Here is a 143,732-nt window from a genome sequence, read left to right as displayed (position 1 = left end):
TGCCACCCAGATGAGGATGGGTTCCTCTTGAGTCTGCTTCATCTCAAGGTTTCAAGGTCTGGTTCATCTCAGTGATACATTTCCTCAGTTTAAACATTTAATATGTTTTGTGTTGTGAATGAAATGGGTTTTAATAAATAAAATGAATAAAATAAAATATAAAGATGAAGTTTGATCATGTTAATCTTATTAAACAAATGTTTAGAGAGGTTAAATAGAACATTGATGCTATTCCTGACTTTTTAAGAACATCAAACAGATATAATGTTATTTTTAAATATATCTGAATGAGGATTTGGAATAGTCATAAAACAATTCAGATGGGTTTAAAAAAAAAATTGGATAAAAAATATGAGCTAACCAGTATGAAAGCCCCCCAACAATCCTGTGCTGTTATTAACCCTGTCATTAACACCGCATTGGTGTTGACTATCCATAGTCCAGCTCAAAATACAGCACAATGGCATGCCAAATATAGGGATTTAGGATTGAGAACTTTTCTTGCTTCAGAGAATCACTTGCTCTCGCTGGTTTCCTTCACTTTCACCTGGCTTTTCAGTTGACGCATCCAGTTCAGAGCCGCGTTCAGGGTCCCGTCTCCGCGCTGGCGAGAGAAGCAGAGGAACGTAGCCCAGACAAAAGCACAGCAGCCGGTGAAGGTAGTTCGCAGGTACAAGGGCACCAGGGCAAAATTCAAGCACTGGGAATAAGAGTGTACATTATATTACATGTTCTTTATTCCAAGACAATTACTGATCATTCAGCAAGGCATTTTGTGTATACACACCATCATGCAATCACAATATTGCGAACAAACCTTTCAGTCTAAACGTCTTTACCTGAGAAAACTTGAAAGGAGTGCAAATTTGCAAATACTTTACATAAGATACACAGTGGATGTGCACTAAACATGCTGGGAATCAATCAACACCTTCTAACTTCAGATTTAATTTAATTTAATTTAGTAGCGCTATTGTACAATCTTCCACAAAATAAAGTTTAATTTGAAATTGAATTATGTTAATACATGTGAACTGAGCTGTTACATTATAGGGAAAGCAATGGGATTGTTTGATATGGATTTTTATGGTATATTCTATTTTATTTATTAAAATGTAAGTGTTTGTATTTTATAATAAATCGACCACTGGTATAATCTATTTCTCATGTGGACATGCTTGAAAATAAATGTAAATTACTTTTTATTGCAAGACCCCATTGGCAAGTTCATTTCAAGACTTCCTGTGAATTCCAAAGGTCATCTAAGAAAGGTAATTTTAGCTAATAAATTACAGCAGCAAGTCATAAATTTGTGAATCACTAAAGGGAACTAGGCAATATTATAAAACAAATTAGGTAACCACTAACAAACATTATTTCAAAACTCATTTCTAAACACTAAGGTGGATAAAGAAGGGAAAATCTGACAATTATTTTATAAAAAAAAGAAAACAAAAATTCTATTTGCTTGTGTAACAAAGCAAATATTTATTTACAAATGTATACAATTATTATTACAAAAAATTATTTCATATAAAATTATTCGTCAAACTTTACCTGCGCAAAAGGCCAGAACATGAGTCCTGTCTGCAAAAAAATCATGAAATAAGGTTTACAAATTGTGAATTCTCTGTTTAAATCTTCTTCTAATAGCAAGATATGAAAAGACTTACTGTGTATGTGTTCAGAAACTTGTTTCTCCAGTCTCCCAGTAGATCATCTTTACCTTCCAAAAGGCTCAAACCTGAAATGATCAAAAATTCCTATATTTCAACAACAGAAAGTGTCATTATGAGATGTTGCAATCCGTGGTTTTCACACACACTACTTACTGTTTAGAGCTGACCTTCAACTCAGATTGCCTTCTGCTAATATTAGTAGTACTGGTAATATTAATACTAATACTACAACTAGCAGTATTAATAGTAATAGTAGTTTTAGTAGTAGTATTACTACTAGCAGAAGTTCAGTGTACAGAGTATAGTAGTAGCAGTAGTAGTAGTAAAATAAAGACTTTTCATTGCATATCCCAGCAATGTTATGTGATGGGGTCAGAGCACAGGGTCAGCCATGATACAGTGCCAATGAAGCACTGAGGGTTAAGGGCCTTGCTTGGGGGCCCTAAAAGTGGCATCTAGTACTAGTAGAAGTAGTGCTAATAGTATTACAACAAGCAGAAGTTGTAGACGTAGGAGTAATAGTAGTGGCAGTAGAAGTAGTAGTTAGTAGTACTAGTAGTATTACTACTAGCAGAAGTAGTATATGTAGTCATAATAATAGTTAGTAGTAGTAGTGTTAGTAGTATTACAAATAGCAGAAGTAGTGGTAGTAGTAAAATTACTACTAGCAGAAGTTGTAGACGTAGTAGTAGTAGCAGTAGAAGTAGTGGTAGCAGTACTAGTAGTATTACTACTAGCAGAAGTACTAATTGTTGCCATATTAGCAAAGGTGGGAAGTAACGGAGTACAAATACTTCGTTACTGTATTTAAGTAGATTTTTCTGGTATCAGTACTTTACTCCACTATTTATTTTTCAGACAACTTTTTACTTTTACTCATTACATTTTTACACAAATATCTGTACTTTTTACTTCCTACATTTTCAAAACCGGCTCGTTACTTTACTTTTAATCCACTGATTTGGTGAAATATTTCTTTTATTTTCACTGTGCGCCGATTTCAGCCGCACAACCAATTTCCTGTCATTGCCTGTCTTTTTCAATCCACTGGTGTATAAAGTCCTGACTCTCACTCACCACAGATGTAGACTAGTTTACGGAGCTAAGAATCAGCAGGCAGAAGGCAGTAAGAAGTTTGGGGTTAATGTGGATGAGACAGAGGGAGTCAGTGATGTAAACATGACTGAGAACAGACACATTCCTGATCATCATCATCTTTTCTCTGCTTGTGTTCTATATGTGGATCTTCAGCCTGAATACATTCATTAGGTAACAACATTTTAATTAGTTTTGTATTAATATATATGTATGTATGTATGTATGTATGTATGTATGTATGTATGTATGTATGTATGTATATATGTATATTTGGCTGTCAAAATTTAAATTATTGTAAACGGCACTAAATTTTATTAACGCTATCAATTCAGCGCGCATTTCCGTTTCACCATTTTTATAGAAAATGTAAATACATAAATAAATAACTAAATAAAAAAGAGGCGCAATTAAAACCTTTGGCAAAAAATAAGTTTATCCACGACGTCCTTTCTTAGATATAAAATAAATAAATAAACTCCAGATAAAAATATTTTTAATTAGTAAACTTTTGTTTTATTTCTGCGCCAAGTCTCAAATCAAACACCAAAATCCGCCATGTTTTACACAATTAACCCTCTAGGTGGCGTTTTGTGGGGTTTTCCCTCATAATGGGGACACAAACTTAAATTACTGTCTTTATTGAACGTACAGATAAAAAAATTACATCATTCAAATCTATAAAATGTCTATAATTTTCTATATATAAGCTTCCTGACTTGACTTGAAGAGGTGCAGTTTCTCCGGTATCACCTCATTAACTGTCCGTGTGGAAACATAGCAAAGGCTCTTAATGATGTCCACACGTCTCTGCACTGATATAGCCTTTATATTTAATCACTGTACATATGCTTACATATACAGTATATCACATGCTGTAAATATGATACATGTTTAACACCTCCAAGCTGCCAGTTTTGGGCACCTGAGCAAGCCCTTAACTCACTACTGCTCATTTAGTAAATGAGATCATTAAGAGTCGCTCGGGATAAACACTTCCAACAGGAAGTGGCTATATCTCGCTATCTTTGTCTCTCTATTTTCTCTTTCTAATTGTCTCTGTGTCTCTTTTAGTAAATGTCTCTGTCTCACTGTATATGTCTCTCTCTTGCTGTCTCTCTATTTGTTTCTCCTCTTTCTGAAGCTGTGTCTGTGTCTCTTTGTCTTTGTCTCTGTCTTTCCTGCTTATTTACATGTCTAACAAAGTTTTGAATTTTGAAAGTTATGCCATTAGCGATCTATGATGAAAGACTTTCCTGGTTCGATTCTTACCTCTAGTTTCATATTGAACATTATAAGAAGTTTTTAAAAACAGAACAATGAAAGGTCATTAAAATTGGTTGCTGGTAAATCATGGTATATCAGTGGTGCAGGTGTTGGAGATGTGGTTCTTGTACCTGAGTCACTTCTCATAGACTTCGAGTAACTGAGAGAATGAACAGGAAGGAGAAGTTTTGACCCTCTACCATCATGATCTAAGAGAAAACAGTGGTCTCTTAACTATAGAAAAACCAAGAGTCCAATAAGCAGAGCCTTGTTTGTCACCCCTCTGGTAGTGTAGTGGTTAGTAATGTGGCCTCTGCTATCTGACTCACCCGGTTCAATTCCTACCCCTTAGCTGTCCTTTAAACTGTTTAAAAAGTTTTATAAAAGAACCAAAAAAAGGTCCTAAAAAAAGGTCCTAAAAATCAGGTTCTTGCAGGAGATCCTGTGGCTCAATTGGAAGAGCTTTGCCTCTGGATTGAGAGGTTGCCGGTTCAAACCCCGGCCAGGGCTCAAAGTTAAGAGTGTAGAAGGTGTCAGAAATGGCTGCATGGAAGGTTGGATGTGGAAGGTTTCAGAGGGCGTATCCTGAACGAGGGGGGCAATATCCAGGCGTGTGCCCCCCTGGCAGCTGAGAAGCTGAAAACAGGGGGTTATGAAGCAAAAACATCCAAAAAAGTATGAACTTAGGCTCCTGGCAAAAAATTCTTTTCCCTTTCTCTCCTAAATGCAAAACTACCAACCTCACTTTTTTATTTATATATATATATTTTTTTTCCCAAGGCTATAACCCAGCAGTTCTTCACAGCCTTTGCTCACAGTCACCCACTCTATTGGTTACCACACAACTTACCAGTGTGGGGACAAGCCAGATTTGAACCAGCAACCTCTGAGCTCAGAGGCAAGGCTTTTACCACAAAGCCATCAAGTCCCACAACTCACCTTCTTTTTTTGGGGGGTTTATCCTTCGTTTCATGCTTCAAAGCAAGAAATTCAGACCAGAAAGAAACACAGAAAGCAGGATTCGAACTCTGAACCCCACCAACAGCAAAACACCAGTCTTAACCCCCTGAACCATCAGGAAGGACAGGCTGTGCCACTTGTTAGAGCAGCTCTATCTTTTCTTTCAAACCATCAACACAAAAATATAATGCTAAAGACAGACTTGGGAAGCAAACCCATGTCATGACTAGCAGAGACAAAGCAGGATTTTAACTCTGATTCACACCATTAGCGAGATACCAGCATTAACCCACTGAACCATCAGAAAGGACAAGCTGGGAAGCTTGTTTAGAGCAGGTATATCTTTCTTTTCAACCCATTAAAAACAAAAATATATCGCTAAAGAAAAATGTAGGAAGTGAATCCTGATCGGCAGGCAGAAACCAGGATTCGAACCCTGAACCCCACCAAAAGCACGGAGCGACCGCTGCTGAAAAGCATGTGTGCTTTTTGGAGGAGTCATACTTTGTTTCATGCCAGCGCAGTAAGAAAGATGTAGGACTAGCTTTGAAACCTTATCACCAGGGTGGACTATATTAAGGACCATGTTCAGGCACAAGCCTTAACCCACTGAGATACTACAGAAGTGCCTGTTTTTTTTTTGGTGGAGTTATCTTTCATTAAAGACCAGGAAATCAAGAAATTAATCCAACAAAGAAAGGACAGAATTGAAATGTTTTCAGAGTGGACAAGGTCCAGAAGTTTTATTTACCAACACAGCAACCAGCACGACCAGGAATCAAACTCTCAACTCATCTATCTATCTATCTATCTATCTATCTATCTATCTATCTATCTATCTATCTATCTATCTATCTATCTATCTATCTATCTATCTATCTATCTTATATGATGTGAGGTCCAGATAACAGCTAAAACAGGTAGAAGTAATAACTACTTTTTACTTAAGTACATGTCAGAGCCAAAACTTCTTTACTTTCACTTGAGTAAAAAAGTATAATCAGTACTTCAACTTTTACCCGAGTATTTTAAAACACGAGGATCTGTACTTCTACTTAAGTAAAGGATGTGTGTACTTTTGCCACCTCTGCATATTAGTAGTTAGAAGTAGTAGTGGTAGTAGAATTAAAACTAGCAGAAATAATAGAAGCAGTAGTAGTAGCAGAACAGTAATATTGGTATTACTAGCAGAAATAATAGAAGTAGAAATGGTACTAGTACTAGTACTTGTAGTATTAATTCTAGATCAGAACCAGCAGTTGTAGTAGATGTGATGTAGCATCATCATCATCATCAGTAGTAGTAACAGTAGTATTAGTAGATGTTGTAGTAGAAGTAGCAGTAGGTGTAGTGGGGTTTATCTAACCTGTATAGAAGGCACTTATGGCCAGAGGTAAGGAGATGGTCTGGTCCATGGCCAGTTTCCGTAACACCGTGCTCACAGAACTTCCGGGAAGTTTTCGCTCTAAGAAGCGCATCCAAAAAAAGTTGAAGTTGCCGTTGAAGCAAAAAGCGACGATCGCGACGTTTCTGGTGCGCCTCCAATCGATCTTTCCATCTTTCCTGTTCGATAAACACTGCTGTACCAAGTCTCCTCCGGCGTACAGACCCGAGTACAGAGTCACATTAGTCAGCCAGGGATACCTCCTGATGTGGTTCCGCATTCTCACACACACTCACAAAACCCTGCTTCCACTGATATAACACACCTGATCCCAATGATCGAGTTCTGACAGTAAAAGTAACACAAACAACAAGACCAATCCTGCGATCAAGTTCTCGAAATGAAGACGAAGTTCTAATGTGAAGTATCTGAAAGCCGGTTTCACTACCTGCTCTGATTGACAGCGCGCATGCGCATTAGTCTCAGCCTGAGATTTTCATGAGTGAATGAGAAAAGAAAAAGTACAGGAAAATTATAACACAGAAGTGAAACTACACATCATGTGTCAAGATCTTACACAACGATCAGAGGAAACAGTACACGTGAAACGTTTTTTTGCTTCAGCATACTGAAAACCTTTTACTGATATGGCCAGGATGAACATCCTGAAGTTCAACACTGCACACTTGTCCATTCTCAAATACACAATTAGGCAGTGCAGCATGAAAAGATCACTGAAGATGATCAACCTGCATGGTTTTGATTGATGACCGAATGCTAAATAGAAATGAGTGGACTGTAAATTAGGCCTGTTTGATTGGAATTTTGCAAAACATGTTTAATCACTGTATTATCAACTGTAGAACAAGTACTGGTTGTGTTTATTGTGAGATATTATACTGGGAGGAGAAGTTAAATCAATGCAAGCTTGACTAGCTTTAAAAATAAAATCCTATATCGCTGACCCTAATACTGATTTAAAGACCACTGCCTACAAAGTTTGTAAAAAAAAAAAAAGGCATTTAATGAAAAATGTTCATGCAAAATTATACAATATACACAGCATTTATGTTACTATATGCAATGCAACTATGCACAATTTGTCCACAATCTCCACAATCTTTAATGTGAGCCATATAACATGTTAAATAAAGTGTAATTATGTTGTTATTAATAATAAAACACAGTGTAATGTACTGTGATTTACAATGTATTACTTAAATAAATAAAAAAATAAGGACGCAAGGAATTTTAACAGCAGTCTGAACAGGCAATTACTTGCTGAAATCTTCACAGAATTTATAAAGCCATGAAACTTTAAAGAGCTCCATCATAACCAGAAGCAAAACAGTCCCAACAAACCCATCATCAATATTCCTTTACTATACAGTTGCTGTGGCTCTTTTTTGAAACTTCTCTTTCTGACAAACGTTTCCATGGTGGGGTAAAATGACACGTTTTTGTTCCAATGATACATTGATACCGGCTTTCTAATAGGGTTGGGGTTTAAAGACGTATCAAATAGATTTTTGTTTGATTTACAGTCGAATTTACAGCAATTCTGTGATTTCTGTTTGTGACCTTTAGGTTTTTTGTTACATTCGTCACAACTTTCATCAATCTTCAAACCTTCTTAAAGCATTTCCAGGCCATGTTTATTATAGCCATGATTGTGCTAGGTGACACTTCTGGGATATTACTTAATGTCCTTGTGTCTTGGTTATGTTATTACGCTGATCAGCCACAAACTGAGGAGCATTATTACAACAAATCCAATGACAATCCCCACAGCTGCCCCCAGTGTTCCATATTGGGCTCCAGCCACTGAACCTATAAGAGCACCCATAAAAGCCATTGAGATCACTAGTACTGGTTTGATGACTGTCCATTGCAACTGGTCCTGATTCTTGTCTGTTGTGGCTGCAGTTCCTTTTTTCTTACACTCTGGAACCGCTGCTTGTTCAGTCACTGTGGAAAAATAAAGAGAAATGGTTTACTTTACATTATTAATTAAGGTATTTTTTTTATTATCCTTTACTGAAGTCATTAATGCCCTTATCAAAGTAACTTGATTAATGAATGAATACTTACTACTTGGACGTGATCCACTGATGCTTCCACGTCTCTGCCTAAGCACATGTTTCTCCCCTGATTGTTCTTCTTCCACCATGCTCTCGATCTCTTTAAGCAGGGCACCGACCTGGCTTTCATATTCACTGAGACGCATAACACAGTGTCTCCCGCTACATTTTTCCAGTAGTTTCTCAGCTTTCTGAATGTGTTCTGTGATTGTGGCGTCCTCTACATCTCTATCACACAGGAAAATCACCATAGTGTGATTCCAGACTCTCTCAGACAGCAGCTCCACATGTCGACTTGTTGATTTAAGCTCATTTAGAGAAGGTACATCACCAATGTTTACAGGCAGCACCAGAATCAGTGCATGTGGGCCTGGAGGACAAAGTGTTATGCTTCGGGAGATTTCATTTTTAATCTTTTTAGTAGTGCACTCTATAGAAACTCTGTCCCATCCTGGTGTGTCCACTATACATATACTCTTTCCTGCCTGTTCACCTTCATATAAAACACACTCTTCACTCTCTTCATGCAGCTCGATGTCTCCAAGGATGGCTTTGACTACTCTGTTTTTTCCCGCTCCAGCTTTTCCAAGCAGTACAATCCTGAGGTCTGAAGGAAGAGTAAACGGGCCTCCTTCAGTAAGAGAAAAACACAAAAGTTAAAATGGATAATATTTTTCATGATCGAAAATTTACTATGCACAGGAGAAACAAAACATTTTGAAAGATATCTAACCTGGGGCCGCTGGTGAGATCACACCTGCCATGGCTGTATTTAGGTTGTAGAATTTTATTCAACCGCCATCAAACTCTGCAAATACGGGAAGATCAGGTTCTGGGGGTAAAGTTTGGAGGTTGGAAATGTCTTTTTAAAAACTACATTTTGCTTATAAAGAAAATGACAGATTACTAATAAATTAATTATTATACAATGGAAATAGTACGATACAAACACAGCTAGAAAAAACTGTTTTTGGTTTCCACAATCCACAATATTGACACAAAATCGAATAACTTTTCGATATTTCAAAGAATATTTTGCAAGCTATTTTATGTCAGTACCATCTACAATTGTTTGTCGAGTCACACCTGAACATCCTAAACCCATTTTATCCAGTTTCATTTGTTCAAATTGGAACAGTGCCGAAATGTTAAATAATCCAAATACAAAAATCCGGATAGACACTGTGTCATATGTGCCTACATGTAACACAAAACCTTGTTTATAAAACATGTTCAATGGTTTTTCAGAAAATGTTTAAGTTTGAAAAATTTGTTGTCGCTTCAAGCATTACCGAACAACTAGATACTATTGCATCATACACGTAAATGGAGCCTAGAAATTAAACTTTAAAACTTTTTCAATCTATTTATGCAGGGTTTTTTTAAATCAATAAAGAAATCTAATGTTTCAGATAAATAAACAGAGAAGAAATGACTTACATGTTTTTTTTTTGTCCTGTTGTCAAGCTTCTTCCGGGTTTTACATTTGCTTAGTTGTTTGCTACATTTCAGGTAATACAGGTGTTGAGGAACCAGGAAGAACAGCAACAATCCCTTAAGGTCCTAGTGAGTGCATAAAATCATGACGTTTAATCATACGATGTAACACCTTGTACAGACATTTTGGCTGATAACAAAATGGCCCTCAACCCACTCAATGACAGTTCAATTGTATTATTAAGCATAATTTTTTTTAAATGCTGAAGTATTATATAATTGGTAATATGTTGGTAAAACTGTACTATAGTACATCAACATTTTATTGTTGTTGCCAGTAAAGTACTATAGTGTAGAATACAGAGATTGTATATTTAAATACATAAAGGTGAATTATGTTGACTAACACACACACACACACACACACACACACACACACACACACACACACACACACACACATATATATATATTAATATTAAATATACAGTATTTAAAATAAATTTCACAGTCTAAATGAATTATAACAAAAGTTATAACATGTAGACTTTATTTGGTTCCTCATCACTTTTGTACAGGAATTATTTACTGCATATAAAAGCATAAAGTATATATTTTTTAAAACAAATAAATAATTACTAAAATGTTATGCTCAGATATGGATCTGTTATGGTCTCTTGAATCACACCAAAAATGTGAAAAAATAAATCTTGAAAAAAACAAAATAAAACCAACAATGTGTGAATTACAGTAAATGTTTCTCTAAATGGTTTATAGAACATAGTAAAGAGTCATGTTCTGTGTAACAGGTATACTGATTATACATTACATACCAGTATGAACACAAGTGGCTTTTTGAACATCCTATTCCACATTGTCTCCATTTGCTGTTATTACAGCCTCCACTCTTTTGGGAAGATGTTCCACTAGATTTTGTAGTGTGTTTGTCGAGATTTCTACTCAAGGGCGTAAATAAAATCATATACTGATGCCAGTGTTCCAATTTATCACAAGGGTGTTTATTAGGGTTACGTTCAGAGATCTGTAGCAGGCCACTCAAGATCTTCCACTCTAACCCATGTAAAGCATATCTTCATTAAATTTGCTTTGTGCACAGGGGCATTGTCAGGGGCAACATTTCTCCAAATGACTGACCTTCATTTCCTAAAGTAATGATGGACTGTCTTTTATCTTCACTTAACTGAGTGTTTCTAGCCACAAATAAACTCTTGACAAGGCACACCTGTGAACTGAAAACACACCAAAAATTCAAAATCTTGTGTGTCCAAATCTTTGACTGTTATTGTATATATAAACACAAATCTGCATTAGATTCATCAAAATATTGATTTCAATCAACTTAGAAATCTACAGCAGCATTGACTTAATTGCCTATAAAAATATAAAATATACAGAGACTTTACATAGAAAGAAAATATGCTGCCCTGTCATAAATTATTTTTTGTGGTAATGAATTGATAAAACAAAAGTTCAGCAGGTTTTTTTAAAACCCAGGAAAGAGAGTAATAAGGATGCTGTCAACGTTTTTTTTCGCCTATAAAATGTGTTAAATACTATAAACATTTAATACAATAACAAAATGGTGTAATACAAATACAAAATGGTTGAATCTTGTTCATGTTCATAAGAAACTATCTTACACCCCTCAATAAGAGATTCTGATTAACTACATTAAAGAGAAACTCTTTCTGTAGGATATTCCTGAGAACTTCTTGGTTTTATCCGAATTATGAAGTCATGGTCTGCATAACCTACAACACTTACAGTATATAGCATCTTATTGTCAAAAGACAGAAAAGGGAAACAAAAGAACTTCCAAAATATTACATGTACAATGAAACACCACCCAAAACCATCATCAAGAAGTGAATTAAACGGAGTATCACGTGACATTACAAAGAAAAGGATGTCTTTCAAAAACTAGACATCCGAATAAAGAGAACATTCAGAAAGGTTAACAATAGAAACACAGCAACAATAAAGAAGCTGCAAAAATATCTGCAGTTTTGGTCGCTCTGTGACAGCGTTCCTCTCTCCTCACGTCAACTGTAAAAAAAACAACTGTGCTTTGCATCAGCATTAACACCACATATTTTTCTGTGTCCATCTTGACGTGGCTTATTCCTTTCTTTTAGCACTTCCAATCTAGAATATGTATATCTTATTATAAGTTACTGACAGTAATCAGTGTGTTCTGGTTTTTCCACTTCCACAAGTGTTGAACTCTGTCGTGCCAGGCTAGCAGCGTTAATCAGCAATAACGCCAGGGGAACTGTTACTACGATTCCAATGCCGATCCCGGTACCAGATCCCACCACTCCAAAATTAGATCCGACCACTGATCCAATAAGAGCACCAATCATAGCCAACACAAGCAGACATATCGGTTTCAAGTAATATCTTGCAAGTGCCAGAAGTTCATCCCGGTATCTGCTCTTGATGGCATGAATATCCATTGCCTGGTTTTCATCTTCATTGACTGCAAACAGTTATACAAAACAAAACAAAAACTCAGACCAGGGAATATATACTGACAGTGTATAGATATAATCTGAAATAATACAATGGAATGAGAGAATACTTACAAGATGGACGAGATCTTGTGATACTTCCACGTCTTTGTTTAAGCACAGGTTCTTCCTCAGACTGTTTTTTATACTGACTCAGTCTTTTCTGATATCCTTGTTTTAGCATTTCCTCTCTGTCCTCATACGCTTTCTTCAACTCGCTGATATCCTTTGGTATTTTGCCCTGTATTACTTCATAGTAAACCTGAGGCAGGAAGGAATCACCCAGATTTTCTTCCACCATGCTCTCGATCTCTTTAAGCAGCCCATGGACCTGCGTTTCAGATTCACTGAGACGCATAACACAGTGTCTCCCACTGCACTTTTCCAGTAGTTTCTCAGCTTTCTGAATGTGTTCTGTGATTGTGGTGTCCTCTACATCTCTATCACACAGGAAAAGCACCATAGTGTGATTCCAGACTCTCTCAGACAGCAGCTCCACATGTCGACTTGTTGATTTAAGCTCATTTAGAGAAGGTACATCACCAATGTTTACAGGCAGCACCAGAATCAGTGCATGTGGGCCTGGAGGACAAAGTGTTACGCTTCGGGAGATTTCATTTTTTATCTTCTTAGTAGTGCACTCTATAGAAACTCTGTCCCATCCTGGTGTGTCCACTATACATATACTCTTTCCTGCCTGTTCACCTTCATATAAAACACACTCTTCACTCTCTTCATGCAGCTCGATGTCTCCAAGGATGGCTTTGGCTACTCTGTTCTTTCCAGCTCCAGCTTTTCCAAGCAGTACAATCCTGAGGTCTGAAACATAAGGTGGGCATCCATTATATAAGACAAAAACTCAACAGACATTATGAATAATCATACATAGCAAAACATCGTTATGCACAAAGAAACGAAACGTTTTGAAAGATATCTAACCTGAAGCCATCATTGAGAATCCACTTGCAATGGCTGAATAAATGCTGTGGTTTTTTTTATTCAGATGCCATGAAACTTCCACTTTGAATTTCTGTCAAAAAAAATTTAATATTTGAGAATTGTAGAAAGTAAGATCAAGTTCTACTAATAGCAAAACACAGAAAGTCAACCCAAATCTAACTAAAAAGTATATAAATTATTTGCCAGTTCTTATTTATTTATTCCAGCTGATATTTTCCACTTATTGGAATGTGGTGCTGAAAATAGATAAAAGATGGAATTTTTGGAAACTCTGGAAGCCTGTAATAGTGAATTGTGTGAGTGGGGGGGTTTTGGGGGAGAAATCAGAGTTTGGTAGCCTGTCTTTTTAAATACTGAGGTTTGCTAATAAAATGATAGATTACTATTAAATGTATTATCATAAAATAGAAATAATAATGATAATCACAATTAGAGGAGGCCAGAACGACTATATTAGTTTCCATGACAATGCACCATTTTTCAAAAACTATACTGTATTTTGCCAATTATTTTACAAACGATAATATATTATGTTAGTACTATGGGCTAATTTTTGTAGAATCATGCACCCCCTTAATCTATTGTATCCAGTCTGTGCTTGTTAAAATTGGAACAGTGCCATATACAGATAAATAAAATATTAAGCAGAACTGAATATTTCCAGCTGTCAGTTGTTCTACTTAACAACATTTTACTTTAAATAGAAAATCCAAATAGACACTGTGTTGTACGTGACAAAAGGTAACATAAAACCTTGCATATAACATGCACCATCATGCTTTATTTCTTAATTCTTGTATCTCAATTTTTGTATTGTGTTTTTTGATGTTTATAAGTTTTTACAAAATTAGTTTAAGCTTTTTTGTAAAGGTTTTAAGTTTGAAATATTTGTTGTATTTGTTGCGTAAACTAACAATTCAACTGCGTTACAAATGAACTGCAATTAGAAACTTGAAACTGTAAACCTTGTTATATCACATAATGTTTGTTTTTTAAATCAAGAAATAAAAATAGAAGAAATTACTTACATAGTTTTTATGCTCTGTTGTTAAGTTGTTAAGTTATTTACAGATTTGTACATGTTCAGTTGCTGGCTTCAGTACAGGTAAGTCAGGTGCTCTATCAGACCATTGAGGGCGTCCAGGAAGAACATGTCTCACTTTGTAAGGTCCTAGTGAGTGCATAAAATGATGACTTTTAAACATACGATGTAACTAGTGCAAAGTTTACCTTAGTTCACACAAAGATTTCTTTGTCTAAACCTGTGCACTTGATAGGAAAGGGTTATGAAACATGTTCTCCTAATCCATATGCAATATTGTGTACAATAAAATGTCCAATAAAATACACATTTTAATTATAATCACTTAAGCTTTTTTATAAAAAAAATTATAATTTTTTTTTTTTTTACAAGTAGGTTGCAAATAACAAAATGGCCACAATTCACCAGCCAGTACAGTACAATTTTATTATTAAAAATAAAGAATGTTTGCAAATTTGGACTATTTTATATTAGGTGAAATATTACTCTACTATATTACAGCAAATGGTTTAGTTGTTGCCAGTAAATTACTATAATATTCGAAACCAAATTGTTATAGTGTAGAATACAGAAATTGGCTGGATGAGAGATGAAGAGACCTCTAAGATTTATAAAAAGCTCTTTGAGAGTCTAAATAACAGTATAACAAGAATTATGTACATATATATCATTTAAAATATATTATATATTTAATATAATTTAATGTATATTATATATTATTTAATATATCAGCAAAAGATTTTGTTGACTAATTAGAAAGTCAGTCATCACAGTTATATCAGTTATCACAGACCAAAACACATTAATCGTGTATGTCAGCCTTTACAACTTTATACTATGGAATGTACAGTAATGTCATTTGAAAAACAGTAAATTTACTATTAATGTATCAGGTGTTACTTTACATTTACACAAAAGTAAAAAAAATCAAGCAGCAGGAAGCAAGCTGATGTCCCTGTAAATCTCATATGCAATTGAAAAAAATCTATCCACTGATGTCTGAATAAACCAAATTTTGTGCGTAACTTAATTCACACCATGGAAACTAATGTAACTTGTGTGTGTAAACTTATGAAAGTGATTATATAAGGTGTGGAGGACTATTGATAGAAATAAACCTAAACTTGAACTGCATACATGTCCGCTATGTAAAGTATATCTTTATTTAATCCCTAAATCCCTAAACTTTTTCTTCATTTGCTCAACACAGAAGAATCTACAAGGGCAAACCGGGTTTGTGCTGAATTGAGCAACCGAGCAAGAATGTAATTGGCATCATCATATAATGAAGTTCAGCTGAAAGTTCTATGCTTTTTTACTTTAAACCTGTTCATTATTTGACTGTGGTATGAGGATGTGAGGACTTTTCATGGTCTCTGGATGGTACGTCTGTATTACAACTCCAACAGGACAAGATATTTTTTCAAAAGACATTTTATTAACATAAAAATATAATATACTTTACTAGCAAATTATGTAATAATGATCTGAATGTGAAACATTACAACGGCCAAAAGGGTTTTATATTTAAAAAACATTACTCTTTAGGACAGTAATAGAACATAGCATTCTATATAAAGTCTCTGATAAAAAATTGTCATTTTAATGTGCATGTATTTATTTATTTATTACACAAATTTCCTTATAAAACTACACAAATTGTGCCTTCGATGACTGAAAATACCTGATGACACTAAAAATTATACCTTGGATTATTAATGCTTGACATTTCCACTACTGATTTCAGTATTGGATTTTTTATTAAAAAATTTTTCCATCCATCCATTTTCTCCCGCTTATCCGTAATTCGGGTCGCAGGGGCAGCAGCCTAAGCAGGCATACCCCGCCTTCGACTGCAGCCCAATCCTCACTGCACCGTCCCTTACGGTCCCTCCTGCAGGTGGTGAGCCCACGGGAAGGCGGCCCCACGTCACTCCGACATCACGGACCTTGATATTTCCCTCGTAAGGGACCCCTGGAGCATAGAGGGTTAAGGGCCTTGCTCAAGGGCCCAAGAGTGGCAGCCTGGCGATACCGGGGCTCGAACCCCAGACCTTCCGATCGGCAACCCAGCGCCTTAACCGCTGGAGCCACCACCCCAATTTTTTGATTTAATTATTTTTCGAGACACTTTGTACACTCTACATAGAAACCTAGAACTTGTTCGCAAAAGTAGGTTTTGGACATAACTCAAAATCGTAGAGCGAATATGTCAATGGGAATGTATTTGTTTTGGTCAAAAATGTGTGAAATTATGTTTATTATTATTATTATATACATAATAATAATAATTATAATAATAATAATAAAAATCCCTACAATTTCAATAGGTTTTCTGCAGTACGTGCTTGAACCCCTGCAAATAATGCTTTTTCCCCACTCATTCCACTTAAATGTCCGGTTTTGTCCAAGCTTCTGCATCCTTCCGGTCACCAGCATTCCTGTTTTCTCTTCTCACTGGAAACAAATAACTGAATTTACTGCAAATTATATAAAACTGATCAACAAAAAAAGTACATTTGTATTGCGATATGACACATACTGTTAGGTCGGTTCTCAGGGAGACTTTTAACTCTGTGCCTAAACATGTCTTTATCTTCTTTCACCACCTCCAATAAGTTTTTCCCTCTTTTGTGAAGTACAGGTTTCTGCCGCTGCTCATCCTCCTTGTGCATTGTTTTAGTTATGGCTGGATTTAGCACAGTATTATAATCTTGTGTAAAAGAAAAGGCAAAATGAAAGTGCAATAAGCACGACAGAACATTGTGAACCTTAAAACATGTTAGAATTATTATGGAAAAACTTAACAGTCAAGTGTACAATCTGTTCAAATCTGATTTTAGTTTATTTCAAGATACATCTTTAATTTCATATACTTACAGGCATGTTAATGTTTTAAAGTTTCGATAATGTTAATGTTTTTTTTAAAAAAAAAAAGTAAATAACTTTTTGTCATTAAAAATGCTGAGTCATGATGGTTTTTTTTGAAAAAAAAAAAAAAAAAAAAAACTTTGCTACTCAAAACAGTGACTGAAACCAATGCAAACTGTAAAATTGTACCTCAAATGATATCCAGGTTTGGAATTTAAATCCATGTGGATTTAGGAAAGAAAAAGAAAGAATACCTTACAATACTGTGAAAACTTCAGTCTCAGGCAGGTTCATGGTGCTCATGTGATTTTGTAAGATGGAGTCATGGGTTGTCTCAATCTTTCTGGTTTCTGTTTCAGGATACAAAGAGTCATTTAACTTCCTGTATCAATATAAAAGACCGTGAAAATACACGTTTAAAGTTTATTCACAGGCATGAAAAGGGTGTAGATTAACAATGACAAATTACAATGTTTATTTGGAAAAAGGGATTTTGTAGGTTGACTATTACACTCGGTTTGATAACCAAGCACTCAGACCCATATCAACCAAACCAGGAAGGGTTGTTTTAACTCAGAAAAGCTGGGTTATGATGTAGACCAAAAATGTTTACTCCTAGATAATGTTACAGGTTAAAATACAGGGCATTTTGAAGTAGCTACAGGGTGACAATAGCTCCTGTATATAGCAGCCTAACTTTAGGTAACTTAATGTTAATGAATATATACTCATGTAGGAAATCTATAATCTAATATTTTCTTACCCAGTTTATCATTCTTGTAGCAACAAGCCAACTTTGCCTATACTGTCTAATAAATCTATATCTACATCTTCGGAGGGAAAGTTGAAAATTCCAGAAAATGAATTGTTATGCAACAATGGGCATGTTTCCTTTCAGGTCCTCATTTCCAAACCAAGTTAGGATCCTTGTTTATCCACCCAATTTTGGTCACTTCAAGACAAATATAATTATATATTCATTTGGATGATTTATTTCCATTGCTTTTTTTTTTTTTTTTTTTTATAGTTCCACAGCAAATTTAAAAAATAATAAAAAAAGAACTAACAATAATTCATTCAGCCTCGACTTACACAAATGTGAGATTTCTCCATTCATTAATTTGCCTCAAGTTTTAAAAAACCTTTTCAATCTTCTCCATGCCTTGTCCAGAACAAATTGTAAATCAGGTTTGTAAGAGGAAACACCAGACTCCCTTAAAAATAAATATGAATGGTTTAGGAACCACTGTGTTATCAAGATAAATGTTTATTATATTTTGAATTTGTAAAAAAAAAATCTTGCAGAATTTCAGTAGGATATACAGCACTTTTTTCTTCATAACCCAAAAGAAATATACACACACACAACACTTAGGTCAAACTTCATGCCATATTTATGATACATATCAAAATAAAATAAAATCCAAAAAGATTTTCAGTACTGTACAACATTGTACACTGTATAAAAACAAATCCAGCTTTAGGAGTTCATAAAGGGGCATTTTATTTTCTCTAAAACCTCAGCTGATGCATAATAAAAGATAATCCAATCTTTCCATCCCAAGTACAAGTTTCCCTTCTATGCTAATCCAAATCTTAAGAGAAATAGATTAGCATGAAGGAACAACATCAGCCAGTAATTGCTTTTTGAAGGCCTTTGGTAAATTCACAGTGTTACTGATTGTTAAGGGCAAAGATCAGGGTTAAGAGCAGACTCTCTCCCACTCTCCATGCTCCGAACGTTGGAAGAGCTGCGGTTGGCCTCCGGGAAACAGAGTGTCGGTGTTTGGGTGTTCCAGCAGGAAGCGGATTGTGGACTTGATGTGTTGGACGAAATGGGGTGGCTCAGCATAAGGAGATGTGGACAGGTACTGTCGTAAATGTAGAGATCATCAAGCAAAATGTAAGTCAGATTTTAAAAAAGGGTGAGAAAAAAATTCATAAATCTGTGTAATTACTTGTAAGATTGTTTCATCATCTTCATCCAGCCAGAAGGCGATGTCATTACTGGGAGACCATCTGCATGGGCCGATCTTCAGCTGCTCCTTACTACAGTCATAGACCTCAGCTAACTAGTAATATCAAATTTAAATTTTTTAAAAGATGTCTCTAGAAATTACAGAAAAATCACACTGGCGTCTGAAAGATGTTTGTATTTTTGAAGAGCACAATATCATTCTATTGGTTTTAATGGGCCTCAATCAGTCATCAGTCATTGAATTACACTTTATTGCCAAAAGTATTGGGTCACATGACCTTTCCTGCTACATGTGGTTCTTTTCCAAACTGTTACCACAAAGCTGAAGGCACTCAATTGTACAGGACGTCTTTAGATGTGGTGTAATAAAATATTGCGTTCACTTGAACTTGGTGTTCCAGCATGGCAACGCCCCTGTGCACAAAGTAAACTCCTTGAAGATCTGGTTTACATGCTTTGGAGAGAATGATCTTGAGTGGCCTGCTATAGTGAGCTCTGATCTCATCCCTACTGAAAACATTTGGGATGAATTGAAATGCTGACTGCACCCCAGGGCTCCTCAAATTGGGACTAAATATGGAATGCAATGCTCAAAAATCACATAACACACTTATGACCAGGTGACCCAATACTTCTGGCAATATAGTGTATGTTTAAATTACAAGTACCGTAAATATATTTTTTGCTGAACAAAAAACCTCCATATTTAGATTACTCTCTGTAATACTTTTTTGTGTACATGCATATAGTAATAAATTCAAACCAACTGTTAAATAACTCTTACATTCATCGTACAGCTGATTTATACTTACAGCCTCCCACAAAAGTCTATAAAAAGCAAAACTGAATCTGAACCTCCTGAATGCGAGGTTAGCATGTGATGCCAAAGTGGCATGACTAACTCTTTCTTTAATGCCATTACTTTTGTCCCAATTAAACCGCATGTCCACTAGTCAATAATTAGAGCAAGTCATTAATTACAATTCAATCATGAACACATACAACATTAGACTAGTGTCAAAACATACAGCATATCTGGCCTTCATCACTTTTTTTTGGTTATAAGAAAAAAGTGTATATCATTGTATAAAGTAGTATATCATTAGTATAAATAAATAAAAAAAAAACAGAAGCTGATCCAGAATTAAACGTGTTGATACCTGTCCACCTGTGAAGCTCCGTGCAGACCTCAAGTCCTCAGCAGGTCCTCTGTGTGGAAACATGGATGGGAAAACCTCACCAGTTTTAACGTTCACACCTGGCATGCACACACACACACACATTTATATCAGTGTTACGAATATCGTTTGTTGCGTCTAATCCAGGGCGTTGCCAGATTATCAGGTTTACACAAACCCATTAAAGGTCTGAAACTGATACCAGATACTTGACCACACTGGTGTGCCACAATATGTGCTGCGCTTTGTAAAATGTAAAAAAAATGGGCACTTCGGTGTCTATAAACAGGGTCAGAGAATATTATATATTACCTATTCCATAGATAATTGGTCTGTGAATCCCATCTGTCAAAACATCATTTATATCTATAAAACACAGAGGAACAATTGGTCAGTAGACAATCTATTAATGTGATGTGCATACTGGTAACTTTACAAAAAATTTTTTACCAGTAATGCAGCAAGTTTCTAGGTGAATCGCCTCCTTTTGTTTCTGAAACGCCGCTGCAAAATAAATCCGTATTTATTTGAATAACTCGCCAACATGCTGTAAATAAACTTTGACTTCATGCAAATTTCCCTACCAAAGATTTCACGGCTGAGTTTATGTGACGTCTTGTTGTTGTCATCGAATCCCCCGACGAGATGAAGCTCTAACCTGAATAACACATGTATCTATAATAAATACTCCGCTAAACCACGAGCGACATCTCTTAATACAATAAAGTAATATGCTAAACTTTTCTCAGTAAGAAGCCCAATTACTTCTCACCTGCCTGCTTTAGCTGGGTTACATAACGCCGTGACGGCATTAACTATAAGAGGAACTTCAGTCCGTGTGTTTGAGCCGTCCAGGTGAGCCAGACATGTCGCTCCGCTTCCTTTAAAGAATGACAGGACAAAATTAAACTGACACAATGTTACAGGGAGAAAAAAAACCCACAAGACTTATTTAAAAGAGTGTAAATGTGCTCTATGTTACCTGTATGGCGCAGGACTACTAAGTGACAAGTTGTTGCATCCCCAGAGCCTATAACTGAAACGGAGTCTGAAGAAAGAGGCAGATTTATTTATTATACAGTTAAATATCAGTACTGTCTGAGAATAAATAATCCATCCAGATTCATGACCCATTAAAACATTAGTGTTTTAATAGAATAAGCCCTATCTTTTTTAATACAAGAGAAAAATCTATCTATCTATCTATCTATCTATCTATCTATCTATCTATCTATCTATCTATCTATCTATCTATCTATCTATCTATCTAATTAATTAATTAACAGATTCGTATCCAATTTATTTAAATTTAATTCTTATTCAGAGATGCACTATTTTTGCAGCTGAGCATAGAGCCCCATGAACAGCCTAAGGATTTATGAAGTTACTGAGCAACTCAAAAACTATGAGGATGGATTTGGACTGTAATTAATATAAACAGTCTTCTACAAATGCTCAGGACTGCAATTTGCATGAACGGCTCTTCATTTACACACTGATCACCGAAAAGCACATCTCATATGATGGAACTACAACCCTAATTCCAAAAAAAAATGGGACGCTGTGTAAAAACGCAAATAAAAACTAAACTGTGCTGCCTACGGTTTAGAACTTTCACCATTTGGACACATCATGAAATGAAAAATACAACAAAGGACACCCAGAACTGTTGAGCAGCTTGAATCTTGTATCAGACACATAAGGGACAACATTCCTCTAGCAAAACTTCAGCAACGGATCTCCTTAGTTCTCAAATATATACGGACAGAAGACGTGATGCTACACAGTGGTAAACGTCCCAATTTTGTTGAGAACTGCTGCAGCTATCAAATTGACCTTATTGACCTTATATTCCCTTCAAATGATGTGTATTCACAGTTTAAACATTGAATATGTTTTTAATAGAATATGATTTGCAAATCATTGCATTCTGGTTTTGTTTACATTTTACACAGTCCCACAAACTTTTTTGGAATTGGAGTTGTATAATGAATTGACATTTTGTGCCACTCAAGGTTTCATTCTTATACCATCTCTGGGACTTTTCCCCTATAAACCTATAGCCACTTTATCACTGTAAAGCTGTTTTTGGTTGATTTATCATTACTGTTATATTGTTATTCTACCCAAATTAATATTGCAGAAGGATATTGAGACTCACTGTCTGCTGGTGTTGTGGCTGCAAATTCCCTCTGTTGTACATAAAGCAGGCACTTTGGATCCACTGTCACAATGGGTTTGGAGCGAAATAGTGTGGCATTTTCCTTTAACACAAAAACGTCTCATATGTAATAATGCAAATATCATAAATCAGCTGTGTACATAAACACATGCCTGTCCATTACACCCACCTTTATATGGGAATGTTTCGAGAACAGTTCCGATGTTGAGGTTATGTGGTCGATTCGTTTGTTTTGAGTCAGGAGCGGCATTTCCGTCCCTTCACCTGCAAACACCAAGAAATGTACTTAATATAAAGTATTTTTAATTATCAAATAATATACCTAACGTCATGTATTTATTCTGTAATTTTCATACATAATATTCGACTCTTCTACTGTACACTCGCACTTCCGGTTTCCCCCTCACCCTTCCGCCTCCCTTCACCGTACAGAGACCGCGTTCCAATCATCACACGTGAGTGCTAATTAGTGCACTTGGGCCTCTGGAAGTGTGCCCGCGTACCGAGTGAGGAAGTAAGGCGATTGGAACACAGCCCCTGCTTTGAAGATGAAGTATGTCAAAATGGTCGCTTCAAACGTATGCAAATATGAATGATGCATATTTAATTAGACTGCAGGCTTTCTGATCCTGCAGTGAAACATTAATAATAAATCTTATATTAAATAAATATAAATCTTATATAAATACATTTTTAAAAACACTCCACAGGTGTTTTGTAAGTCACTAGATTTTACTGAGTTTGGATGAGATTGTGTGAGAGTGAATTCTGTGGGATGACAAGATATCAGTTCTTTATGTTTGCTTTTATGAAGTATTAGAATATTGTGGCTTGGTGCTTTATATCTTTTTAGCAAAACTATTTTAAGGCTAGGACTTACCCTTTGATTGATAGCTAGATAGATAGCTAGATAGATAGCTAGATAGATAGATAGATAGATAGATAGATAGATAGATAGATAGATAGATAGATAGATAGATAGATAGATAGATGTTAAAGTGTGAATCCTGTCTGGTCTTTTGCAATTAACATAAAATCAAATATGCAATCAAATAAATACATTTAAGTTGTTGAGTTTTTCAAAGATGCCAAACAGAAGAAATTCAATCTTGTGCATTTTCGCTCTGCGTGAATAAACATTTTGATGATCCTGTTTGTGAACAATGACAGAAGGACTCCTCATTCTGACGGCAATGAGATGTTTATTGGCACGAATACTGACTTTTTCGAGATGAACTGAGAACGTACTTTTTGCCTGTGTTTTACCTGTACTTTTTGTGAAAAGTGCAGGCTTTTGCAAGAAATGTGTTGTGCTGTTTGTACAAATAGTTTTGAGAATGCAATTACTGGTTTGCAAATAATATAGTGATTCGAGAAATGCTCCAAAGCAAATGAGAAAAACTGTAAAAACATTTTATTGATTTAAGAAAAAAATAACAAACAATTGATAATGTATTAAACAGCAGTACAATTATACACAATCAGTTAAGTGAATCGATCAAATCATTCACAATTTGTTCAAAGCAACGAAAAATGTTCTTATGATGTGTACAACTGACTACATGAGTTTTGTGAATTTAGTTTCTGATCTGAGAAACGCTTCAATTAACTGAGAAAAAAAAACTGCAATTTAAGGTAAGGCCGAAATAAACACGTTTATAATACACCTGGCAACCCTGATCTCAGCGTCTTCCGTTGAACTACGTAACAGAAGACGTTCGAGGGCCTGCATGGAAAGCGCCTGTTTTACGTTATTTATCCGCAAAACACAACAGTTGTTCCCTACGCGTTAAACTTGGATTGACTTTTGTTCTTTTTTATCACGTTTGTACGCGTGTAGCATCAGAATTCCTGCGTTTTATTCGAGTTTTACTTTCGGAGGTTTGAGAACAAGCCGCGTTTAGCAAAGCTTGCAAAACAAACAAACAAACAAACAAACAAAACAAACAAACAACCACGACGCGACAACTTTGAATTCAATTTACAGTAAAAACATTTTAACATAATTAGTTTGCACGAGATACGATTGAAAATTACAATTTGATAAAAGAAAAAGTCAATAACAAGAGAAATGAGAGGCAGCTCTTCCTACGGGGACAGAGACCGTGGACGGGACAGAGGGTGAGGACTTACAATTTATTTCACTTTTTACCTTATTTCAGCTTCTGCATTTGTTCATGGGAAAGTGATAAATGAATATGGATTGTTTCTCTGTGGAGTATCAGGATCAGAGAAACCCAGACAAGAGCCAGAGTTGGTCCCTGGTGACCTTCAGTTTTCAGCCCAACATGCCACATAGAAGAAGAGCCACTGACTTTTCATTCCTAATATAATTATTTTTCATTTCTATGCTGCAATCAATAAATAGAATGTAGAGAATATAGGTGAATTTTGAAACTTTATTTTATTTTTTATATAATTTGTACGTTCTTCAGTTTTCTCAATGTCAGTCAATGAGAACATTTATTTTCCTGCAACATTAAATCTTCTAGATTGATTTTTTTTTTACCTACATAAGGAAAAAAAGAGGAACCCCCGATCTAGATCCATCCTTGTGTCAAGAAACGCACCAAAAATAGTTTTTCCGAGTTACTATTAGTCATGTGACCATAAGGTGTTCACATCGTAAAATATATGAGCCAATCAAGCACCAGTATGCAAATCTAGTCCTTGTATTGGCCTATACTTGGTTACACTTTGATTATTAGGGAGGAAAGACTTGTGTGTTTGCTTAACCGAGCTTTAGAATGTGGTTAATTGAAGTTCTTCTCAATGTTTGCAATTTTTACATTTTATTTTAATTAATTGCCAGTAAAAAGACAAACTTTAATTAATCTAAGCTGTTTTATTTTTGCTGTAGTAGTAGATTTTATTTTTAATTGATCCGCTTCAACGCCTTTTTTTTTGGTTTATAAACTATAAACTATTATTGAACTAGTCGGACTCACTAGAGCGGTCCCGCTAGAGCTGTTGCTTTCGATTATTTTAGTAATTCTACCGTTTATTCCAACGATTAATCGAGTGATCGAATAAGAAGTACTTTTGTCTTTTGTTAAAGAGCAATACTAAATATACAGGAGAAAATAAGACGTGTCTCTTGAAAATAACAAGTAATTTGTTTCCTTTTTTAGAAAACAATAATTTTTTATTGCTGAAATTGTATACAAGCATATCTGTGAAAACTAAACCCATTTTTCATATTGCAACAAAATGTAAATACAAATATATAGAATTAAAAAAATCTTAAATAAAAATACATTTTAGATTGCTCTTTAAAAAAAAAAAAAAAAAAAAAAAAAGGTAAATAAATGAACGGTAACGCACTGTACGGGGTTTTCTTTGTTTTAGTTTGAAATGATCCCAAACTTTAGAAACTTTCTGCCTCTTTCTTTGGGCCGAATCCTATGTAAGCCTGGAAAAAAAAAAAAAGTTTGCCTAATTCCGACTCTTTTTCTCTCGCAATTCTGACTGTATTTTTTTTAAACATCCAACATTTCTGGTGCATCCACTGGTAACCGTGTTGTCGGCCTGAAGTTTGAAGCTGTGAGGCTCCTCTGCTTCATCAGTCTTGTTCCGTCTCCTCCAGAGCTGATTGTTAGACCGAGTTCTCTCCAGGGATCGGAGGCTCAGTTTAATACGATGCGATTCTATTGATTGTAGCCAATTTTTAATGTGTAAATCTTTCTGGCACTACAGAGGGGAAAGTATTCCGAATTGCGAGAAAAAGGAAAAACTCGGAATTAGGCACACGTTTTATTTAATGTAGCAGAAACCGGGTTCCATATGAATCTTCTCCTCTGCCCTCACTGTTTTCTCCCCATTCCTCCATTTTTCTGAAGCGTCTTCTGCGTTACCTGTCCAGAGCGCTCCTGAGTTTAGCAGGTGGTGCATCAGTAATAATGGTCCGTGGGGAAACACAGGGCTCCGTGTGTAGTTAAATTAACTAAAATATTTGGTGAATTTTTGTAATTATATTACTCGAGTTACTCAAGGAATCGTTACAGCCCTAATTTCCACCCCTTTTTTTTTTATATAATCAGTCACGTAAACCCGACTGATTTTTTTTTTTTTATGCATTTATTAACAGGTAATTTCAGAGTTACCATGCATAATCGAGGGATTCTTATATAGAAATAAATACTTTATTCTTGTGTTCTCCAGGGCCCGCTTTGGGTCCAGTCGTGGAGGTCCTCCTCCCCCCAAGAAGTTTGGGAACCCAGGAGACCGACTGAGGAAGAAGAAATGGGACCTTAGCGAGCTGCAAAAATTTGAGAAAAACTTCTACAGTGAGCACCCAGAGATCCAGCGTATGAGTCAGGTGGGAAATGGAGTCTTATACCAACCTGCTTTATAAAGTATGTTGCAATTAATCACTTCCATAATTCCACTTCTATATAATATGTAGTCAGTAAATACACTGTTCCATCTCAAATAGTTTCTCAAAATCTGTGGTATAGAAATAATTTTTAATTACTTTCCGGCTGTAACATCGTAACCCTTATTGGATTTTTACACAGCATTAAGTTCTGTTCTGTTGCCAATGTATCCAAACGTTCTTTACTCCGGTTTCACAGTATGACATGGAGGAGTTTTGCAGAAAGAACGAGATCACTGTCAGGGGCTCTGGGTGCCCGAAGCCGGTGCCAAACTTCCACCATGCACAGTTTCCTCGTGAGTAGATTCACCATTACAGACACGTGCAGATATTATTTGGAACAAGTTTTTAGTCTACGATCATCACACAAGTGTCGAGATAATTGAGATAATGATATAGATTGTGGATGGTTTTAAAATATGTTGAATTCATAAAATATAAATATAAAATAAAAGTCCTAAAAAAAAAAAATCTTATGCATCTTACTATTGTTTTCTTTATTATTTTCATCTGTTTTATGGTTAAATTTTTTCTGTAGAAATTTTTTTTTTTTTAAAGGCCTTTCTTAAGTATATGTCTCGAAATTCTGTGGCGTTTTTTGGTAAATATTTTAGAGGACCTGCAGTTGTTTCACCTGGTGAAAATGTGGTTTGTAATATTTAATTTAGAATGATAAAATGTGCAAAATGTCTCTGTGCATTGTAGAGTATGTGATGGATGTATTGCTGCAGCAGAATTTCAAGGAGCCCACAGCCATTCAAGCACAGGGGTTTCCACTGGCTCTCAGTGGCAGGGACATGGTGGGCATTGCACAGACTGGATCTGGCAAAACACTCGCTGTAAGTACCTGTGCGCTCGCTGCATGCTGAAGAAAGATGGCAGACAGAAAAAGCCGGTGGAAAAATTCTCAGCGACCGAGTGCATCAAAAGGTTTTGAGCCCAGAATGTTTATTTAATGCCAGTTATTCTTGACCTCTCGCTCTTCCACAGTATCTGCTTCCTGCCATTGTGCATATCAACCACCAGCCATACCTGGAGAGAGGAGATGGACCCATTGTGAGCGTTCTTGTTTATTTTATTTAACCGGTCTTGCCTTTATCTATCATTAGATGTCTCTTCAAAAGTAATTTATCTGGTTTTGGCACGTCATCGATCGTTTGATTGATCCTGTTATTAATTTGAATTCAGATTTTTTAAGAAATTTGGGGTGTGGCTTTCTGATAATAACTAGACACTCTTCCTCTTAGTGTCTGGTTCTGGCTCCAACACGTGAATTGGCACAACAGGTGCAGCAGGTGGCGTATGACTACGGCAAGTCTTCTCGAATCAAGAGCACTTGTGTGTATGGCGGAGCTCCAAAGGGTCCACAGATCAGAGACTTGGAGCGAGGTGAGTGCAGATGCCTGCAGCGATACATGGCGTTCTGTTAACAGTTAAAGTAAAGTCCATCCTCTATTTTTATTATAATTTTTTTTATTGAAACCTCGCAACAATTTCCTGCAGGTGTTGAAATTTGCATCGCCACACCCGGTCGTCTAATCGACTTTTTGGAGGCTGGGAAGACGAACCTGCGCCGATGCACCTACCTGGTCCTAGACGAGGCGGACCGCATGCTGGACATGGGCTTCGAACCACAGATCCGCAAAATCTTAGATCAGATCCGGGTAAGCCATGCACTTTAAAAGGGTTAAGGGCCTTGCTCAGGGGCCCAAGATTGGCAGCTTGTTCTGTCTATCTGTCTATCTGTCTGTTTGTACTGAATTAGGTTTTTAGTTGAAGATGGATGTGCTTTTGCTTCCGGGTTCCTGAATTTTATTTATTTATTCTTTCTCTGACTGCTTTTTACAGCCAGACAGGCAGACACTGATGTGGAGCGCAACTTGGCCTAAGGAGGTGCGTCAGCTAGCAGAGGACTTCCTCCATGACTACATCCAAATCAACATCGGAGCCCTGGAGCTCAGCGCCAACCACAATATCCTGCAGATTGTGGACGTCTGCATGGAGAGCGAAAAAGACAACAAGTGAGACATTATATCGAATTCGATTAGAGGCTCGTTTTCAAACCAAACACGAATTAATTTACATGGGATAAGTGAGCGTCTTTTCGATCTGGTTTTCATTAGGATTTACATCCCCAAGAAAAGTCAGTGGGGTCTTGCAGTGCCTTTTGCTTTGCTTCATATACACACCACTGTATTGTCTACTGTATTGCCGACTCAATGTCCCGTTTTTTTGCCGTGGACGCCAAAGTTCTGACACCGTGTAATTTTAGGAAAGTGCTTGAGACTGAGGAGGACACAGACTGAATGTTTAAACCCCCCCCCCCCCCCCCCCCGCCAACATACACCCACCCACCCCAACCCCGTGTGCTGCGAGAACTGTCTAATCTAATTTCATCATTTTTCACAGGCTGATTCAGCTGATGGAGGAAATCATGGCAGAGAAGGAGAACAAGACCATCATTTTTGTCGAGACAAAGAAACGCTGTGATGAGCTGACTCGCAGGATGAGGAGAGATGGGTGAGTATTATAGCAGGAAAATAGGGCAAAAGTGGTACATGAGCAGTTATTGCACCAATCATGATGTTACTATTTTTTTAATTCTTCTATCAAAGCGAAACAGTTGCTAGTTATATATAATATACATTTTTTTAATTCTGTAAAATCTATGGATGATATAATCCATATTGATGTTCCCTGGACCAAAAAGTTGTCTCTTTTTGCCTCAAAAACTTTGAGAATGGGAGCTTTTTTTTTGTTAAAAACCACAGACACAAAAACCAATGCCAACTGTTCATTGTGTGTCCTGTTTGTGTAGATGGCCGGCAATGTGCATTCACGGAGACAAAAGTCAGCCAGAGAGAGATTGGGTTCTTACAGGTAATAAGTGAAGGAATTTTTTAAACCTCTATTTTTTATAAAAAAAATGGCCGTATTTATCAAAACAAGACAACAGTACAAACATTTAAATAGGTTGAGAGGAAAAATTTTATTTTGTTTGGTTTATTAATTATAATGTACATCCAATAGAAATGAGTCTGTGAAAAGGTTCTTGTAGTACCTTTACTAAAAAGGAACACAAGGAACCAGTTAAAATGTAAGGCTGAGTAGGCACGTAATGTAAAACATACCAGCATGAGCTTATTGTCTCTCCTCTGGTTTCAGAGTTCCGCAGTGGTAAAGCTCCAATCCTTATCGCTACTGACGTCGCCTCACGTGGGCTGGGTATGTGCACTGATTAGATGCGGATATTTACACACACACACACACACTCATAAATACCTATATTATTTATATAATAGAGATTTATTTGTAAGATGTTTTGCTGGAGTTTTATTTTCAGATGCAAGAACCTTACCCCTTTACCTTCCTTTTGTCTGGTAATTTCCCCTCAGGAACATTTCTGAAAGCCCCTTTGTGCCTCTAATATGGTTATTTATTTTATCTGTGCTCTTTTTGTCAGTAAGAACAATTCTCTGTTTTCCTCCCACGCTCTTTGTCTTTCTCTATTCTCCAGTCGTTGTTACTTAAAATCTAAATTTTTTCCTTCTTTCTTTCGTTATTTTTTTAAAGTGGCACTCAGTAAATTTCAGATGTCCGACATTGTGGAAGATGGTGATTACTGGATCCCTCAGTAGTTTTAGACACATTAAGCCGTATTGTCTGTTTCTTGTTACTGTTTAAAAAAGAAAAAAAAAAAAAAAAAAAAGGAAACGAATATCGTCGTTCAAATAAACGGGGCTCGCTGGCTCACTGTTATCCCTAACACGGACCTGGGGGAGATGTTGGGCTCCCTTTGTCTTCCCTGGGTCTTAATACCAGTCTCCTTCTTGACCACTCTGTGTCCAAATATCCTGTGAAATGGAAGTCCAAACAATTACTTTTTTTTTTTTTTTTTTTAAAGCCTTCTCGACACTTTCCTATTGAGAAGCGTGAGCTTTGAAGTAGGTGTGTTATTTGTGTCTTCTTTTGTGACGAAACCTGGTTTGAAGACGAGGAAGTGGGTTTTGTTGAGTTGCCAGATCCACAGTACATCTCACTCTTTCATTGTTCTCTCTCCTCCCCTCAGGCTTTTTGAACTCCCTAAATGGCAACTCAGGCAGGCTGTGCTAAATTGGTACAGCAGCTGCCGTCTACCATGTCAGCAGAGCTCTGTGAGGCGCTAGCACAGAGCCTGACCTGGATAAACCCACTCCTCAACTACTTCCGTACATCAGCCTTCCGCTTCAAGACTGCAGAATCTTAGATCTGGACTGCAGCATTAAAACCGGGGGTCTTCAGGACTGTGGCATCTCTCCTAGGCTTTTTAACCCATCCCTGATCGGAGCACAAATTTTCAGCATTTACTGTAATATAAAAGTAATTGGCTACATTTTAAAAAAACCGAGACCCAAAAAACAACCAGTTGATTAAATTAAGTGATGCCATGGCCCTTTATTTGGACATGTTAGGATAAGGCACCTGTTAAGTCTAACCTGGGCTAGGTCCAGGAGAGGCGAGAGGGACAAGGAATGGTGCAGAGAGAAAAAAGGGGGAGAGAGAAATTTGAGTGCTGGATCCAGTCCGGTCCGGTTTGTGGAGGCCCTGCAACGCGGCGAGAGAGAAAGAACTGGAGAGGAGCCGGTTCTGCTCCCGCCAGGCGTTGCTGGTGTCGTGCCGAGGGTGAAGGGGGGGCAGCCGAACGCGTGAGCCCACATATACCTCTTCCTCTCGGGCCTCTCCACTGGACCTGGGACTGATCTCAGTCAAGACTAACCTAACATAGGGTAAGTATCTGTGAATGCCCCCAATACTGACAGCTTTGGTACGAGAGTCATAACCGGTCACTTCTGTGTCTCTTATCTATTTTTGTTTTGTTTTTACACAGTAATGCACTTATTTTCTAAATGGACAAAGTTTAATCCTGTTTACACTTGCTCACTTCACACATCATTAACATTCATAACATTCAAATACCAAGTCTTTTGTGTGGTTTCTTATGATCATCTTCCATCAATCAATTTGGAACATGATCATGCAGTATTCAGTTTTGAACACATCTGTTAGGATTCGTTTTGACGTCTAGCCAAAATATTCATCAGCCTCCAGAAACAGTTTCTCCCCGTCCAGATACAATCTTGATATTTACAGTGTGAGAACAAGCAGGTGTGAGGGGGGCAGGTCTGAACATGAGTTTATAAGATTATTTGGCAATTTTTAAGACATTACCCATGTGCGAAGCGGTCAACAACTACCCTCAGCCAAAAGGAGATGGTACTCTACAGGGTTACTAACAGTGTTGTCTGAGCCACCTCTACCTTTGTAATGAGAAACAGACTTTCCAATCCGATCTTTTGAAGAGTTATCGACCTTTACATTTGTTTTAAAATGAGCTTTAAAGTCGGTTATTAATTTGCACATAGAAATGGAAAAAGCTTCCATTTATTATCATAACATATACTTGTATGATAATGATTCTCATTAACTTTAAAGTGTAGGATAAACAAAGCATTTTTAAATATGAGTAAATTATATTTTGTCCGTACAATGTAGAGCTTTTTTTTATTTTTATTATGCCGTAGTTCCTGCAAACAAGACGGTTGTTAAGTATCTGTCTATAGTATCTAATAAATCTATTGCCACCCTTTTCCAGGTAACAGGTAAGTCCCTGTAGCTTGTACTTTTTATGATATTCCATTGTTAATCTCTAATACTGCACCATGTGGTTATAACTGTAGCTTGAATATTCGTACTTATGTCGTTTTTAACTTTTTATTATTCTTCCCCTGATAATTTTCCTTTCACACGATCCTTTGCCTATTACACACTTAAAGATGTGGAAGATGTGAAGTTCGTCATTAACTACGACTACCCGAACTCCTCCGAGGATTACGTTCACCGTATTGGGCGCACCGCCCGTAGCACCAACAAAGGCACAGCCTACACATTCTTTACACCCGGAAACCTGCGGCAGGCTCGTGACCTGGTCCGGGTTCTGGAGGAAGCCCGGCAGGCCATCAATCCCAAACTTTTGCAGCTGGTCGACTCTGGGCGTGGGTCAGGAGGTGAGAACAATCAGACATACCATTATGACTTGTCAAGTGAATAACACTGACTACCGCTTCATCATGGTACCTGTTAGTGGGTGGGATTTATTAGGCAGCAAGTGAACAATTTGTCCTTAAAGTTGATGTTAGAAGCAGGAAAAATGGGCAAACGTAAGGTTTTGAGCGAGTTTGACAAATTGTGATGTCTAGACAACTGGATCAGAGCATCTCCGACACTGCAGCTCTTGTGGGCTGTTCCTGGTCTGCAGTGGTCAGAGAAAGGAACAGTGGTGAACCGGCAACAGGGTCGTGGGCAGCAGAGGCTTCTTAATGCACATGGGGAGTGAAGGCTGGTCCGTGTGGTCCTATACAACAGACAAGCTCCTGTAGTTCAAATTGCTGAAGTAGTTAATGCTGTTAATGTTTGATGGGTCAGAACTCTTTTGGCATCAAAAGGTGACCAACGCAATATCAGGCAGGTGGTCATAATGTTATGAACGATGAATGCATCTTGGTGCTTTTACAAGTAATAGAATGCAATAGAGCCTTTAAAAAAAGCTATTATCTTTGATCTGATTCAGAGTACAAAATGAATGGACTTAGTATGGAGATAACCAAGTCCAAATACAGCCATGCTAAATACGAACTATGGTCAAACCAAGTTAATTCAAAGTTCTGACATCTCTTAGGGGGAAGAATGCGTTACCGTGGCGCCAGCGCCAACAACCCCAACCTGATGTACCAGGATGAGTGCGATAGACGCCTGCGCTCAGCCGGGGGAAGTGGAAGCAGCAGTAGCAAGGATAGCCGGAGCAGCAGCAGCTACAGCCGAGACGGGCGCTCGAGCCGGGACGACAAAACATCCTCCTCGTCTTCATACAGAGATCGCAGCCGGGATGGGCGGAATAGCTACAGCACGGGCGATCAGTATCAGCGCTACAACAGCAGCGGAGGGGGAGGATACAGCTCAAGGCCAGGTGGAGTGTTGCAGTCAAGTAATAGCGTTTCAGGAGGAGGGCAACAAAACCAATCAGGACCACCACAGAGCCCGTTTAATCCGGGTCCTCCCCCACCACCACCACAGTCAGGAACCGGACAGGGTCCACAGCCCCTGATGGCCCAGCAGTTTGCACCTCCTCCACCACCCCAGGCCATGATTGGGTTTATGGGTCCAGGGCCGTACTCGTTTGGACCTCCACCTCCTCAGCAGCAGAGAAAGTAAAACTTCTTTAAAAGAGAAGCCAGATTGTGTCTCGTGCATTTAGTAGTGGAAGTTAATCACTACCAGAGTAAATGAAACTCCACAGCTCAGTGTTTGTCTTTACTGTCTGTGTTTCGGCTTCACGTTCTGAGTAGGTCAGTCATTCAGCTTACGCAGAAGGTAAAGGCCATGCAGATTGTATTATCAACCAGAGTGTCCGCTTCACCTTATTGTACTCTGTGTGTGGAACATGTATAATTGAGATTTTTTTTTTTTCTTAGTTAAGAACCAACTTATAATTTCTGTTCAAGAAACTAAACATTTACCAGAATTAGGCTACTGGTTATTAGTACTTCTGCAGGTTGCTTTCCTATTGATGATATTTAGCTTTTCTAGCTTCAGCCTTTGGAAACTTTTTTTTTTTAATTGCTTTCTACTATTTAACATTAATGTATATGCATTTCTCCCATCAGCTTGCTTTTAGCATTTTATTTGTGTTTGTCTAATGAGTACATTCATCATTCTTATGGCAGCCATTTTTGTGAACATGCCAGTGAAATACCATAGGCTGATTTAAGATAGGGAAACATTTGTATGCTGTTTTGATTATTTCTACTTTGTTTTTTAATAAAGGTGGTTGCCCTGGGTGAAAAAAAACCAAAACATTGTCAGGTACATGATGTGTTACTGAGTCCATGCTATGAGTTTCAACATTAATAATAGTAGAAAGCCCTACATTTTTATGTCTACACCATGTTTTAGTACAAGCATTGATTTATGAATGCAGGATGTGAGGCAGCACTATTCTAAGATTTCTTTTAAGTAGATGAAAAGGTTTTAAGCTCATAATTATAAAAGATATCAGTGTTTGACTCAATAATATTTCTATTAATAGTTTGTTGTGCTGAGAGTAACAGTCTTTTCACATTAGCTGAGTTGATTAAGCAAAGAGTTTTATGACAAATGATAAAAGGAACATTAAACTATAATAAATCATAGTTTGGATACTTAAGTACCTTTGGGGGCAAATACTTCTGGAGTAATATTTTTTCTAGTGTTTAACTGAAGTACATGGTTTGTGCACACAAGTGTGAACAGCATGAACACTTTAAATGTCCTCCACAATTGGGGATTGTGTTTTAAGCAGTAAACTTAATGCGCGGAAAAAAATCCATTTTTAAACCCCCAAGAAAAAGAATAACTTTATTTCCCTTAAATACATATTTGCACTACATTCTCTGCTCTCTTCCATATTTATTATTCGTTCTCTGTAGTTTTTCCATTTTTTTGGCAAATGTACATAATTGCAATACGTATACTATTTACAGTCAGACTCGGGAACAGAACCAGGAGGGCGAGTATGACTTCGGGCTGAAGGCGTAACCTTGGAGCGTGACGGGGTGGGCTGCAACATGACATTACACTTGCAGCGGTTCGACTTGTCCTTTACGCAACCGGACAAATCCACATTTGCGAACAGAAAACGTCTTCAGCTTTTTATGATTCTCTTTCATTTCAACTGGTCAGAGGCACGAGGATTTCTCCTTCGCTATATGTGCTGTATTTAGGGGGGGGGGCACTGTTTTTCGGTTGGAATATTAAACTCAACGCAAAATAAATAGAAAGGTTGTTTCATTGTTGCCATGTAAAACGAAACCAACGCCGGCATTTCGAATCAAATCCAAAAAAAACAAACAAAACAAAAAAAACCTACATCAAACAGTGTTAACAGCAACTGCCAAACTCCTGAACCAAAACAGACAAACAGAAATGCAAATATGTTTGTACAGAACAGCATTTAAGAAAAGAGAAATACAGGATGAATGTAAAACATTAGATTAGGCACATACGGTCAATTTAAACAAGACGCCAGCATCAATGTCAACATGAATTCAATCCGAAAAGGGCAAAACATTTTTCATTAATTGTACAAGATTTTCTCCTTTTCAGACCAACCTTATCTCAATCCGACTGCACCTGTAGTGTGCGAGTACCCCAACCGTTTATACGTTTTCCCCGTATTGATAAAAGTCAACCACACCCTAATTTGCTCAAAACTCGTTAATGGAAAGCAGAAGGCGGTTTTTAAAATGAAGCACAAATCCTGAATCCACAAACAGATTCTGACTGGACAAAATAAAAAGGCTTTAATTTACGCTCTTCCAAATTCGAGATTATCTGCTGTTCCAAAAACTGCCACGTCCGCAAGTTTTGAGCAAACGGCAAACGGAAAAAATGTCCTCTTCCTATCGGATTCGGTCGGTCACCAGACGATGCACGCAATCTGACGAATAAATCAACGCTAATTAATGATGTGCAACTTTGGTTCTAAAAATCGACACGGATGTGCAGAGAGAAATCAAATACCGCTCTCATCCTCTCTTGAGGTGACAAGGATACGGAGCTCATCGGACCGAAGGCAAAGAAGGAGAGATCGGATTTCTGTCATTGAGGATGTCAGAGGCGTCACCGCTTAGAAACAAAACCCACTTCCGTTATTCAAACTCTCGCACAGATCCGCCCCCTGTGAATCATAAAATACGCTCACACACACACACACACACACACACACACACACACACACACACACACACACACACACACACACACACACACACACACACACACACACACACACACACACACTTCTCTCTACTACAGACAGCACGATGAAGTAGTTATGAGTGACAAGCACATATACATGCCCCCCCCCTTTGTCAGGAAAGCAAATATTGCATCAACATTTTCACGAAACGGGACAAAGCCAGAGAGGCAGCAGAGGAAGATAAGGGTTAAGATGAAGATGGAGGTTAAAACCGTTTTAAATCGAAGACAGTGAGACAAAAGGAACGCAGGACGAAAAGGACAGCACAGGGTTCCAGATCCTTTTAAATTTGAATCTGACTCCAGTTTGGGGGGGAAGAAAATAATAAAATGAGACAATCCGCCACTTCGCCTAACCTCTACCGCTCGCCGTTCACGTTTGGACATGCTTCGTATCAGATTTCTACCGGTGTTTAGCTTCGGATTTGGAACGTCAACGTAACTTCTTCGGAATATTCGCGGAAGTTGAGGAGAGGCTCAATTTTCTTTGGATCGAAACCGAACTGTGGGTTTTGCGAGAGCTGTTCCTACTGGGCAAGCGGAGGGATAAAGCAGCAGGAAGTCATTGTGTCCACCTAAAGATTCCCCCAGGACTCTGGAGGTGGGAACTGTTCCATGTCTCCGCTCTCATCGTGGGACTCGTCGGCTAAATCGAATGTCAGCTTGTATCGCAACCGGACCTTTTCCTGCAGGCGTGAAAGACACACATGATGTGGGGGTCACAAATATGTCATCTGAAGAAATAACGTATAAAAAAACACTGGAGTATTACTCTATTTAGTGCACTACAGTAAATCTTGAACACCAGGGCTAAAAATTTGTAAAACCTTTTGAGGGTTGGCCAGCAGGAGGACTTGTGTAATCGCAGCAGGTGGGAGTATGGGGTTGAAGGCGGGCAGGTCCGATTCAGAAGGCGGCTGCAATTTCACCCTCATCGTCTAGACAGACACGTATATGACACAATGACAGGAGCGTGAGCGAACCTGAAAACGTATACAAGCAGGTTTCAAGTAAATCAGTGCTACACGGAGACGATGTACCTTGGGGACGGCGGCTTGGAAGCGGATGTTTGTGACGGGCATGGGAGCGGACGACAGCATGGAGATGATGACTACCAAAACGTCGGGCCGAGACGGAGGACACTCGCGTGCAAAATGCATCAGGACCCGCAAGCTGTGTTTGTCGAAGATTGTCACCGGCAACATGCTACCTAAGAGAAAAAAAAAGGCGGAGACTACGTAAGCAAGAGAGACAATCATAACCCACGGCAGGATGCTGAAACGGTAGACGTGCACGTTTCTTACTAGGTTTGATGGATTCCAGGGACACGGTGACATTCGCCAGAGAGACCTCGTCCTGAGGAGTGGAAGCAGGGACAATGCTCAGTGCAGGAGCCTCGTTGTTGTGCTGCGAGTTTAGGAGATTAGCAGGCTCAGGGGAAAATGCTAGGATGGGACTTGCCACGGGGTTCGCGTTCGTCTTGCTCTGGAGATCGCGCAGGGTGGGCCTAGACTGCGGCTGAAGTTTGTCCCTGTAGAGCGTGCATGAAGATCAATTCCTGTCATCTCACATTCTGTATATCAACTCCCATAACTACAGTGCTGTAAAAAATGTATTTTTGGATTTTGGAGAAAACAGATGTCCAATCCTGCCTGGCCCTATATTAAATATTATTTCATATATTATTTAGCCAAGCAGGCATTTTATTTTAAATTGTTTTTAAAATGTAAACTGTTAATGTTAACAAATTGTATTAATAATAATAATAAAAACTGTGTTCATACAAAACGACAAGCAAGTTTATGTTTTGTATTTCTTCTATGGAAAGGGGGCAAGTGCTTCTTCACAGCAATGTACATATAAAACTTTTATTCCATATACTGCTACGTTCAATATTAAAAGACAATTTTCAGCTTAAAATCTTTACTTTGATAATGAATATAATGAGAAAAATTAACGGTGAGGATTATAAACATGATCCCACATCATCTTATTACTGGTTACATTTCACTACAGTTTTTTTTTTTTAGTAATGTACCATTTGACTTGCAGGTTCTCAGGGGGCAGCGACTGCTGTAGCAGGGTCTTCCCCAGCACATCCAGCTCATCCAGGGACTTAATGGCAGGGGCGGGGGTGCTGACAGGGGCCGGAGAGCTGGAAACTGATGGCAGCAGCACGGTGGATGTTACTGAAGGAATGGGTGTGTCTACAGTTTCTGAAACCTAAAATACATAGGCAAGATTATAGTTCATTAAGGAAAGAAAGAAAAGCCAACTCTATCTCTCCATAAAGTAATTTCTTAATTTCTTTCTCTCACCTGGAATGAGTTCCATGTGGAGGCATCCCCGGACTGGGAGGAAGCCAGAGTAGAACTAGGAGTGTTATCACTAAGACCTATAGCATATTAAACATGTTAAAGCTCAACATAAACAATATGCTACGTTATATATTTTACATTAATGGGACGATTATTAGGGAGGCGCATCTGACACACCGAACCTAGCGGGTACATTCTGTGCTTGCTTGAGAGACCATAACTCTCTTATTCCAGCAGGTGGCAGTAGTCTGTAAATATCTAAAGCAGCATTGTTCACACCTGCTGCGATCAACATTTGTGTAGCTTTTATTCAATCATGTCTACTAATTGTCAAAGACAAGAGCAACAATTAAAACAAGCCCGTTCCTTTTTTTTTCTCTTGTGCTGAAGCTAAACGGCCAAAATAGCATTCGTTCTTAATATCGGTTATATATTTCATTAGTTAAATATGATGCTGCATTTGGAGAGAGAATGAGAATAAATGTATGGAACTGTATTGTTAGTGAGCCTTCAGCCAGCTGTAGTTTAGGCCACAGGTAGACTGTTCAAAAAAAAAAAAAAAAAAAAAAAAAATCACCCAAAAAGCAAATAAAAAAACATATATTGTCCAGATTTCTAAATATCAGCATCATCCAGAGAAAAACCCGTATCGGTCGACCTGAACATGATCACACGCTATAGAAACAGACTGGTTTCCTTTTTTTTTTTTATAGAACTACTCTGTTAGCAGCATCTTCAATCCTCGCATCAATACGTTTAGGTATATAACATGTGGAAAGTGACTCAGCCCTTACCCAAAGACATGAGTTCATCATCCAGCAGGCTGATACCCAGCTCATGTGATGGTGTGGGCTGAAAAGGGAATTCTGAGAAAGTGGGAGCTGAGGGTGCCGTGTCCAAACCAGTGAGGTCCAACAGGGCCGTGCTGTTCCCTGCCGATCGAAATACAATATCGGTAAAACAGAGCTGAAAAAAACTGTGTGTGTGTATTTTTATATGACACTTTATTATTTTAATACATCCTTAAATCATAGACATTCAAATTAGAATTTTTGGAATATTTATGCATTTATCATAGTAGTACTAAAATATATAGACGAGTAAAGAGTATTATGTAATATATTTACTTTAATGTGTGTCTGGATCAGTGCGGTTACTTACCCTTAAGTGTAGGCATAGTGCTGCTGTCTCCATTCACTTCCTCTCCTTTCACAAGCTGCCTGTAGAGGTTAATCACTTGCGTAAGACTGTCATTGGCCTGCAGGATCTCCGCTTTAGATAGATAGATAGATAGATAGATAGATAGATAGATAGATAGAGAGAGAGAGAGAGAGAGAGAGAGAGAGAGAGAGAGAGAGAGAGAGAGAGAGAGAGAGAGAGAGAGAGAGAGAGAGAGAGAGAGAGAGAGAGAGAGCCTTCAAACATCATTGCTTGGATTGAATCCGGCCTCTCAGCAGTATCTGCACAATAAAAGCGAATTTGATTTCTATACTTTTTCAGTATAGAGTTATACACGTTACATCTCTTAGAAAAGTAATAAATTATTAGCTGTGGTCTTCAGCCACAAGAGCTCTTCCTACATAATCAACTATTAGAGTTTACGAAGCAACCTAGGTGACTACACTTTCCACGACCGCCAACAGAGAGAGTATTTTTTTAAAGAACAGTGTTCCTCCTTTAAAGAACGCGTGAACAGAGTAGAGAGGGAGAGATATGATGCATGTGTTTAATCGAGGCAGCCTGATATTGAAGAGTCACAAGACGGTCAATAAATGGTAGGTTTGTAATTTTACTTGATCTAGTAAAGATACCTGACTACCTGTTAAGAGCATTAGCTAGTCTGGGCATTAGCTGAGCAGCTTCTTCAGAGTGATGAAGCATATCGATCTAACCAGATAGAGGACTAGTTGACGTGACTTCAACTCAACTCAACCTCACCTTAATGTCTGAGAATGATGTCTGAGCACAGTTTTCCGTTCTGAAGACTCTAAATTTGCCATGGTTGCTGGGTGTGAGGAATGGCATATTCTGCCTCACCCCTGTCAACCTGATAGACACTAGCCAACTGTGGCCATTGGTGAAATGCATGTTTCCTTCACATGTCTGTGAGCTGCTGTATAGTGTAGAGATGCCTGATATTTGGTAAATTAGCCAAGTCCAAATTACAGGGGAAATACATTCGACTCACTAATAAAATATTTTCCTGGATTTACAGCTGGTTCTTACCTAAAGCTTCATCATTGTCTTCTGTGTCACTGGCTAGTCGGAACAGCGTGGGCCTCATTTTCTCACAGCGGTGGTACAAATCCTACACAAGAAGCAGTCAAAAGCTTTCAATCGAAGCAGCACTATGAAACTAAATCAGATGAATTACTAAATCAGGAATGAAAGGCCAAGTGAGTTTTTTATTGCACCCTTGTGAACACCAGTACTTTGTGTGTGTGTGTGTGTGTGTGTGTGCGCGTGTGCGCGTGTGTGTGCGTGTGTGCGCGTGTGTGTGCATGCATTTTTGCACCTTAATGAGCTCCTCGTTGTCGTGTGAACTGGTGTCTTTGCTGTAATCGGCTAGTAACTGTGTCAGCAGCTTAACACTCTCGTTCACTTCCTGAATGGCGTTCACTCTCTTCGACACCTTCTCCATGCGCTTCTGATCCTGCAAGTTGAGATCAAATAGCTTTACGCAAACAGATCAGATATGAAAAGGCGTTCAATAGTGGACAGCGATTTCTTTTTGACTATGACTATCAATTTTACATTTAAAAATTGACATACTAAAATCTGAGTATTTAACATTATTAAACAACATGCACAATTATTCATGCAATACAAGATCTGTTTTTTTTTTATCTAGTGTCTGCAGTGAAGCAGTAGGTGCTGGTGAACAGACAAGCATGCATGTTGGCGATTGTCCTCCAATTAAAAAAAAAATATTTATTTAGGCATCAGATTGTACAACATCAGAGGTCCCAAGAAAGCACAAAGCCTAAACCAACCGAGTAACTGAGCCATAACTACAGCACACACACCTCCTGAACCATTTCCTTAATAAGTTTATTTGCCGCTCTCAGGTCCTCCGGGTGAGTGCTGTTGAGCAAGCGTGACAGCATCTACAAAAAAGAGAAAGAGAGAGCAGGAATAATCTGAGACGGGCGTTTTCAGAAGTGAATGCTAGTTCAGCGAGGTGGTGTCGATTTGAAAAACCGGCACGGGGCAGTCCTTGCTGGCTCGTGTCAAAGTTTTAGACTGTTGGGTAATGATTGTTTATGATGCCCTTCCTAAACCTCCTCCCAGCCTTACAGCGTCCCGCCCTTTATACTTCAGCAGCCCTTAAGGGGAAAACAATAACAAATCAATTGTAAGCATGTGAATGTGGGAACGAAGATTCCTCAGACCGTGTGTTATAAACAGCTGTAAATTGAAATAAAATCAAGTGCATTGATACCGTTAGTAAAAGCAAAAAAAAAAAAAAAAAAAAAAAAAGGATATTTAGGATAATAGCAGTTTTATATGTGGGTTTGTGTGGGTGTGAGATGGTAAATTAGACTGCGCTTTATCATATAATTTGTAAATTAGAGCCTGGCACGCGGACCGGCATGCACGTGACTGAAGCTGATTTACTGACTGCATATGACGTGAATTAGACAAACTCGAAATTCCCATTGTTGGGCCGATTGAAGCCATTATAATCTGTCAGGGAAAGAGAGCTCGCTTTGTATCAGCTCTATTCTGTTTTAAATTATGACAATTGCTTGACGCTTTGCCTAGCCAAGCTGAAGATGTGCCCCCACCAGTGAAGCTCAGTTCCAGCTTTAATCTGCCACTCAGCTTATCTGAATGTGCATGAGGACATTAGTTACATTGGTGCAGGAAAGCCTCTGTTTGGTCCATTTTCAAAGCCGTACGTTCTTTACTATTTACCTTTGACTTCTCTTCATCCTCAAAGATGGCATTCTTGGGTCTGGGTGGAGGAGGAGGGAGGGGCTTATCGTCCGGTAGCGCCGGGTCCTGTTTCACAATACCTGGAAGAGAAACAAGGAACTCGTGTCACTCGGCAACGGACAAAACATTAGATGGGACTTCCTGGTGGTGTTCGCGTCAAAGTGGGGGTGAAAATTACAAATGCACAGCAGCCATCTGTTTAGAATCAAATCATAAAAAATTTATTTAATAAATTAATTAAATGTCTAAAATTTAGAATCTAAAACAGAAAAATAGGATCACACAGTACATCTACATGTACCCAATGCCAAATTACTTTGTTTTTTATTTGTCTTTAAAATCCAGACTTGAGAGAATGCAAAACCATCACCGCATTGCTCTTATTTGCTATATATTATAATGTCCACTGATCTTTTTTTTTTTAATATATAAATTTTGTCAGAAGTGAAAGCAAATGCTGAACATGTAGAAATATCTCAGAGAAGCCTGGTTATTCCAAGTTCAATGTACAAGGAATGAGGAAATAACTTTTTTGTTTCTTTTTTTAAAATCACACAAAAACTTAAATATGATTTGGGGCTGTGGTTAGACAGTAACTAACAAATTACAGTGGTACTTTTTCAATTTTCAATGTCTTTAAATCCTCAAAATGTATAATTAATTACATGTGCAATAACCTTTATAACTACTATTGTAGTCGGACTTTTTCCCATCTGTTTTCACTGCGGCTGCGAATTTCTTTTTATGCTGCTAAACATTTCATCCACTTAATATATAACATTGTGTATATTTATTTACATTTTTTTTATTTTCTATTTCACTTTAATCTTTAACTGTGAGCAATCAATTTCCCTAGGAGTTCGAAAAGAAAAAGCTAGAGATCATTTTTTTATGTTGTTTAAATAACCACTTGAATAGTCTGATCTTAAAAAAAAAAAACATCAGATAATTCTATAAATGTGTTGACTTTCTTGGGTTACCTTGTTTCTTCAGCATCTGATAGGCATCGGATATTTTGGCCTCTTCGGGAAACCCAACAGTCCAACTGAACATCATTTCTAGTACTTTCTTCTTCACCGGTTCTGGAGCTCGAGAGCCCAAATACTGTAACAGAGCACACACCATTAGAAACTACAGGCGTCACCTAACCCAGTCACCAAATACACTACATTGCTTAAATCCCAAAATCCCTGAACAACCAGAAACCAACTGGGAGTCGCACAAAACCAAAAAAACGATGAGACGCACCTTTGGAGAAACCACTTTGATGAGCTCGTTAAGAAAGCGGAACTTTCCCACTTCGTTATGGAACCTTTTCCCACAGTTCTTCATACACGTCTCCAGAACCTTCACACATCACCGCACAAACATTAGACTTAGTCTTCTTCGAATGTCAATTTTAATTAGCACCACAGTGTTAGGAGGATTATCGCAGAAACTAATCCCTGAGAGCTTGCTGAGAGGTAAAGGAGTAAAGGAAGAAGAGATTTTGGATGCAATATGAAGCTTTAAAGCCTGAATGTTCCTTCTCAGATTTATAATAGAGGCTGGGGAAAATATTGCTTTGCTGTATCTTGAAACCCGTATCTTTGTACTACACGAGGAAACATTCTGGATATGCTATTTCCAGGCCGTGCGGCTGCTTGTTGAAATGGTCATTATGTAACATGCATTACATTTATTCCGATCATAATATAGACGCCTGTATCGCTCACTACAGGCAACAGTTGCGAAAACACAATACTCCAGCGCTGAACTTCAGAGGTAACTGCCCCAGATCTTACCGTGAGGGCCTGCATGGCTTCCCATTCCTGCGGTGACTGGATCTTGTGGGCCAAAAGCCTTGTGGCCAGCTGTGGACTGTACAAAATAGGAATCCAGATTAGAAAACTGGATCGAAGTGAGAAGTGATTAAGAATTGAGAGCATGATCAACTCTTGAAACATTGGGAAAATTATGAACCGCACCCCTGACAATAGGTTTTTACAAACGGATTTTTGTTTCTCGTTAACGGTTTCGCAGGAACTTGTGCGATGGATTGTCCATGTACTCATACATGCGAATGATATTTAACAGATTTAAATATTAATAAAGAATAAAGACTCTAATTTTTTCTGCAAGGAGACATTTTCTTTTGAGTATAGAAGGATTCTCCCAATTCTGAATTTCTGCTTGAAAAGTCGCATGAAAAGGTCCTACCTTATTATATATTAAAAAAATAAATAAAAGCTGTAAATTGAAAATATTTCACAGTGTAATGTCTCTACAGTGAGCATTTAAAATGCTACAAAGCTCTTGAACCAAATTAAAGTAGAACTCACCCTTCAGGTTCATTGCTGAGTTGCTCACAAAATGCTTTAATGCTGTCCCAGTCGGTCCCTCTGTTTAGAGGGTTGGTCGCTTTGTCTGCAAGTCAAAAGCGTACAGAAAACTCACTCTGCTATCCTGCAGGCATCGTTTAAAATGCAAGAAAAACAAACCACTTGTTTAGAGGGCCCATGGAGGCCGTACAAAAGTCTGACTGTATTTGTTTAAACCTTGTGAATAATTCGTGTTTGCTGCGGTTTTGCCACATTCCGCATATTGCAACATATTTCCACTGCGCCTCATCACCTGCTGGAGTGAAGTGAAAGGCACGAAGGTTTATATACCTCGTTCCAAATAATTTAGTTTTAAATGTGTGTAACTCGAGTCAACAAAATCTACCTCTGTAAGAACTTCGCATCTAGTGAATTTTCATTGTGTTGGTTTTGCAGGTCCTGCTAATACTGTGTAAAAATGGTGTGTGTGTGTGTGTGTGTGTGTATTTGTGTGTGTATGGCTGAGACATCTCGATCTCGTGCATATTGATAAAATCTGGATTTCTTGATGAGCGTAAAGCACCGACACCGACATGTGCTTTGTCGTGTTGTCTATAATCCCACATCAACAAAAGCATTAATCTCCCAAGCTTTGTATGTCTTGAACTTTTTCCCAGTTAAATCAGATCGCAAGCTCAAATGTTTCATAGGAACGTAAACGCACAAACGTCTCTGCCTTTACTGAAACAAAAATGTTGCACTTGATAGCACAGGGTCTCTTTATAGGCATAAAAGCGTTCATTTACACATCCTTTGTGACGGCATGATAATGCAGTCTCTTCCAAACAGCAAGCATGGTAAACCCCCCCCCAAAAGCATACAACAACGTGTGGCCCATTTGTGTACACAGATTAGACAATGTTTGAATAGCACTTTAGTAGGTGCATGAGAAGGTTGTCCATTTCATTTACATTTACTACACCCGCTCTTGTATTTCAGGTGCGCATTGTTAATTACTTTGTCAATTGTTGTCAGTGAAACAGGCTGAAAGGTTGTTGACACAAATCACATCGACAGGCTACAAGAGTAAACGATCAGGGCCAGAAAGAAATCAGGTCCAGACTCCATTCATTGGCTTTACTCCAAAAAGTCTTGTGATGAATACAGTGATGATTTTTTTGTCATTTTATTCGGACTGTCCTGCACTCAATATGGCTCTTCAGCTCACATTCGGTTCGGTCCAAATGATCAATCACTCGTCGGCATTGTTCCAAAAGAACAATCGCTACTAGTGATGGGAAGATCGGATCATTTTAGTGTGTTGGTTCTTTGAAACTCAGTCATCAAAATAAATGTCTTTTTAGAGTTGTTTCGTTCCTTTGTTTAGAAATAAAATGTTACATTATTAATAAGAGGATCCCCAACATGTCTACATACTCGACCTTTGACTATAATTCCAATAATGACAATCCAGCTAAGGATTGAGTCACTTATCTCTCATCTATCTGGTCTTTATTGTCAGTTCTTTTGTCACGACTCCCATAAATATTGTAACAATAACGTAAAAAAATATATAAAAATGTATATATTGCATTGTGTAGAATGGGAGTCACGTGATAAAAGAACGAACGACTCGGACCAGAGAACTCATGAGATGAACTACTCAATTCTGTTTTCTGTACTCGGCCTACAAAGATTTTGCGATGCTTTACTCATGCGCGTCCGGCAATCATTCTTCTGAGTCAAATTCGTTCAATATGAACAAATCATGTATGAACCAACCATCACTAATCGCTGCTCTAACGGGTTTCCATCAACCAACCCCTTCACCATAACTGCATGTCACAAAATCGGATTGAATTTTATTAAGCAGAAAAAGGTGTATTTATACTACAATTCTTCCTAACGCATCGGATATGCAAACTAGTGCGTGACGTCATCCGGCGACTTCTGCCTACTTTCTGAGCAAGCATCAGCTACTTTCCCCTGAATAGATAGAAGCCAAAAGAAGTATTTAAGGTGTGCTAAAATGTGTGCTTTTGTTTATTTGTTTTACTGACGTACATGTATATACACACACTTACAAGGAAACGCCGATTAATGTCGACTGGTAAACAAATAGCGTACTTTCTCCTGAAGTTGCTTCGAAAGGGGTTTTTAATACCTAAGAAGGGTTACTGAAACACGGGTTTGTATTCATTCAGTTGAGGTTTGGGTTGTTTTTATTTTGAAACTCGTTAAAGGATTAAGTTAGATCACTGGTTAAGTCGTGCATATGTCATGTGAAATGATCCCTCCCTATTAACTTACGCTGGAAGTGTCAGCGCTTGTGGCTAGCGTAGCTAAACCAAAACGTCTTTCATTACAATGTCATCTTAGAAACAAGTTAACAATATAGTTTAAGGTCTAATTAAGTGTTTTAACGTCCACCAAAACGCATGTAAGAAATAAACAGTCGTATTCATGTGAGTAGACTTGCTAGTTCGCTAGCATGTCCATCTTAGCTTGCAAACAAACTGCCAAGCTAGTTGGCTACAGAGCTAGCTTCAAGTCTTGGCATTGGTAAAGCCTTGTGCAATGAGAAACCAAACGATTCCTAACAAAAAACCCTGCATTCAATGAGCACAAGCGTGCCTTATAACGTGTCATTCGTGCGTTATAAAGCTGTTGGGTTCAAAAAGTGTTTGACTTACTGATGCGAGACTCCAAACTCCCCTCATCAGGCGGAGCCGCCATCTTTCGGTGATTCCTTTCCAAGTGCAACCAAAATCTCGCGAGATTTCCCAACGCAGCGTGTATAACGCGTTGGAAGGGTTTGGACCCAACACTGGTGGGAGGTGTGTTTAGATTTCCTTCCTGTGCTTAGATCCTTCCACATAAGAGTTAAAGATGACTCACTATGTCTGTGTGAGTCACTGTGTCACAGGTTATGACTGGCTCATAGTCTCATGCACCAAAGAAGTATCATATCTGTTCATCGTCTGTTGCAAAAAAAAATGACCTGAATTTATCCTTATAGGGTCCCTGCCTAAAGGTGAACTTGATCAAATTGTGATTAAGCACTGTTTGTAAACACAGATTAACCCCTTAAAACAAAGATGTCAAACTAAAGGCCACTTCCAGCCCGTTGATCCATTATATCCGTGCCACCAGGTAATACACGAACATACATGCACATACAGTTCAGCATCAGTTCAACAGCAAGTATAACATTCTGAGAGGTAAAAATGATAGAAGAAACTCCTGACTCGAACATGCCACAACACCCGTGGCCTTATTTGCACGAATATTTTTCAAGTAGTCGAAAATAAGGTTTTGGGCTCCTGATAAGTTTAATAGATTCGTATTTGACTCATTAATATTATTCTGTTAATAGATTCATGTGCTCAGAGTAACATTGGGGTCTTTTCACATAAACTGTGTTGATTAAGCAAAGAGTCTTGTGAGAAATATGATAATAGGGCATTATAGCCATAATAAATCATAGTACTTTGAACACATCAGTACAGTTGAAGGCAAACACTATTGTACTCAAGTGAAAGTCCAAAGGGAACACTTTTACTCGAGTAATATTTTACCTACTTTATCTCAACTTTAACTCAAGTACATGATTTGTGTACTTCGTCCACCACTGCTGATGCACACCTACACTCTATCCTGAGAGCTGCCACAGCACAAAATCGAACCGAGAACATGAATGAGCTGCCAGACAAGAAATGATGCCCAGGCAAATGTGCACAAGACTCTTTAAGTACTGCTTTGACTTCCTGTTTTATTTTCACACTTTATTCTGTATCCTGTTTGTTTTGTTGTTCATCAAAAGTTGACCCAGTATAAAACATGACAAATGTTGGTGCTGATGTTGTAGTTATTATCAGTAGCAGCAAATCCAATAATAAATAAAACATTTTGAATCCAGGGTTTGTGGTGTCAAAGAAAAAAATCATAAAGCCAGGCAGATCCGTGAAAAACAGTCAACACACAGTCTTGGTATACCCTCTTCAGCCATGTGTATAACACCCACATTCCTCATTATTTCCTAAAGGTGGCTTGTAATTCATGTACGGCTGCTTCATGACTCTTCATGAATCTGTTTTTTTTGACACATTTATTACTCGTTACAAATCAATATGAAGGTCGGTGCTTCCTGTGACTGTGCGTGCAGCCTTGTGCTGCCATCTATTGGCGTGTTACAAAACAAGTCTCGAAACCTTTTGATACCACTTAGTATTTTCTCTCCCAAATGGAGTTTTAGACTGATGGGGTATTCTTAGTCAGTGTCCTATGAATGATAATTAGAAATGTATTTATAGACGAAGACGTTAAATCACTCAGGATAATTCAGGATAACATGATCCAATTCAGTGTGGCTATAACACAACGGGGCAAACTCAAGCATAAGTTACACAGTTCAAAGTTTCACTTTTAGCTCCGAAAACAGAAGAGCAACAGCTTATTTTAAATGTTATACATCACTCATTTTCCAGTGACGTTTAATGTTATGTTAGTAGTACAAATGCAGCTTAGAAGATACCATACATTAAACCCAACATTCCAGAGATTTTAATTCCAATGAAAGGCAGAGACTTGCCTGACTGGTTATTAATCTTACACGATAACAAACACAGCGAGATCAGCATAATATGTGGGCAGCTGTAAAGCAAGAACCAAAACCTACTGCACCATTATAAATAGACAGTCAACAGAATTGTGGTTAATGTAGAAAACCATAACCGAAGTGAAAATACCGCTGATGAAACAAAAAAAATAATAAGTTGCTACTGAAAAACATGTTAAAATTTTAATAACAACATGCAAGTTGTACAGGATGTAATTTTCCTTTAAAGACTTAAAATAACGTGTCATTATCAGTGGTAGAAGAAGTACACAAACCATGTACTGGAGTAAAAGAAGAGATAAAGTAGGTAAAATATTACTGCAGTAAAAGTGCTCCCTTCAAACATTCACTTGAGTAAAAGTACAAAAGTATTTGCCTTTAAATATACTTAAGTATCCGAAGTACTATTATTTATTATGGCTATAATATTCCTGTTGTAATTTTTGTCACAAGACTTAATTAATCAACACAGTTTGTGTGAAAAGGCACAAATTTCACTTTCAGCACATGAATCTATTAACAGAATGATATTAATTTGTCAAACAGAAGGCCAAAACCTTCTTTACAACTACCGTAATCCGGACTATAAAGCGCACCCATATATAAGCCGCACCCACTGAATTTTACAAGTATTTTTATTTTGAACATAAATAAGCCGCACCTGTCTATAAGCCTAAGGTACTTTACACAGGCTTTAATGAAAGACATGTTACACGGTGTAACAGGTGAAATATGTTGCGCTTCCTTTAGGAGCATAGCGGTATTTTGGGAATAGCATGCCACTGCATTTTTCTGGTATTACTGCGTGTGTGCAAGGCCGAGGAATATGTCCTTATTATTTTTTGATGCTCATTTTTAAGTTTCTTTGACTAACCCGTAACGCTGTTGCCAAGAAAAATAAAAAAGCACGAGTTTAGGAAACCTGTCTGTGCTTATATGATTTCTGTTGCAACTGTATCTCTCTCTCTCTCTCTCTCTCTCTCTCTCTCTCTCTCTCTATTCAGGGTTTGTGGCTGAACAGTTGTTCCTGAGTAGGTCATATGCCCATTACATGCATGAAGGCCATATTTGTCTATACTTGTAAGTATTTGTTTTCACTATGGTTTCTGTGGTAGATGATTAAAAGATAGAGAGAATGAAAGTGAGAGAAAGAAAGAGAGAGCTTGTACTACACGTGTTTTTATAATTAAAGAAATGAACAGAACCTCTGAATATGTCCCAGCAGTTCATATTCGATTATATATTTTCTACTGATAATATATTTTATAAATGCTAGAATTCCATATTGAGTTTTTGTTCAAGTTCTTCCTACGTCTGCACTGATTTCCTCTGGGTTGAACAAATAAGGAGACGTATATATCTTAGCACTAGGAGTACTATAGTGTTTTAGTGCTATGTAAAAATTTTTTTTTCTAAAATTACGTGAATAAAGTCGAAGTTAGAAGAATGAAGTTGTAGCACTACGAGAATAAATTCAATACGAGAGTAAAGATTTTCCATTTTTTTAATGTGCCACTAAAACGCTGTCGCATTAGTTAAGAAGCTTTTATTGTCATTTCAACTATATATAGCTGACGCATTACACGGGGAAATGAAACAACGTTCCTTCTGAACCTTCTACATACAACAACAATCACAGAAAACAGAAAACACAGGGCGAAGGACTAGTAAATGTTCTCGCCACATAAAGTGCATGTGTGCAACCTGATGCAAACAATGCAAAGTTAACACAAGACAGTGCAAGACAACACAGGACAGTGCAAGACAAATACACAAAATACTAAATACTAAATAAAAAATAGCTTCACCAGTAAACCTGTTGTTAAGGGACGTAAAGTGAACAGTAACAAAAAATTTAAACAAAATGTTGTGCAAAGAGCAAATAGCAGCAATTAAGAAAAGATGTGCATGTAAACAGTTTATGGTAATAAAGTGATGTAATGTGAGTGGTACTGAAGACATTAGGTGCCACATTATTAGTATTCTATTAGCTTGACACTAACCCCACCCAATTGCACTGAAACTGGCTTTAATGAAACCACTGTTCTCATTAGAATGAATCCGGTTCAAATACAACCGAATTCTTTTGACATTTTTTCGACTGTCCACAAGAGTGCGCTAAAACCCACAAACTCCCAAACAGCCGCGTGTCAAACAACTGATTCTTGGAAAGGTTGTCTACTATGTAGAGCTAAACATTGTATGTACACCAGACCCTACATAGTGCACCTAGGTAGTGATTAACGTGTGGAATCGGACTTGTCATCCCTGAACGCTCCGATTACAGTCTTCATGCGTGTGTTCACTCGTCTCACTTCTGCAGCGAATTGAGAAGGGATCAGTCTCCGTGATTTGCACTCCATCTACTGGATTTCATGCACAGAACCCTCAATTAAAGGCGTTTCTAAAAGGAGGTCCAGATACAACCTGGGGAAAAAAATACAACTGTCAATACCCAAAAGGAGTCGGATATTTATATCTAAATAAAAGAGATGTGTTGAATTTATTGATCAGGATGGAGCCCTGGAGTGCTTTCACATTGAAGTTTCCTGATGGAGAAATGAAGCATAAAACATCTCCGTGAATCATCTCTTGAAGCTTTGGAGAAACTTCTTGCATGGAGCTGGCTAGATAACAGTTAGCCGGCTAGCTGACTAGCCTCCAGCGCTAACTGGTGGACTTTCTAGATAGCATGGATATTCATTTTAGTCGAGATAACCCGAAAGAAGATAGGTTTTTTTTTTAAAGGACATTTTTAAACAGTTTATTGACCTTTTTTTTTGGCGTTTTATTACCGAGGATAAAACGTGTTCACGTTTGCTAGTTGAGTCGCTGGTAGGTGTAACGCTGTAACTGTTCATGTCGCGCGCCTGGAGACTCTACAGAGGTCCTTTATTTCTTTATATTTCATTCGACATTTTTATCAAATAACATCTCCAGAGTTTAGATAACTTCTCTGGACTGTTTCTGTATAAACAATGGGCTCGTTAAAAGCCCTCCAGGAGTGGTGTCGAGTGCAGTGTGAGGGCTATAACGATGTGGACATTAGGAACATGGCAGCGTCCTTCAGGGATGGACTCGCTTTCTGTGCTCTAATACACAAACACAGGCCTGATTTAATGTAAGTAAATATTTTCTTTTTTTTAAATTTATTTGGTCATTTAAAAATTTCCATAGCTGAATCACCTGCAGTGTCATGGAAAAAGATGATTCAGTGTCAGTGATTCAGACTCGGGACTTCATGTCCAACCAAATGTGACTGACGTCATCATAAAAAAACAAACAAACAATAATAAATAAATCATTTAAACACTCATTCTTTTGTTCCCCTAAGGTTAAGTGTGAGGTCACATCTTTTGCAAATGATGATGGTAATGTTGTGACATCACAACACGGAATCCCTCTATAATGTTTACGTTTATGACTGATAGCATCGGAATAAATCTTAAATAAATCCCCAAAACATCACTGACTTCCTTTTTCGATTGTCTATTCAAATAGCAAGTGGTTCGACGTTTAGAACGAGGTCACGACTTTACGTGTGCGATTGCGGTGTCGTGACATCACAACATATATCTGTGACATCACAAGGCGTACTGGTGACCTCACAACACGTAGTCATGCAGCACCGGGTTTCAAATCGAGTGGGATTTTTTATCCATGATGGTGGTGTTGATATCACATGTATGGCAGATGTCAAGTCAAGTCAAGAGGCTTTTATTGTCATTTCGACTATACACAGTGGTACACAGTACACGGTAAAAACGAGACAGCGTTCCTCCGGAACCCTGGTGCTACACTAAACAACAACATAGAGCTACAACACAATACAAGCTACTAACATTATAATAAATCTTAAATAAATCCCAACCACCACCAACAATTCCTTTTTGATCACCTGTTCATAGATAGGAAGCAGTCTGATGTATAGAAATAAACTTGAATTAACTCAAATCAGGTTTATAATGACAGGTCAAGTAGGTTTATTTAATTTTTTTTGATCATTCCAACTGTAGTACACAGTGAAATGAAACAGGACCAAGGTATTACATAAGATGACATAAATGAACAAAATATAAAGACTACACAAAACTAACTGGGACACTAGTAATAGGACACTACTAAGTACAACATTTAGTACAAAACAAAGGAAAACTTGTACAGAAACAATAAACACAGCAACATGTCTGACATCATTATATTTTCACTCTAGTGAACAGACGGAATGATGCAATTCAGGATTCAGTTTTTTTTTTTCCTCCTCACGATTAACAATCACTTCATCAACGTAGTTTATTCAGGGCAGTATTGATTACATGATATTGACGAGTACTTTAAAAAAAAAAAGAAAAGAAAAACACGCTGTCAGTGGTTTCTAATGCGTTCCCAGGCACGTAGCATACAAGGTCACAATTTCTGCTAATTAACAAAGGACAATCCACCGTTTATCCTTTTATAGTTTAGTTTTGTCTTCGAAAACAAGTTTTTTTTTTACTCTATTTGAGTCTGTTGTCCGCCTTTGTAATTTCTTTGAGTTTATTAGACAGTAAGAAACATGCTGCCTCCATTCCGAAGACTTCTTGTTTTTTTTTTTTTGTAAATATCGATCCATTTTCTGCTCTGCGATTACGTGAAGTGCGGCCACTAGAGTTTGGAGTGTGCTTGTGGAGATTTGTCCTTCGAGGGTGTTGGTAAAGTCAGGAACTGTTGTAAGCTGAGGAGGCCTGGGGTGCAGTCAGTGTTCCAAGATGTTCATGGGATTTGAGGTCAGAGGTGTAAAGCATATCTTCATGGAGCTGGCTTTGTGCACATGGGCATTATCATACTAGAACAGGACACTTCCAAGTGAAAGGAAAATTCGATGCCACCACATCCTGTACAAATTTGTGATAACAGTCTGGGCAGGAGTCACATATTGGCTGGAACATTTGGGTGTCCCAATACTTTTGTTTTTGTTTCAAACATTTCTGACTAAACATTCCCAATTTATTTTTGCAACAGCAACAACAGCGTATCAGATGATTTTATTTGAAGGTTGTTATGTGGTGTTGCTGAGCTTGTGCTTATACAGGTTGTAGATCTGTGTATTATTTTACATCCTCATACTCCAATACAGGAACTGAAAGTCCGAGTTATACATGGTCCATCCGGCCGCTCTTATTTTTGAAACTTGACGCATGCCAACGTGTGGCTATTTAAAACTTAGGCCTGCCCACTTTAAAGATTTAAACCCAGTCATAATGTGTCAAATGTAAAATACAATTTTAAGACAGACGTTTTCCGACACCAGACCACAAGATTCGTATTCGCTTTTCGAACATCCGATTCCACATTTAGTCCTGTTACAGCAACCTCCACACTTCTGTAAAGAATATCTTAATGCAGTTTGCTTTGTGCACAGGGGCTTTGTCATGCTGGAACAGGTTTAGGTCTCCTAGATCAAGTGAGGAGAAAAATTCGAGTGGATCCAAAGACATGGTATATAATTGTAGGCCTCCTACTTGGAAAAAATCACACGTCCCAATAATTTCGTTCATATAGTGTATGGCTTGAGGTTGAGTTTGACTAAAGTCAAAAAGCATGCCTAAAAAAAAAAAAAAAAAACCCTGCATGTGTCTCACACAGAATTTACGCCTTCCGTTCATAACGCACCTCTCTGACGGTCACAATTAGAGGCATGCTGGACATGAGGTGGATCGACAGAATGGAATCTGACTGTAACAACAGCCCACTTGTTTTCTGTAGAGTGTTCTCTCTCTCTCTCATCTTTGGCATTTATCTCACATTAGCGAATGGCTGAATAAAATAGAAATATTAGATCACCAAATTAAAAGCAAAATTTTACATTTGTTGTGAAAGGTCAAGAGTTTTTTTTTTAAGAGTATTTTTTCTTTAGCAACTTCGTTTGTTCAGTGTGGATTTAACAAAGCTGTCAGTATATATGATGAGAAAGGTAGGTGTATTCAGAGTCCGATTAAGCACATGCATCATTGTTCTGCATTCACTTTGCATTTAAATGACCTGAATGCACCCGAATGCAGCCAGTTTTTTTAATTGAAAGCATTTAAGATGCCTTTTTTTTTTTTAAATACAGGCCCTCCTAATTTAAGCCTGGTGAGATATGAGAGAAAAAATCCAGCCTTTTTTTTTTTTTTTTGCATTGAAAAATCATATCACAATTGAAAAATAAAGAATTGCACAAAGATTAATGAGAAGTAAATAGTCAGCAGAACTGTAACAATAATAACACGAATCATTATAGACTGCAGTCATAACGCCGTCTCGGCAGACATGGCCTCATCGTTAATCGTAGTCCAGGACACCTAGAGTGTGTGTTTCACAGGGCTGCTGTGTCATCGAATGCACTTTGAGAAGGTGTTGCATGGTTAGTTTCGTCTGCGGTGTTTACTTGAACTTCCTGAGCTTAAAGTAAGTGTGGGAGAGGTATAAAAAAAACTCCATGCATGCTTGAACAAGACGAGCGTTTCCTGTAACACTGTTTGTTTTCTATGCGAAATTCTGAACACACATCAGTAAGAAATCATGCTTTGTTTAATATTATAGAGTTCAAGGGTTTAAACTGTCCGAGACTAAATAGCGTTCAAAGTCTCGTCATACATCACAGACAGCAAGAAATCGATATTGATTTGATTTACGTCTAGATCTTCTCTCGGCTTCCCCCTGAAGTAATTTCATTTTCTTTGCGCAAATAAAATGATGCTTGGTTGTGATTATACCTGGTGCTTCACGCAAGGTTCGTCTATGTGTCCTACAGAGCAGTGTACCATGTAAATCTGCGTGTAAAGGAGAATTTTGGGTTCTAATGCTAAATTAACATGACAGACTAATGCTTCGGCTTGGCTTGTCTGCCAAATGCCCTAATACAGTCCTACCGCACTCAAAAACAAATCTAAAAAAAATACAGACTTTTAGATTTAGATTTTAAATTAGACTGGTAGACTAGAGTTTTTTGTTTTTGTTTTTGCACTTTTATGTGTGAAAATGTTCCTGCAGTTAAACCAACTAGTTTGAGATTTACATCCCCTTGTCCTTTCACACTAAAATCCATTTAAAACCCATATATTTTAAATGAGCTTCTTTTTGAGTTGAGTTTTGAGTTGAGTAGAATATTTGATTACTCTTTCCACCTCTGCCAGGAACACTAAATCTTCAGAACACATCTATGTTCCCTCATGAATATACAGTATATCTATAGAGGGTAGATACATGTTTAAAGGAGATGCATTACAATGAAGAGACACTGATCACAACTAGAGGAATAAGTTATTTTCACTTCCTGCTCATTCGCTGAGATTAGCTTGCGTTAGGAACTCTCAGGTGCTTGAAAAAGGTTTAAAAATTGAGAACTGATCATTCTTCAACTATCTCAATTTCTCTATATTCTGAGAAGTATACAACTCTTGTGTTCGCAGTTTCTGATTTGTATTGTAGAAAGATTCAGGCTGGACAAGAGTACAGTAAATCCCGTTTCCTTTTAAGGACAGGCCAGGGTGAGTCTCGAATGGCGTCAGGGAAGTATCATAGCAGCTTCAGAGGAAATTGCAGCCTGCTGCTGCCTGGCGTTACGTATTGCACTTGTGCGGCTCTTCTGCATTCGCGGTCTCGCACCAAAACCTTCTATCACACACACAGACCATTGTTTAGCTTATGACACGAGGCACTCGGATACCAAGCACATGACCTTGTTTCTCCTGCAGAGAGACAATAGACACCCTTCATGGAATTGCTCTGTGTGCATTCATTCGTCCAGGGCTTTGTAAATTATTATTAAATTTGTCTGTCATGCCTTCAGGGTGGAACTGGTTATATCTAGCAACTGTGAATCACAAAATGGTAGCTAGTCGTCTTTCGGGGGTTGCAAAAGGTAGATTTCCAGACATTCTACGAAGAATTTGGGGAAATATTCCAAGTTGGAAACTTACCTGGAATTTATGTGAATTTTTGGGAATAAAGGGGAAATTTATCATTAACTGTATCATATACAAACATTTTGTTTGGTCATAAGCTGACATGCATGCAAAGTAATACAGATATAAAAAAATAAAAATAAAAGACATTTTTGACTTATTTATATAAGTATTGTATAATAATGTTGAACGAGGCAGTTTTAAACACAAATGTGTCATATTTATGTAATTTACGTAAATACTCGCCAATATGGACGTTTTTCGTGCAGGATTCAAGAAATTGTTTATTTTCTGAAAAAAATAAAATAAATGCACAGTGCATGTAGGGGGTGTGGCCTCAGTGGGGGTGTGGCCTCTAACCTGCAATTTTAATAAATTCTCAGTTTATTCTTAAAAGGTGCCAACATTCTCAGTTTATTCTTGTTAATTCCTATGTATTCCCATACATTTTTCTGGAGGTTTCCAGTCTTGAAACTTCCTAACTCTTTGCAACTGTAGTAATTTTAGACTATAAGTATTGTCTCCTCAAGATTTCCATTATTTATTGGAGATGCTCCAAAATATAGTGTAACCATAGCATTTAGAAAATGTCATATTCGACACCGGTGCAGGAAACGCGCCTTTCACCTTTCACAGCATAAAAACAAATCAAATTCTGCCAGCAGCACTTCATTCACAAGACGTGGGAAACGCACATTTCCGGGTTACGTTTGCTCCGCTCAAACTTCGTCTAGGTGATGTTCAATCTGTGAATTTGTGACCTTCATCTTACGAGCCAAATACAATAGAAAGAGTGAGGATGTAGCTTTTTTTTTATATACACTATATAGACAACATTTTCTCCCGACTACAAGTTTGTTGTTGGTATGTGCTTTTTGAACGTTTATTCCACAATAAGTTCCCCTTTGCTGTTATAATGACCTTCACTCTTCTGTGAAAATGTTCTGAGTGTGCTTGTGAAGATTGGTGCTCATTCAGTCTCGAGGGTGGTAGAAAAGTCAGGGGCTGGTGTAGGAGGAGGACCGGAGTGCACTGTTCAAAGGTGTTCAATTGGTTTGAGGTCAGAGCTCTAAAACAGGCCACTTGAGATCTTTCACTCCAAACTGTGTAAAGCACATATTCATGGATCCTGCTTTGTGCACAAGGGGCAGGTGGGGGTCTCCTAGTTCAAGTCAAGGGAAATTTTAATGCTCTAACAGCCAGAGACATCTTTTTAGATCGGGTACAATTTTCTTGTTTGTAATGTTGGCACCTTTTATAGTCCACTGTATTAGCAAAAGTAAAGAAGTAAATGGGAAACCCCAAACCAGAATTGGCTGGAAATATTCTCCATACTGTTCCTTTAGTGCAGCAGCGTTCCAGATCGCAAAATTCAGGTTTTGTGACGAGTGTGGGCTTTCTGAGTGGAAACAAGTTCTCTCCCACAGCAGATACCAATGATTCCATTGTTGCTCGACTCGTGTTGAATTTCCGCTTTGCTTGAAATCTCATAAATTCTCCACCCTTGTTTGCTGAGCACTTCGCCAAAGTTACCCACAGCATGATGTATTCTATCCAGGCATAGCCGACTGATTTATCCCTACTGTTTTTCAACTCCTGTGAAAGATCACGTCTCATGTTTCTAACCCTGATCTTTTCTTCCCCGTTTTGTTGTGCTCTAGAGACTTCGACTCCCTCTCCAAAGAAAATGTCTACGAAAACAACCAGCTGGTGAGTATCGCCCTCAGCTAGTCATTTTTGTAGCCTCAGTTTTAAATGATCTGAAAATTAGAGGGTGCCACACACTGACATTTTAGCTGAGCTTCAGGATTTGGGTAGTTGCTGTTAATGGCTCACACTTTCTGGCGTTCCACTGCTCATGGTTTGGCTGGAGCGCTAAAACGGTCAGCAGAATTTTAGCCAAATAATGCAAGTTTAATCTTATTTGGAAATTTTCGTTGAAGGAACATAAAAAGGAATTGATGGCGGTGTACATACCGGTTGATCTAATGGAATCAACCAAACTGGACCTATAAACTTAGGCTTATATCACAAGTTGTCCTTGTGGGAGTCAAACTGGGCAATGTGGAAATTTAATACGTATCATTAAAATCTATTTTTTTATATTCATCAATTGAGGTTTCTACAAACAATACCACATAATGACAACGTGAAGGAAGTTTGTAAAATTTTGAAATTCATACATTGAAACTCATGATACCCATATCCATGTTTTGGTTGCCTGGAAATGCCATTGAAAAGAAATCTAATTGACGAAACTAACAATTGATGGCCAAATTTCATTATGCTAAATATTATAATAATTTTTTTACTTGCTTTAACTGTAAACCGATAACTTGTCTTTGTTTTGTTTTGTTTTCCTTAGTCTTGCTTGGGATTCTGATTTTAATTAATCCAATTAGTAAACGTTTTACCAGCATTTACTATAGTTACAGGTTCGAGCTGCCCATGTTTTGTTTAAATGAGCATACCAAATGACATAATGTATTTCCTGAAAGTCAGTAGTGACTGTTAACCTACTACTGAGCCTAAAGTCTAATAGACTGAACACATCATCTTCATGTTCCAGACACCTGGATTTGTACACACGTATTATAATGGTAACTTCAATTACAGAATGATGTTTGGTCGTATCAGACACCTCTGTGGAGTATTTAACTCCAGTTATAACACCAGGTATTGACCAACTGACAGGCTCAGGTTTGTTTGTTGGTGTTGGTGCTGCTGTGTAAGTGAAACATTTAGACTTCAGTTACCACTAAACCTGCTGACCAGCTGACGCAGCGTTTGGAGCCTGTAATTATCAGAGCTATAGAGCTCGCCTGTCTTATCAGCAATGCAAAAAAAATTTTTTTTCACCTTTGCAGATAAGCGTCCTTTTGTCCTAGTGTGAAAAGTGCAGAGCGATACTAAAGTCCAGATGAAGTCCACCAGTGCTGAGATCAAAACGAAAGCCCTGAACTAGCAGAGATTTGGGATTTGTTGATGTGGTATAACAGGGTGTAATTGCATATATTATGTGCATTATTATTAAATGTCATTTTATAAATCTATTCACCAAACTGTATCTGTAAACATTCAAATATTTAATAAACTCATGAATAATCGCAACTTAATCGCACACGGGCGTGGACAAATACGGATGCTTTATGCAAATGTACTTTTATTATTAGTGAAACCAGACTCAACAGAGAGCATGAAGACAAAATATTCTTGTAAATGTTTTAAAATAATTATGGTGTTTAAAATGACAAATCATCAGAACTTTTGCTGTGTTTCCACACGGACGGTTTTATTTGCCGGAGGCGCTTGGCAGGTTTTGGCACTCGATTTAAGACAGTAAAACAATTGTTTAGTGATTAAAAATTTTTTTTCGCCAGTTTGAACATTTATATATATCTTTCATATTTATTTATTAATATCTTTCAATAAAATGGTCAAACATTAATGCGCACCGCATTAATCGTGCGTTATTTAAATAAGTGCCGCTAAAATTACTTTGTGTTTTCCCGTTATTAACACGTTAATTTTGTCTAGATAGATAGATAGATAGATAGATAGATAGATAGATAGATAGATAGATATAGGTTACACACGCGCACACACACATTTCCTGTAAATACATACTAATAATTCAAATCTTCTTTTCTGTTTCTTTTTTTTTCTTTAACTTGGTCACTCTATCCCAGGCATTTGAGTTGGCAGAGACAGAGCTTGGTATTCCAGCCCTGTTAGACGCAGAAGACATGGTATCTATGAAAGTGCCTGATCGTCTTAGTATCATCACCTACGTCTCACAGTACTACAACTTCTTTACAAACAAATCTCAAGGTAAGTGGACACCTTTGTATGGAACACACTCACACACTAAATATTAGTAAAAGATAACACAAGTGAACACAACATGCAGTGTTTAAATGAAGGTTTTTTATTATTGAGAGAAAACAAAATCCTAAACTACATGGCCCTCATGTTATCTTTTACTAATATTTAAATTAGTTGGATGATCTGAAACATTAAAGTGTGTCAAACATGCAAAAAAAAAGAAGAAATCAGGACAACACTTTTTCACGCCACTGTATACAAGTGCTGAAATATTATTGCTGTTCTTTTATTCATAAAAAAGGTATTTTTTCTGTTTTAAGTTGCTTTCAGCTTTCTATGTAAGCAATATGTCTATTATTGAAATTTGACTGTAGCAGGACTTTTCTTTTTTTTTTTCCGTCTTGATGACAAATAAGTTGGTGAGAGGACACGTATAGCTGCTTTAACATTTACACGTTTTTAGCTTGTTGAGATAACACACAATTTAGATATGATTAGACACAGCATTCAGATATGATTAGACTTTCTTTATCTTTCCTCATGAGATATTTCATATTTGAACTCAGAACAGAAACACTAACCGGATTTAAAAAAAAACTCACAGCATCATTATATAATACATACAAAATTTTTAAAGAAGAATAAAACTTTTTGTGGGATCATACAGGGAAAAGATCTCATTTACAACCTTGTTAATTGAGCAATTATGAGGTCGGTAAAAGCCAGTGCATTCATATAAAAGAGTATAGAAAAAAACTGTTTATGAAATAAATGCTACTGTCTATGAAGTAAATGTTTTTACACGTAGACGTTGTAATTAATTTTCTGGCTCATGCAGTGTGAAGGGTTTTTTTTTATTTTAAATTTTTTTTTTTAATATATATATATATATATATATATATATATATATATATATATATATATATATATATATATATATTTTTTAAATTTTATTTATTTATTTATTTATTTATTTATTTATTTATTTATTTATTTATTTATTTATTTACAGCTAATCCCCCCTGTATGAAGAGACCGAGCAGTTCAGGTCATATAGAACCAGCAATAAAGAAACCACCAACACCTCTAGAAGACAAAACCACAACATCTAAGGTAGGAAACTGCAATATGAAATATTACAATCATATGCGACTCTCTCTGTTGCTACAATTCTAATCTCATTGGCTTTTAAACGTCAAAAAATAGTCAAAAGTCAGGAACGTCCAAAAAATGATTTCTAAATGTAACAAAATGGCTGAAAGTCCTGAGTTGTTATTATGCTTTAAAAGCTTAAGCTTTTTTGAAACATGTTGCCAGGAAAGATACAGAGAGACAGAATCTGGCTCAAGTCCATGTCCTCAATCAGGACTAATGCATTCTGAAAGCCTACGCAGAAACCTTGTGTGCTAATGAATCCAGATTCTCAGGGTGCCAGAGACAGCAGAAGAGTAGATGTTTCCTTTCTTTCTCCAGTTTTAAACATTTAGTTCTAGGAAAAAGTGTTTGGCATTCTGCACGGACATGTGAGAGCATTTTGATTTTGATTTAAAGATTTCTAAACGTGCTTCAAATGTACTGAGCTCGGCAGCATTGTGTTCGATGATGAGTTTCGTTAGTCTTTCAATGGTTTCCAGACATGTTAAGCCTCATTTTCTATTGCAGTGACTGTAGACTCCTTGTTTGGAGTCTTTTTTTTTTTTTTGCTTAGTCTAGAAATCTGTACAGCAGAGTCAGTCTGTGCTTTTGCTTTACTCTAGCACCTGTGGAGGTCCTGCAGATCAAACCATATGATACAATTTTACAATAAAAAAAAAATAAATTCCATATATTCATATTCAATGCAAAAGGTTTCCAGCATTGATCAGTTTACGAGTTTATGAGAGGTTGATCACTTGATGAAGTTTTCCTGTGTGAGGAGAATTTCTTGTTTTGAGATGCAGTAAGACAATCAGATCCTAATTGAGGATGTGATTAAACATGTAACAAGTGTTTTGACACTTTGGTTACACCCCGGCGAACCCATGTTTTCTTGCCTCCAGTCTGACAGGCTCTTGTCTAGACTGTACGTTCAGTACTAACTTAAATTCAGCTCTGAGCCAACTGCATTGACCAGTTTCACACTGTGACCAGTATGTGCACTTGAACGAATAAACATGTTATATAAAGATTAGTTTCCTGATCGTTAGTTTGCTGTGCAGTATTGTTTAGAAGGCGACATCCTTTCTCTGCCCGCTTCCTCGTTCCCGCTGCTATTTTGAGCTTCGTTCTCCTTATCCTCCTTTTCCTGATTGTCTTTTGCCTTACTGCCCCCATGTGACCTTTTCCTTTTCAATGTAAACCAATTGTATATTTTGAAACTCATTACCCCTTACTCGTCTTTCCTTGCCCTTACTTGTTTCATACACAGTCGAACGCAGACAGCCAATCAAAACGCAGCAATCTGAGCAGTACATGTGCAGCCTGCGAGAAACACGTTCATCTGGTGCAAAGGTTCCTCGTCGATGGCAAACTTTACCACCGTAACTGTTTCAGGTATGACATCGGATGCCTGTCTAAAGAAACAAAGAAACGCCAATTCTCATCCAAATCACAAATGAGCTAGTTTTATATGAGTGTATGAGTAGTTATGATTGAGACAGTCTTTAGATGCTGGAATGATTTGGGAAATTTCTGAAAAACCACCAGTGTGAAGCTCCTTGAGAAGATGCCAAAGCTTTAATTAAGCTTGATGAGGAATTGAGAACAATAAAATAGTTTTGAATCGTTTAGCACATAATGTTATTATTTAATAATTTGTGCTATTTGATATGATTATTATTATAACAGTAGAAAATTGTAAATGTAATATTGCCCTTTCTGTCCCCTCTGCTGTCTTTAGGGGACAGAAAGCTTTTGTAATTCACAAAGAGAAAGCACCACTATTTGATCTATAAACTGACGCTGCGTATTCATTTCAGGTGTATGGAATGCAGCAGCACTTTATTGCCTGGCTCTTACAAACTCGTAGGAGATGCCGGATCGCTGGTCTGCACGCACCACTTTGCCAGGATACCTGGCACCCAGAACGGTCGTTCTGATCTGAGCAAGCAGATTAGCCCGGTATCACCAGGCGCCAGCCCTGAATCTCCTCCAAGCGGGGGAAGTTTGGAAAAAACCCTGCCAGATTATTCCGATGCCAACGAACACACTGCTGCGGATGATAAATCATGCGAAACACCCTCTCCAGAGAGAGAGAGCTGGCAAAAGGAAAAGGGAGGGGAGGAGATAAAAGAGGAACTGCAGGTTAGCGCTAGAGAACAGCTAGAACGCCGCACTCCCAGTCCACCAAATCCTTTTGATGAATCTGATGAAGAGGAACTAAAGGAGGAAGAGCAGCCAAAGCCAGCTACAGAAGTCATTAATGGCGATCGTCCCCCAACCCCAGTAAGGAGCACCACAGGAGGGAATCGACCAGTCCCTGCCCCAAGAAAAGTGTCTGACCCTTGCCCTAGTCCTCGTCCTGTACCAAGGCCACGCCCACCAAGGCCTCTGCAGACTCCAGCAGTCAGTGGTGGGTGTTGTGTTTTGTTTTTTTTTCCATGCAAAAGTGAAATAAATGTAATTTCTTTTTGTTTAGGTTTAAATGTATTAGACTAGGAATAAACGTGGTAGGGGGGGTAAGATTTATTGTAGTTGGAACGGATTATGGTGAAGCCATAACTATGGTAACATTTAACATCCACAGGGAGCATGTGATTGGTGTTAAATAAGTAATTGAATAAGTGGGCTCTGTCTCTAAACATCTGGACACCTTCTGTCTTCTTCCTTATACATAAAATCAGACATCCACATTCTTTCCTTTTTTCTTCCTGAGCTAGAAAATGCAGGTGATCGGAGACCAGTTCCACGTGAAAGATCCCAGTCACCTGCAAGGTAAGACTTGTACACACTCATTCATCCAGAGATCCATTTTCTGTTCGTCTGTTTTTTTTTTCCATGTTATGAATGTCTTCATATGTGACTGTCTCATCTCTCTGACTGCCAATGCTTCTAATCAGCTCCATTAAATCCAGTGACTCTTCCAAACCCAAAGACCCTCCCTGGCTGGCTCTTGTCAAACAAGAGTCCAAGAAAAAGTTGGCTCCTCCTCCTCCCAGACCTGTAGTTGCTCCTCAGTTCTCTACATCGACTCCTGCCAAAATCGAGGAGCAAACTCGGCCAGCCGCGCCCCCTAATCCTTTTGATGATGAAAACGGCGAGGAGGCGGAAACCGAATACTCAGAAGCACCGGTCCCGTCCTCTGTGGTTGCAGTCCATCCTTGGTATGGGATTTCTACGACTGCTGAAGTCGAGAGCCCCGCCCACTCAGAGAATCCAAGAAGTGGGCGGAGTAAAAAAAGGCCAGCTCCCCGAGTCCCAAAATCTGTCCCTACAGGTCAGTGATTGTTACTGACCAGAAGCCTGGATATTTTTTTTCATCACATTTGTGAAAGGTTTTATTAGTCCAGGTGTTAGAATATCAGAACGTTAATTAAATATTAGTGTAAAGAATAATGCCTAACAACAAATTAAATAGTTTTATGAATTCTGCTTTGATGTTTGTGTCCATAAGATCTGTGATGTTCTCCTTGTTCTTCATTTCTGTACATTTATGTTCTATTCATTTCCACTTGTGCTCCGTTTCCTGCCTGCTCTTCTTCAGCACTTCCTTCTTCTCAGTCTTCCTCTGCCTGTCCCTCTCCAGCTCTGAGCACCGAGAGCCTCTCATCCTCTTCATCAGAACACGGCTTCCCCCGAACCGCTGCCCCTGCAGTTTCCCAACGGCCGTCCTTTACTGAACAAGAGCATGTGTTCACCAAAAGCGTGTCAGAACCATCAATCAGCAGTCCTGGCTCCTCCCCTTCAGCTCTTTCATCTGAACCTAAGTCGCATATCTCACCTAGTCCATCTCCCTCACAACCCCACAGTAATACTTGCTCGGCGCCGGCGACACCAGAGACAAACAGAAGTGCAGGAAGCAAGGTGATGAGACCACCTCCTCCCCGCCCACCAGCTGCTCCAAGTCCTCTGATTGGCTCTCCTCCTCCACAGCAAAATACGCCCAATAAGGTGAGCGTTTTGTAGTCTCCGAAGTCCAGTAACGTGTTTATTGGGCTGCTGTCAACACAAATTCTGAAAAACAGTTGGAATTCATATATGCAAAATGAACAAATATACATTCAAATGGTTTAAAATTACATCATGAAGCCTAAATCATAGTTGCTTCATATAGAAAAAAGGCTTTGCATCAATCTGTGTTATTCGTGGCATCGTTTGTGTTTTTCTTTTTAAATATTCCTAATAATAAACATTCATTTCTATCCGCATTGTATGCCGCTTTTGACAATAGACAATGATCATGAAGCAGCTACACAGAAATCCGGAGGTGGATTTATATTTAGATTTCTAATGAGCAAGGCAGATGTGACAGGATAAACCTCATCGGGTAGCATGAGGAAGAAACCTGGTGTGAAACTGTATTCAGAAAGAAGCACATCCTCTTCTAAGTCATACTGTTCTTGTGGTTGACTGTTTTGTTTTTGGATTTGGCCCAACTGGGGAAAGACTTGAGTAGGGGTAAAAATGTGGGTCTCTTTAAATAAAAAAATGCTCTCCTCAATGGTGACAAAACAGCGACCTTTGAGCCGGATCTTAATCTTTGGGAAAAGGTTGAAGTCCGCAGGAGCAAAATCTGGCGAGTAGAGTGGGTGTGGGTTGTTCTCCTACGATCATCCTGCGCAAGTTGCGAGCTAGTTCAAGGTCTTCCTGATCTCTGGTGGACATTTAGTGATGTTCTTCTGCTCTTGCCACTCAAAACACCTCGAACGACTCATTGCAGAATCTGTGGCAGATTTGGCCAGTTGCATGAGGAATTTCCTGTGTGCTCTTAGTTCTAACTTGATGGTCATGATGAAATCGCAGACGTGGTAATGCACCTGGATTTACACCAGTTAACATTATTAGTCCCGAAACCTTTTCATACCACTTCATCTATCTATCTATCTGTTTGTCTGTGTTTGGTGTAGTTGCTGAGGTTGTGGCTGGCAAATAAGGCATTCGTTTTGAAGGTTGCCATGGCATCATTCCAGCAAACATTCTCAACCTAAGTAGATTGTGATGAATAATGTATTTATGCCTTTTGGCTAACTGCTATTATCGCTGTCCTCATTTCCTCTTATAAATCCTTCTTTCTCCTCCGTCTCTTTTACTTTTCTCTTTTCCCACCACTGTCCTCCTCCTTTCCAGCGGGTAAATCCTTTCAATCGAAAAGCCTCCTCAACAGTCACCTCCCCACAGTCCAGACCCCCCAAAGGCTCTCGACCTGCACGCCCTCCTGCTCCGGGACACGGCTTCCCTCTTATCAAGCGCAAGGTACCCTTCATCTCTGCAGTGTAAAATATTAACACATGACTAGTTCTCAATTTTATTTTCACACTCCTGTCAATTACGCGGGCCAAGTAATTCTAGTGCCTTGTCGCCAATGGTGCAGGTGCAGTCAGATCAGTACATCCCTGTTGAGGACATCAATGTCGAGATGGTGACACTTGAAAAGCAGCTGGATGAGCTGGAGCAGAGAGGAGTGGAGCTGGAGCAGAAACTCAGAGGCTGCTCTAACGGTGAGAAATCGATTGAACTGAGCCATCTGGATTTGCCTTGACTGATTGATTCCTTTGTGATATTTTGTGCTATTGCATGTCAATTGAGAATAAAGCAGGAAATTAGGAGTCGACAGGACATCCTCCTGCTGGTTATGTTTGGTACTACACTGAGCACAGCTCAGAAAACCATGAGATGTTGAGCTACTTTTTAAACAGTGGATACTTTCCTTACTCACGTCAGTAACTTCGTTTCAGAGGAAGAAGAGGAGCGGCTGCTGGTGGACTGGTTCACTCTGATTCACGAGAAACATTTACTGGTACGCCGAGAAGCAGAGCTGGTGTACACGTAAGTTACCAAACGAAAAAGAATCAGCACAAGTGTTTTATAAGCATCGAGGCAGATTGGGAAAAGCTCATGAGTGTGGTGTATTCTCTTGTCAGGGTGAAGCAGCAGAATCTGGAAGAAAGGCAGGCCGACGTAGAATATGAGCTCAGGTGTCTTCTCAACAAACCAGGTGTGCACTGTTGTCTTATATCCAAAAAAATAACAAAAAATAAAACAAAACTACAGGACAATTATTTAGATCCAGCCAATCTGACATTGCTGTAAAAATAGCCACATGATTTAAGATCGCGGGTATTCGCTCGAGATAATGTTCCACTGTCTGGTGAATAATTTTGATTTTAATACAGCTAGTTGTTTACTTATGTCTTTTGCGTTCATTCTGTTTAACAAACCTGCTTCAACTAAAGGCAACTGCAAACGAATTAATCAGTAAAGAAGGTGTTTTGGAATTCTGGGTGCATTTTAATACCGACCACCTATCCCCACTTTCTTTTATTCTTTCATCATGTCTTTTAGAGAAAGAGTGGAACGACGAGGATCGTGATCGAGAGAAGCAGCTGATGGACGAGTTGGTGACCATCATTGAGCAGAGGAACCAAATCATCAACAGCATGGATCAGGACAGACAGAGGTATACTTTTCACTAATACGATTTGCACTCTTAAATTTGATTAGGATACGTATAAATATTCTTTTATATTATTATCTCGGTGTAATAAAGATCTCTCGCTTTCTTTAGGGAAGAGGAGGAGGACAAGCTAGTGGCTGCCATGTTAAAGAAAAAAGGTACAGAGCCTTGATTCTCATAGTATTTCTCTAAATCACAGCTTTATGAATCTAGTGAATGAAGAAATATAGATTGGAAATAAATAAGGATGCTATACCAGGGAAATTATATTTAGTCTGGATGATCATTTATATGAACCTCCAGCTTTCATGCCCATTCCATGTTTCATGTCCATGCCCTATTTATAATGACATTTGGCAAAAGAGAGATATATTTCATTCTTTCCTATCGAATCTTTTTTTTCAGAGTTTCATGGTGAGAGCGAGCACAAGAAGAAGGCCGCCAAGTTTAAACCTATGAAGGTGTTGAAAAGGCTGAGCACTAAAGGCGACGTTGCAAAGAGCCCGAGTCCACGTAAAGAGAAAAGCTGAGCACGATAACTGAATGGACCATATGAGTTCCAAGAGCTCTGTGATGAGCTCTCATTAGAACTCCCCTTTTCTACATCAGTGTAATGGTATTAGTTCAGGACAAAGACAAGCTTTTATTGAGAAAATGCAAGAACGGAAAAAAACAGCAAGAACAGTTAGAATCAGGTATGAACGGTTTTATTTGCTCATTCATGGATTTCAGGTACTAATCTCTGAGTGTTAGGGGTGCTGTGTAAATCTGCTCTACTCTAGTTTGGGGGAATAAAAAAAGAGGTTTGGAGAATAGGAGGACACAGAATCTGCAGACTTTTTAAAGTGCAATGTGCTTACCAAGTGGTTTTCCTAGTAACATGGGGTCGTATTGACTGTGATCAGATTAATGCGTCTCTATAATGTGCATCACGAACCTGAAAAATCGGCATGCAGTAAGCAAGGAACAGGAAGACTTCATTATTCATGTTAATAATGCTTTTATAGCACTTTTTAAAGCGTTTGCAGATCTTGCTGTGTCCACTGTAGACCTAAACAAGCTATTTCTTTACCATGAAAAGATTTGTTTTAAATGTAGAAATTTTTATCACCATGAATTATTAACCTCAATTGCTCACATTTTTTTTTTCAAAAGGAAGAAAAAAAAAGCTAAGTTTTTAATCCATACTCTTTAAAATGCCTTCAAGCGCAACGAGAGCGGCCCGAGCATCCGTCTAAAATTGTACTGTTGTGTAATGTATTTATAAAGAAAATCTAAATGTAGAACGTGTGCGCGTCTTGATACAGACGCAGAGTTTTCCGCTCGTCCTTTGTCTACTTTTGTGTTCGTATTCTCGTTCTTATATAATGCGCTTTTATTTCTTTTGTCGCATAAGTGTGGAAACATGCAAACATTATTTTGGGAGGTAAAACGCATGAAAAGGATCTGATTTTTATGTCTCAGTAAAATGGTTTCTCATTCAAACAAACAAAACAATGACCTGAAATCATGTATAGTCCATGATTAATAAATAGGCAGTACTGATAACTGATAAATACTGTTCGTTACTTCACGGCTGCTCTTCAGCTTTCTGCACTTTTCCCTCGATCCTCTTTAGTTCCTCGCTGCGCACCCTGTCAATCACCTCCAGCTCTCGGATTTTCTGCGAAAGACCGACACGTCCCAAAATAAAATGTTAGTGTGACTGGAGTGTTTTTTAGTTTAAAGACCTCCGAACAATAATATATGAACATGATTATTGAATATAATTGTGTACAATACTTATCTGGCTATTTAATAGTCCCATAGAGTTTTCTGTTTCTAATCTGTACACCAGTGAAATACATTAAGTCCAAATTGACCCTATTTTTAATCCTACTTGTAAAGTAAAGTTTGAATGAAACAATTATAGTGATCAGTCAAACCGGCAAATAACTTCAAAAACCTATTACCTTAAGAATACTGATCAGGCATAACATTATGACCACCTGCCTAATATTGTGTTGGTCCCCCTTATGCTGCCAAAAAAGTCCAGGGCCTTTTGAGCATTAACAGCAGTTTGAGCTACAGGAGCTCGTCTGTTGGATCGGACCACACGGACCAGCCTTCACTCCGCACCTGCATCAGTGACCCTGTCGACGGTTTACCTCTGTTCCTTCCTTGGCGCTCTTTTGATAGATACTGACCACTGCAGACCAGGAACAGTCCACAAGAGCTGCAGTTTTAGAGATGCTCTGATCCAGACGTCTAGACGTCCCAATTTTCTCTTTTAAAACACTCTCAAATCCCTACGCTTGCCCATTTTTCCTGCTTCTAACACATCAACTTTGAGGAGAAAATGTTTACTAGCTGCCTAATATATCCCACTCATTATCAAGTGCCATGATTAAGAGATAATCAGTGTTATTCACTTCACCGCTTATAATGTTATAATGTCATAATATTGTGCCTGATTTGGTGTATAATCGCTTGGACAATGGTGGTTTGTGACTTCCACTAGTGTGATACACAAATATATGGATCTTCTGGCTGAACAACACACATCTTTGTGAACCTTATTTTCAGAGCTACGGTCAGGAAATCGAATGCCAACAAAAGGCCAGTAGAGATGATTTCTCTACTAGCATCCGTTCATTGTTAGCACAAAATAGATCATGGTTATATATACACACTTAATGAACAAAAGTATTGGGACACCTGATTTTTCCAACATCAGTACAAATCAAGTTTCATAGAGACATGGTGTAGATGGGTTAGAACTTCAACCCTATTAAACGAATAAGGACTAAATGCGGACGGGGAGACTCGAAAAGCGCACACAAATCTAATGGTCTATGCTGTATTACCTGAGATATCTCACTGTTAATAATGTGATGGTACTGGTTTCCTTTTCCAAGAGCATTCATATCGTCCAAAAACTGCCTTCTCTCTTCGATCTCATTCAGAACTGTGCAGGACAGATAAAACAGGGGCTGTGTCTCAAATCACATTCTACAACCAAATCATTAATACATGTTTGGAGCCAATTGGAAATTACTTAGAGCATACCTTCCTGGAACCTGTCTGTCTCAGTGTCCTCCGTTCTGTTAGCAGGCCTCGTGCGGGACGGCAAGGGCTCCTCTTGGCCTGTAGCCAAGATGTTCTGCAGTCTGCGCTTCTCTTTTTCCAAGTCTCCTACGGCCAGAAACGACAGGGAGTGAAGTGTATTTTATTTATCTTAAAGCATTTGCTTCAACAACTAGTCAAACTATAGGCTCAGTGTAGATAATGAGGAACAGCAATTGCACTCCTGAGTCCTTAAAAATCTGAGTAATTAATGATGCTCTTGTTTGTTTTTTTTTAATTCTCCCCAAAGAGGATCGACACTCTTTGAAATCTCAGATTGTGAGCAGATAATAACCTAAAGACCCCAAATACAATAATCAAGAATTAAGGTTCCACCCACATATCCCAATCCAGTGGTGGATGAAGTGCACAAACCATGTATTTTAGGTTAAAGTAGTGATACAGTAGGTACAATTATCACTCCAGTAAATGTACACGTGCTCAATTTAAACATTTGAGTAAAAGTACAAAAGTATTTGCCTTCAAAAGTGCTTAAGTATCCAAAGTGCTATTACGGCTATAATGTTCCTATTATCATTTTTGTCACAAGACTCTTTGCTTAATTAACTCAGTTTATGTGAAAAGACTCTAATGCTACTCTTAATACAACAATCTATTAATAAAATTATATTAATGAGTTATCATGAGCCCAAAACCACTTTTTCAACTACTTCATAAAAATCGTGCAAATAAGGCGACGGGTTTAAGGGCGAGTTCCAGTCAAGAGTTTCTTCCATCATTTATTCCTCTCAAAATGTTCTGCTTGATTTTTAACAGTATGTCGGTGCTACCACCAATAGACGCCAACAATCAACAATCAAAACGGGCCGCGTGCTCAACCCTGATTGGCAGGTTACTGCGTGTTTGATAGGTTAAGTTTTTATCCACTCATAAATAAAAAGGAACAGTTGATTTCAGAAAATGTATTTGAATAAAATATTTGACTTTGATATGTAGTGAACGAAGTAAAAGTCTCCCCATATGAATGGGGAGTACATACATCAGTAAAGTAGGGATATGCGAAAAAGCTACTCGATTACATTTACTTCGTTACTTCCCACCACTGTCCCATGAAATTACAACATGGAAGCATCCTGTGAGCTCATCACCCATATGAAAGGTAGGACTTGGGTGCAATGCATGCTGGGATCTCATGGGCAGGCTTTGGAAATCTTAAAATGGTTATACATTTAAATGCAACGGAGGAAAGGAACCTGATCTTGGTATTGTAAGAATGATTGATGCATACGTGTGGCGCTGGGTCGAAATCTTTCACGTGTGTAGTTGTCACCGGCGCTGCATTGCTCTGCTCTGCGTTTCTGTGATCTGAAGGACAGAACTGGGCCTTTGCTGATTCTCAGCTCTGGTTGCACAGGTGTCGTTGATGATGTTGGATGACAGGTTACTGGTAAAGTTCCACCTGCTGCCTCACCAACACAAAGGGAACTGGTTTAGAACAATGCATGCTAATCTGAATTCCAGGATTTTGTCAATATTACAACAGCTGCTACAACATGAGGAATAAAACTCCAAATGAATGGCACTTTGGTGCTTTCTATTTGTTTATAATGACAATGTTGTGTAAATCAAGTTCTGGTTATTGATTATATTATAAGAACTATAAACAGAACTATATTCTCTTACCAGCTTAAATGTTACATAAACATCCTTGCAGAAACTTGTCATATTGACTGGCATATGTTTTGTTCGTTAAAGAAAGGTTAATATATTTGAACAAACAAATTAAAACGTACCCATGACTTCATTTATAGCCGGGGCTACTGTCTATATTTACAGAAAAAACAACAATACAGAATTGTACAGCACTGTGCTATAAAACAGTCCAACTGATCAAGGCTTTCGAATTGTACACTAATGTATGTGTGTGTGTATTTCTCACAAGATTGGTAATAAAGTTAAACCAGTCAAAGTTAAACTTGAAGACTTTTGAAGAACATCTCACTTTTCAACTGGTTGTTGATGTGCCGCTGCTGAAAGGTGGTGAGCCGTGATTCTTGCATCATCACTGTGGAAAGACAATGAGTGAGTGAGTCAACCAACAAACCAACCAACCAGCCAATAGATCAATCAATAACAATGAAACAAATATATCAATCAGCCAATAAATCAAATATTAATATCTATCTATCTATCTATCTATCTATCTATCTATCTATCTATCTATCTATCTATCTATCTATCTATCTATCTATCTATCTATCAACCAGTTACCTACTCAAACAATAAATAAATGAATAAATCACGTAATAAACATTGACAAACTCACACAAACTCACCTTGTAATAATTCCTGAGTCTCCTTGCTGTATTTAAATCGTGGACAGTCCCACAGTCCCTTGTTGCACTTTGTCTCCTGTGCTGTCCCATTCTTCATCCTCTCCATCTTGGACCACACAGAGAGTAAAAACAAAATAGACAAAACAAAACTGTTGACTATTGATGAATAGCAAATCGATTTATTTTAATTTTTACTTCAAACTCTACAGAAGCATAAAGGCTGCTCGACAATGACATTGACATTAAACCTCAGCAGATGTAGTTAAAAGTAAACCTGACAGAAAGTCCTGAACAATCATACGGTACCTTTCCGTTTGCCGTCCAAGCAAAGTAGCGCGTTGTGACGTTGTTATAGAGACGCCACAACGTTGCTATGGATACAACGCAACAAACAATTAATCGTCAACAGAGGGCGACAAAGGACCAGAATTAGCCATTTACCCTACATGACTGTATTTACTCTGCTTTTACTTTTTAACTTTTCTTTTCCATTTCTCATGCATTTGCTCTTTGTATCTGTGGTCAGGGGCTGTAGATGACAGCTGGGTTAGTAATAAAGCGCTGCCTTGTGGCATGGGCGTAAATTTCATTTAACAGTAGGGGGGGACAATAAATATAAAATTTCTCATTAACAATTTTTGAAGGGGACACAAATAATACAGTCAAATTGTACTTACAGTATAAAGATATGTCTCCACAGTGAAAAACTTTGTTTCTATCGTTATTATTGTTGCATGGAGACTGCGTCAATTACAATGGTAATTCAAACTGCTTTACATAAATTAAGTAAAACCATCATAAAAAAATTATCACAACAATAAAAACAAGGAATTGAAATAAAGGTTTAACATTTTATTTACAAATTAATTAAGACACTTAAGAACAGAATAGAAATTGATTATAATAATACAGTGGGGTCAGTTCGGACGTAACACAGTGCTCATTTAGTAAATGCACAGATAAACAATTTGCTAATTGTGTTTTAATGTTAAATTAAATTATACCAGGTCACAGAGGTGGCAAAAGTACACACATCCTTTACTTAAGTAGAAGTACAGATCCTCATGTTTTCAAATACTCGGGTAAAAGTTGGACTTTCTCTGTTGGATTAATTTCTTGATTTCCTGGTCTTTAATGAAAGATAACTCCACCAAAAAAAAAAAAAAAAACAACACTTCTGTGTTAGCTCAGTGGGTTAAGGCTTGTGCCTGAACATGGTCCTTAATATAGTCCACGCTGGTGATAAGGTTTCAAAGCCAGTCCTACATGCCTTCTTTCTTACTGTGCTGGCATGAAACAAAGTATGAACCCTCCAAAAAGCACACATGCTTTTCAGCAGCGGTCGCTCAGTGGTTTAAGGCTTTGCCTCATCTAAACATGCTTCCCAGTCTGATCTCTTCCATGGTTCATCGGATTAAGGCTGGTGCCTCGCTGATGGTAAGGATCAGGGTTTGAATCCTTCTAGTTGCAATGTCGGTTATGTTCCTGCTTTCTTTAGCTTTAGATTCTTGTGTTGATGGTTTAAAGGTAAATAGACCTGCTCTAAACAAACTTCCTGGGCTGTCTTCTCTGATGGTCCAGTGGGTTAAATCAGGTGTCTTGCTTTTGGTGGGGTTCAGGGTTCGAATCCTGGTTTCTGCCTGCCAGTCACGATCAGGATTCACTTCCTACATCTTTCTTTAGCGATATATTTTTGTTTTTAATGGGTTGAAAAGAAAGATAGACCTGCTCTAAACAAGCTTCCTAGCCTGTCCTCACCGATGGTTCAATGGGTTAACGTTGGTATCTCGCTGGTGGTGGGGATCATGGTTCGAATCCTGCTTTTTTCCTGCTAGTTACAATGTAGGTTCAACTTGTACTACTTACATCTGTATTCGCTTCCTACATCTTTCTTTAGCATTAAATTCTTGTGTTGATGGTTTAAAAAGAAAGATAGACCTGCTCTAATCAAGCTTTCCATCCTGTTTTTTCCTGATGGCTTAGCGGGTTAAGGCTGGTACTTCGCTAATGTTGGTGGACAGTTAATGAGGTGATACCGGAGAAACTGCACCTCTTCAAGTCAAGTCAGGAAGCTTATATATAGAAAATTATAGACATTTTACAGATTTAAATGATGTAATGTTTTTATCTGTACGATCAATAAAGACAGTAATTTAAGTTTGTGTCGCCATTATGAGGGAAAACCCCACAAAACGCCCCCTAGAGGGTTAATGGTGTAAAACATGGAGGATTTTGGTGTTTGATTTGAGACTTGGCGCAGAAATAAAACAAAAGTTTACTAATTAAAAATATTTTTATCTGGAGTTTATTTATTTATTTTACAGTACAGATTTTTGAAAGGTGTGTTATTTAAAGACAAAAAAAACCCCCCACACAATACGTCTAAATAATTACTATGAATGTCTTGCCAGGGTTTGAAGCCCATTTTTTCTTCTTAATTTTTTATATCGTGGTATAGTAAAGAATCCATCATTCTGCTGCATATTATTCTTCTGTCAGCATACACAACAGAATGATTGTTAAAAGCTTGTCTGTGGGAGAGTGACTTTTGGGGAGGGAAGTGTTTAAATGTTTTTCCTTTGAAAGGGGGATCACTAAGTTCCGGCACAGTGAAGCTGCCAGGGGATGCAAAATTATATGCAACAACTGGCTGGAGAACCATTGCTTTAGAAGGGACTGCATGCTTCGTCACTCATATATGACGGTAAGCTGGATGTTACTTCAAGCAACTTCATTATTATTTAAATATTTTTGTTTAGTCACTGGGGTGATACAGTCCAGGGTACATCTTTAATATGTTTTTACATATTACAACTTAGATTTAGATTTTTAATAAGCAAACCAGAGGTGGCAGTGACATGGAGAAGCTCCTTGGGATTCAGTCAGAGAGAAAGTCATACTGGGGTAAAACAGAATATTGGGATTATAAATCATTACTTTTTTATCCTTCATCTGGGGGAAAAAAAGGACATGCACACAATGTCTTTATAACATGTTAAAAATACATAAATATGTTGTACTGTGATCAGATATAATCTACAATCTTTTTAAAAATGTTTTAATTTGATCGTTCTTACACCACACTTTCTTGTGTCACACAAAAGGGCTACAGAAAAATGAAATCCAACAGGCACAACCAAGTAAAGAATCATCGAAACCTATCCTACAAAAGTAAAACTCCAAGTACAGATCATCTAAATCCTGCTGTTCTTTAGTTATTTGTGACGCAATGAATTTTCAAAATGTTGCATATGTTGTATTACACAGTAAAGCTAAATAGACAGGAAGAAAAGAATGTCACCCTTAAGACTGAGAAATCAGAGCATACTGTTCTCCAAAACTATCATGATGGAATAGCCAAAATCACAGAAGCCATGGGATAGCTTAAGCTGGAGGACGGAGACGAGGTCGACTTGTATGTAAGTTATCAAAAAATATCAGCCAAATATCTCTTCCCCTTAGCTAATATCTCATATGCAATGCTTGTCAAACTGTAAAACATGAATTGAACGACAAAGCAGTTCAACTTACCCGGAAAATGGAACCCTGGGCTGTTTTTCTGTGGGAATGTATACATTTGATGGCGTATATGTGAGAGCCCTGGCCCACTTGTAAATGGTGGGCTGCGACAATCCCTGGTGATCTTTATTACAAATCATCTTTAAGAATCTGTCCTGGGTACAAATTCAAGTATTTAAGTGCAGTGCATCTATAGTTATCTGCAATACAATATTTTATCAACTTACTTGTGTCCTACTTTCCAGAGTTTCCTGCTTGTAAGAAGAAAGGTGTAAATCATCTGATGACATCTAATGCGACATGAATCAGAATAAGACCATTAAACTAAACCAGTTCTAAAAAAGTAACACTATTTTAACTGACCTTAATGAAATCAAAAATATGAAAACAAAAATGTGTGTGTGTGTGTGTGTGTGAAAGACTCAGTGCTTGCACAGTGCTTGAACCATGAAGCCAAATTGTTTCTCTTTATTATCCATGTTTTCGGATATATTTTAGATGAAAATGATATAGAATTGTCTCAGAGCCAGAGCCTTTTTATATTTGGCAGTGTTTGTCATTAAAAAAAAACTAAATGATTATAATTTGTGGATTCTTTGTCAAACACTGAGGACATTAAGAATTTTAGTAAAACCATCAACATTCATGCCATGGGTAAAATCACAGAGTTCATCCTTTCCTTTGCTTTAGTCTGATGTTTGATGTTTGAGTACCTGAAGCTGATCTGTATCTGCATTATTTGTTTTGTTTGCATTGTGCTGCTGGTATATGATTGGCTGATTAGATAACAGGATGAGTATTCAGGTGCACAAGTGTTCCTAATAAAGTGGACAATGAGTGTACACTTTATGGTCAAACAACTGTGTACACCTGAGCATCATGCACATATGTACTTGTTGAACATCCCATTTAAGATTAAGTTCCCTCTTTTCTAACGTAATATCCACTCTGGCTGTGGGGATTTCAATTCAATTCAGTTTGATTACTATAGCGCTTTTAACAGACATTGTCTCAAAGCAACTTCACTGAGATGACGAGGTTATAAAATATATATTTATGCGTTCAGTGCCTAAAAGTTTTTTCCAAACATTATCCTGCTAAAACATGTTTGTGCCTCTCAGTTCAAGTAAAGAGGAAACTGTAACTCTGCAGAATACTAAGACATTCTATACAATCATGTATAGATGGACACAGGGAGGAATGAAACATTATATAGATTGCAAAATTATATGCACTGGATGGATACCTGGCTGAAGAACAAAGAAAAGCAACTCCATTACTTTAAAATTACTTGTTGACCATCATTTATTACCCTCATGTCACACATGGGTCTAAGAGCCCAATGAGATTCATGCCCAATCTCTAAACAATCCAAAAAAGAGGTACAAAAATCTCTCATTCATGCTTTTCTACCTCAAATCCATCCACAAGCATATGCTCTTTGGAGAGCCTCTGGAAATGTATCTGGTTAATCTCTGTAGTTGGGAGGTGGTAGCTCAGTGGTTAAGACATTGGGCTTTGGATCAGAAGATCACAGGTTCAAATCCCACCACCACCAAGCTGCCACTGCTGGGCCCTTCTGCAAAGCCCTAAAACCCTCCCCTGCTCAGTTGTAAGTCACTCTGGATAAGGGCGTCTGCTAAATGCTGTAAATGTCTGTAGTTAGTGGATGAATTTGACATGGAGTTTAATAGTGACAAGAGCTCAATATTGGAATTTTCCCTGCTAATAGGCAACTGAGGACGCAATTAAATGTTTCAAAATTTGAGTCGAAATTTCTAGCTAGAGAAGAATAAACAAGTCTGGAAAAATTCTCAACAAAAATACATACTCTTCCACACACACACACACACACTTCTAATCAATTTTTTAGTGTATTCTAAAATATTTTGTTAAATACATACAATACAGCAGTCATTGATGTATTGACTTTTATTGACTAAAAGAAGCTGCTGGTAAGAAATTTTGAAAAGGAATCTCTGATCGCAATAGTGGACAGTAACAAAGTAAATGTAATTTGTTACTGTACTTAAGTAGCTTTGTCATGTATCTGTACTTTCAGTCTTTCTATTTTGGGGGACTTTTACTTTTGAACTTCACTACATTTCAAAGTGACAAGACGCCAATCAGGACCGAGCACGCGCTCTGTTTTGAACTTGTTTGAATTGGCGTTTGGTGTATCTACTTATCACCAACATGCAGTTCGAACTCGCCACAACAACCGTAGTCTTATTTGAGTGATCTTTTTATTAAGTAGTTAAGAAGGGTTTTGGGCTCATGATAATTGTAATAGATATCAATCAGTGTTTGACTTTTATTTAAGTGAGTTTAAAGGAAGTAAATTATTTGTGAATTATTGCTTTGGCACTGAAAGTGTTCAAAAGTTTAAAAGTAAAAATTTGTTTCTATTCGAATTGAGTCTCAAAAGTCGTCTTCTGATAAATGGGACCAGTCTACCTCTAGAGAGGGAATTATTAAAAAAAAAACAACAAAAAAACTAAACAAAAAAAATATACTAATGCCATATGCTTGTAATATCAATTGACCTGTAATAAGAAACATGAAGCTGCTCTTTTTCCAAAATTAATTCAAAATCGATATAAATATATATAATTGAGCAAAATCAATTATATGCTTTCTTTTCTTTAATATTCATTTCAATTAACATTTTCTGCATCTTAAAAATAAAGTTATATTTAATATTTAATTATAAATGAAGATATGTATTAGTGGATTTTTTGTCTTCTCAGATATGGCATGATGGGCCAAATCAAAAGTCACGACAGACCAGCTTTGCCACAACGCTCCTTAGTTTGGGCATCTCTGGTTTAAAATGAATTTAAATGAATGTAAATGATAAACTGGCAGAACAAAAATCACAAAAGAACCTTTGAACCATATGCATTTTTATACTTTCATCATTTTTTAAACCCATACCATCCACCCCCCCGACTTGGAGGACTTATACTTTGTTTCAATTTTAATACAAATTGATGAAAGAAAAAAAACAACCAAACAAAAAACATATATACACACTATAACATATATATAAAACATATATACACACTATCTTATGGAGCACATTCAGCAAAAGCGACCAGATTTGTGGTGCAGGAAAAACTGGTTGCTCCGAACAAGGAATGAAGTCCAACATGTATAGAGAAAAGTCCAACATATGCCATAGACACATATACAGTGTTCGAAATGAAGATTTGCTGTTTCAGTCAAATTTTTCCAAATGCTCATTTATCAGATCCTGGCTTTGATCATCAGTCTGATTATCACTTCGATCATCTGTCTGATCTGTCAGGGTGAAAAAATAAATGACTTCAATGTGTGTTCAAAGTAAAAGTTTTCTATTTCAGTAAAATGTCACTTAAATTATATCCATTAGAAATATAATGACTGGCTGATTTGGTTAATTGATTTTTGACAAATGATTGAAAGGTTTTCTTATGCCCAAACTAGAAATTCAATCTTGGAGAGGTTTAGGAGAGATTTCCTCTCCGTGGTCTTCTATCTGATATCGGGGAAAAAACACAATACATAGTACAGCACACAGCATGGGGTTCAGGGTTGGGCAAAGATACATCAAAATGTTTCTTTTAAGTCTGTATTAGTTTGCATGCATGTCAGCATAAACTTTTGTTCGGCTTCTATCATTAGGGGTCGCAACAGCGGACCATCCGCATGTTTGATTTGGCACGCCCTTCCTAATGCAACCCTCCCCATTTATCCGGGCTTGGGACCGGCACTAAGGCATGTGCAACCCTAATGGCTGGGGTCGGTTCCCTGACCGGGGATCGAACCCGGGCCGCAGCGGTGAGAGCGCCGCATCCTAACCACTAGACCACCAGGGATGCATGTCAGCATATGACCTACAAATTTATTATTGTAAATGATACAGTTTATATAAATTTCCCCAAATTTCTAATGAAGTCCCATTAAATCCTGGTAAGTTTAAAGTTGAAATATTTCCAATTTCCCCAGAAGTTTCCAGAGACCCTTTGCAAGCCTATTTTGCCATATACCTTTACATACATTCAGGATCCAGGGTCTATATTTCTTACTATATAAGGAAAAAGGACCAATACTATTGAACAGTTCAAACAGGAAGTCATGTATATACTGCATAAGTCACATAATCACACAGTATACACCTTATAGACATTACACAGATGTTTTTCTTAACACATAGTGTGAGACACTCTAAATATTAACAGAACAATAACCTAAATCAATCCTTATCAGGGAGGAAAATTAGTGTCCTTCCTGTTATGTAAAGATGTTTTGCCTTTGGCTCCTCCTACTCAATATATATGGCAGGAAGATACTTGCCACAGCTACACCAGTTTATCAGTCAAGAGTGAGGCAGCATAAAAGTAGAGAAGAAACTGCCAGAGAGAAAGAAACTCCCCATCAAAAACTTTCTCCAGAACATTGTCCTGGGTCTGCCTCGATGGTTCTATGTATAGTCCAGTGTCTGGTCAGATTTCGATTAAATCGTTCAGTATTGTAGTGGATTCAGTGGTATTGCAAGATGTCGTACCCTGAGTTTGACAGTATTAGTAACTAAACCCTTATGATCATCAAATAAATAAATAATCATGGGATCTTGTGCTATTATATGATAATGTGTGAACAAAATGAAAGGTGCATTTCAATCATTTGTGAGATAATAATGAGACCAAAAAAACATACATTGTACATGTGAACAATCAGGATATGACAAATATAAAAAACTAACAAATATATAAAAAATATAAAAAGTTCGGATGATAGATGAGCTTTTTTTTTGTTTTTTTGTTTAAACAATTACCTCATCCATAACATCCACGTCCACGTCCATCTTTTCCACCTTCTCCTCCAGCTCAATCCTGTCTACCATCATCTTCTCCACCTCCACCTCCACCTCCATCTCTTCTTCCCCCAGATTTAGCTTCTGGAAGACTTCACTGATCTCACTAATGTCATCATGTGGCACCTGAGTAAATAAGCATGTGTGGGTCTTTCTGGCAATCAACATATGAAAACATTACTGAATCTAAAATTTATTTTAGATAAAAAAATAAATAAAAATCTAAATTATAACTCATTTTATTTTAAAAAAAAGTTTAAATATAAAAAAAAAAATAATAATAAATGAGTAAAGAAAGATAAAGAGTCCACTTAGTCGTTGTTGAGAGTTTTTCAATCTTTCATTGAAGGTTCCTTCAGACTTTGAGCCTTGTCATCGTTCTGTGAATTTCTCCTTATCGGAGGAATATACGAGAGTAAAATTGAGGTATGAATGGGAGGGAGGAAGGGAGGGGTTTCAAAAAGGAAGCCCACTTCAGTCAACCATGATTGCAAGAATGAATTCATTGTCATTTGATTCAGATATTTGTGACTTGAGATCAAACTCAGTACAGATCAATGGATGTTTCGTGGGGGGTGGGGGGGGAGGAGGGGGAGGAGGGGGTGGGGAGGAGGGGGAAGGAGGGGGGAAAGGGAGGAGATAGAAGAGAAAAGGAAGGAAGCTCAGAATAAAAGTGAAAGAGGGAGACAGAGAAAGAGAGATGGTTAAAACAGACAAATACTTCATTTCTTTTAACAAAAAATGTACATTGAAACATACCAAGTAATATAACATTAATAATACTAATAGTGATAATAAAAGTTCTAGCTAATAAAATAACATTGTTACGGTATATTATATATTTACACACACACACACACACACACACACACACACACACACACACACACACACACACACAATTTCAATCAAAACTAAAATCTGACGCAAACAATTTTTTACTAATAATTAATTTTATAATGCATCTTAACAGCAGACTAACAATGACTGATCTGAGATTGGCGTCTTATTGACACTGACAGGCTTCTCATTGCCTGTTTTATGAGCAGATTAACACTCAGATCAACATTTATTCATACTTACGTCCACATCCATTCTTTCCACATCTAGATTTAAGTGATGCAAATGTTGGATGAGCTAAAAAATAATGATAATTTACAGAAAAGAAATAAATGCATAAATACACAAATACAAGAGCATATTTATATACATACACACACACAAAACGATCAGGCATAACATTATGACCTCCTGCCAAATATTGAGTTGGTCCTCCCTACAGCTCTGACCCAAAACAGTTCTGGCCCATCGAACATTAACTGCATTAACTTCTTCAGCAGATAAGATACAGGAGCTCGTCTGTTGAATCGGACCACACGGGCCGGTCTTCGTTCCCCACGTGCATTAATGAGCCTCAGCCGCCCACGACGCTGCCACCGGTTCACCACCGTTCCTTCCTTTGACCACTTTTGATAGATACTGACCACTGCAGACTGGGACAGCCCACAAGAGCTGCAAGAGTCCAACTCGCTCAAATCCTTACGCTTGCCCATTTTTCCTGCTTTGAACACACCAACTTTGAGGACAAAATGTTCACTTGCTATCTAATAAATATATCCCACACACGAACATGTGCCATGATAAAGAGATAATCAGTGTTATTCACTCACTTATCATAATGCGTATATCAGGTTAAAACTAAACTAGTTTTAATTATTACATAAATGAATACAGGCATTAATCCTTATCACTTCACTGCCATGTAAGCAGTCATACGGTACACGAGCAGCTATTTAATATACAGCGTTAAAGCACTGCTATTCTGGTACTGAAAGTCAAAGTGCTTTTATGATAAATGATTTTATAATTGATATACAGAAATCTAGAATGAAAAAAGAAAAAAATCCCAGAATGCAATGTTTTGTTCAGAATGATGTAATGCAGTTTTACACACAAAGGTTACATTTTCTTTTAGTATTTGACAGACACTTTTAACCGGCACGACCTACACTTCTCATTCATACAACTGAGCAGTTGAGGGTTAAGGGGTGGCAGATAAATGGTGAAATTTGACCTCACAACCTTCCGAAGAGAAGACCACCAGATTAACCAGTGATCTACTCTTCTAGCCCTCAACTCAACTGTTGGCTTACACTGATGCTGGCACGATTGCTATTTCACCATATATTTATCACATACATTTAGTAGTTCCACTAATTCAAAACCTCTTGATAATTACCTCAAAGAGTTGCTCTCGTCTGCACGCCATTTCTGCTTTTTATGTTTGGAGTATGTCTGAATAGAACATAAGAATAAAGAATGCTGATAAATAATCTGAGCAATCAACAGTTTTTAATTAACTTTTAGACAAAGTCTGCAATTTACTCCATCATTTGTTTACTTCATCAATTGTTTTATCATTTGTATTGTTCTGATTATTATTACGACTTACCTTAGACCAGATTCCACTTGTCAGCTGAGTCAAACCGGAGCTTGCATGCAGTTTTCTTTTTTGACTTTCACCCCACCCTGTGTGTTGTGATGTCACACTCGAGAAACAGGAACTATCAAGAAACACTGAAAGACTTTGGTCTTTTTTGGTTTTTCTATAAATAATAAAAAGTTGTATTATTTATTATTGTTATTTTTAGCTGTTGTTTGTGTTGATGGTGATGATGGTTGTTCATTGAGTCATTGTGTTATTATTGTAGCATGGTTGTTGGATGTTTTGTTAGCAGCAGTTTAAATTTTTTACGGTGCTAATTTTTAGTGACTATTATCATGATTTTCATATTTTGCAAAACAAAAACCTAACCACAAAACAAAAACATAACCAATAAAACAGAAACCTAACCATAAAACAGAAACCTAACCATAAAACAGAAACCTAAAAAGAAAACAGAAACATAACCATAAAACAGAAACCTAGACAGAAACCTAACACCTAAAGGGATGTTTCCATGTTCTTTTGTACCTAGCTCTGGACAAGGGCCTCTGCTTATTGCCGCAAAAGTAAATGTTTGTGTGCTCATTTGAATCTGAGCCTTAGTACTTAAAAAAACAAGTTTCCCAATGTGTAAAAGAAGCTCTATGGCTTTAAATATACCAATATGCTGTATATATATAGATAATCTATACCTATATATACAGTGAGGAAAATAAGTATTTGAACACCCTGCTATTTTGCAAGTTCTCCCACTTAGAAATCATGGAGGGGTCTGAAATCGTAGGTGCATGTCCACTGTGAGGAAAAGAATCTAAAAAAAAAAAAAAAATCCAGAAATCACAATGTATGATTTTTAAACTATTTATTTGTATGATACAGCTGCAAATAAGTATTTGAACACCTGAGAAAGTCAATGTTAATATTTGGTACAGTAGCCTTTGTTTGCAATTACAGAGGTCAAACGTTTCCTGTAGTTTTTCACCAGGTTTGCACACACTGCAGGAGGGATTTTGGCCCACCCCTCCACACAGATCTTCTCTAGATCAGTCAGGTTTCTGGCCTGTCGCTGGGGAACACGGAGTTTGAGCTCCCTCCAAAGATTCTCTATTGGGTTTAGGTCTGGAGACTGGCTAGGCCATGCCAGAACCTTGATATGCTTCTTACAGAGCCACTCCTTGGTTATCCTGGCTGTGTGCTTCGGGTCATTGTCATGTTGGAAGACCCAGCCTCGACCCATCTTCAATGCTCTAACTGATGGAAGGAGGTTGTTCCCCAAAATCTCGCAATACATGGCCCCGGTCATCCTCTACTTAATACAGTGCAGTCGCCCTGTCCCATGTGCAGAAAAACACACCCAAAGCATGATGCTACCCATAATGCTTCACAGTAGGGATGGTGTTCTTGGGATGGTACTCATCATTCTTCTTCCTCCAAACACGTTTAGTGGAATTATGACCTAAAAGTTCTATTTTGGTCTCATCTGACCACATGACTTTCTCCCATGACTCCTCTGGATCATCCAAATGGTCATTGACAAACTTAAGACGTGCCTGGACATGTGCTGGTTTAAGCAGGGGAAGCTTCCGTGCCATGCATGATTTCAAACCATGACTTCTTAGTGTATTACCAACAGTAACCTTGGAAACGGTGGTCCCAGCTCTTTTTAGGTCATTGACCAGCTTCTCCTGTGTAGTTCTGGGCTGATTTCTCACCTTCCTTAGGATCATTGAGACCCCACGAGGTGAGATCTTGCATGGAGCCCCAGTCCGAGGAAGATTAACAGTCATGTTTAGCTTCTTCCATTTTCTAATGATTGCTTCAACAGTGGACCTTTTTTCACCAAGCTGCTTGACAATTACCCTGTAGCCCTTTCCAGCCTTGTGGAGGTGTACAATTTTGTCTCTAGTGTCTTTGGACAGCTCTTTGGTCTTGGCCATGTTAGTAGTTGGATTCTTACTGATTGTATGGGGACACAGGTGTCTTTATGCAGCTAATGACCTCAAACAGGTGCATCTAATTTAGGATAATAAATGTAGTGGTGGTGGATATTTTAAAGGCAGACTAACAGGTCTTTGAGGGTCAGAATTCTAGCTGATAGACAGGTGTTCAAATACTTATTTGCAGCTGTATCATACAAATAAATAGTTTAAAAATAATATATTGTGATTTCTGGATTTTTTTTTTTTAGATTATGTCTCTCACAGTGGACATGCACCTGCGATGACAATTTCAGACCCCTCCATGATTTCTAAGTGGGAGAACTTGCAAAATAGCAGGGTGTTCAAATACTTATTTTCCTCACTGTAGATAATTTATATCTATATCTTTATCAATATAAATGTTAAACTATGGGGCAAATAGTTCCACATTCCATGAAAGTGTTAAATAGAAACAAGCTAAAAGACAAGAAGCAGAAGACGACGCAATACTAATGATCGGTTTCCATTGAATTTTATTGGCCGTTTCACAGAATGTCGACGGCTGGATGTGTTTTTGAAGGACAGCACAATCTTTTGGAGTCTATCGGAGCGTTGCCGAGCCAACGAGCCCGGAGCTTTTTAACTGAGCAACATTAAAATATTAAAATAGATATATAGAAAGGCACGTTTTTTTTTTTTTTTTTTTTTTGTCGAAATACAATCTTGGCATGCATTGGCTTAAAAATAATATTAATAAAACAGGAGCAATTAAAAAAAAAACCCCCAAAAAAACGAAGAACTGTCAAAAGCTTTGACCTTATAAAGCGCCTGTTCTTTCGAGAGCAGGACTCACAGTATAAACATTCCTCCTCTTTCTCCTCTTGGAAAATAAATGACAAAAATATTAAATCCCTACACCACCATTGGCACAGGACATGGGCTCTGTAAAACATCACATACACTAATAAATACTCGCTCGCTGAGAAACAGCAACCATGTCAATGACTGTTTGGTCCGACATACAGTAGCAGTGTGCTCGAGTACAGTGTTGATCTAAGCTTGTCCTGAGAGAAAGAGAGACACAGAGAGAGAGAGAGAGAGAGAGAGAGAGAGAGAGAGAGAGAGAGAGAGAGAGAAAGAAAGAGAAAGCCCCCATTCTCAACAGCGTAGCACCAGTAGCCATGCATGAGAGGAGCTTCAGATTTTGGCACGTTTGCATCTCTTATGTCTAACAATGCAAGTGCTGTCCCGATTTTGCTGAGCGAGCGGTAGGCTTTGCACTGATTAAAAGAGGGCAGGGCTTCTGGTAAAAAAAACGATTATCATATTTGGATCATGTGACATTACAACTACATTCCTTCGCTTGACAAACCTCACATGGAAGTCTTAATTGTTAACTGATCAGCTTCCTCTAATGGCTCCGCCCCTTCTGCTAACAGCTACCGTCACTGAATAGCAACAGCATACAATATTTAACCTTTATCCAGTTGTTTAGTGCTATTAAGAAGGTTATCCGAACGGGCACATTTCTAACTGTCTGTAAACATTTTGGTTTGTAAACAGTGCTGTCATGTAACAAAATGAAATCTATTTTGTAAAAACTGCTATTTTTGTCCTCTGGCACTATACCTTTTGTTTTTAAAACCCAAAAACAAATGCTCATGATTGGATAAACCGAAACCGAGTTTGGATACAGAAACCGAGTTTTCCACAACTAGGGTCCCTGACTATGAAAAAAAAAACCCACTAAACAGCTTTGCTAATTGTTTTGGTCTGCTAAAATACTTTTATAAACCAGTATTAATCGTCCACTACATCGTGTTGAGTTTTCTAATGTAAACATGGCGCTTTCACATAAAATACGCGAAAGCACATTTTTCTAACTTACAAATACTAATGCAATTATTTACCTAACATGCCTGCACACTGACTACAGGCTTTAATTATGCAACAGTTGACCTCCTCTAACTCTGCTGGCTTACAGCAAAAAGCTACGCCTTTAGAAATAACATTAAAGGAGCAGTTTTGTACTTTTTAGTGCCCTCTGCTGTCCTTGAGGAAAACTCAATTGCTAAAATGTTATACTTAGTTATAAAAGATCTCTCTATTCCCGCAAATAAACTAAAACCCCTTTGCCATTTCTTTTTAAAATAAACTATAATTCGTTTTTAATGGAAAAACCTGAGCAGCAATGTCTGTGGGTGCAGGTGGAGTTCTGGAAGCTGATTTTTGGACCAGAAAGATGTAAACAGAATAAATTAAAAAAACTCCAAAGAAAATATATGAAGCCCCTGCTTTATATTTCATGCATCACAGTTTTTTCATCATAATTTTTACTTGCTGCTCCTTTAATATTATGTACACAGGTAAGTTAATAAAAATGCAAAAAAAGTTTTGTCATATGTAATAAAAATAAAAACTAAATAAAAATCTGATCCCCAGACGGCCTGTCGCTCTGCAAAATCAGGACCTTTTTTTTTTTGGTCTTGTCCTAAAAGCTGATGATTGGCCGTGCCCTCTGGTGTCCAAGACTGTGAGAGTATAAACTACGCGCTACAGTGGATACACACGTCTAAAGCGAATAATAATATAAACTGGCAACCATGTACTGGCTTTTTTTTCAGTTAAACTACAAAGTAAAAAAAAATTATAATAAGAACAGTGCACAAGAGAGAGAGAGAAAGAGAAAAAAAAAGGAGATGTAATTAAATATATGGAACATAAGCACCCTGCATTTCTTCTCCATCCTGCTGTACTTCAAGTATGTACTTCGGGTAACACGTTACGTGAACCCTACGTCATAATACTGACATTTAATGGTCATAAACACAGCCGTATGCCATCTTGAATAAATATTACAGCGATGGAATAGAGGCATTTATAAAAAATCACATGGCAACCGTCAAAGTGGCTATTTTATGGCAGATGTTACGTCATATATATGAGAGGCAAACAATCATCAATAATTTGGTTTTATAATGATGCGGCCTAGCACAAAGTAAAGTAAATTTTCTGTAAAGTCTTAGGCTAAAACTACCTTGCTGTCGATATACGGTCACCATGCAGCTCACTGTGAATGAGTTACACAACAATTACAGTGAGGGAATTGACAAACTACTGATTTCTTTCAGATACTCGAAATCCACTGTACACTGCAAACATCTGATCCAAAAAATAAAAAATAAAAAGACAGCTATAATAATAATTACTGATAATTATAACATGACACCGTTATATTGTTGGTGATACTGTATAATTACAACTGTGGTTATGACTATGTTATGATCAGTCTTGTGACAACGAGTTCAAGTAACGTGTTACTGTTCTTGAGACCTAGAACGAGCAAAATCAGACCTGCTGTAATCAGACCTGGTGAATTTAAACCTGGTGAATTCAGACCTGGTGTAATCAGACCTGGTGAATTCAAAACTGGCAAATTCAGACCTGGTAAGATCAGACCTGGTAAGATCAGACCTGGTGTGCTGTTTAACTGAGGGTTGTGCTGCGGCTAGGTCTGTTCACCTTTGTGTGCATGTTCATCTGGAGAACAGTAGTTTAGCCACCCGAGGGGTGAGAGAACACCCACCAACCTACCCACCAGCCCACACACATACACACGCACTCACACACACACACACACACACACACACACACACACACACACACACACACGTAACTGACAATGCAGTGCGTCATGGCCAGGCAGAAAGAGAAGAGCATTCTTCCAGTTTATTCTGGGTAAAGAGATGGGCAGTGCTGCCACCTTGTGGTTTCAGTAAATAGTGACGGAGTGAAGGGCTCATCTGGAAAGTTTGCTGATGACACGAATGAGAGCAGCGTTCTCGTCTTTCAGCCGCTGATTATCAGCACGTAGATCAATAAGAACCTGTGGGGAGAAGAATGTAAGTACAGGATTGACTGTGTGGTGTGAGGATTAATTGATTTATTATTATAATTGTTTTGCAATAAATACCCTAAAAAAAAAAGGTACAGTAATCATATCAACACATTCACCTTAAGTTCATCTTCGAGCTCTGCTGCTTTTCTCTCAAGTGCTTTCTTCTCCTTTAACACACAAAAACATCATTAAAAACCCAACACATTATGCTTATTTTCTGTTAACCTTTCCTGCGGATTTAGCCTAGCATTTCCATACTGATCAAACACTCATTATACCACAGTGCTCGATTCTGATTGGTCAGAAGGCGTTACAGACCTGATAGAAGTTTAATGAACACTTTTTAACATGCTATCATTTGTAAAGTAACTGCATATGCCTGGACTTTACATAAACAGATATTTAAAAATGTATACCTAGAAGCATCTGAAATTCTAGAACTGGAACTGAACAGAGTCACAGCAAGGTTTTCTTCTGCCTCTCTTTAGGGGTCGCCACAGCAGATCATCAGTCTCCATAACCCCTGTCCTCTTCATCTGCCTCTTTCAAACCAACTACCTGCATGTCTTCCCTCACCACATCCATAAACATCTTTGGTTTTTCTCTTTTTGCTCCATCCTCAGCATTCTCCTACTGATATACCGCATGTCCCTCCTCTGCACATGTCCAAACCATTTCAATCACACCTTTTCTCCAAAACGTGCTACATGCACTGTCCCTCTAAAAAAAACTCATTTCTAATCCTGTCCATCCTCATCACTCCCAACAAAAAACCTCAACATCTTCAGCTCTGCTGGCGCTTGGTGGCGTCCACTTATCACCAACATACAGTTCAGCATCAAGTTCAACAGGAGTTCAAGTTCAACGCTAACTTGCCACAACACCCGTGGCCTTATTTGCACGGGCTCATGATAACTTTAATATATATGGATCAGAGTTTATTAAGCAAAGAGTCTTGTGACAAAAATGATAATATGAAAATAATAACCATAATAAATCATAGTACTTTGAAAACTTAAGTATATTCGAAAGGCAAATACTTGTGAATGTTTAAAGGAAGCATGTTTACAGGAGTAATATTTTACCTCATGTATCTCAGTAACATTCATTGACATTGGAACATGATTTCAGTGATTATACTGCCTGTAATATGACTTCATAGACGATGTTTTTAATTTCCTATGCTGAACCCTTTGAAAAGTCTCTGCCATCTTCACCAAGTGGTAACTAGGTGCCCTAAGTTATTTTTTTTCCCGCTCGTTGTCCATGTTCTCACACTACAGTGATGATGGGCTGCATATACTGCTTTGTTCAATACATCACAAGTAAACAGTGCATAACTTATAGGAACTCATCAGAGAAAAGTTAGGTATGAGAGACAATTGGCTCAAAATGAAGTGGAAAAAGAGGATTGCATTGAAATTGAAGCGAGGCCAAAAATATACTTACAAATCTCTCTAGTTCCAGTAGAGCAGGGCGGTCACAACCATTTTCCTGGCTCTGAGTGCAGAAACACACATATTATAGTGACAGTAAAAGAGGAATATATAATTGTGTATTTATGCAAGTTTAGCGGAGCATGGTAAATTATCTAAGTGGGACTTTTAGGTATTTGTTTAAACATGCAAACATGCTGCTGTCCACTAGAGGGTGGCAATCATTTAGAAATATGTGTTTCACATAGATTTAACTACGCTCTGTTTTCTAAACATTTTTTGCAAAATTTGTGTGGCAAAACCTCAAGCTAGTTTAAATTTACTTTATAATTTATGTCTTATTAGGAACAAATAAGATTAGATGCCTGAATGTCATTAAAAATGTTGGTTTGCTTGATAACTATATTGGTATCTTCAGACATCTAATCTTATCCCCTACAAATCATTAGTTATGCTTGTATGCATTTTTATGTATTTTTTTTACATACACATTCATACAAGCATAACTAATGATTTATAGGAAAAAAGACTATTTATATGAATAGCTAATGATAGAAACACGAAACACAGACCTGTCTGAGTCGCTCGAGCTCCACTTTGCATTCGCTGAGCTGCAGCTGTGTCTCCTGGAGCTTCTCTCTCAAACAACCGTTGTCCTTCAACACCTCCACATACAGCTGCACAGACAGAGACAGGAAAACAGGCAGACATTTAATTCATCTCGACATCTTGGCAAGCGGTTAAAACTTTTTTTAAATATTCAGTTGTACCTTTCTAAAATCCAGTGATAATAATGATCTTGCATCTCCTGCCTGAGTTTCACTGTGGCAACGTGAAAATAAGTTAGTTACTAAAATGCACATGAGAAGCTGTAATATACAGAACATATATATATATATATATATATATGACTGTAGACAAGGAAGAGACAAAAACCTTAATGTGCCATCTGCACGCGTAGGCTCATTCACATCCAGATCCTCTGTCTAAGAGAAGCATACAGCATACACAGCATACAGTGTTTACAGTGTTTTTATTTGTATTATTTATATTGAATCAGAAATGCTGCAATTACATTCAACTGACTTTTATAACTCGAGTAACTCGAAGTGTACAATACATCAACAAACTTTTTGGTAGCTTGCATTAGCAAATAAGATGAAATAGGTGAACTTGACTAGTGCAACTGAGATAATAGAAATATAATAATAATAGTAATAATAATAATAATAATATAGATAGATAGAAGATTATATCATCTAGATGCGGAGAAGCCACATTTGACTTTCATGGCAGACTATATTGTAGGGAAGATGCTCCAGTTAACCAAAATGTTATCAACTTATTTAAGAAATATTAATAGGTTTCTATTAATCGGCACCAATAGCTGATTGATAGAACTTCTTTTTGGAGTTTATTTTGATCAAATAAAAGTTTAATTTAACAATAAAATTTACATTGAGTGTTACGTTGTTTCTGAGCCACTTCTGGTAAGTTAGAGTCTGTTAGCACTTGTGTAGATCATTCAGTGTGAATGTGGTTCACGAGTTTTCTGCTCACCACAAACCTCATTTCTATTAAAGCGTGTGCTGTCAAATCTCTGCAGAATGTACAACACATCAATGGGGGGGGTTGGTGTGTGTGTGTGTGTGTGTGTGTGTGTGTGTGTTTGCTTTTCACCTCTCCTGTAAGTGTGGTGATGCCGGTGGAACGTCTCTCTCTCCTCGCTCTACGGCGTTCTTTCACACCCAGCTTGGAATCTCCCTCTGGGGTAGTGGCTTTCACAGGCTCTGTGTCTGCAGGTGAACATTTATAAATCAATGGTGCTTAGTAATTAGTAGCAATGCATTTAATTTAATATACTAATACTAATATAGCAATACAGTTAGCTTCCAGGTTGAAACTGAAATGACTTTCTTTTTGTGTCAAAAAACAATGCCTTTGTTACTATACACAGATGAGGCATAACATGATGACATTATAATTTATTAGACAGCAGGTGAACATTTTGTCCTCAAAGCAGGAAAAATGGGCAAGCGTATGGATTTGAGCGAGTTTGACTAAAACTCGCATCCATTATTGTGCCTTGTTGATATTCGCGTACCTCTCTCTGCTGGCGTTACTGTGACAACAGGACTGACGGTCTGAAGACTGGGCTGAGGTTCATTTGTCTTAATAACGGTTCGCTCTGCCTCTTTAAGGTCAGTTAGGGTCACTCCCTGCCGATAAAAACACAAGGAGAACACTATATTTATACAAATTACAATATATACTATGCAATAATCAATGAAAAAAATTTAAAGTTAATGCAGAGTTTGTGGGGAAAAAATTGGTCATACAAAGGCAAATGATTTCGATGAGAACATTCACAAAGGTGGGATCAAAAACGAACATGGTACTGTGGAAAATATTTAGGCACTTTTACAAAGAAAGTCTGTAAAGTAAGAATGCTTTGAATAGAAAACAGAAATGTTGAGTTTATTTTAAACGAATAAAAAAATGGAAAGTAAATGAACAGCAGAGAAATCTAAATTTGGTGTGAGCACCCTTTGCCTGAAAAACAGCATCCATTCTTCAAAGTAGATGAATTTTGGCAGGTATGATGTTCCAAACATCTTGGAGAACTACTACAGTTTTACAGTGGATGTAGGCTGCCTCAGATCCTTCAATCTCCAAATGTAATCCCAGACAGACTCAATAAAGTTGAGATCATAGACTCTGTTGAGGCTCAGGGGAGGCCAAAACTATTACTTCAGGGTAGGGGTGACCCCGAATATTGTGGTAGGGGTGGCCGTGAGTCAATGCTTACATATGAGAAGCCTAAATCGACTACCAGTACCACAGGCGAATCTGCAGTGGTGTTATGAAGTGAGGAGCATGGCATTTTGGTTATATGGTGGTGCTCAATGTCTAATTTCATGTAGAACTACCTGCTTTTTAAGAAAAAGAAACCTCTGGAAACACAGGTGTTGAAAAAGTGTGCGATTCTCTCTCCCCCCCCCCCCACACCCTTATAGTTTTCGTGAATTGGAATACACATACTGTATACCTTACAGTGTTTAGGTCTCCAATTCTGTACCTACTTAAATGATCTAAAGAATGTAATACATGTATAATAGGTGTCCATCTACTTTGCTTGAATAATACCTGAGTGGAGCGTCGTGACTGCCGCATGAGTCGAGAACGAGCTTTTCTCTGGGACTCTGACTCCTCATCTCGGCATGGTGCCTGGTACCTGTTGATATGGATGAAGGTCGATAAAGACAAAGTGCATCACTACAGATTCTGGTATTAGTTAAATGATCGTGATACATAATCAAATCTGGACATATTTCATGACTAATTACAGCAACAAAATCATTGTAGAGATCAAAATGCACTAGTTCACAGAATGGACAATGTGCATAAAAGCCTGTTTCTGCCAAGCAGCTGGTGTGTAGGTGGTGTTCTTACTTCTTTCCGTCAGAAGAGGGACCGCTGGGGCTCTCTGGGGCCGAGTCGACTCTTTGCAGAGTGGGAGGAACACGAGCAGTACGGCTCTCTCGCTCATGCTCTCTCTCCTCTGCTTCCTTTTCTTCAGGGGTCTGGGGGGGGGGGGGGGGGGGGGGAATCATACACATACATCAGATGCCAGATGTTCAGTAATTACACATATGCTATAAATAAACAAGAAATGTACTCCTATATGATACCAATACACAACATAGAGCAGATAGTTTAGTGTATTTAATGGAACACGATACCTTGTCAGCAGGGCTGACTGTAGAGGTAGTGATGCTTTCTGTATCTGGGCTCGACACCACGGAAGTCTCTACATCAGAAAAAAAACACAACTTCAGAAAACCACGAATCAAGAATCCACAGATTTTTCCCCTGCCGTCATGCTGTTCGATATCAATTCGCTGATTTCATCCTCAATTTGTACAATCAATAACATTTTCGCACATTATGACATCACCACCAGTCTGAGGCTCAGATGCTGTGAGCATGACCTACATCATACACTTATACTGCTAATTAAATTGGATTGCGGGTCATGCCATATGGCAGGGGGGCCCCAAATTATATGGCCCACCACCACATTTGGAATGGCCCTCTGAACAATGCCAGAGACATATTTTTAATAGAAATTTTTCGCAATGTTTTACGCATATTTTATCTGTATTTGATAATAATGATTAGCTTTTAAACTAAAATTTTCCTTAGTTATTAATAGAGGTCAAAGCACTGATAGTTAATTGCTGGAACTATCAGCAAAAATCCATACAGATAGTTTTTCCGGCTTCTAGGTCTGTTGTTATTACAAGAGTGGCCTCTAGAGGTGAATCAATTTATTATTTATTAATTATACAATGAATACTTATTAACGAATATATACATATTTATTTCCCTCATTAAAGAAAAGAAAAATTATGTGGCCCTCACAGGGAAAACTTTGGGGACCCCTTTTATAGCAGGCTTTAAATATTGGTAACATTTAACGTCACGATATATTAATGTGTGCAATTAATGATAATGTAGAGTCTTCTGTGAGGGTGGATGGAGCTTCCAGACACAACTCATTACAGTCAGAGTTAAAGCTGGAAAGTTAAGATTTCTGGCAACTATTTCCTTATGGCAGCTCGTCACACCTTATTGAGTTTTATTCCCTAGTAATTTAGTTAAATTTACTTAGCAAACTTCAGCATTAATACACAATAAGTAACATGATCAAAGGAACTAATACTTCAATACATACGTTTTCTTAATAAAGTGCATTCCTGATATATTGTACAAACAGCACCACACAATAGATTTCTTGCAAAAGCCTGTAGTTTTCTCTAAATACTCAGTTCATCTCTCAAAAGTAAGTATTTGTGTCAATTAACATATAATTACCATCAGAATGACAGGTCATTGTCATTGTTTACAAACAATATGTTTAGTCGTTGTCTGTATGACGGTTTCACTATTTCCTGAAGTCCGTTGTTTACAATGGATTACAATGATTGTAAGGAATCTATGAGTTTCTACAGCTGTATGTGGGATGCTGATTGCAAGAGACTGAACAGGAGTCACACTTTTCCTGTACTGTACTAATGTTCGTTGGTTTTCTGGTTTTTCATCCATTTTTAGAAATCGGAATGTTGTGTTTTGCTATATACTGCTATATTTGTATGTATGTGCTCATCAATTGAAAGTTCCCAAGATTCACCTTTGACCTATTTTAGAGAAGGAGTTAATCATTGATTGATCTCGATGCCATACACTCCCCTTCATTAGTGAAGTTTCATAGAAATTTAAGTTTGACACATTACGACAACTGGTTTAACCATATTGCATTCACTGACTTATGAAATGACCTGATACCTAGATGTTTCAGGGGTTAAGACTATAGTGAGAAGCAGTATAATATATTTTGAACAACATAAACAATTGTACACAATTAATTAATTAAATTAAAATAAATTGCTTTTGTGATGTGCACAAGTAACTACATGATGTGAAGGTTGAACAAGTTGTTTTTGTGAATTTCATTTCTGGTCTGAGAAACGCACCAAAGCAAGTGAGATAAAAAATATATAAAAAAATTGATTTGTGATTGGAGCAGCACTTTAGAACACTCAGAAAATGAATTCATTAAGGCTGGTGCTTGTAACTGTTGTGTCGCATCTGTAAATACAACTTTACCGGGACTGCTCTCTCGCTCCTCGTTTAGCTCCAGGCCTCCAGAGACTCCTCGCTCCTTTGACTGATCCTGCACGCTCATCTTTTCTCGGCTGCTCATCCTACACACCGAGCTCCTGACAGAGACGACAGAAAGAGAGAAACACCCGTGAAGAATAATAATAATAAAAAAAATAAAAAAAAAAGACATACTGCGATTTAAACAGATAAGAATAAACAGCGAATAAATTGGCAGGTGGCGTTTCAACCTGCGTTTTTTGGCAGCGTTGCCGTTTGCGGCCGCTTGTGCGTTCTGTTTATCCTTAATGTCCTGTTCGGTTCGCCACTGCAAAGAAAAACACACAAACCGTCTGTAAATAAATTGCGGATGAGCAGCCAAAAGGGATCACTTCCAGCACGGATTTATATAAATGCAAATATATTACAACAATTCAAACATAAGATCCAGCATTATATAATATTACCCAAAACAGCAATAACAAAAAAACATAATATATATTGTAATTTTTATTTCTTTATTTATTTTTCTTTTCCACAAAATTAAAACATGTATTACTGACTGCTTACAGTCTGACATCTCATCTAATCTAATATTGAAATATTATGAATAATATCTGATCTAATGTAATATTGATGTAATATAATACTATTCAATATAATCCTGACACTAGTTGATCTCATCTCTAATTTTTCATATATTTTAGTTCTATTTATTGAAATATTCTGTGTAAAGAAACATTAAACTTGTCATCATCTGTTCTTGTGTGTGTGTGTGTTTGTGTGTGTGTGTGTGCGCGCGTGTGTGTGTGTGTGGGTTGTCTTACACTAGCTTGTCTCTGCGATAATTCCTCCAGCAAGGCCTCCACACTTTCATCAGCCACATCGAACGGAGTCTGACCCTAATATACATATTTACAGTCATTGTCTCACTCTGACTAACATACAATTACATGCATGATAATTAATGTCACATATGCATATTTTAACCGACCACCCATGAAAAAAATCAGTTCTGCTCTGCAATAGAATACAAAAGGTCTACGCACTCCTGTTGAAATTGTATGATTGTTATTTTCTTTATCCAGTGATTCCTTTCATCATGACATGATAATAACATAATAACAGCTGAAGAAAAGCAGCCTCATAGCAAAATTCTGCCACCACCATGCTTCACCTTGCACCTTGGTCTCATCAGACCACAACATGTTCTGAAGTGATTTCAGTTGTTTTTATAATTTTTTCATTTTGGGAGAAAGGGCTTCCATCGAGCCCAACCTTAAATAATACTAGAGACTGATTCTATATGCGTGGTGTGACCAGGATTTCTGCAGCTCCTTTTGTAGCGCAGTAAATCAGCATATTCTTTACGAAAGAATATCTGCGCAAGAGCCCATACGACACCAATAGTATATCTAATTACCTACTGCAGTGAATTTGTACGTGCGTATAAGATGTTATGAGACACTTGGCTGATTTCTGTTCTATTTATGAGTAGCTCCTATGTCTAATTATGTAACAGTTTGGCTTTCGAATAAGCAAAAACAAGCGTTTTGTTGCGCCGGTAAAATTAAGAGATTTGGCTACTATTAAAAGTAAACCTCCGTTTTTATCTCTGACTCTGAACATCAGAACGCAGTATTTCAGTATTTTGTGATTTACTCAATATCGTAATAGATTTGTTATTAGTCAAGACTTAAGTTACGATTGAGACGCAATATATTAATGTTATTGCGTCGTCAAGTAAAAATAACCAACTAATAAACTAATGAACTAGTATTCAACCAAACACCACGCTATACCAGCTTATTAGTTAAAATTAAATGCTATATGTTTGGCATGTATAATAATAATACACACTGTCTACTTCTCAATAACCAACACACACAAAAATACCCTCTCATGCAATTCCCACTCATGTGGGTGCAGCTTACAAAGCGAAGTTTTGTGTGTGTGTGTTTGTGTGGGTGCAGCCTGCTTAAGCATTAGTGTGGTGAGCTCTTTGGCACAGAAGGGCACCGACACACATCCTACACACATCCTTTCTGCTGCACAATTGCACAAGCTACAGTGTGTTAAAGTGCTCACTTTGGCGGAGCTGACTAATATCGGCTTTGCTCCGAGGTGAAACTGCACGTTAATGCTTGTTGTTTTTTTTACTGGCTTCAAGAAACATTTTAGTCTCCATCTTCTCTGTCTCATTCCTCCATTCCCTCTCTAGCTCCTTATCCAACTTCGGCCTAGATACAGTTCAGCTCTTTCTCTGTATCTCTCTATTGTGCCTAGTCGTCATTCTCTCGTTCAGTGAACAACTCGATCCATGCCCCTTATTCTACTACTGTAAAGCCGTCCTTCTCTCGTTCTGTTTAGCTGTCCATCTCTCTCTGCCCTTTTTTATTTCTCTGGTATACATTTGCGGCGGTCTCAATTGGTCTATACAATGCTATCTGAAACCCCCTTTTTTTCTCATGTTCTGTTTAGCGGTCAGTGTCTTTCGCTCTTCAGCTGTTATGTTCTCTATGCACAGCTTTCACCACCCATTAGCTTGTGTGTTTGTCATTCTGTCTGTCTGTCTCAGTTCCTTAGTCTCACACTTTATCTATAGCACTGCCACTCTTTATCCGCCTCTCATTCTCTTTTGTCATTTGCAGAAGTTCTCCATCACAGTTTAAGCTTTTGTCCTTTAACAATCCCAATTATGAGAGATTATGAAATAACTGACAATCAAGTAGAGCGAGTAAAAAAACATCTTCCATTTTTTTCCCCATTATAAAAAATAAACGATTTGTAATTCCAATAGATCTCTAATAGCTATCTGATCACCATAAGCTGCGGTCACATGGTTTATGACTTAACACACTTCCTTAATTTGTTCCTTTGCTAATTCTCACCTACTAGCTAGCCCTCCCCTATCACACCACAGCTACCAACCACAAAAGTGTCTTCTTCAAGTCGAGTGAACTGCTATATTCCCAGGGCAGCATAACACAACCGGAGATCTGCCATTTTCTCTGTCCATGAGCTCAGGAAAGCCTGTGATTGGCTAGTGTCGCACTGATTGACAGGGGAGAAAATAATGTTTTCCCGCCCACCAATAGATCACTGACAATAAAATATTCACAATTCTGCCTGGATGACAGATTTCATTCATACACATTCTTACTACTGGTTTATGCCACTATTTTAAATGTGCTTTCTTTCTCAATCTCCTACACTTGTATCCTTCAGTCAGTTTCATTCTTTCTATTAACACTCACTTATTCTCTCTCTTTGTTCTTTCCCTAAATCTTTTGCTCATATTTATAATACGCTCTCACTCTATCAAGCACAAGCTCTCTCTTGTCACTTTGAAAACCACATTCTGTCTCTCACAATTCCCCTTCTCTGTCTAGCACAAATTTACTCTCTGTCTGTGTAGCGCACTGTTTTTCCTTTCTTTCATTCTTTCTCTTTTTGTTGTCTGTTCATTGTAATCTGGGTTCAGTGGAAAAAAAAGATTGGAGACTCTCCAGTGGAATGAATTTGTCTCTCTGTTACTTTATCTTGCACTCTCGCTTTCTCTCTCACCCCATTGCTGCGGGCCTCCATGTCACACAGTTGCTCTGCGAGGAGACAACAGGCCTCGCTCTGACCCCAGTGAGCTGCAGCATGGAGCGGAGTCCAGCCGTCCCCATCTTTAGCAGACACATCCAGGCCGCACTGACACAGCAACCTGAGACAAAAGCATAAAACATACGTACACATTTGTTTTTTTTTTTTTTAGAAAGTGCCGCAAACATAAGAAGCTTAACCAGTGCATATTACTGCTTTATGTACCAGGGTTTCTGCAGGTTCCACCAAGTCAAATGTAAGCCTTTTTAAGACCACTAAGAATGAAATTTAAGACCTATATTACATCTAAAACACAAACAAATGCGTTGATAGCAACTGGCTATCTGTTTGGAGGACCTCAGATTCCTGCTGGAATTATAAGATTGCAATAACTCATTTGTATAGACACAGAATAGAATAGAACTGTAAATTTGACTGGAAGCCAGTGTAAAGTGATTAAAATTGGTGTATCTCTTTGATGACTTAGTTAAGAGCTTAGCAGCAGAGGAAAATAAAAGCATGTATAAATCAGCTCCATCTCCACTATTGTCAAAAATAATAACAAAAAGCTGATTGGCTGTAGCATGTTGGTCTCATATTGTAGTCGTAATACAGTGAAGAACAGAACACCAACGGAAACTAACAAACAAAACCATTCTGAAGTGCTGCATGAGCGTTTCAATGACCATTAGAGGCTGCATTACATCTACATCGGAAAATGAACTTGTTTAAAACGATTTAAAACCCAGAACACTGAATTTAAGGCTTTTTAAAGCCTAAACTTTAGATTTTTTTTCTTTTTGAGACCCTTTAGAAACCCTGCTTACGTGACGGTCTATGCATTATAGTGCGAAGGGCAACTCCCAGCCTCAGCGAGAGCAGCCGGACGACTGTGGCCTGTTCCACAGGAAGTCTCTTGCATGAGGCAGGAAACAAACATCAGCTATTCTTAGAGAGATCAGAGAGCTGTCCGATCACGTGCTTACCAGACCATTTCAAAAGGTTTCCCACCCAAGCAACTTAATACGCCACAAGGTATTACCACATACATTGCTGTTTTTAAGTCTCTAGTGTTTGAAGTGTTTATTCAAATAGTAACAGTGCTTACTTGATGGCCTCAAGGTAGCCTTTAGCAGCTGCAACGTGGAGGGGTGTGGCTTTAGTCCTGGGGTGGTGCACGTCAGCAGGCACACCCTCTGTAAGCCAACGGCGGGCATCACACATGATCGACTCCTCCTCCAAGCGTTTCGCTGACTCGACATCCACACCTGGACGGGAAGAATGGAATGATCGATCCGATCGTGAGATGACGTAACAAGATAAAAATCTAACAAAAAAATGATGAAATAAAAAATGACGAAGTGGTATCAAAGAGCAGTTATTGGGAAATAATCAACTTCCTAATGGTAATGATTTTCTGACTACAGCACCCGCCATCATGTTTCACTCTTCACTTTTCACCACACTGTCCACACAACTTGGCCCCACCCACCAGTCAGGTCTCAAATTATACATTATAAACGTGAAAGGTTGACACTGGGGGTGCGAATCACATCTCATGGCATGTGAACTGCAGATTAATTGCTAGTTTTTTTTTACGATCACAGAATGAAAGATATTGCTTTTTCAGTCATTTCCTAACTACACAGAGAAGTCGTGTTCACATGAGCGGGACATGTTAATCAGTCAACAACAATGGCTAGCGGAGGAGCAATAGCGGTTGAAAAGCCTGCCGCAATATTGAAATCGCATGTATTTTTTGTCTGATCCGAAAAATTATCCGATCGGAGATTTAAAAACTCTAATGAGATTAGAACAAAAGTGCCATTTACTCTCTTCTGCATACAGGAGCTTATTGGCTAGTGTCACTCATTCTTTTTTTAATATATCATTTTTTGCTCATCTTCACTATAAAGTGTGACATTAACTTTGGAGGACCCCATTTATATATACACTCGCCAATAAGTAATCAAACAAATCAAGCAAAGCCAAGATACACTTGACCAGAATCATCTGGACATGCAAATGCTAAAAACATACTGTAATAAACAAATATATATTTAAATATGCAAATGAGATATCCTCCACACCTCCTACTCATGCATGAAGTCTAAGTGTTGAGAAGGAGACAGACTTTCAAATGGCTATGAGAAGGCATTTAGGCTTGTTTATTATAATAGATGATGTGTAACAGAGCCTGAAACCACATAATGTAAGAGTTTGTTGATGTAGTTACGCATAATGCTAACTTCCGAGCTATAAGCTTGCCTTCGAGTGCAAAAGTAAAGACTCATACTTCAGACACAGTACGTGTCCAGGCAGTTTGTTTTAAGGGAAGTTTGGTGTAAAATAGTTTTTTTTTTTCGCTTTGTGACATTTCAAAATGTGAATATTATTTTTGGCTTGTGGGTTGAAAGCACATATACACACAGGCTCTGTAAAATGCAGACGTGTCGCAGTTGTGCAAATGCAATGACTAACACTCACATGAGTATTTGTGACGTCTGGACTTTGACGTCAGCATCACAACGCTTCATTATTCACTGCATGACTGGGTGAGTGGGAGATGAGCTATTCATGGTAATAAAAGCTTTCTGTTTCTCTCTCCCTCTCCCTTGTGGACTTACCCTGTTTCAGAGTGTGCTCCTGCAGTAGCGCCTCCATGGCTTCGTCTTCGGCAATGTCTAATGGTACATCGCCATCACAGTTCACCAAACCCAGAGATGCGCTGTTCTGCAGCAAGAATCTAACACACACAAAGTCAAAATGTAGCCTTATTCACTGAATTCATTAACTTTTGAGGCAGTTGTTCATTCAATAACTGAACGGAAAAGTGCTATCAACCCTCTTCCACATACATGATGCCCCTGATTGGCTAACAACAGAGGAGACATAGTATGGCACCCCCTCCGACCCAGACAGCATGGACAGTCTTCATAATAGCTACAGATGACAATCAGACTATTCTTTCGTATTTGTTAATTATATTCGGTTATCATTGAACCAGAGATGTGGATCAGAGTTAGGGACTTGGACTCAAGTCACACTTGATGTGTTACAGAAAGCACAAAACCCTGAAGTGTTTATTTTGGATGAAAACTTTATCAGAATTATTCATAAAGTATCATTCGCTGTGTTTGTAAATTTGAGCTACAGGAGCTCTTCTGGAGCTACATGGACCACGGGCCAGCCTTTGCTCCACACGTGCATTAGCCTTGGCTGCCCATGACCCTGTCGCCGGTTCACCACTGTTTCTTCCTTGGACCACTTTTGACAGATACTGAGCACTGCAGACCAGGAAATCTTGCAAAAGCTGCAGTTTTGGAGATGCTCTGACCCAGTCGTCTAGCCGTCACAATTTGTCAAACTTGTTCTAATCCTTACGCTTGCCCATTTTTTCCTCTTCTAACACATCAACTTTGAGGACAAAATGTTTACTTGCTGTCTAGTATATCCCACCCACTAACGGGTGCTATGATGAAGAGATAATCGTGTTATTAACTTCACCAGTCATGATGTTCACTTCACCAGTCATCGTTCATTCATATAATCCTGTATAATTCAATCTTTTGGCCAATCAGATCAATATTGAACAATGCTGTAGTAAAAACATAATCTGCCTCATGAAAATCAAGCACTATTGATACAACAAATAACTACGGGTGCTTACGATTTCATAAAAATTGACCAAACACTCAACAGTCAATTAGGTGTATTGACATTTATTTGGTGTACAGGGGAAGCCAAATATAAAACTCTTACTCAGAGTACATACACTCACTGCTATGCAACATGATGTAAAGTACGTACTCAGCAATTTCCATGTTCCCACAGGAAGCTGCTACGTGAAGCGGGGTCCAGCCCTCATTGTCCACCTGGTTTACGTTCGCACCATGCGACAAGAGAAAAGCCACCACCTCAATACTGCCATCGATGCAGGCCTGAGGAACAACACACAATCTTGTTTAAAAAAAATAATTATAATAATTTTACAATGTAAAAAACAAAACAAAAATACATTAACACAATTTTCCCCTCTACCCCAAATGTAGTCAATCAACAATTTTGTGTTTGTAGATAAAAACGTATAACGAAAGTCGATTGTGGCTAGAAAATATCCATAACTACACACCTGAAACCATTTCAGTATCGTCACACAGACTTACTAATCTGTTCTGATAATGTGTAACTTATTGTTATATGATTGGCAAATCATTGCATTCTGTTTTTATTTACATTTTGTGCAGCGTCCCAACTTTTGTGGAATTGGGATTGTAATATTAATGTGTATTAAAATAATCTTATAGGATTATTAGCCAGCTTTGTAGCTAGTATATGTTGCTCTCCACAGTTACAGTAACTAATGTTTAGCTAGCTGCTTTTTAGGTAAGTGTGTAAATGTAAAAATAAACATCTAAATTATGTAAAGATTAGTCTCGGAGTTAAAAAAAAAAAAAAAAAAAAAAAAGGTGTGGATGGGAAAATTCATCCCAATATTTCTACCTAAAAGCTTTCAGACACCAGCATTTCATTCATTAAGTTAAAATGAAGCTGTGGTTTTTATCTAACCATGGTTAATGGTTGCATATAGCATACCAAACAACAGGCTCTATTTTCCTCATCTATAACAGAGGTGAAGTAGAGACTGATATACAGGATAAAACTATTTGATGACTTTCTCTGGAAGTACAGCACATCAGTTCTGGATTCATGTTTTCCCCGGTTATGTTTCCTTTACAGCGGGAACGCAGCCGTCGTGTTTACTGATCCTTTCAGGCCTGAGAAGATTTTTTATTTTTTTATGCAATGATACGCAGAAGCAAACCTATTTATTTTAGACCGGCGGTGGCACATCATGTTTAACGACTTGAACTCCGCAAACAAAATGTCATGCTGATGATCCTCGTACCTGGTGCAGTGCTGTGATTCCGTCAGCATTGGAACAGTTGACCACTTCTTTTCGGGACACTTTGCCCTCGCTGCCTATAACCTGCAAATCCTCCAGCATCACCTTCGCCTCTTCTGTGTCACCGCTGGCGCAGACAGCCAGGAACTCAGCCGTCCTCTCGAATCGAACACGTCTCCTGACACACACAATGACAACTATATTCGTTTCTAGAGATCTTTTCTTATTTCGCTGGACATGCAACACAATTATCACATCACAAATTTTTGTCATGATATTTACAACAATTTTATAACAAATTGCCAGGCGAAAAATTTTTTACAGGTAACGGTAAAAACATAAAAAATAAAAAGCTATATCTTTTTATATAAATATTATGACACAAAGAATAAAAATAGGCCTGGAATCAATTTTCCTTTTACAAATAGTGTTAAAAGTGATGATCATCAAGTTGCACATTTAGTAAATAACAGATAAACAAAACTGTGGCATATTTTCCACTATGGGTTAATTCACCTTTTTCCACATCAGTAAAAAAAAAAAAAAAAGTCACAGCCATGTGGAGAGACAACCGATTTGTAAAACAAATTCAATGGAAACGGAAATCTACGTCGATGTTTGAACTGCTTGTCGTGGTCCCCTATTTGATGCCAAAGCAGTCGTGACCCATCGAGCATTAACAGCTTTTACTTCTTTCTTTTTTTGAGCTACAGGAGCTTGTCTGTTGGATCGGACCACATGGGCCAGCCTTCACTTCCCACTTGCATCTACCATCCTCAGCTGCCCACGACCCTGTCGCTGGTTCAACACTGTTTCTTTCTTGGGGCACTTTTGATAGATACTGACCACTGCAGACCAGGAACAGCCCACAAGAGCTGCTGTTTTGGAGATGCTCTGACCCAGACATCTAGACATCACAATTTCTCCCTTGTCAATCACTCAAATCCTTGCGATTGCCCATTTTTCCATGTTTCGGGTCATTGTCTTGATGTATTGTGACGTTGGTTCTAATTAGCCACAGTGCAGACGGAATTGCACGTGTTAAAATAGGCCATGTCGGTTCTGTCTTCCCATCAACCATCAAGCTTCCACCTCCATGTTCGACTGTGGGTGTGAGGCAGTCTGCTAAAATCTTCTTTCCTGTTCCGTCTTACATAAGTTTTTCTTTTAGAGACAAAAATTGTCGAATTTGAACTTCACAGAACTTTCTTCCAGTCATTCCCTGCTTAATTCTTGTGTTCTTGCCTTTTGTTTTTCCCTTCTTGTGTTTTTGCAGTTTGTAGCATATAAACAAAAGGAACACGAATGTGTCTCAAAAAAAATAATGCACAAATTAAAGCAATTAGATTACAAAAAAAAGAAAAGAACCCTCACTTGGCATGTATAGCATTTGGAATGTGATACACTATTACATTCACTTCACTTGGAAAACATTTCATTGGAACTAAGTGACAGAGAGGAATGGAGGTGAAAAGGGAAGCGTTAGGAAAAAACACACAATGCCAAAGGAATGTGCATTTGATAAGTTAAAAAAAAAAAAAAAAGCCTGTGTGATTTTTATCAAGATAGGGACATGCGAATTGAATAAAGATTTTACAATCACAAACAATTGGACTGTTTTTCACCTGGGAAACTTCAGTAGCTCATAGACAGGTGTAAATAATATTGCTTTACTATCCGAATAATACATTCCCTTACATTTTTCCATCAAAGTCTTGACTAAGGCGGTTAAATGCTAATGCAATGTATAACCTGTAAACCGCACGTCATTTAACCTTCCATATCCTGAGCACTGAGAAATAATTGGGTTTCATTCTGCAAAAACGCTGACACTTTTTTCTTTATATTTTCCACTGCCTAATCTTGCATTAAGAGCTTGTTAAGGCTTGCTCCGCACATTTCTGTGGAGTAGACGCCCCCAACCCCTTCCTTCAGCTTTTCAATTTGCCGTGGTAGTTATTCCTGGTGAAAAAAAGCTGATTAGTTGTCACAGTAACAGAGCCAGTCCAATCTAATGTACACTAAAATGACTCCAAATGCCATTGTTTATCCAAAATATTGGCTTTTCTTTTACAAAAAACATACCTGAAATGTCTGGAGGTTTTTTGACACCTGACCATCACACATTCGAGCGGTTCTTTCACAAATGAGTGGTTCTTCCACTGTATGTTTGTACCATCATAATTTCCCTTCACTGGAACTAAGAGGCCCGAGCGTGTTCCAGCATGACAATGCGCTGGTGCATAAATTAAGCTCTATGAACACATGGTGTTTTAAGGTCGGAGTGGAAGAAGTCGAGTGTCCTGCACAAAGCCCTGACCTCAACCCTTCTTTTGGATAAATCTTACTTTGGGGTCTAATGGGACTAATGCTCTTGTGGCTGAATGAGCACATATCCCAATAGCTGAGCTCCTATACCCAAAAGCCTTCCCAGAAGCGTGTCATTTCCCAGTCATTCATCAGTTAGTTGGCATTCAGAAAAACTGCTTATAAAAGAAAAAAAAAAAAGAAAAGAAAGCTACATGCCTAAAAATCCCCATATCCATAGCTGGAACAATCATTTTAAAGCTTGAATCAACCAGAGCTGTAAAGAAACCTTCCTGGAAGATTACTCAAGTGCATTCTTCCCCCATGCACACTAAGGAACATAGTTAGAGAGACAACTAGGTCTCTAAACCTGACAGTTGGTGAGAGATTTTTGGCGTCACAGAGTCTCCAAAACCGCAATTAGTCGCCAGCAAACTATTTGAAAGGCGTTTCAGAAGAACAACTTTTATTTGACCACAAACGTGAGTGCATGGAGTCAGGCTGGTTCTTTGGTCGGCTGAGACAAAAGCATGGTAAGGCAACTTTGATATTGTGGGAGTGATATTTTCCCTACAATAAAAATGCATACCACCACAGATTCTGGGAGATTTTCAATCGAATATCTGTCTGCTTCTGCCAAGAAGTTATATCTAACACATGGTTGGATTTTCGGCAACAAAATATAGATTATGACATGAGCAGCTTTCAGAAGGCTAGCTACATATGAAGAACAAAATAAAGTTTCGTCAGGGCGGTTTTTTTTTATGGTAAAGGTAACAAGGACAATGTGGTAGATGAGTTGTTGTGTTGTGTGTGGAGTAAGGTCTACTGTCAGCGATGTCTATGTGCCGAAAAGCTATAGGGCCCTGTATGTCTAATAGCTAAATGATTAATGTTGTCTAACCATTCGAAATTAGTCAAATCGATTTGTGTCTTTCTTTCACCAAAGAAAGGTTGAAAAAGGAATAGTGTGAACACTGAGAATTCATGGTTGCTGCTCATGAGCTACTACTGTGGAGCAAGACGCACACTTCAGGGAGGGACAAAATACTAGAGAGCATTCATTCAATTAGACTTACATCAAACTAGAACAGGTTAGAGTCATCAAACGAAATTAGACATTTAGCAGGAAGTGGCTAATGAGAATCTCTGTCCATCTTTTCCAGTAATTTGGTAGGTTTACTAGATAGGAGTAATGCACAAGGAAATAGTATAGCAAGTATGTTGACTTAAAGATACACTGCAACAGTGTGATAAAAAAAAACAGGGGTAAGAGTAAAATTGAGCAGGGTTCTACAGGATCAGGGTTTACCAGAAGCATGGTTCTCCAAGATGCTTTCTGACTTCTGATCGTAAAGAGTAAGAACTGCAGTTGTTTATGGTTCTTCAGGATCAGGGCTCTCCAGAAGCATTTTTATCTAAGATCAGGATTATGAACCTGCCAGCTAACACATTCTATATTCGACATAATTGATTGATAGCTGTCCACCGTTGTCCTAACACATCCTAAACCAAGCAAATCTCAGTTTATCAAGAGTCAGACAGAGCATTAAAGACAAATAAGGTCTAAACCAGAGGCAGAAACCCTGTTCCTGATCTACCTGCTGCATCTCAAGGCAGCTGTGTTCTGATCCCCGATTGTGATGAGTAAGAAACGCAGTTATCCACGGTTCTCTAGGATAATGGTTCTCCAGAATCAGGGCTCTCCAGGAGTATGGGTCTTCAGGATGATGGTTCTCATGGAGCACGGTTTTCCAAGATCAGTATTACAAACCTGTCAGCTAACTAACATATTCGATGGTGGGCAAAACAGTCCACCTTTGTCCTTTGTGCTGCACCAAGGAAATCTGGAAATCTAAGTTTATCTGACGTCAGATGACTAAATCAGAAGCAGAAAACCTGTTCCTGATATACCTGCTACATTGCACTGCATCTGCTTTCTGATCGTGATGAATAAGAAACGCAATTCTTTAAAGGAGCATAGTTCTTCAGAATCAGGGCTTTTCAATAGCATGAGTCTTCAGGATCAGGGCTCTCCAAGTGCATGTATTGCCAGGGGCATGGATCTCCAGACGCATCAATCTCCAGGCTCAGTATTAAAAGCCTGCCAGTTAACAAACACATTCTATGGTGGACATGACTAATTAACAGTGTTCCACCTTCATCCTAAGAGAACCGCGATGAGCAAGAAATGCACCTATGCATGGTTCGCCAGTATCAGGGTTCTCCAGGAGGATGGTTCTTCAGAATTAGGGCTCTCCAAGAGCACAGTTCTTCAAGAACTACAAGTATTAGGAACCTACCAGCTAATTAACACCTTCTATTATTGACATAACTGATTGACAGCTGTCCAACTTTGTCCTAACACATGCTGCACCAGGGAAATCTGAGTTTATCCAAAGTCAGGCAGACTAAGTTCTAGCCAAGAATCAGAAAACCTATCCCTGATCTACCTTCTGCATCACACCGCTTTCTGCCTTCCGATCGTGATGAGTAAGAAGCGCATTGAGCAACTCTGGAAAAGGCGTGTGTGGTTCCTGTAGATTGAAACGAATCCGAAGAATCGTTAATGTCGGTTTTTTTTGTAATGAAATCACCTCCGTTTGATGTGCTGCCTGCCAGCTCGGTGTGTGTCCGCGTCCTGCGTTGTTTTTATTCCATCTCGCCGGCCGTCCTCATCTTCGTCCCGCCAGCGTCTCCTCGGCGCGGCAGGCTGTCGGTCTGTAGTGGAGCCGCTCCAACGCTTTAACTGCTCCCGACGCTCAACTTTCGCCGCGTCGCCCATTCTGTCTCTCCTCCACAAAAAGAAAAAAAAACAAACACTTAAAAAATAAATAAAAAATAAAAAAAGCTCACTCGGACACACCGTCCATTTGAGGTGTTTACTAGCTAGCTGGCTAACCGAGCTACTTCCTGATTAGAGAGCGCTCAGAGGAAGTTGGCGGCGCGGCAAACGCGCGAGTCTTTTTTTTTTATCTCGGAATTATCAAATATTTAAAAAATATATATTTCCAATTTTGTATTAACATGTGTATGAAAACTCTAAAAAACAAGAAATCGACCGAATGAAGAAAGAATAAACGTTCAGAGACAACGACCTGACATCGCGCCTGTCAAACAGCGTAAAAAAAAAAAATCAAAATATGGCGCCGTTCTCTTCCGCTCAGCTAGATGGCGCCCGAGCAATGCACTTCCGGTGAAGCACTTCCGCTTGGTTTGACAACAGAAATTGAGCGGCGGAAGCTAACCGAGGGAGTCGCTGGATTGTTGAGTTTCTTGTCATTTTTAAAACCAAAAAAGGAACAAACATAAAAATGGCGGACGACAGGGCCGAGAGATCCGACGGGAAAATCGTCAAGATGGAGGTCGATTACAGCGCTACTGTGGACCAGCGGGTGCCCGAGTGCGAGAAAATAGCTAAAGTAAGTTGAATGGACGGAGACGTGCGGCTGAGTCATGATGCAGCAACTCTGCTTATTAGCTCCGCTAGCCGGCTAACATTCCCCTACTGTTCAACCATCTTTGTTAGTCGCTTTAATATTATTATTGTCAGAACAACTTCCAACCTTTTTACTTTTACATAAAAACTTAAGTGTATGCTTGTATCACAGTCCTAACACTAGCATTTATGTGCTTGAGTCCACTGAGCATGCGTGTTAGCATCTCAATAGTGTCGGTGTACCTGAGGAAATAAATTATATATATATATATATATATATATATATATATATATATATATATATATATATAGGGCTGTCAATCGAATAAAATATTTAATCGCGATTAATTGCATGATTGTCATTACTACTTTTAAATTTTTAACATTGTTATCAACATGAGCAGGTACAAATATGGATGCTTTATGCAAATGTATGTTTATTATTAGTAAAGCCAGACAACATAGAGCATGAAGATAAAATATTCTTGTAAACGTTTTAAAGTAATTACGGTGTTTTTAAATGAAAATAATCATGACACCAAATAGAACTTTTGCTTTGTTTCCACACGGGCGGTTTTATTTGCCGGATGTGTGCATCATGGCGGATTTTGGTGATTGATTTAAGACTTTGCGCATTAGTAAAACAAATGTTTAGTGATTTAAACTAATGCTCCATATTTTTATAACTTACATTAAAATATGTTTAAGGTTCTGGGACAGGTATTATGATACCACAATGCTTTAATAGAAAGTTGTGATTTGAAACTAGTGTCAGTGCTGCTGCTTTATAAGGATCAACACACAGAAAGTGGTGTAATATAAAATTACACAGGGGTGGGGTGATGGGATTTCTTAACACACATTTTAATGGTTTCTGTTTGTCTGTTGTTGTGGAATGTCCAAAAGAGACAAGATCCTCATATGTAGTATAGCTGCAATAACCATCACCAGAAAACTCTGTCTCTCTTATGCTCACGTTTTCTGTCTTTTTCTCAGTTTTTTTCCATATCTATCTGTATCTCCCTCTCTTTCTCTGACTCTCACTCTCAAAATATTGCCTGATGGTTTCCTGTACTGGGGAATGTTACAGCGATGTATCACTGTATGTATAGACAAATAACTTTTTAATAAATGTCACTATCAACAATTATGCAGTTTATTTTGTTAAACAACACATTTATTCATAATTAGTCTTGAACACACACACCTTCTGACCAGTGCAAAAAGTCTGCATCATCAGACCCATCAGAATTAAGAATGAATAATGTGTTGGTGCAGTTTTTTATAGACTATATGCTGTACATGTTTCATTAAATTTGCACTCCTTTAGTAAAGATTGGGATTAAGATAGATGGCCATTGAGCAGATTGTTAGAGAAGCGTTACCTCTGGCCAAATTGGAATGGAAAAAAGTACAGGTCGACCAATTCATTGGTTTTCAGGATTAATCAGCACCGATATTTGATTGCTGGAACAATCGGCTATCAGCAAAAATCCATACCGATAGTTTTTCCAGGCTGCGTCTATTGTTGAAGCAGCTGAGAAAGTCCGCTGTCATTCATTGAGAGCGGCTTCTAGGGGTGAATCAATGACGTGCTAGTGTTTTCATTAAAAAAAAGTACAAAATCTTAAAAAAATTTTTGTGTGTTTTGTTTCAGTTTGAAAGCCCGTCTTTTATTTTTCTCAACTTATTCATATATTTAATATATAGATTTTTTTCATTTAGCACATTTTCATGATTCAGTACTGTTTTTTTTTTTGTTTGTTTTTGTAATAAAAGGTCAGCACTATATTAGATAGAGGTTTTTTAAATCCATTATACATTTTAAAAACTGTTGGTTGATTAATCGTTTATCGGTAAGTGCGATCCAACCTAGCTATCTGTAAAATCCACTATCGGTTTCAATTCCTGGTCTTTCTATGAACCACACTGTTTGACCTTGTAGTCTAACCCTCGGTGTGAATTGTGTGTGCAGGAAGGGCGACTTCAAGAAGCCGTCGAGAGCCTTCTGTCTCTGGAGAAGCAAACCAGGACGGTCAGTCTGGACCATTATGTCGATTCTTGTACATAGCAGCTCAAATCGGATTTGTTTGGCTTGTCTAATGTAAACAGGGGAATTGCCCTGTGATGTGCCAACAGGCAGAAATTAACACTCAGTAAGCCTTTTTTTTTTTTTACACTGATTTTCTTGCCAGGCTTCGGACATGGTGTCCACATCGAGGATCTTGGTGGCCATTGTGCAAATGTGTTACGAGGCAAAAGACTGGGACGCGCTCAACGAGAACATCATGGTGTTGTCGAAGAGGAGGAGTCAGCTGAAGCAGGTGAGGCTCGCTCTGCATGCTTATTCACAACCGCACATGATCAAGTGTATTCAAAGCCAAACGATATAAAAAGTGTATGGAGCAAAGCAGTGACTGGGGGGATTGCGGTGTCTTTGCAGGCTGTGGCCAAGATGGTGCAGGAGTGTTACAAATACGTGGATGCTGTTAGCGACCTGGCGGTCAAACTGAGGCTCATCGACACTCTCAGGACTGTTACTGCCGGAAAGGTCGGTTCTCCAGTCAGGTTCCAGACTTCTCCGATCGAAAACGGTGATCTTTTGAGACACTTGTGACCTCTGTATGTCCCATGCAGATTTACGTCGAGATTGAGCGTGCAAGACTCACCAAGACGCTGGCTGGCATCAAAGAGCAGAATGGGGAGGTTAAAGAGGCCTCGTCCATTCTACAGGAGCTGCAGGTAAGGTTCATTTATTTATTTTTGCATAATGCATTCACATATGCAACAGGCTTCTGGAAAGTAGTTCTGCTTATAACGTTTATGGTATAGATTTAGATAATGAGGAAAAAAAGGAGGAATCCCTGCGCTAACACGAGGAAGACTTCAATCCCATTCCTAAGTCAAAATCTTTTCGCAATCTGGTGCACGACAGTAGTGGGTAGAGATCATATAATTTCTATCATAGTCTGTCAGAATGTTTGTTTCTGATTGGCTGGACGGTGAGCACTGGTAGTTGGTAGATCAGTGGTTGAGCACTGGGTTGCTGATTGGAAGGTTGGGGGTTCAAGCCCTGGTATTGCCAAGCTGCCACTCTTAGGTCCCTTAACAAGGACCTTAACCTTCTGCTTTTCGGGGCACCGTAACATTGTTTACCCTGTGCTTTTACCCCGGCTTCCTAACATCATTGGGATATGCGCCGAAAGAATGTCTCTGAGCTGTAATGTACGTGTGACTAGTAAAATGCACCTCAGTTCCAGTCAGATTAATGACCATTTTAAATTCATGTGCTGCCTATGTAACTCCAGTAACCTGCAGTTGGAGTTGCATACCGAGTGAGACAGCAACTTTGAACATAATAACTTGGATTGAATTAGTTTTTAACACACAACGATCTAAAAGCATCCTTTGCATCGTTTGGTTTTAGATACAGACTCTGCAAATGAGGTATCTAACAAGGCTGGAGGTCTTCATCAAGGTAGTCTCAGTATAAACGCTTTCCCTCGTTGCGCAGGTGGAAACGTACGGCTCCATGGAGAAGAAAGAGAAGGCGGAGTTCATCTTGGAGCAGATGAGGCTGTGCATAGCTGTGAAGGACTACATCCGCACGCAGATCATCAGCAAGAAGATCAACACCAAGTTCTTTCAGGAGGAAGGCACCGAGGTGAGCGTCAAGGCTGGTACACTGTTCTTGAGGTTTTTAATTGAGCACCTGCTCGATTATTTAACTATTGGCACCCCACTTGGTTTAACAAACTTTAGTTTCTTTTTTTTATGTTTTTTATTCTCATCTTCTTTCTTAGGAGTCCAAGCTGAAGTACTACAATCTGATGATTCATGTGGACCAACATGAAGGCTCTTACCTTTCCATATGTAAACACTACCGGGCTATTTATGACACTCCATGCATCCTGGAGGATAGCTCCAAGTGGCAGCAGGTAATGCAAAAAAAAAAAAAAACGAAAAGTTGCAATCACAAACTCTTTCAGTCAGGTCATGTTGTGTTTGACTGGTGGTAAAATTTTCATAGAGCAAAAATAAATAAATAACTCGGCAATTAGCATAATTTAACTATTATATAAGGAATGACTTTCTGTAGCTTTAGTTTGCATAGCTGTAATATTCCTGGAGCTCAAACATCATGCTCATGCAATCACTTTGTATACAATTCTGGCGCAGGAATGCTTTTCTTCTTCTTGTGTGTGTTTATTTATTTATTTATTTTTACTTGACTAGTTTTTTTCCATATAATATTCTAATCTTTTCTAATTGTAAATTTTTTTTGTTGTTGTTTTGCCCAGGCCCTGAAAAGTGTGGTTCTGTATGTGGTTCTGTCTCCATATGACAACGAACAGTCCGATCTGGTCCATCGGATCAGTGCAGACAAGAAACTGGAAGAAATCCCCAAATACAAGTATGTGCAGTTTTGGAGAGTGTCTTGGAAAGAATGCTTTTTTTTCTCAAACAAGGGAACAGTGTTTAGTGGAAAATCATGGACTCCCTGCAAGTTTGGGTTTTAGCATCAAATTAAAATTTTGTTTGTCACATACACCTTCATACAGAGTATTACATATAGTGAAATGCTATTTTCGACTGTCCAACTTGTGAATACAATATATAAAGAAATACAATAGAAATAGAAAAAATAATAAGAGTAAAGTAACATGAAAAATTAATAAAATAGTTTTAAAGTATATTTAAAATATAATCTGACTATAAAGTATAAAATGGTTAAGAATAATAAAGAAAAAATGTGTGTGTGTGTGTGTGTGTGTGTGTGTGTGTGTGTGTGTGTGTGTGTGTGTGTGTGTGTATATATATATATATAACAAACATAAAAATATTCATGCATACACACACACACACACACACACAAATTAAACAGAAGGGATGGTATGGTGTGGCCGTCTTGATAGGTGCAAAGTAAGAAGCAAAATGAGCACAAAAAAAAATCCCCCACAGGTAGGCTCTGTATAATTGAGGCTCCTCCCCTCAAATTCAAATGGACCAATAACAATGCTAGGTTGTTACAATCTCATTAGCCGAAACTTTACTTGAGTATTAGATGATCTTTAACATCATCTGAAACGTTGCCATTAGTGTCTTATTTCAGAAGGTCTTTTCCAACCAGACATGTATCCAAGATTATATTTTAAATAATTCTTCACATCCTCAATAAATAAACTCCTCCAATGGGTGGAACAAAAATGGATTCCTATTTGCAGGCCGGCCTCTCCTACTAGACATTCACATAAGTATTCACACCCTTTGCAAAAATACTTTGTAGAATTTTTCAGGGTCTTTATACAAATAAAACGTTAGAAGTTGACTAAAAGGTAACAAAGTCGAATTTCTCCCTCTTTCCTTTCCAGGGATTTTCTGAAGCAGTTCACCACCATGGAGCTGATGCGCTGGTCCTCCCTGGTGGAGGATTACGGGAAGGAGCTGCGCGAGGGCTCTCCTGACAGCCCTGCCACTGACGTCTTCACCGAGACCGAGGAGGGAGAGAAGAGATGGCAGGACCTGAAAAACAGAGTGGTAGAACATGTGAGTTGGTCACTAAGCCCAGAAAGATGAATTGATTTAAATAGAATTGATGTCAGTATTAAATTATTTTTTTAAATATGCTTTAAAGATTACAGCAAACTACACTTAATTTAATCAGGAATAACCATTTAATTTCTGATCTACATTAATAATTGCAATTTTACATGTCAGACCATAGAAACTAAACTATGGCTTGTGTACTATTACATATTATATTAGCTATATGCTGTTCTCTAATTCTATTCTTCGCATTATATAGAATATAAGGATTATGGCCAAGTATTACACAAGAATCACTATGAAGAGGATGGCTGGACTTCTTGACCTTTCCATCGATGTAAGTTCTGTTGTTGTTTTTTTTTAATCAATTTTCATCAGTTTAATATACTCAGTCTTTGTCCAAATGCGCTGTTTATTTTTATTCATTTAACAAAAAGTAGAAATAAAACCCGAAATACAAAATGTTAACATCAGATGAGCTACTTTCTGAGTTTGTCATGATTTTAAAAGATCATTATTCATCATACTTGCATTGTGACCTTTTGGACTGGTTATCTTTTTCTAATACGTCTAATCAATTCTACAGCAACAGTATGTACTTGTATAACAGACAGAGAGGAAAAAAAAAAGAGGCTGATGAGGGAACAACTATTCATAGCTACTTATAACATGAAATGAAAATTAAAGGGATCCAAATTCATTTTTTATTAGTCACATACTGACTGTAACATGCAGTAAAATGCTTTAATTATGGAATAAAAATAAATAAATAAGGGTGAAAATGAAAAAGCTGCAGAATAACTTGCAGTAAAATAATTTACAAAATACCATTGGAAGATAATAATAGGATTAAAAATTATAGTTGCAATAGTAACAATAGAAATGAAATATTATGTATGCACACGTTAGCAGCATTGTATACATTGAGGCAGAAAATAAGTAAAATGTGTGATTCTGTAATTAATAAAAACGTTCTATAGTTTCTCTGTTTTATATATCAGTCGCGAAGGCATTATAATTTTTTACGCCTTCGTCTAAATTTCATTCCTTATAAATAAAACAAGGAGGAGAAAATCTATCTTCCCCTGCCACACTCGCTCTTCTCCCTAAAGCAGACTACTAGAACTCAAGCAGCGTTTTCCTGTTCATTTTCTAGGAGTCCGAGGAGTTCCTGTCCAACCTGGTGGTAAACAAGACCATCTACGCCAAAGTGGACCGGCTGGCAGGCATCATCAACTTCCAGAGGCCCAAAGACCCCAACGACCTGCTGAACGACTGGTCGCACAAACTCAACTCGCTCATGTCCCTCGTCAACAAAACCACACACCTCATCGCCAAGGAGGAGATGATCCACAACCTGCAGTAGTCTTCAGCTCGGAAATTCCACAACTGCCTCAAATTGGACCGAATTTCTTTATTTCAGCAAAAAATAAAAAACAGAATTGTAGTTTTAGGAACCCTTGTCGGTAATAACGATGACATCGGCTTCTTCTGGCTGTTTTCCAGTCATACTGGCGTAATCGTTCAGATGTTCAGAATTCATAATCACTGTAAATCAAATCTGATCTCAAAAAAGGTTCATCCAAGTTCACGGCTTTGGTACAGGGGTAACATTATGGTCAGAATTTGGCAAAAACCTGCATCACTGATTTTTGCCATATGACAGTTGCGCCATGTTTGAAAATTTTTCTGGAGTGTTTTGCAAATACACAATAAATCTTTCTTTTGAAAAACGCGTTTCATTTGTTGTTTCGTTACATCACAAGTGTCTCGTGTATATATAAATGTTTAACGTATGAACATTTTGGCCGAGCCCACTGAATTTGAAAGCGATGCAGCGGGGCTTTATTCTTTGTCAGTTCAGCACTTCACTGCCGGAACATCGTGCTCATCAACTAGTGGATCACACGAGCCATACCGGATTGATGACATCAGGAATGCCTGGAATCCAACGTTGATTTAAAAAAAATTTCATTTAAATATAGTTTCTTTTTAATGATGTTGAGTGCTGAATTTATTTTGAGATAGAGTATTCTATATTAATATTTTAAGTTAATATTTTAAGTTAATATTTATTAATATAAACAATTGTAACTCGTGCAGTCAGTACAATAACTACAACATAGACAATTTAGCACCAGGATCACATCATGACCTCACAGTCAAGTTCAAGATCAACACCTGCTTCAAGGTAAAGTTTGTCTTTTTAATTGGTTTATCTGATTTTTTGCCATATTAATTACACTCTTCCAGGATTATAGCATGATCAAATCAAAAATACAGTATTCAATGCTGCTGTGGAATAGAAATGTTTATGTAGCTTTATTCCAATTATTCACCCAGTAACAATTTCAGACAATTTGTGTAAGTAAATAGATGCAATGGGAGATAATACACTGACCATGCATAACATTATGACTGGAGAATTGAATAACACTAACAGGTGCCATGATGACAAGATAATCAGTGTGTGAGATATATTAGGCATCAAGTGAACATTTTGTCCTCAAATTTGATGTGTTAGAAGCCGGAAAAATGGGCAAGCATAAGCATTTGAGCAAGTGAGACGATGGCAAAATTGTGACGTCTAGACGAATGGGTCAAAGCATCTCCAAAACTGCAGCTTTTGTGGACTGTTCCTGGTTTGAGTGGTCAGTATCTATTTAAAGTGCTCCAAGGATGTGGAAGTGGTGTACTGGCGACAGGGTCGTCGATGAACGTGGGGAGCGAAGGCTGGCCCCTGTGGTCCGATCCAACAGACGAGCTCCTGTAGCTCAAACTGCTGAAGAAGTTAATGCTGGTAATGCCCGACGGGTCAGGACTGTTTTGGCAGCAAAAGGAGGACCAACACAATATTAGGTAGGTGGTCATAATTTTATGCACGATCGGTGTATTTCAGAAATGTTTGTATAGGAATGTTTGTGCTGTTGTTGAAAGCCCAATAGAGGGCGCTGAAATATAACTATTCTCTTCTCATGCCAAAAAAACCCTAAAAAAATAAAAAACGTCTAGGTTTTTATGCTAGCCAGACCCTAAAGGTTTTTGTCATTGCAAGTGTTATATTTTTTTAGATGTTTCAACAAGGCTTCATTTTTATTATTATCAAAAGTATGTGGACACCTGATTATCACACCCATGTGTGCATGCCGAATGCACTGATTCCATAGTTAGTCCCCTTTTTCCTGTTATAATAACCTCTATTTTTTTGTGAAGACTCTTTCTTCATGTTATAATAACCTCTACTCTTTTGGGAAGACTCTTTTTTGGTATTTTAGACTGTGGTTGTGGAGATTGGTATTCATGTTGGGTGAGGAAACTTTTTATTTAGTAAGTGTGATTTATGTTTACAACATAAATCACACTTACTATATTTTTTTCCCCCTGATTAATCACGAAAACATTTTTATGAACCATCTCTATCACTCTTTTTCTCTTTCAAAGCTGCAGATTCAGATTCGAACGCTTTACACAATTCTGTATTAGCAGTAAACAATAAAACAAAAAACCTGTACATGTTTAATTTAGTCGATTTGTCTTTCTGAAGAATAACCATGTCCAAGCCCTAAGGTGCTGCAGAAAATCTTTCGAGCTCTGAGCAGCTTTTATTGCACTTTCCTAGTCAAACTTTTTAACCTTTAATAAAACAGGAAACCTAGCATCTGCGCTGTTTAGCAAAAAAAACAAACAGAGGGTACTGTCTAGAAACAATATGAGGGTTTTGCAACAGATAAGCATGTAATATTTGGTTTGGTAATCGCTGTAGCAATGATTTACTGATATTGCAGAAGGGTGACGCATGCAAACAAACCCTTAGAAGCAATCTGAAAATGTTTTCTTGTATGCTAGGATTAGCTTTCGCTAATTTTTCAGTGTTTGGAAGAATCCATCTTATCTCATATAGCTTATACATGCAGTATTTATACTCTATGGAAAAAGTTTGTGGACCATAACCATAAGATTCGTGTTTTTTAAACATGCCATTTCACATTCAGTTTATATTTGCTTAACTTATGGATATTTGTGCTTATTTAGTCACAAGGATGTTAGTAAAGTCAGGTATTGATGTAGGGTGAGAAGGTCTGGGAACACATTTGGAAACTCATCCCAAACGTATCAAAATACTTTTCCATATAGTGAAGCGGATGCAATCATTTGCTACAATATAAAGATACAAATAATTGGGACTTTTAACAGCCATTGGTGGTTCTTCCTGAAATTGTTACCATTTAGTTTGAGCCACAGGATTGTATAGGACGTCTTTAGATGTGGTAGCATAAAATCTTTCCTTCACTTGAACAATGACGATGTGCACAAAGCGAGCACCATGAAGATATGGTTTACATGAGTAGAAGATCTTAAAAGGCCTGCTATAGGGCTCTGTCCTAAACACCTTTCGGATAAATTGGAACGCTGACCAACTAAAAGAGCACAAATCTCCACAAGCACACTTCAATGTCTAGTGGAACATCTAGAGTGGAGGTTATTATTAGAGCAGATGGGAACTTAATGTTAAATAGGTTGTACATATGAATTTTATGCTCAAGTGTCCATATTGTGTTTATGCTGCATGTGTACATTTGATTCTATAAAAATTATAATATTTTAAGAGTGATGATATGAAACACTTTTTGACCAATCAGAATCGTGCATTTGGCAACACTATAGTGTGTCGTTTTATTATTAGGTCATTGGTATTTCTTTTTTGGCTCACTTTTGGTTTGTGCAAGTTTGTGCGAGTGCCAGGTTGAGATAAAGGCAGAAGGAAAAGCAAGAAGAGAGGATAAGCTTATCGCTGCTTAATAATGCATAGCGTGGAGCTGACCTCGGGGAGAGGGGAGGCAGGAACGCCTGGAATGGAAATGTGTTTGAAAATTGAAATTTGTTTGTGATATATACCAACACCTGCTGCTTCACAAACATGCCACCCTTTATCTATTTCTTTCTATACTTCTGGGTATCGCTCGGTCTCACTTCCTCGAGTCGCTGACTGAGCCATGGGGCTAAAATTCTGCAATAAACCCCCATTAATAATACAGTTTCATCCCTTTGTTTCATTTTGTGCTCTTCTCTGTCTGATGTTAGGTTACAAGTAAATAACGAAGACATTCAGATGGAGATATTTAGCAAGGCAATCTGTTCCTCGTGCAATATTGCTTACATGGAAGCACACACGTTATATTTCGAATTTAGTGCGGTTCATTTAGTAATAGCAACAAATGAAAGTTTTTTCACATGCTAACGTTATGAAAGCGGCAGCAGGAGAAGTAAAGCACTTGAAAATCCTTCTGCTTATTCCCTCATCCTGTTTTGAAAGCAATTTTGAATGCGATTTGTGACTTGTGACCTCATCTGGATGGTTGTCACCTTGCAAGGCCCTAATCTTTATAGACAAGCACCGAAAGGTTAATCCTGCTCTTTCCGCTCAGCCGTCTTAATCATCTCAAAGAAATTGAGAACCCAACCTTGTAACCACTCTGGATTCCAGCATCACGATAAAGCAGTTTCAGACGACTGCGGCCACCTGTGGCTTTAGATATTGTTTGAAGTATTTTGCAGATATTGTTTGTTATTACATGATAAATCATAAAATCTGGCACTGGCTTTGGCTGGAATTGCAGCCTGGCTTGTATCGTTCTCTTCTCTGCTGAGATTTGAATTCCTCACAAACAGACAATTACTTCGGTGCTAGACTGTCAGCCCAAAAAAGAGCACGAGCTGACAGATGAGAAACGAATGGCATAATTTACTGATGCTTTATGAAGTCGTCGCTCCCTATGGGGTGAATTATATACAAATCATAACACACTGCAAGGGGCCAAATACAAGTCCAATTTCAAAGTTGGGCAACTGTGTAATAAACTCATAATCCCATATTTTATTTACAGTAGAACATAGAAAAATATCAAATGGTTAAATTTGTAATGTTGTAATGGATCCAATAGAGGGTGGGAAAGTGTTACAAAAAAGAAACAGTTTGATGAATATTTAGTCTCTCAGAAATATTTGTCATAAACATTCCAGCACTGTGAAATTCTTACATATCCCAGCTTGCATAGGAGCCAGCCCTGATACAGCACCTCTGGAGCACAAAGGCCAGTACCAAGGCTTGAGCCCCTGACCTTCCAATCAATAACCCAGCATCTTAACAACTAATCTACCACTCCCCACTCTACAATGAAAACCACCGCATGGGCTCAGAAACCTCTCCAAAAATCATTGTCTGTGAATACAGTTTGCCATCTTATTCACAAATGCACTTTAAAGCTCAATCATGCAAAGGAGAAGCCACATGTGAACATGAGCCTGAAAGCTCGTTAACAGATAAATTGAAATTTGAAATTCTTTTTGTTAAAATTCTGAATCATTGTTAAAAGATATATACAGGTTTTAGAGAAACATTCAGAGAAGCATAGAGTAACAGTTTGTGAAAGAACCACATAAGGTATTTAAAAGCCAGATGTCCCAATACAGTTTATGACTCAAATACGACTTCTGCTTTCTTCTTCTTCTTCTTCTTCTTCTTCTTTCGGCTGCTCCCATTAGGGGTCGCCACAGCGGATCATCCGTCTCCATACCACCCTGTCCTCTACATCTGCCTCTTTCACACCAACTACCTGCATGTCTTCCCTCACCACATCCATGAACCTCCTCCTTGGCCTTCCGCTTTCAAACCATGAATTTTCTTTCAACACGATTCATTGACATTATTGTTTGGCCATTATAATATGAGAATTTGAGTCAATATTGAGATACAGTGTCAGGGAAAATAAAGACTTTTTGCATTCTTAAGATTTGAATAATGCACAATACACTATCTTATATAAGATGAAGCAATTATACAGTTTTATGTATATTAATTATACTTTTTAATGTATATAAAGCAGAGATGGGAAGCAACAAAGTACATATACTTCATTACTGGAGATTTTTCTGCCATCAGTTCTTTATTTTCGGACAACTTTTGTCTTTCACTCATTACATTTTCAAACCAGTCTCGTTACTATGGTTTTAACCTATTTGGTGACATCAATTTCTCAATCTACCACTGGTATATCATTTCCTGACTATCACGTTCCACAGACGTAGGCTAGTTCACGAAACTAACGAGCAAGGCAGAAGGCAACAAGAAGTATGGGGTTAATGTGGATGAGACAGTGTGAGTCGGCGATTTTAACATGACTGAGAACAGAGACATTCCTGATCACCTGATCATCGAAATCTTTCCTTAGCTTGTGTTCTATATGGTGGAAAATAGTTAACAACATTCAAAATTATTTTTGTATAAACCTATTGATATGATATGAGGTCTAGTTACCAGTGTGTCACTAAAACAGGTAGAAGTAAATTTTTCTTATGTAAACACCAGAGCCCAGACTTCTTTCCTTTAACTTGAGTGAAAAATTGTCTTATTGAGCAAAAAAATGAGTATCTCTACTTCTACTTGATGAACGGATGTGTGTACTTTTGCCATCTCTGATATAAAGTTACAAAAGTCCTTGCAAACCTTATAGTCTGAAACTGTGATAGATTGATGGTTTTTTCTCAGAGGGCACAGCTATCATTGTTCTGTGCTAATGGGAGATGTTTTTAGCCACTTTGCATATTGAATTACACAGCAATAGCTCAAAAAGCAAATCTGATCACAGGAGAAAATCAGACAAAAAAAAAATCACATTGAAGCATATTGAAATTCATGACAGCTCACTCACTAAATGCAGGGTAAGAAATGCTAATATTCCTCATAATTCAAATGTCTGATAATCCATTTGCAGGAGTGGGTATTACCATGTTAGTTGCTGTTACTTGCTTAGGAAAATTCCTTGTTTTAAATCGCACACAGTGGCAGTCAGCATGAGTTATGAGCTTTTAATTTATAATCCTCCATTTAAACAACTTCACATCCCAACATTTCAGATATAGATTTACGTTACAGGGTGCTGTTAAGCTAGGTGCACACTGTGCACTTTTGGCAATGATTTGGTGGGACAAATTTTTAAAATCTGAAAAAAGCTGAACCTGATTATGCAAGTAGCACAACAAATTCAAAACACCTCAGGAAAAATGTCTGAACGAGTCAGGAGGACAGTACAGCAAGAAGAGAAACTTATTGAGTTATGGATTGTTTGTATGACGTTTTTATATTCATGACATGAACAATTTTAATAACAGATTGTTTTTGTTTGCTTCTAGCCGTAGAACGCAGGACTGAACGTGTCATGAGTTGATGACAAAAACTTTGGACGAGTCTTTTTCTTGTGCACGTCACAAGTTTTTTTTGACTGCACAGTCTGACATTATAGTACAGTGTGAAACTAGGATTATGGTCGTACAGTCTGACAAGCAACAATTGCAAAGTGTGCGGCCGGCATTATTTCGTTTTTCAGCACTTACCTGCATTACCTCAAATGATTAAATCAAGGAAATAACCCCAACACAATGTCAAGATAGCAGCTGCCTTGCTGAGGAAGCTGAAGGTGAAGGTGATGGAGTGACCAAGTATGTCGCCAGACCTGAACCCTATTGAGCACCTGTGTAGCATCCTCAAGTGAAAGGTGTAGTTTCATGCAGAATTTCATGTTTGCTCTTTGTTCTAACTTCCTGTCCATGATGATGGTGGTAACACAAGTGTTCAGAATAGCACCAGTTAGAAACATTAATCTCGAAACTTTTTGATACCACCTCGTATATTGCTGTTGCGTTCTCCATGTTAGATTCTCACTTGTAATCGTCGTGTTTTCTAGCCTTTCAAAGTGATTTTAACAAATTGTTCCACTAATATTTCATGGTTCAAAGTAAACAGTTGGGGTATATTGTAGATATCCCCTGGGGGAAAAATGTTTACTGAGCCTTCGGGAGCTGCCAGATGGGAACCTCAGGGAGAACACACACACACACACACACACACACACAGTGCACTAAATTAGTTAAAATCCCACAGAAGTTGACCTAAACTAAAAGTCTGTCTGTCTGCCTATAGCAGGCCTATTTATCCACTCAAGATCTTCCTTTCCACCCAATGTAAAGCATAACTTCATTGAGCTGGCTTTGGGCACAGGGACATTTTCATGCTGGAACAGGTTTGTGTCTTTAAGTTCAAATGAAAGGAAAGTTTGTTTCCAATGTCTCCAACATTGTGGTAAAGGTTTGTGGAAGAACCAACTGTGGCTGGAACAGTCAGGTGTCCCCCATATATAGTATTATCATTCACTAAGGAATGTAAAGTAAAGTGTAAGGGATGGCTTGTGGCTTGTCAATATGAATTACACTTTTGGATCACATCTCACCCCAGTCTCTAGTTAATTTTTTTATTTCTTGTACTTTGTCCTGGTAAAGAATTTCTATCCTAAAGACTTTTAATAAACTTTACCTCACAAAACAACAATAATCTCCTTACAAAACAAGAGAGAATTTTTCTCTCTAAATCTGTTCATTTGGATAGTTTGCAAGACTTACAATCACCGAGTTGTTCACACCACTATCCAAGCTGCCGTTATAAAACATCCAAATGCTTTCTGACCAAACTGAGAATAGTGTTGTGGTGTAAAAATCAACTGTTTATCATATTGTACAATTTAGTTAATAAATCAGAGTGTCAACCTTAGCCTTTAAACTTCCTGAAAAGGACCGCTAAAGGACTTAAAAATAATAATCATCAGTAGCAATAATTGATTCTATTTCTATGTGTTATGTGCATTTTGTTAATGACAAATGATGCCATATGCAGGCTTTTTTCCAATTTAGAAATGCTTCATGCTAAACAAAAACCTTGCAGATACCAAATTGACTTGAATGTTTCATTATCCCCTGGGAGACAATTTCACCACTGATCCATGGGGATTCACCAGTTTAACTGAACATTAGAGAAATACTCTGCCGTTTAAACTTCCTAGAGAAGTGCTTCAACTGACAGCTGGCAAAAGTTTTCCAGAATATACAGAAGTTCTAGTCAATAATGCTAGACATTTCGAACCATCTTTTAGAATAAAGTCTTTTACATATTATAAGAACGTCTAAACTAAAAATCACATTTTGTAATATTCCAATCGATCTATGGCACATTGGTCGAATTTGTTTGTTTCATATATGCTCTAGAACTAAAATTAGCTCACTGTTACAGCTATAAAACACCTTTTTGAGTCAAATATTGTTTGTAACAAAGAACGTTTAAAAGTGGTGTGATTATGAGAAAATATTTTAAATCTGCCAATTAAATCGACATTGGAATAAACTGCACCAGTTTGAATGAGCAAAATGAATAGAGGTTATATTCTATTATAAAGGTTTAAACAACAAGGATCGATTGTATGCGATTTGAAGTAACAATGATATTTAAAGAAATAATTATTTAATTTAATTCATTAATATCCATTGTACAGGGTGCCCTGTATTTTGTGCATTAGCTAAATTTGTCGGGTTTTCTTTGACAATCAATTATTTTAAGTGATTGTTAGCATTTTTTTATATACATTTTCTATTAAAATACTCATTAGCTTTTTTTTATTACTTTATTTTATTGCTTTCTCTACACACATTTACTATGGAATTTTTCTTTGCTTAAAAAAATAATATTATTTTATTGGTTTCTCTGCATACATTGTCTATTGATGTACTTTCTTAGCTTTTTTTGTCAGAATTTATTTTATTGTATTTTATTTCATTTTATTCCACTTATGTTTTATTACATATTTTATTTTCAAGTGCTCTTTTGATGTTTTAAATTAAATTAAATTAAATTAAATTAAATTAAATTAAATTAAATTAAATTAAATTAAATTAAATTAAATTAAATTAAATTAAATTAAATTAAATTTTATGTAGGTGCTCTTTAGCTTCAACAACATTAGATTTTTTTTGTTTTTCTGTTTGAAATGGCTGCTAGTCCAATAAAGCTTGTTGCAGAAATAAACACACATTAAAGCACCATAAAAGGCTAAGAAAGAAATGACACAATACCAGATATGAAAAGAAAAAAGAGAAAATAAAAATGTGCATAATCATAATGGAAAAAATCCCAGTGCTGAAATAAAACCTGATATTGTTCATATGTTTACAGGTGGATGCAAATGACCCCTGAAATGGAACAATTAAACACTGTGGATAAGCTGTTTTTGCTCTTCAGTTCTGGAAATAGGTTTTGTCATTACCTTGTTAATTCGAACACCATGGTCCATTTGGGGTTTATTCAGTGTTGAAAAACCCGAAGGCTCTCTTTTGATGCATGTGTGAACGTAACTTAGCGGCATGACACTTTTGCTAATTCTATTGGACGTAAGCAAATTTCATCTGCTGAAATTCCCATGTCGATGTGAATGGAGCAAAAGGGGGCTGTAGTTTTCAAAATCCCGAAATGGTACTTGTGTAGAAGGACATTGGAACACTCCCAGGGGCTGAACGCTCTAACCAAGATTGTATCCTTATTAAAATAAGACATTGTGACATGAGCTTCGCATTTATACATACTGCAGACTAAGAAAACTGCAGTCTTGAGCTGCTCTGTGAGGATTTTCTACCTAACACACAGAGTCAAAAAACAGCAATAGTTGGGAGATTTACAAAAAGGCCAGACTGGGCTAGACAAATAAAAAACATGAGTCAAAACAAGTTAATATTGAAAAGCAATCAAAGATACAAGTTTTGGTATGTCAGGCATAAGAATACTAACACTGAGCAAATACTATGAATGGAATCAGAGTCTCCTACAAGGTGTATGTTTGTGTCGGAGCAGTTTAGATTAAAGTGCACTCAATCAGTAGCTCAGTGAATGTGAATTTTACAAGTGGTGGGTGTATTTTTTGCTTATTAAAGGTAAGGTAGGTAATAATAAGCAAGTAATTAAAACCATTACAAATTTATTTGTCCAAGAAAATCTAATTTTCTCAAATTATATTTTATCATTCAGCCAAGACTTCCAATCAGTTTTCACCAACAAAGATATATTCATGTAACTGTTTGCCCTGTAATGTAACGAGACAAGAAGCTGATGCAAGTGTAGATGAGGTAAATTGTGGAGCAGATATACAACCCAAAGCAACAAAGAGAAAAAAAACAGAATAATAAACATGCTTTACATGCTTTTTTGGGCATTACGGTTCTGCTGGGGATTTGAAACAAAGGCGTATAGTATCTTAAATATGTAATATCTTAAATATGTAATATCTGTATTTGACTTTATTCTGTATTGCTGGAAGCAGACCAGATCTTTTCCCTATAAGACATGTTTGAAAGACCCATAGTGTTTATATTAGAGTCTGGGCCAAAATGTTTATGTTGGAGGGCGTACGTGCAGCTTCTGAAAGCCCTTACGAGCTGACTGTACAACAAGACATGCTTACTGTCCATATGTGGTGATGTTCCTTATGCTAAACATTCTGGAGAAATGAGCTCACTTACATCTTGTATGTTTTGAGATGCGGACAATAGCAACGGTTCAGATATATAGACGAGACAGGACGTTAGATCGGGAGGACGGTTCGTTTGGCTCTGAACCCCTCCGAGCAAATCCTGGGTGCTCGTATCAAGATGCTGAACCTTCTGTAAATAAACCTGGTTTGCAAGAAAGACGGTGTCTACAGAGATTTCTTCTAAGCAACAGCTACTCTCCTGCACAAAATATACATCATTTCCTGGCGTCACGAACAGGATAAGAAATATACATCAGGCGAATTGTGTTTTTTTGTACAGATTTTATATACAAAAATGTATAAATGGTGTATGAAAAAGTTTAACAGCTTGTTGTAGCTGATCTTTCCTTAATGATGTCCTGAATTTTTTTGAAAAGTCCATCTTATGAACGTCCTTGTACGTATATAAATTTAATCTCCCCTGTCAGCCATTGTTGAATAAAAAAAACAGCTATTAAATCCACACGAATATACACTATATTTACAAAACTATTGGGTCAGTGGCCATAATTATTGTGATTTTTGAGCATTGCATTCCACATTTAGTCCCATTTTGCACTTACACACCAGTTATTCCCGCCACTCTTCTGGGACGATGCTTTACTAGATTTTAGAGTGTGCTAATGGATATTTGTGTTCATCAGCCACTAAGGAATTATGAAAGGCAGGTACTGATGTAGGTGAGGAGTCCTGGGGTGCAGTCAGTATTCCAATTCATCCCAAAGGTGTTCAGTAGGGATGAGATCAGAGCTCTATAGCAGATCTTCAAGGAGCTCACTTTGTGCATGGGACATTGCCATGCTGGAACATGTTTGGGTTTTTCAAGTTCAAGTGAATGCAAAATGATATTACAGAGTATCCAAAGACGTCCTGTTCAATTGGAAATTCAGACTTAAACTTTCACTTGGTTGCTCTGCTCCATGACCTGAAAAATAGCTATCAAATAATGAGAATAGACTATTAGGAATAATTTAATACATGTTCATGTAAAAAAAAAATATGAAAACATAAGTCAGTAATTCTGATTGAGTTTGGGTCAGCAGAGAAGCCCCTGATGGCTTGCCACTGCTTATTTGCAACCACTACAACTCTGTTTTCTGCAGTGCAGGAAATCAGAGCATGAAAATTTCCCATGTGACAGATGAGCTAATATCATTAGACTTACCTTCATATTGAATAACTGAATCAGCAGTCGTTCGATCACAGTGTAATTCTTGAAAGCACTCAGATTGTGTTAAAGGCAATGCACCTTCAAATCAAGCAGCGTGAAAGAGATGTGGTACTTTTCCTCCTGTTTATTTGCTAACAGTTGTGAGCCTAATCATCCTTTGATCAAGCTGAAACTTTCCCGCACACTTCTCGTAGCAGGAGAGGAGGACACCCCATCGGGGAAGAGCTCATTTCAGCCAAATAAAAAGACAGCAAAAACAAAACAATTTGTCAGCGTGCGTTAATAACTGGCTTTAATGTGTCGACTGAGATGTTCGTCTGTTGCTTAGGAACACCATCTGTTTCCTGAACACACTTTACATCACTAGGACTTCTTTTATCGTCTTACATTTTGCTGATGGAAATCAGGTTTTAAAAAGGCTGTAGGTAAAAAAAAGAACCATATTGTTTAACAATGGGTTTTTTACAATCTTGTTTGACTGCTGTTTTTTTCCCCGTCTTTTGTCATATGTGATAGTTTTGCTTTTGATTTGTAGTAAACAGCATTTGTGATTCCAAGCATTCCGAACCAGTGACTATGGAACCGGATACATTTGGATTATCATTCTCAGGTGTTCCTAGTATAGATCCCTGATGGGGCAGTTTCTGTCTAGGAAGATGAGGATCCATGCACAAGATATTTAAAAACCAATGCAAAGCATGAATAAGTGTAATTGGCAAGACTTTGCAATATAGCATTGTTTATGTCAGGGCCATTTTTAGACTTTTTGGCAACCTAGGCGAGATTTTTATTGTCACCCCACCTTGGCTCCACCCACCCACCACAATGCTCCACCCCCAGACCATTCAAATCATTTGCAACCTTCTATAAAAGGGTTAAACACATTTAATATTTATTATGTAAGCATGCATGTATGTAAGCATATACTGTATATTAAACTTTAACAGAAAAACAGGTAAATAATTTAAGTGAATGAGGGTGGTGGCAGAACAGGGTGCACTCACTGGTAAACCACACACCCCCCAAAACCCCCGCTCCCCCTGGGTGCGCCCTAGGCAATCATCTAATTTGCCTATGACTAAAAACAGTGCTGGAGTATGTGAGCTTCATGTTGTCTGTAGACAGAAGCTCTATAAGTCTATGGAAGGTGGATTCTGTTTTATGGCAAATAATTTTTTTTTTACATTTTATTTAAAAAAGCCTATCAGAAGGGAACACATCTGGTTGAGTCTAGATGTGTGAATCTTTATCATTAATGTCCTATTTAGTTCTTTCATCCTTAAAGTTACTGCCTGGTCAGGGTGTTAATGGTTTGCAGGACAATAGTTCGCGAACAAAAAATTTGTTGGAAAATATAATTGGCAGGTCCAAGTAAAAATAATAAGTGTTCGAGAATGAAAGCTTGGGACGGTTTCTCATCAACGCCTTGGGTGGTTCCATGAAATTCCTGAGTAAGAACGGGCGCTTTGAGGATGAATTGGACTGTAGTTAATGTCAACAGTCTGCTACACTGACCCAGGACTACTTTTCGCTTCTGATCATCATCACTGTACCCCACAACATTGTATATCTGCTACAAATGGACATTCGGTGTAACCCAGATGAGGATGGGTTCCCTCTTGAGTCTGGTTCCTCTCAAGGTTTCTTCCTTATGCCATCTCGGGGAGTTTTTCATTTCCACAGTCGCCACCGGCTCGCTCATCAGGGACAAACTTACTTTCAAAGAACATATTCACTTTTAATCACCACATTATCTGTGTAAAGCTGCTTTGAGACAATGTTCATTGTTAAAAGCGCTATACAAATAAAAATGAGTTGAATTGAAAGAAAGAAAAAACAGTCAACATTGCTACAGTGAGCAGCTGAGGTCAAGGATCTGATAATTGATAATTAATCAAGAACAAATGAAAGGAAACTGATTTTGTAAATCGGAAACTGATTTTGTGAGTTTTAGATATTGTGGACAAGCAGAGTGAGGAACACGGTTTAAAATGAATTATTGATCAGTGCACAGAGCAACTGAATCACATGATGTCTCAAGCTCCCTCACCCCACCCCCTTTCATCATCCCAGCGAATTAATGCAGTTTGGTGGTTTGTGAAGTGGTCGTACACTTGAATATCATTTTCTGTAAGGCTTTTAGCAACCATAACCCTATTAAGCCTTGTACTGTAAATGTCCTATAATTGCTAAAAAAAAAAAAAAACACATACTTCCCATGAATAACTTTTTTTCTCCCAAATATTGAAGGAGCATCAGATTTCATGCGAATTTTATTAGTTTTTTAAAGTATTTTTTTTTCTTATATTATTGCAGAACTCACAATGTGGAGACTTTTTTCATTTTCTGTTCCTTTTTTCTATTATTATTTTTTTTGCACCTCGGCTTCCAGCGGGCGCACATTGCTCATGCCCTTTCATCCTTCCAATGTTCAGTGCAGCATTTGAGCTTTTTAAGTCAAATACAAAGCAGAGCATTTTCAGCGACCGGGAGAAGTGTTGATTATGAAATTTGCTGAAAAATCCTTATTAGAAAATCTTTAAAAAAATAGGATAGGATTTTTCTTCCTTTCTGAAACAATTAACCGAACATTTCTCAAGCAATGAAGATCAAGGGATGAGCATTATACTCAATGTAATTATACTCAATGTAATTATTTAACAGAGTGTAATGCTTATCCCATTCATTGCTTGAGAAATATTTTACTGTACTTGAGTAGATGTTTTTGGTATCAGTACTTTACTTCACTATTTATTTTCTGGACAACTTTTTACTAAAAAACTTTTTATAGAACAATCTGTACTGTCTACTTCTTACATTTTCAAAGCAGACTCTCTACTTTAGTTTTCATATTTCTGGTGAAATGTCAATATTTGTTCTTCTCATTGAGTGCAGTTTCAGCCAATCAACCGATTTCCTGTCACTGCTCTGGTTTTCCAATGCATTGGTGTATCATTTCCTGGTTATCACACACCACAGATAGTAGACTAGTTTAAAAAGCAAACAACAAGCGTGGCAGACGCCCTTATCCAGAGCGACGTACAAAAGTAAACTTTATACACGTCAAATGTTTCTGCATCTTTTATTAGAGGTCGTTGAGAAAAAAGAAGATCAGGGCTCTAGACATATGAGCCCTTCACATGTTTAACATATTTTCTAATTTTTGCTTGCCAGTTAAAAGACTGGAAGTAAATGATTAAGAAAACAAATGTTCTTGATGATATTACACTTGGCCATCACTTCCAGGCCCGGAGGTCTGGAATCCAGCACAGTTTGGTAAATTCCCTGCTCTGACTTGGCTATTACCTGGAAATTATCTCTTGTGTTTAAATGAGCTGTGCTGGCAACAGACCTTTCATGACTCTAAACTAATAAATCCTGGTTTAGAGTGCAATCCAAGATTTTAGCGGTCAAATAAACGTTTATTTTTATTTTTATTTATTGGATATTAGCAGTCCATGATGATCTATGATCAAACTCTAGTTATTAAAATTTATTTAAATGTTCCTTATTAAACCAGAATAACTGGTGAAGCTTTGGAAACAGGGTTGCCAGGTTGAAAGATTTTTCACATTAAATATTTATGAATTTGGAAAATCTTATTTGTTCGATTTACAGAGTCCCGGTAAGCTTGATCGATGACATTAAAAAGCAAAAACAGTGATGTCCAGGCACTTTCTTGTTGCTTTTTAAATTATTGTTTGTGATCTGCTCATTAGGAGTGACTTGACCATTGCAGATTTTTTTTTTCCCCAAGGGAAATTTAGCTGCAGCTTACATTTGGAATGTGATTCATTTATTTCCCAGCAAATAAAACCTAATACAAAGCATTCATTGTTGGTTATTTTGTCTGAACATAGTTCACCTTAATATTTTAAAATTAAGGTTGAAAGTCTTCTTGTTATATTTAATACAAAAATGTATTTTTGTGATTCATTGGGTTATTCCAAACCCCTCTCATGCAGGTTTCAGATCTTACAAAGCTTTGAAAAGTTTCTCTCCTATATTAAGTAAGGTTGCAACAAGCATGCATGCAACACAACCATAACATGAAATCAATGAATCATCGCTGATAAATGCTACTTGTTAATGCTTCTTGGATAAAACAGGATTAAGGCACCCCATAATGACAAAGTGCAAACAGAATTCTAGAAATGTCTGTTAATCTTTTTAATGAAAAAAAAAACTCTCAAATATCACATGCACTTGATTATTTAAACCCTTTGCAACAACACTTGAAAATTTTGACTGAGGATCCACCTTTGAAAAGGTTTGTTGCGTAATTTATTATTAAAAAACTGTGATCAATTGTGATTGGAACACTGACTGCACCCCAGGTGTCCTCACCCTACATCAGTACCTGACTTTACTAACACCCTCGTGGCTGAAATCTCACAAATCTCCACAAGAACACTTCAAAATCTAGTGGAACATATACCCTGAAGAGTGGAGGTTATTATAACAGAAAATGGGGACTTAATGTGGAGATGTTTAAAATGTTCATATGAATCTTATGGTCAGGACAAACTATTATCCATATAGTGTACTGTATGTCAAATTACTAGGATACAATACTTTCATTGTAATTTGACAGCATCTTAGCGGTTTTATTTTATCTAGGAAAAAATGTTGATTGCAATAATTATAAACGCTTTAAATTACTATCAGTGGTAGAACGTTTTAACACGCCGATTTGCCCGTCATGGTGCCAGCTTACAGTTTTTTTTCTGTTGTTTCATTTATGATAAGCTAGCAGTTTGAGGCGTAATGTATGACATAATGGAACAACTGCCATTTCAGCTAACTGGCTAGCAAACAAAAGACTTTTGCTAGTTTGGGATCTTAAAATTTTGAAATAATTTTAGTAAGCTAATAAGCAAGCAAGGCTTAACAGATAATCATATTTTATGTCTATTTCATGCAACAAAATTAATTGATTCATTTTCTTTATTATGAATTTTTTTTCATTATTGTTTTGAAGCTCATTAGTTTCGATGGCATGCAAGTGATGTCAAATCAGGTTTTTATCACACTTATTTCTGTGTGTGTGTGTGTGTGTGTGTGTGTGTGTGTGTGTGTGTGTGTGTGTGTGTGTGTGTGATGGAGAACGCTCAGTCAGGGTGCCAACATTACAGAGGAAGTGGCCCGGTGGGGGTGAACATCCCTGCCAGGGCTTTTCTAACACTCTACCAAACACACACTCACACACACACAAACACACACACACACACACACACACACACACACACACACACACACACACACACACACACACACACACACACACACACACGACTGTCTGACTGAAAGCTCTTATCTCTCCAACCCCAATATACATATTCTCTCAGCTATAGGCATCTCTCTTTTGTACACTCTAGTTTTTCTTTATTCATTTTCATCTTGAATCATTTATTCTTTAATTCCAATTCCATTTTTGTCTTCTTTTGTTTTTAAGCATATTAATAGAGGGATGCAATTACATCCATGGCGGGTTGTACTAAACATACAGTACAGACCAAAAGTTTGGACACACCTTCTCATTCAAAGAGTTTTCTTTATTTTCATGACTATGAAAATTGTAGAGTCACACTGAAGGCATCAAGGGCTATTTGACCAAGAAGGAGAGTGATGGGGTGCTGCGCCAGATGACCTGGCCTCCACAGTCACCGGACCTGAACCCAATCGAGATGGTTTAGGGGTGAGCTGGACCGCAGAGTGAAGGCAAAAGGGCCAACAAGTGCCAAGCATCTCTTGGGGGAACTCCTTCAAGACTGTTGGAAGACCATTTCAGGTGACTACCTCTTGAAGCTCATCAAGAGAATGTCAAGAGTGTGCAAAGCAGTAATCAAAGCAAAAGGTGGCTACTTTGAAGAACCTAAAATATGAAATTTTTCAGTTGTTTCACACTTTTTTGTTATGTATATAATTCCATATATAATTCCACATGTGTTAATTCATAGTTTTGATGCCTTCAGTGTGAATCTACAATTTTCATAGTCATGAAAATAAAGAAAACTCTTTGAATGAGAAAGTGTGTCCAAAATTTTGGTCTGTACTGTATTGCTGTTGTTTTAAGAGTCTCAAACAAAGATACTAATGTAAATTAGGTTGATCTAATAAACCCTATTTTGTTTTTATATATTATCCTTTTTTTTTGGCACATTCGTAGTGCAGGTGCATCTTCCAAAGCAATATAATTATCATCTCAATAAGTGATCAATGTTTCAATCTATGAAGAACAATTCTAAAGCAACCACAATACTAAATTTTTTACTACAGTATTTTTTACTATAATAATTAGAGATTCAGTATTATGTATAAAATCGTATAAAATCTCAAATATTCCTGTTTCACGTGCTGCTTGTTATCTTGTAATACCCATATAAAAATGTTTGTACTTTTAAATGTCCACAAGCACTGTAACTTTCTGTTTTCTTTTTTAATTTGCATGTACAGCATTTCTTTTTTTCCTGTGGATTATGTAAAACAATACTATACAAACTACAGCAACTGATTAAAAAAAGAACCCTGTATGATTGACAGGTCGACAGTTGTTGGTTTAGTTGTTGGTCTAAAATAAAGCATAAGGATCCACTAAGGTTGCACCCTTTCACAGGGATTGACAGACAAAGAAAAAGCATGATGAGAGAGGAAGTGAAGTTGAGCAAATGCTGAACATTTCTGGGCTTTTGAGATGGTGTATGAGTGATTTAGCATAGAATGTGCAGCTTAGCCAGAGTTGAGCATCATGAAGATTTCATAGGCGACACACACACACACACACACACACACACACACACACACACACACACACACACACACACTGATCCCAGCTGCAACTTGGTGGTCGCCATAGCGACCACGGCTTGCCTCAGCCTTTTTACAGCCTTTGGATTAGTCTATGGAGCTCGCAGTTTGGTGCAGTCATCGCAAATAGACTCCAACCGAGCTACTTATGAGATCTCAGGGCAAAAAGATCACGTGTGAATCCCTGAGAACAAGCTAGAATCGGTGCCCCTTTCACTGCATAATGTGATTTACAGTTTCATGTTTATGCATATTTGGACAGAATGAGCAAAACTTTCCCGGAAATCAAGACGATCTTAACAGTGCTGCACAATAGGGACATCAATGTAAATTGAACTGTAACATGCTTCAGAAATTCCATGGGATAAAGTGTTTGCAAAGTAGTTAAGGTATTGGGTTAATGATGGAAGGTTGGGAATTCAAACCCCTGTAGTGCTAACTTGCCACTCTTGGGCCCTTCAGCAAGGTATAAGTATTGTACATGTGACAAATAAAAAGTCTCCTCCCCCTTTTATATGTAAGTTCAAAAAACTTTCTTAGAGTAAAAATAATCCCATCCCTATACAAACCTGTTTAAAAATAGCAAGTATTAGGTCATTATTATTAAAAAAATATTTCGGACTTTTAGGAGATTTAATCAGATGTGTGTTTCAGGGAAAAGTAAAGAAAATGCTTTAGGTTTAACTTTGGGCCATGTTTTTAATAAATATTACACATGTATTACCTTCATGTAGTATCACAGCTTTTTATTAAGTTGCATGCACTATTATTAATTATGTACTTTAGTACTTGCTTACTGTATATCTGTAAGGCGGAAGAACGTGCCGGAAGCTGGAGTTCAGCAGAACAAAGGTTTTAATGAATAGTAATGCAAAAGGGAAGAAACGGCAAACATAACAGTACATACAGGTCCAACTAAACCTGGTAAACTTTATGAAAGGCAAAGTTAGTAGAACATGCAAAGTCCATCAAAAGGTAGCAATCCTACGTGAGGCAGGTAATACATGGCTTGAGTAGTCCGACTATGTTCTCCAGGATAAACTGTAGAACGGACGGTGACTTGGGGGGAGAACGGAACTTAAATAGGGTGTAGGCTGATGAGTGCCAGGTGCAGGTGGTTAGTATGATGGAGAGCTACTTGAAGTGATAGGTGGGTCTGATGAAGGTGTAGGTGGTGGATCCCTGACAATATCAAGTTTCTCTTAATTCAGTTTACATTTTGTTTTCGGATTTTTTTTGCCGGCCTTAAATGCAAGCGCATTTATTAAAAATGTGGTGTTATACAGTTGGGACCCTACCTATTCTTCTACTCAGGAAAAATTTGGCAACCTCATATGACCTTAAATGACAGACTGCATAATCTGAAATTATGCACATAAAAACTTGTGTGTAAACCAGATCTGAATACACCTAACTTTACTTTCATAAATATTGACATCACTTTGTACATAGCTCACTAGCTCTGAATTTGGGCCAGAACAGTGGTGCACACACTTTTTCAGCATGCGAGCTAGTGCTAAAAAGAGTCAAAATGATCTACCTACTATAAAAATGCATATATAAATATCTTTTTGTTTTTTTATGTCATGCGATCTACCCACATTACCTTTGGGGTCGACCAGGAGATCGCGATCGACGTATTAGGCACCCCTGGTCCAGAATGAGGAAAATTAGCATACACTGACTATGAAACATAAGAAAGTGAAATAAAAATTATAATCTATTTAGGTGGTTCACATAACACAATGAAGTTAATAGTTCTAAGCATCTTCTCAGCTAGAGATCTAGAAATAGTGGGAATTGAACGTCCAAAATAACAATCTCTATCTCAAAGCTTTAACTATTAAACTATTAATATGATAATTCAGCTACTCAAGGTTCAGGTCAGTTTTGGTCCACTTCCCCACACCCTGTTTCTCAGCCATTGCTCATTAGAGACATTAGAGACCAAAAGTAACATTTCTCACTAGCTTCAGAAGCTACTCAAACCCTTAACCATTCATAACCTAATATACAAGTAGCCTCCTACAGATTAAAAAAAAAATTCTGATTTGAAACTTAGTTAACAGCTTCTTGGCCTTACTGTATAAGTACTGTATAAACTCCAGCCTGATCCTGTGTGTCGTTCCCATCCTCCACATCTTCTCACTCCCGACCATGGGAGGCGTTTTATAGTAAACGTCTGACTCACTAATGACAAGGAACAGGAACCATTATGATTACATGAAATGCATTTCTTTTAGTGTTACTTCTGCACCGGGACGACGTCAAGGACATAAGAGGAGGTTGTTTGGAAGTAAGGCCGATTATTTTAGGAGAGCCTCTACCAGGGACACTAAGAAATAGTGCAAGATAGTCGGATTGCAGGAAGTCCTCGAAATGTTCTCGAATGCAGCCATGTTGAAGGGTGATTGTGCTAAAACAGGGGTGCGAGGGGACTTATAAATAGCCTTTTTTTATGTCACTGCAAATCAATTATCTCTCGTGTATGCACATGAAAAAACACACAAACCAGGCTGTAAATGAAGACTTTAAATGTCACTGGAGTCATAGCAATGTCCCCTTTAAGCTCCATAGCTTTTGCCCTGGGTTCAGGGCCTTTAACACCAACATCGCAATTTGTGTGTGTCTGTTTTCCTTGTTAAGAATCACAGAACTTATGAGCAAACAACACCCTCAGCTTGAATTATCTGGCAAATGTACCGCATGATATTTTAAATGGAGAAATCATCACTGATGTATGAATAATGATAATAGAAATAAGAATAATAATAAGGATAAATATGAAAAATAACTGTTAATTTCCTTTGCTTTTGTTTATATTATGCCATTCTTGTTGTTTCTGTCTTGGTCCAGAGAATACCCTTGTTTTAAACTATTGATTGGGGCAGATTTCTATGGGCATATAGGTGAAGGGAACAGAGGTGATGAGGAGGTAATGGGTAGGTATGGCTTTAAGGAGAGGAATGGATTTGCACCGATTGGCCAGGCAGAGGGACCGACCTGGGAAGGATGTGCTGCAAGTTAGAGCAACAAAGGATAGAGATAGAAATGTATTAACTAGTGAGGAGAGTGTGTTGGCGAGATGGAGGAAGTATTTCGAGCAGCTAATGATTGAGGAAAATGTGGGAGACAGAAGGTTGGATGGTGTGAAGATAGTGAAGCAGGAAGTGGATAGGATTAGTTAAGAGGAAGTGAGGGCAACAATTAAGAGGATGAAGATTGGAAAGTCGGTTGGACCAGATGACATACCGGTAGAAGCGTGGAGATGTTTAGGAGAGATGGCAGTGGAGTTTTTAACCAGATTGTTTAACAAGCTTTGGAAGGTGAGAAGATGCCTGAGGAATGGAGAAGGTGTGTGCTGGTACCGATCTTTAAGAATAAGGGAGATGTGCAGACCTGCAATAACTATAGGGGAATTAGGTTGATCAGTCACACCATGAAGTTATGGGAAAGAGTAGTGGAAGCCAGACTGAGAGAAGAGGGGACCATCTGTGAGCAGCAGTATGGTTTTATGCCAAGGAAGAGCACCACAGATGCCTTATTTGCTTTGAGAATGTTGATGGAGAAGTATAGAGAAGGTCAGAAGTAGTTGCATTGGGTGTTTGTGGATTTAGAGAAAGAGTACGACAGTGTGCCGAGAGAGGAGTTGTGGTATTGTATGAGGAAGTCTGGTGTGTCAGAGAAGTATGTGAGGGTGGTACAGGACATGTATGAGGACAGTGTGACATCAGTAAAATGTGCAGTAGAAACGACAGACTGGTTCAAGGTGGAGCTTGGACTGCATCAAGGATCGGCTCTGAGCCCTTTCCTGTTTGCAGTGGTGATGGACAGGTTGACAGACAAGGTCAGACAGGAGTCTCCGTGGACTATGATGTTTGCGGATGATATTGTTATTTGTGGTGAGAGTAGGGAGCAGGTTGAGAAGAGCCTAGAAAGGTGGAGGTGCACGCTGGAGAGTTTATTAGAGTTTATTAGAGGGACAGCGCATGTAGGACTTTTTGGAGACAAGGTGAATTCGAAGAGATTGAAATCGTTTGGACATGTTCAGAGGAGGGACATGGGGTATATTTCGATAGGAGAATGCTGAGGATGGAGCCACCAGGAAGGAGGAAAAGAGGAAGACCAAAGAGGCGATTTATGGATGTGGTGAGGGAAGACATGCAGGTAGTTGGTGTGAAAGAGGCAGATGTAGAGGACAGGGGGGGTATGAGACGGATGATTCGCTGTGGCGACCCCTAATGGGAGAAGCCGAAAGAAGACATTGTTTATGACATGCAATCTTTGGTAATAAATTCATCAAACAAATCTTGATGTGTTTTTATCTGAATAATTGATGTATGAAATGGTAAATATCCGATATTTTTAGCCTTATGTACATCAATTATTTATGTAAACAAGTGCTCCGTTTTATGATGGAATTTTAGTGGGTGTTTTGTAATTGTTGATAATATTTGGATTCTGGACTGTAATAAAGTGCTATCTGAATGTGTGACTAGTATTTAGTCACAAAATGACTATAATCTAAGTCAGAACTTATATACACTATGTAGAGACCTCACCATAATAATTGTATGTATTTGTATATTTGTTTTGAACATCCCATCCCATATTTAGCTCCTATTTGCTTTAATAATAACCTCCACTTTTCTGAAAAGATGTACCACTAAAACTTGGAGTGCACTTGTGAAGATTTTTCATTCAGCTTCAAGAGTGTTAGTAAAGTCAGCAATTTGTGTAGTAAAAGGAGACCTGGAGTGCAGTCAGCTTTCCAGTTCATCCTAAAAGTGTTTAATAAGGTTGAGGACAGAGCTCAGTAGCAGGCCACTTAAGATCTACCACTTCAACCCATGTAAAGCTTATCTTCATGGAGCTGGTTTTGTGCACAGGGGCATTTTCATGCTGGACCAGGTTTGGGTCTCCTAGTTCAAGTAAACAGCATTTTTTGCTGTCTCATTCAAATTGTGTGCCTTTACAACTGTGCACTTATTCATTAAATATTCTTATGTTTCATTTAATATATTCAGAAACCATTCAATATATGAAAATTTC

The 143,732-nt window shown here is 37.9% G+C and overlaps 10 protein-coding genes and 1 long non-coding RNA gene across 19 annotated transcripts in view; 3 read left to right on the top strand and 8 right to left on the bottom strand.

The window, feature by feature from the left end:
- LOC310715978 (mpv17-like protein) overlaps positions 1–6,846 on the bottom strand; it is an 8,255-nt gene extending 1,409 nt beyond the window's left edge. The window contains exons 1-4 of the mRNA XM_083522724.1: positions 6,367–6,846; positions 1,674–1,744; positions 1,558–1,587; positions 1–700 (exon numbers count right to left, since the gene is read on the bottom strand). The exon at positions 1–700 is cut by the window's left edge and continues 1,409 nt beyond it. Of these exons, the coding sequence (XP_083378850.1) occupies positions 515–700; positions 1,558–1,587; positions 1,674–1,744; positions 6,367–6,664 (585 nt within the window). The 5' untranslated portion in view covers positions 6,665–6,846 and the 3' untranslated portion in view covers positions 1–514. The remainder of the gene's footprint in view (positions 701–1,557; positions 1,588–1,673; positions 1,745–6,366) is intronic.
- A 1,258-nt stretch (positions 6,847–8,104) lies between these two features.
- LOC310737565 (GTPase IMAP family member 4-like) lies at positions 8,105–9,985 on the bottom strand (the record flags this gene model as incomplete). Its single annotated transcript, XM_083561920.1, has 4 exons — positions 9,906–9,985; positions 9,199–9,297; positions 8,476–9,096; positions 8,105–8,352 (listed from the first exon to the last, which is right to left on the bottom strand). Exons 2-4 carry the CDS (start codon positions 9,227–9,229, stop codon positions 8,105–8,107), a joined length of 900 nt encoding a protein of 299 aa, XP_083418046.1. The 5' UTR covers positions 9,230–9,297; positions 9,906–9,985.
- A 438-nt stretch (positions 9,986–10,423) lies between these two features.
- Positions 10,424–14,535, bottom strand: LOC310718607 (GTPase IMAP family member 9-like). Its single transcript, XM_083527513.1, has 5 exons — positions 14,422–14,535; positions 13,373–13,463; positions 12,509–13,252; positions 11,446–12,402; positions 10,424–10,957 (listed from the first exon to the last, which is right to left on the bottom strand). Exons 2-4 carry the CDS (start codon positions 13,383–13,385, stop codon positions 12,095–12,097), a joined length of 1,065 nt encoding a protein of 354 aa, XP_083383639.1. The 5' UTR covers positions 13,386–13,463; positions 14,422–14,535; the 3' UTR covers positions 10,424–10,957; positions 11,446–12,094.
- A 4,020-nt stretch (positions 14,536–18,555) lies between these two features.
- ntan1 (N-terminal asparagine amidase) lies at positions 18,556–23,092 on the bottom strand. The gene is made up of 11 exons (XM_083522700.1): positions 23,001–23,092; positions 22,814–22,908; positions 22,624–22,726; positions 21,445–21,510; positions 21,235–21,343; positions 21,047–21,120; positions 20,913–20,966; positions 20,775–20,828; positions 20,445–20,542; positions 19,265–19,378; positions 18,556–19,177 (listed from the first exon to the last, which is right to left on the bottom strand). Exons 2-11 carry the CDS (start codon positions 22,892–22,894, stop codon positions 19,010–19,012), a joined length of 921 nt encoding a protein of 306 aa, XP_083378826.1. The 5' UTR covers positions 22,895–22,908; positions 23,001–23,092; the 3' UTR covers positions 18,556–19,009.
- Positions 23,093–24,305: 1,213 nt separating this feature from the next.
- Positions 24,306–34,909, top strand: ddx17 (DEAD-box helicase 17). The gene is made up of 13 exons (XM_083522417.1): positions 24,306–24,765; positions 26,806–26,962; positions 27,219–27,315; positions 27,725–27,858; positions 28,010–28,075; positions 28,267–28,408; positions 28,523–28,683; positions 28,868–29,040; positions 29,429–29,539; positions 29,838–29,899; positions 30,185–30,244; positions 32,833–33,063; positions 33,735–34,909. Exons 1-13 carry the CDS (start codon positions 24,716–24,718, stop codon positions 34,265–34,267), a joined length of 1,977 nt encoding a protein of 658 aa, XP_083378543.1. The 5' UTR covers positions 24,306–24,715; the 3' UTR covers positions 34,268–34,909.
- A 511-nt stretch (positions 34,910–35,420) lies between these two features.
- gga1 (golgi-associated, gamma adaptin ear containing, ARF binding protein 1) lies at positions 35,421–48,186 on the bottom strand. Of its 2 annotated transcripts, XR_014530388.1 has the most exons (18): positions 48,101–48,186; positions 45,429–45,513; positions 44,892–44,967; positions 44,356–44,454; positions 44,088–44,211; positions 43,087–43,187; positions 42,195–42,275; positions 41,684–41,821; positions 41,395–41,476; positions 40,330–40,440; positions 39,963–40,100; positions 39,169–39,245; positions 38,889–39,073; positions 38,155–38,381; positions 37,891–38,060; positions 37,678–37,788; positions 36,831–37,536; positions 35,421–36,789 (listed from the first exon to the last, which is right to left on the bottom strand). XR_014530388.1 is itself a non-coding variant. In XM_083522429.1 (17 exons), the coding sequence occupies exons 1-17, from the start codon at positions 48,141–48,143 to the stop codon at positions 37,426–37,428; spliced, it is 1,959 nt and encodes a 652-aa protein (XP_083378555.1). In that variant the 5' UTR covers positions 48,144–48,186; the 3' UTR covers positions 35,421–37,425. The 2 variants fall into 2 exon arrangements, 1 of the variants encoding a protein (XP_083378555.1); XM_083522429.1 differs by having other exon boundaries at positions 35,421–37,536.
- A 4,139-nt stretch (positions 48,187–52,325) lies between these two features.
- micall1a (MICAL-like 1a) lies at positions 52,326–70,917 on the top strand. 7 transcript variants are annotated; one of them, XM_083522233.1, is made up of 17 exons: positions 52,337–52,860; positions 52,973–53,146; positions 59,615–59,663; positions 61,643–61,784; positions 62,791–62,891; positions 64,186–64,310; positions 64,736–65,328; positions 65,636–65,690; positions 65,816–66,192; positions 66,460–66,866; positions 68,043–68,168; positions 68,287–68,413; positions 68,651–68,741; positions 68,837–68,910; positions 69,258–69,372; positions 69,481–69,527; positions 69,775–70,917. In XM_083522233.1, exons 2-17 carry the CDS (start codon positions 53,004–53,006, stop codon positions 69,897–69,899), a joined length of 2,697 nt encoding a protein of 898 aa, XP_083378359.1. In that variant the 5' UTR covers positions 52,337–52,860; positions 52,973–53,003; the 3' UTR covers positions 69,900–70,917. The 7 variants fall into 7 exon arrangements, with proteins under 7 accessions (XP_083378358.1, XP_083378359.1, XP_083378362.1 ...); XM_083522236.1 differs by having other exon boundaries at positions 52,341–52,860; positions 66,502–66,866; XM_083522238.1 differs by having other exon boundaries at positions 52,446–52,860; positions 65,831–66,192; positions 66,502–66,866.
- cUnh22orf23 (chromosome Un C22orf23 homolog) lies at positions 70,237–75,113 on the bottom strand. Its single transcript, XM_083522545.1, has 7 exons — positions 75,078–75,113; positions 74,772–74,877; positions 74,438–74,500; positions 73,724–73,897; positions 72,418–72,543; positions 72,216–72,316; positions 70,237–71,032 (listed from the first exon to the last, which is right to left on the bottom strand). The coding sequence occupies exons 2-7, from the start codon at positions 74,875–74,877 to the stop codon at positions 70,940–70,942; spliced, it is 663 nt and encodes a 220-aa protein (XP_083378671.1). The 5' UTR covers positions 75,078–75,113; the 3' UTR covers positions 70,237–70,939.
- Positions 75,114–81,179: 6,066 nt separating this feature from the next.
- Positions 81,180–85,725, bottom strand: LOC310715864. Of its 2 annotated transcripts, XR_014530422.1 has the most exons (6): positions 85,601–85,725; positions 85,388–85,443; positions 84,232–84,285; positions 83,460–83,541; positions 83,110–83,274; positions 81,180–81,593 (listed from the first exon to the last, which is right to left on the bottom strand). It is a non-coding gene; the product is annotated as an uncharacterized lncRNA (long non-coding RNA). The 2 variants fall into 2 exon arrangements; XR_014530423.1 differs by lacking the exons at positions 83,460–83,541; positions 84,232–84,285; positions 85,388–85,443; positions 85,601–85,725 and having other exon boundaries at positions 83,110–83,369.
- A 2,304-nt stretch (positions 85,726–88,029) lies between these two features.
- Positions 88,030–112,100, bottom strand: ppp1r12c (protein phosphatase 1, regulatory subunit 12C; the record flags this gene model as incomplete). Its single annotated transcript, XM_083522395.1, has 20 exons — positions 88,030–91,399; positions 91,528–91,578; positions 92,861–92,911; positions 93,420–93,524; positions 93,618–93,669; positions 93,784–93,833; positions 94,528–94,643; positions 94,952–95,066; positions 95,995–96,082; positions 96,301–96,431; positions 96,591–96,658; positions 98,518–98,630; positions 98,763–98,839; positions 99,339–99,413; positions 102,079–102,223; positions 103,211–103,370; positions 104,730–104,848; positions 105,913–106,043; positions 107,012–107,186; positions 111,913–112,100. 20 exons carry the CDS (start codon positions 112,098–112,100, stop codon positions 91,313–91,315), a joined length of 2,097 nt encoding a protein of 698 aa, XP_083378521.1. The 3' UTR covers positions 88,030–91,312.
- Positions 112,101–112,471: 371 nt separating this feature from the next.
- psmd12 (proteasome 26S subunit, non-ATPase 12) lies at positions 112,472–120,034 on the top strand. Its single transcript, XM_083522475.1, has 11 exons — positions 112,472–112,737; positions 114,730–114,789; positions 114,950–115,078; positions 115,198–115,305; positions 115,392–115,496; positions 116,269–116,418; positions 116,558–116,692; positions 117,056–117,168; positions 118,127–118,301; positions 118,561–118,638; positions 119,458–120,034. The coding sequence occupies exons 1-11, from the start codon at positions 112,630–112,632 to the stop codon at positions 119,665–119,667; spliced, it is 1,371 nt and encodes a 456-aa protein (XP_083378601.1). The 5' UTR covers positions 112,472–112,629; the 3' UTR covers positions 119,668–120,034.
- The last annotated feature ends 23,698 nt before the right edge of the window (positions 120,035–143,732 follow it).

Source organism: Silurus aristotelis, assembly GCF_946808225.1.
Source record: "Silurus aristotelis genome assembly, chromosome: 2".
Classification (NCBI taxonomy): domain Eukaryota; kingdom Metazoa; phylum Chordata; class Actinopteri; order Siluriformes; family Siluridae; genus Silurus; species Silurus aristotelis.
This window is presented reverse-complemented; position numbering and strand designations above follow the sequence as displayed.

Bases quoted from the DNA above. Each gene is read 5' to 3' on its own strand.
- LOC310718607 (XM_083527513.1), bottom strand. The intron at 12,403-12,508 runs GTAAGTATTCTC...AACTGTTTGCAG, and splicing joins CACAAGATCTCGTCCATCTT to TCAATGAAGATGAAAACCAG.
- ntan1 (XM_083522700.1), bottom strand. From the start codon at position 22,894: ATGCCGCTCCTGACTCAAAACAAACGAATCGACCACATAACCTCAACA. The intron at 22,727-22,813 runs GTGGGTGTAATG...TTTGTGTTAAAG, and splicing joins CGAAACATTCCCATATAAAG to GAAAATGCCACACTATTTCG. The intron at 19,379-20,444 runs GTATCAACACGT...TGATATTACTAG, and splicing joins GGAGCTTCACAGGTGGACAG to TTAGCTGAGGTCTATGACTG.
- ddx17 (XM_083522417.1), top strand. From the start codon at position 24,716: ATGAGAGGCAGCTCTTCCTACGGGGACAGAGACCGTGGACGGGACAGA. The intron at 27,316-27,724 runs GTGAGTAGATTC...TGTGCATTGTAG, and splicing joins CCACCATGCACAGTTTCCTC to AGTATGTGATGGATGTATTG. The intron at 29,900-30,184 runs GTAATAAGTGAA...CTCTGGTTTCAG, and splicing joins GAGAGATTGGGTTCTTACAG to AGTTCCGCAGTGGTAAAGCT.
- gga1 (XM_083522429.1), bottom strand. From the start codon at position 48,143: ATGGCGGCTCCGCCTGATGAGGGGAGTTTGGAGTCTCGCATCA. The intron at 41,822-42,194 runs GTGTGTGTGCTG...CTCAACTTGCAG, and splicing joins TTAAGGAAATGGTTCAGGAG to GATCAGAAGCGCATGGAGAA. The intron at 39,074-39,168 runs GTGAGAGAAAGA...TATGTATTTTAG, and splicing joins CCACATGGAACTCATTCCAG to GTTTCAGAAACTGTAGACAC.
- micall1a (XM_083522232.1), top strand. From the start codon at position 53,004: ATGGGCTCGTTAAAAGCCCTCCAGGAGTGGTGTCGAGTGCAGTGTGAG. The intron at 61,785-62,790 runs GTAAGTGGACAC...ATTTATTTACAG, and splicing joins CTTTACAAACAAATCTCAAG to CTAATCCCCCCTGTATGAAG. The intron at 64,311-64,735 runs GTATGACATCGG...TATTCATTTCAG, and splicing joins TACCACCGTAACTGTTTCAG to GTGTATGGAATGCAGCAGCA.
- cUnh22orf23 (XM_083522545.1), bottom strand. From the start codon at position 74,877: ATGGAGAGGATGAAGAATGGGACAGCACAGGAGACAAAGTGCAACAAG. The intron at 74,501-74,771 runs GTGAGTTTGTGT...GTCTTTCCACAG, and splicing joins GACTCAGGAATTATTACAAG to TGATGATGCAAGAATCACGG. The intron at 72,544-73,723 runs GTATGCATCAAT...TTCTGGCCGTAG, and splicing joins ATTTCGACCCAGCGCCACAC to GAGACTTGGAAAAAGAGAAG.
- psmd12 (XM_083522475.1), top strand. From the start codon at position 112,630: ATGGCGGACGACAGGGCCGAGAGATCCGACGGGAAAATCGTCAAGATG. The intron at 112,738-114,729 runs GTAAGTTGAATG...TTGTGTGTGCAG, and splicing joins AGTGCGAGAAAATAGCTAAA to GAAGGGCGACTTCAAGAAGC. The intron at 114,790-114,949 runs GTCAGTCTGGAC...TTTTCTTGCCAG, and splicing joins TGGAGAAGCAAACCAGGACG to GCTTCGGACATGGTGTCCAC.